This window comes from Ranitomeya imitator, chromosome 4 (genome assembly GCF_032444005.1).
Source record: "Ranitomeya imitator isolate aRanImi1 chromosome 4, aRanImi1.pri, whole genome shotgun sequence".
Classification (NCBI taxonomy): domain Eukaryota; kingdom Metazoa; phylum Chordata; class Amphibia; order Anura; family Dendrobatidae; genus Ranitomeya; species Ranitomeya imitator.
The window spans coordinates 450,098,698-450,211,299 of NC_091285.1; the positions used below are offsets into that span (position 1 = coordinate 450,098,698).

A 112,602-nucleotide genomic window follows, 5' to 3' on the forward strand; every position below is an offset into this window, starting at 1 on the left:
TTTCTGTAAACCACGCATGTACTTAGCCACAAGGAACCGGCTTTCACCCTATATTTTGTATTACAGCATCTAATGAGAGTGAACACAGGTCAGGTAGTCATGGAGGGGGTGCAATGGTCAGGTGTGACAACACATATTGTGATGGGTGGGGTCATAAGAGTGGGCCAGTGCAGTTTCAGTCACTGCCCAGTGCATAGTGAGTGGCAGCTGTAATTGTGCCGCCAGCATTGACTGACAGCCAGCTCAGCATTAAAGCCAGCTGTCGGTCAGTGTCGGGGCATAGTTTCAGTCACCGCTCATTATGCACTGAGCGGCGACGGAAGCTGCACTGGCCCACTCCAATGACTGATAACCCGAGGCTGCCGGGAGGAGTCAAATTAATTTCCTCCTGGCAGCGGGGCTCTCAGTGCAGGTGCCGGGCTGTTTCCGAACTCTATTAATCTGCAGATTATTCCTATATATGCAGGTTAATACCAGTTCTTACATGACAGGTTCCCTTTAAGTTAGCTGACCACTTTCACAATCTGACTTCTAAATACATTGGCACACCACACATTGGTACTGATAGACATTAATGCTTTACAGAACAGTAGCAATAATCACTTTCCCCTTCTTTCTATTTCTGACAGTGCAGGGAAAGCCACATTCCGCCTGACATGGACAAAGTTTTTTTGAATAGCTCCTCTTAGAGGTAACCCAGGTGAAGAATGCCGTAGCTGTGACATCACACTGGAAAACAAAGATATAATACACAATTAAAATCTAGGACTGCACAGCTTTGATAAAGAAAAGCCCGATATTATTATATTAAGGTGATTTCACACTGCGTCCAGGCACCCTTTCATTGGTCCTGTTGGGGCTTACATCAGATCCGCCAGCAAATTAGGATCCGGCGTATGCGCCAATGAGGCCTGTAAGATAGCACTTACTGAATGTATTGGTGGACACTCGCTTAGCATGGGATTCAGTCACACAGGCACAAGTTTCCACTTAAAAAGACTATCCGGTTTATTTTATGCAGCATAAACCGGGTCATGCACAGTTCATTATATACATTTTATACGGCTTCAACCCACAGTCACTAAACATGCCGGACTTCACACTTCGTCTATTTACCATGGGGGACTGTACACTGAACAGTTCATCAATGTCCATGGAACACAACAAGCACCAACAGTCTGTTCCACTGGCAGATACTTCTCTGCCGGTATGATAACCCCCCTCCCGGGTGATACCTTTCTGGAGCTTCTGCACCACACGCTGACTCCTGGTCAGTTCGCTCTCTCTCCCAGGGAAGCTGCCGAACTGGGATCACAGTCCCGGACAATGCCTTGCTCACCAGGCCACCTGACAGTCCAGATCCTTAGACGGGCTGTAGCTCCCCCAATGCAGTGCCGTTGCAGATTCTGCATACATGGCCTTTCCATGCGCTCTTCAGGATACCCATCCCCACCTGGGACCATCCAACACAGGCCACTGCGTGTGCTGTTCAGGATGTCCGTCCCCACTTGGGACCATCCAATGCACAGGCCTCTCAATGAGCTATTCAGGGATCTGAGCCTACTCCCAGGATCTCCCAACACACAAGTCTCTCAGATCAATGGCCTCTCAGTGTGCTATTCAGGGATCCAGTCCACACACCACAGGACCTCCCAACACACAAGTCTCTCAGATCCACGGCCTCTCAGTGCACTATTCAGGGATCCAGTCGATACACAGGACCTCCCAACACACAAGCCATCCAGGATCTTCACACTCTACATCACAGAGCCCATGTGACCAAACCCTGGTCACATTATGTACTTGTAATCACTCACATAGATGGGTGGTGTGTTTTTAGCCAGACCCGCCCAGCTCTTTAACTAACCCTGCAAGCCTCCCTTTACAACTATACAAACACTTGTGGGACTACAGGTCCCAGAACAACAACCTTACTGGCTTACAGCGCAGACTCCCTCTGCGACACATACCGGCAATTTACAATCCTGCCTGTCATTGTTTCACCATCAAAATCACAGTTACGCCTCCATGCGCATCCCGAGGAGCACCTATAGTGCCCCCTAACTATAACAGGTGTCACTGCATCGCAGGCTATAGACTGTAATGGTGCTGACAGAGTGAACGTGCTCTGTTGTGCATCATTTTGAGAGTGTACTCAGACGTAGTAGACCGAGTCTGGGTGTCCATCTCCAGTAGGTGTACACGCCCAAAATGATGCACGACAGAACTTACGTTCACTCTGTTGGCAGCATTATAGTCTATGGCCCTGTTGGCGCATACACCCGAATCCCATTTTTGGGGGGGATTCGGATGTAAGTCCCGACGGGATCAAAGAATAGTTCATAGGGTGCTCAAATTAAAATGAGTAGGCCCAGATTGACCAATTTTAGCATCCTACTTTGAAAAAAATGTATCCTATACTAGTATTTATATATGACATTTTTTAAAACCTTGATGAAGCATGGATTAATGGGAAACGGTCATTACCAAAATACACTTCTTCTCACATCCAGGTGCTTTAATACACTCAGATACTGTCATGTAGACTGAAACTGAGCGACTGCTGCAGATTCTTTACATTGCAGTTCTGGTCTTGGTTTTGCACTTACCAACATTCCTGACACAGGTATCTGTGTACATCCATCTCCAGCAATTTAGGGGTGACCACCAATGGTTGTAGCTCCTTGTGGGTGTGCACGTACTTCCATTTCTTGGTCACATGGTTCGGGGATATACCATGGCATAATATGCCACCCTAAAGAAAAGAACAAAAAAAAAACTGTCCTGATGTTCTAGTGAATTACTTGCTATAGGGAATCTGTCACCAGGTGTTTACCACCTAATCTGAGAGAAGCATAATATACAGACACCCTAATTCCAGTTTTGATAAAATCTCAGTTTTATCAGAAGGAGATAATCATTAGAAGACTAGTAAACCTGCTGCCATGTAGTCATCCATCTCTATGAACTCTGTATAACCCCACACCCACCACTGATTGGCAGATTTTTGCCTATGAACAGTGTACAGAGAAAGCTGCCAATCAGTGATGCGGATGGGGTTATACAGAGCTCAGCATTTGAGAAAACTGAAAGATCAGCAGCAGCAGCAAATAAAACAGCAATTTTATCAAAACTGCAGCTAGTAACCCAGTAAGTGACACATCGCTGGAATATCAGGGTCTCTGCTCTTATGGCATGCTGCTCTCAGATGGGTTAGTAAAAACCTGGTGACAGATTCCCTCCAATAGTAATCAATTATGAATTTTAGGAAGAAAAGTAACGACTGAAATCACCTGGCACAATGTGGGGGAAAAGGTGCGCTGAACAGGTCTTTTAGAGTTGACTTCTTTGCGAATCTCCAGTACAGATCTAAATAAAAGCAGGAAATAACAAAAGAAATGACAGCTGCACATAACACACAGGAAATTTATACTCTAGTAAATATCTTATGATCAAAAGGAGGATTGTACCAGAAAGTAGAAGTGAAACATTCTCTAATATTTTCTTATTATGGATGTTACTAAGCATAAAGATCTAAACCACTTCCGGTTCCGGCGTGCGTATGGACATTCGCTGGCGACAGCAGCTCTGCACCGTCGCTATTCAATTTGGGGCTTCCCGACTTCAAACGGAGAAGAAAGCAGGGTGAAACCTGCACACGATCTTCCCCCAGGTGTCCTCCGTGTTTGATGGGGTGATGCCTCACCAGAAGTTGCACCTCAACAAGAAAATCCCAGCTAGAGGAGAGAGATGGCTGAAGCAAAATAGTGCCGGACACGTCACAACCAAAAATAACAGTAGGTCCTCTTCACAGACCGCTCCACTGTCACAGGACTCAGAGGAAGGGGGAGACGATCATCTCATGAGTCTAAATGTCCCCTACAAAAACTCTAGCAGCCAAGGTAGCTAAAATGCTTGCACCCATCATAAAGAAATCCTTGGAACAAACGGTCTCTGCCATGCTGCAGCTGATGCAAAAGATTTCTGAACAGATTCAGAATCTAAGAATTATTGGCTTACCAGAGTCAATCACTCCTAACTAGAGATGAGGGTCAGGGCTTATTCGGCGAGCTATAGCGCTTTTCGAATAAGCTGCAGAGGGGACCCGGCTTCCTGGATCGCGCCGGCTGATCAACATGTGTCGCGGCTGTGTGACCGTCACAACACATGCATGGAGATCCCAACACACAGGCTGTCCATGCATGTGCTGTGACAGTGACACAGCGGCGACACATGCAGCTGCGGAGCTGAACACTGATCAGCCGGAGCGATCCAGGAAGCCGAGTTCCCTCTGCAGCTTATTCGGTAAGCGCTATAGCTCGCTAAATAAGCCCTGACCCGATCAGATTTGCTCATCTCTAGTTAGTAGTGATTGACTCTGGTAAGATTCTCTTGGTGTCTTTGTTCATATACATTTGTGTGTGGTCAGTGATCCCCCTTTAATAATTAGTAGTGCCCTCAAGTTCTTGCATTTGCTGATCTAAGATATTGTCCAAAATGTAACCTCAATAAGACCTACTAATTGCATAGTATGTGGGATCGCTCACAAATATGAAAAGCGTAAGACGATTCTATTTCATATATAAACAAAATATGAAATATAAGTACTCTCAAAACGCCATAATCTTGCCTTTTTCAGTTTATTACAGAAAATGATAAATACATTAAAGATGCTAATGTTATATGATTAAATTGAACTGGAAAAACAAGGAAAAAACGACAGAAAGTTTCTTAAAAAATGGAGAACTTTTATTGAACATAATTATATACAAACGGAAATCTTTCAGTTAAGAGAGGTGTTTAGATATACATCATGGTACTGTACTGAAGAACTTATGGGGACTCTGGGAATATTAAGAAGTTAATAAGAAGGCTTGGTTTATACTAGACAAGTATTATTCTTTCTTACTGTTCTTAGCTTTTTTTTCTTTAAATATTTGAATACTCATAAATATTGTTGCAGCAATAAAAAATATAAAAGGATGAGATAGAAAAATATTGCACAAAATCTTTATCAAATGGAGTTACTTTGTGTAATCTTGAAATGTGAATATGAACTGTTGATTGTCGTCAGATGTAATTGTTTTGTCATCTCATCAAATAAAGTTTGCTTAAAAAAAATTATCTGAACCAGCTTGTGATTTAAAATGTTGTACCAGAGAGTTGATCTCCCGAACATGTGGAAAGAGTTTAAATTTCTGTGATGCTTTATTCAGCCCCAAAACTTGTGGGACAGTTTTTGTGTCTGCCTACAAAAATAGGTACTGCTAAAGTGTAGGCTAGACAAAATCCAAAGTGATGTTGTCATTAAAAGTATTGGCGCTGTCAGGGTTCCCTTTGAAACTCCTTTTTCAGAAGCCCCTGACAAAGTCTTTTGAACCACTGTAGTGTTTTTTTTATTGCCCCATTCCATTGCCCCCTATCTGATGCTCACCTTCTTACTGTATCAAGTGTGTCACGCCTGACATTTTCACCGGCCCAAAACATTTTGTGTTTTTGGTATGGATCCCATTGTAGCCCTTGCCAAACAATTGCAGGGCCTGTCACTTGAAGTGTCAGACCTGCAATCTAGGGTCTCTCAGAAGCAGACTGTTGGTCTGGTGGTGTTATGATCTGGTGGCCTTGGAGCAGCATGAGACGAACTCCGGAGAAGGTGGAACCTGTACTGACCGCAAATCCTGAACTAAACAGTGCAACTAGAAGTAGCCGTGGGGGGTACCTAACACTCCCTAGACCCCTCGACACAGCCTAAGAAATAACTACCCCTAAAGACAGAAACAGGAAACCTATCTTGCCTCAGAGAAAATCCCCAAAGGAAAGACAGCCCCCCACAAATATTGACTGTGAGAGGAGAGGGAAATAACATATGCAGAAATGAAATCAGGATTTAGCATAGGAGGCCATACTAGCTAAAAAGAAAGAATAGGACAGAGTACTATGCGGTCAGTATCAAAACACTAGAAAATATCCACCACAGAAGATACAAAACACCACATCTGACTAAAGACATGGAGGGTATATCTGCATCTCCAGAGAAAAAGCTAGGCTGCAAAAAATCCTTCACAGACAAAGCTGGACAAGACAAAAACATGAAAAGTCACAGAACTATAAGGTCCACAGCAGGTGGACAGCAAAACAAAGCCAGGACTTATCTTTGAAGAAAAGCACAACAAACAGGAGAGACCAGAAGGGATGTGAATCCTCCAAAAACAATGGACAACTGGCACTGACTAAAGGATCAAGCAAGGCTATATAGCCCAGCCCAAATTGCAAAAAATAGATACACCTGATAAATGCTGCGAATCAACTACCGCAGCACTACCACTCATAACCACTGGAGGGAGCCCAAGAGCAGAATTCACAACAGTACCCCCCCCTTGAGGAGGGGTCACCGAACCCTCACCAGAGCCCCCAGGCCGATCAGGGCGAGCCAAATGAAAGGCACGAACCAAATCGTCAGCATGAACATCGGAGGCAACAACCCAAGAATTATCCTCCTGGCCATAACCCTTCCATTTGACCAGATACTGAAGCCTCCGCCTCGAAAAACGAGAATCCAAAATCTTCTCAACCATATACTCCAACTCCCCATCAATCAACACCGGGGCCGGAGGATCAACAGAGGGAACAACGGGCACTACATACTTCCGCAACAAAGATCTATGGAACACATTATGGATGGAAAAAGAGGCTGGAAGGGCCAAACGAAAAGACACTGGATTGATAATCTCAGAAATCCTATAAGGACCAATAAACCGAGGTTTGAACTTAGGGGAAGAAACCTTCATAGGAACATGACGGGAAGACAACCAGACCAAATCCCCAACCCGAAGCCGGGAACCAACACACCGACGACGGTTAGCAAAACGCTGAGCCTCCTCCTGAGACAACACCAAATTGTCCACCACATGAGCCCAAATCTGCTGCAGCCTGTCAATCACAGAATCCACACCAGGACAATCAGAAGGTTCAACCTGCCCTGAAGAAAAACGAGGATGAAAACCAAAATTACAAAAAAAGGCGAAACCAAGGTAGCAGAACTAGCCCGATTATTAAGGGCAAACTCGGCCAATGGCAAGAAAGCCACCCAATCATCCTGATCAGCAGACACAAAGCATCTCAAATAAGTTTCCAAAGTCTGATTAGTTCGCTCGGTCTGGCCATTTGTCTGAGGATGAAATGCGGAAGAAAAAGACAAATCAATGCCCAGCCTAGCACAAAAGGCCCGCGAAAACCTAGAAACAAACTGGGAACCTCTATCGGACACAATATTCTCCGGAATGCCATGCAAATGAACCACATGCTGAAAAAACAACGGAACCAAATCAGAAGAGGAAGGCAATTTAGGCAAAGGTACCAAATGAACCATCTTAGAAAACCGGTCACAAACCACCCAGATAACCGACATCCTCTGGGAAACCGGAAGATCTGAAATAAAATCCATAGAAATATGCGTCCAAGGTCTCTCAGGGACCGGTAAAGGCAAAAGCAACCCACTAGCGCGGGAACAGCAAGGCTTAGCCCGCGCACAAATCCGACAGGACTGCACAAAAGAACGCACATCCCGCGACAAAGAAGGCCACCAAAAGGACCTACCAACCAAATCTCTGGTACCAAAAATCCCAGGATGGCCAGCCAACACAGAACAATGAACCTCAGAAATCACTTTACTAGTCCATCTATCAGGAACAAACAGTTTCCCCACTGGACAGCGGTCAGGTTTATCAGCCTGAAGCTCCTGAACAACCCGTCGTAAATCAGGGGAGATGGCAGAGAGAATCACCCCTTCCTTCAGAATGCCGACCGGCTCAAGAACCCCAGGGGAATCAGGAAAAAAACTCCTAGAGAGGGCATCCGCCTTAACATTCTTAGTACCAGGAATGTACGAGACCACAAAATCAAAACGGGAGAAAAACAGGGACCATCGAGTCTGTCTAGGATTCAGCCGTTTGGCAGACTCGAGGTAAATCAGATTCTTATGATCGGTCAGGACCACAATATGGTGCTTGGCCCCCTCAAGCCAATGTCGCCACTCCTCAAATGCCCACTTCATAGCCAACAACTCCCGATTGTCGACATCATAATTGTGTTCCGCAGGCGAAAACTTCCGAGAAAAGAAGGCACACGGTTTCATCAAGGAACCATCAGAATTCCTCTGAGACAAAACGGCCCCTGCCCTAATTTCAGACGTGTCAACCTCAACCTGAAATGGAAGAGAAACATCCGGCTGACACAACACAGGGGCAGAAGTAAATCGGCGTTTAAGCTCCTGAAAGGCAGAAACAGCCGCAGAGGACCAATTCGTCACATCAGCGCCTTTTTTCGTCAAATCGGTCAGAGGTTTAACCACACTGGAGAAGTTGGCAATGAAACGACGATAAAAATTAGCAAAGCCCAAGAATTTCTGAAGGCTCTTCACAGATGTGGGCTGAATCCAATCATGAATGGCCTGAACCTTAACCGGATCCATTTCTATAGATGCCGGAGAAAAAATGAAGCCCAAAAAAGAAACCTTCTGCACTCCAAAGAGGCACTTTGACCCCTTCACAAATAAAGCATTATTACGGAGGATCTGAAATACCATCCTGACCTGTTTCACATGAGACTCCCAATCATCGGAAAAAATCAAAATATCATCCAAATATACAACCATGAACTTATCAAGATAACTCCGAAAGATATCATGCATGAAGGATTGGAACACAGATGGAGCATTAGAGAGTCCGAATGGCATCACAAGGTATTCAAAATGGCCTTCGGGCGTATTAAATGCAGTTTTCCATTCGTCACCCTACTTAATACGAATAAGATTATATGCCCCTCGAAGGTCAATCTTAGTAAACCAGCTAGCCCCCTTAATCCTAGCAAACAAATCAGTAAGCAAAGGCAACGGGTATTGTAATTTGACCGTGATCTTATTCAAGAGGCGATAATCAATACAGGGTCTCAAGGAGCCATCCTTCTTGGCAACAAAAAACAAACCTGCTCCCAATGGTGAAGAAGGTGGCCGAATATGCCCCTTCTCCAAAGACTCCTTAATATAGCTCCGCATGGCGGCATGTTCTGGCACAGACATGTTGAAAAGTCCTCCCTTAGGGAACTTACAACCTGGAATCAAGTCAATAGCACAATCACAGTCCCTATGTGGTGGAAGGGAACTGGATTTGGGCTCATCAAATACATCCTGGAAATCTGACAAAAACTCAGGAATTTCAGAAGAGGGGGAAGAGGAAATTGATATCAAAGGAACGTGACCATGAACCCCCTGACAACCCCAACTAGTCACAGACATAGATTTCCAATCTAACACCGGATTATGTAGCTGTAACCATGGAAAACCCAGCACAATATCATCATGCAAATTATGCAACACCAGAAAACGACAATCTTCCTGATGGGCTGGCGCCATGCGCATGGTCAGCTGTGTCCAAAACTGAGGTTTATTTTTAGCCAACGGTGTAGCATCAATGCCCCTTAAAGGAATAGGGTTCCGCAAAGGCTCCAAGGGGAAACCACAACGTCTGGCAAATTCTAAGTCCATTAAGTTCAGAGCGGCGCCTGAATCCACAAATGCCATTACAGAAAATGATGATAATGAGCAGATCAAGGTCACAGACAACAGAAATTTAGGTTGTACAGTACTGATGGTAACAGAACTAGCGATTCTCTTTGTATGCTTAGGGCAATCAGAAATAATATGAGCAGAATCGCCGCAGTAAAAACACAACCCATTCTGACGCCTGAATCTTTGACGTTCAGCTTTAGACAAAATCCTATCACACTGCATAGGCTCAGGGCTCCGCTCAGAGGACAACGCCACAGCGTGCACAACTCTGCGCTCGCGCAAGCGCCGATCAATCTGAATGGCCAGAGACATAGAATCACTCAGACCAGCAGGCGTGGGGAACCCCACCATAACATCTTTAACGGATTCAGAAAGACTAGTACAAAACAATGATGCACCTAAGTGCAAACAGGTGTGCGCTTGATAATAGCCTCTAAAATATCAATAACCCCAATAGGAAATAAGAATAGGACGTAATTTCTCTATATGTATACCAAAATGGTAGTAATAGACATCCGTAGTAAGTAGATGGAATTACAGCATCGACGTTCCTACCTTCAAACGAGGAACTGTAGAGAATAAGAAGTCCGTGCTGAGTAAAATCCTTCTCGTGCTGCCGCTGTATTTGCAGGAGGTTCCAGGTGCAGAGCGCCGTAATAGAGTCCACATAGGTGGTTACCCCGGCCGGTAGCAGCCACCTAAAACGAGCCTTCGGGTTGGAGCGGGGTCCCGGAACAACAGACGCCGCGCAGTGCAGGAGCGGTGAGTCTGGGTGAACCGAAGGACTTGTGTGACGGGCGCAGTCACGTGACCGTTACCAGAGCCCGAGCTCACTCCTGCACTGCGCGGCGTCTGTTGTTCCGGGACCCCGCTCCAACCCGAAGGCTCGTTTTAGGTGGCTGCTACCGGCCGGGGTAGCCACCTATGTGGACTCTATTACGGCGCTCTGCACCTGGAACCTCCTGCAAATACAGCGGCAGCACGAGAAGGATTTTACTCAGCACGGACTTCTTATTCTCTACAGTTCCTCGTTTGAAGGTAGGAACATCGATGCTGTAATTCCATCTACTTACTACGGATGTCTATTACTACCATTTTGGTATACATATAGAGAAATTACGTCCTATTCTTATTTCCTATTGGGGTTATTGATATTTTAGAGGCTATTATCAAGCGCACACCTGTTTGCACTTAGGTGCATCATTGTTTTGTACTATTTATTTTCCCACCGACCTAGTGTGGAGGTTGGTTTGGTATTGCAGCAAGGATTGATAGCCTTTCCCTTCCCCCCCTCTTTTTTTCTTACATTTTGCGCCACCATTTACATTTACTTTTATTGGATTCAGAAAGACCCTTTATGAAAATTGCCACCAAGGCATCCTCATTCCATTTAGTCAGTACAGACCATTTTCTAAATTTCTGGCAATACGATTCTGCCGCTTCTTGACCTTGACACAGGTCCAGCAAGATTTTCTCAGCTTGATCCACAGAATTAGGCTCATCATACAATAACCCCAATGCTTGAAAGAATCAACATTAAGCAAAGCAGGATTGCCCGTTTCCAGGGAAAATGCCCAATCCTGTGGGTCACCACGCAGCAGGGATATGATGATTTTAACCTGCTGAATGGGATCACCAGAAGACCGGGGTCTCAATGCAAAAAAACAGTTTACAATTATTTTTGAAACTCAAAAATTTGGATCTGTCACCAAAGAATAAATCAGGAGTGGGAATCCTAGGTTCTAAGGCAGGAGTCTGAACAATATAATCTGAAATACCCTGTACCCTAGCAGCAAGCTAATCCACACGAGAAACTAACTCCTGAACACTCATGTTATTACTAGGTTCCGTAGCCACCCAGAGATTAAGAGGGAGGAAAAGACAAAACAGGCTAAGGAAAAAAAAAATGGCTTCAAACCTTTCCTCCCTTCTTCTGAGATGCAATTAACTCATTGTGGGCCAGTTGTACTGTTATGATCTGGTGGCCTTGGAGCAGCATGAGACGAACTCTGGAGAAGGTGGAACCTATACTGACCGCAAATCCTGAACTAAACAGTGCAACTAGAAGTAGCCGTGGGGGGTACCTAACACTCCCTAGACCCCTCGACACAACCTAAGAAATAACTACCCCTAAAGACAGAAACAGGAAACTTATCTTGCCTCAGAGAAAATTTCCCAAGGAAAGACAGCCCCCCACAAATATTGACTGTGAGAGGAGAGGGAAATAACATACGCAGAAATGAAATCAGGATTTAGCATAGGAGGCCATACTAGCTAAAAAGAAAGAATAGGACAGAGTACTATGCGTTCAGTATCAAAACACTAGAAAATATCCACCACAGAAGATACAAAACACCACATCTGACTAAAGACATGGAGGGTATATCTACATCTCCAGAGAAAAAGCTAGGCTGCAAAAAATCCTTCACAGACAAAGCTGGACAAGACAAAAACATGAAAAGTCACAGAACTATAAGGTCCACAGCAGGTGGACAGCAAAACAAAGCCAGGACTTATCTTTGAAGAAAAGCACAGCAAACAGGAGAGACCAAAAGGGATGTGAATCCTCTAAAAACAATGGACAACTGGCACTGACTAAAGGATCAAGCAAGGCTATATAGCCCAGCCCAAATTGCAAAAAATAGATACACCTGATAAATGCTGCGAACCAACTACCGCAGCACTACCACTCATAACCACCGGAGGGAGCCGAAGAGCCGAATTCACAACAGGTGGGCAGTCAGGCAGAACCGTAACCTAAGGTGGCCCTCACGGATAGGTTTTCTGGGGACGGGATACATTTATGGTGTTCATTGGAGTCTGCAAGCTGTATTTTAGGCTTCGTCCTCATTCATCTGGGAATGAGGAGCTACGGGTTGGAATTGTTATTTCTCTCCTTCAAGGAAATCCTCAAGGCTCCGACTTTTCACTTTTGGTAGACTCACTGTCTCTCTGGTCGGATGATGGTTTTTTTGAGGCTCCCGGCCTAGTGTACGATGACCCAGACTGTGTCTCCCTTGCTGAGTCTACGCTACCTAAGCTCCAGCAGGGAGACCGGCTGGCAGATTAATTCTGCTCAGAGTTCCGTAGATGGGCCACTGAACCCAGTGGAATGATCCTGATCTTAGGAGCCAATTTTATCAGGGCCTGTCTGAAAGACTAAGAGATGCTGTAGCGCTTTACGAGACTCTATGGCTTTGGCCATACGCATACCTAGATGGCTCAGGGGTAGACCTGTTGTGACTCCGCCCCCATGGCACTTCCTAAATTCAAGGTTCTCCCTGTGTGCTTTGTAGAACCAATGCAGTTAGGAGGGGCCTCCCCTCGGTATGAGTCTCTTACAGTTTTACAGTTTTCTACAAAACAGGGTTGTGTTTTTTCTGTGGTCAAAAGGGGCATTTCTTTGGGGTCTGTCCTTCTTTAACTAAAGCACAAAAATCCATCGGAAAAATTCTTACCCCAGGTTCGGTGTAGGATAGAATGTGTATCTCAGTTTTTCTCACCCGCAGAAGTGGTTATTGATATGAAAACTGATAAAATATCCATACTCTTGGATGGTGGTGCGGGAGCCAATATGGTGGATGCTTGGTTCACATGGAACCTTGGTCTTTCCTGTAGTACTCTGGCAAAGCCTGTCCCCATATTTGCAATTGCGCCTCTTGGACAGGGAAATTTTGTGCAGGTAGTGCATGGTGTGATCCTGTGCATAGGGGCTCTTCACAGGGAGCTCCTTTCTTGTTATATTTTGGAAAGTCACTCTACTCCCATTGTGCTGGGTCTTCCCTGGTTGACTTAACATAATCCAGTCATAGACTGGCAGACCACAGAGATTATTAAGTGGAGTGATTTTTGCAAAAATAATTGCTAAAATCACTCCATCTTACCTGTCCAATTTTGAGGAAGTGTTCTCTGAAAAGGGGTGTCAAGAACTGTCTACTTATCATGAGTATGACTGTATGTCACACCATATCTGGGAGATCTGGAAGTGGAAGATCGCTGCGCATTGAGAATCACAGATCTTCCATTTAACCTGTGTATTTGGATCCCATATTTAATGAATTTGGTTTTGTTTGGTGCTGAAGAGATTAACAACCCTTTCTATACAGGTCATAAACATGCAGCACCATTTCAGCTTCCTGACGAGGACCGGCAAAATGTGCGTTGAGGCGGCAGGTGGGGATCCACAACTCTCACTTCAGGTAAGTTACATTGTTTATCATGTGCTTGTTACACATGAGCACTTATAGTCTAAATATATTGTACGCACTGTTGCACTTCACCTCAGGTTTAATCATACAGCATGCACTATTGCACTTTACCTTAGGTCTAATTGCTAATTCCTACAGACTTATACATGAGATTTTCCTGCTTCATTTGGTTTGAGCAATTGTGCTGCATTTTCACAGTTTAATAGGATCCCTTAAGGGACCATCTGACAATTAAATGCAGTTCTGATATTTATTTATGTATATAATTTCTATAGTGCACTATATGTACCTTCTATATTAGCATATATATTGTATTCCATTTTTTGGAACAGATATAATAATATCTCTATCATCCCCTAATATTCCTGCTATTAGTGTCACTCTGATCTAATTTCTATTTTATCAATTTGATTAATACATTTTGTAAGATTTTTTTAAACAAATACTCTCTTACCTTTATCTAGTATTTAACTAGTAGAATGGGTTATATGTGGTTGTACCATTTCAGCTGCGTCTGATCTGGTCATTAACTCTTCCTATAAAACCTGCATAGGCCCCCTCTGTCTTGCCGGTGAAAGCTCTGCTTCCTTGCTCTTAAGATGCTGTGCTGAATAGGAGTTTGTTGTTGCTATTGGAGATTCTTCACCCTGTGCTGTGTGCTAAAGCTAAATGGTTGAAGTTTGGAGTTGGAGTTGTGGTGTTCTGTAGGTTGCTGTTGTACATGTGTGTTTATTTCTTGTTCCCTTTTCCCATTTAGTTTATTCCCCCCAGTCCCTATACTCCTCCCTATTGGTTCGTGCATTTGAATCCCTGCTTTGTCGTTATGTCTGGTTTACCTTTAATTTCTGTCCCATGCCTCATGGGGCGGGGGAGTGGACAGATTAGGGTTTTTACAGGAACACAGTAAACTCGGAGACTCAGGCATCTCTACCTTTAAGAGTACTCCTGGGACAGGTATAGTTAGGGTCCCAGCTCCAAGGACAATTTGAGGCCCCTTTTCTTTACTGAAGACCGTCACAGCGTGACACCAGCATTTTCATCCTCACAAGATGGCGCAGGGGACAGGAGAGGCACCGAAAAAACTGTGAAGATGCCAGAGGGTGAGAGTTAAAGAGCCACTCCAGCGCTGAAAACAAACGCTGGCATGGTGCTTTAAACATGGATTTAAAATAATGTGAAAAGTCTAATGTTAAATCAGAAAATGAAAGGGGGGTTGCTGTCCAACCTCGGCCAAAAAAACAAAGGAGTGCCAAATAATATTATTCAAGGATCTGAACAATCCTCAGTGACTGGGTAATGTTTTTGCACTGCAGTAAATTTTCACAGCTCCCAGATGTTACACTATATTTAATGGGATTTTCTGAAATGTTCTGCAAACTGTGAGGCAAAAAAAAAAACACTTGCTTTTAGAGCCAGGTTTCAGATTTTGAAAATTACTGCATGTAGATTGTAGATTTTTTTTGTTATACTTTTAGATGAACAGACAAATGAAAAAATAATAATCCCCTGATTAACATGAAGTTCCTGATATACTTAGTGAGTGCATTACCTTCCTGATGAAGAAATCAGTGGTTTGATTAGAAATATCCCAGTGTCCTCATGCACTCCTTGTAAAGTCTGGTTGAGAACTGCAGAGAGTTGCATCCGCTGATCTTGGCTTTTCAATAGTTTGTCCCTCCATTCTAAGAAAGCCTTAAGTACACATACATGAAACAAATACTAGTTATAACATTTTACCACTTAAAGAGTAACAATCATTTTAATTTTTATTTCATAAATCAAAAGTCCAATGAAAATAAGCAACTTTGTAATAAATCTTATCATAGAAATCTGCTTCTTTCTCTATCTGATCTGATTGATCATTCACAAAATTCTCAGTTCACTGCTAAAATCTGTATTGAGTAAGGACAGATTTTTACATTACTGAGATAGGAAATGACAGTTGCTACTGATGATATTCCATGTTGTGAAGAAGGAGTAGGAGAAGCGAGGAGCTCTGTCCTTCCATCCACCTCCCTTTTTTTCATAGGAGACCATAGTTTCTACTAGTATTACTAAGAATCTGAGTAATATAAAAATCTGTCTTCACAGAAGACAGATTTTACCCGTGAAATGAGTATTTTGAAAATGATTAATCAGTACAGGAGGAGAAGGGAACAGATTTCTCTGATAAAATATATTATAAAGTAGTATATTTTCATGTGTTCATTTTGATTTATGAAATAAAAATTAAAATGATGGTTACTATTTAAAGGGAATCCATCAGCAGGTAGTTGCTACTTAATCTGAAAGCAGTATAATATAGGGCAAGAGAGCCTGATTGTCATGCTGCTGCAGTAAAGTATAGCACAACCTCCACCAGGGGGAGCTTGAGAGGTGAAGTGAGATAAATACAGAGCAGCAGCACAGACGCCACCAAGTGGCGAGAGAGTAGTCAGACAAGCCGAGTCAAAAAACCGTCAGAATGAGAAGTACCAATAGTAGCAGCAGTATAAGTGGTCAGGAACAAGCCAGGGGGTTCAGCAACGGTCAGAAGTTGATAAGGCTACTTTCGCACTTGCATCGTACGACGCACGTCGCAATGCGTTGTTTTGGAGAAAAAACGCATCCTGCAAAGTTGTCTGCAGGATGCGTTTTTTCCCCATAGACTAACATTAGCGGCGCATTGCGACGCATTGCCACATGTCGCAACCGTCGTGCGACGGTTGCGTCGTGTTGTGGTGGACCGTCGGAACAAAAAAACGTTGCCTGCAACATTTTTTTGTGCGTCGTGTCCGCCATTTCCGACCGCGCATGCGCGGCCGGGACTCCACCCCCTCCTCCCCGCAACTCACAATGTTGCAGCGGATGCATTGTAAAACTGCATCCGCTGCCCCCGTTGTGCTGCGTTGTCACAGGATGCATCGGTGCGACGGGCCGACGCCGACCCTAGTGTGAAAGTAGCCTAAGACAAAGACAGAAGGTAGAAGCGAGTCCGAATACGAGCCAAGTCAAAAACCAGAGAATCAAACAAACAAACAAACAAACAGGGAAACACTGGGAAAAGGGCAGACAGAGGGAGTCAACAGACACGGGGCAAGTCAGGGATCACAGCAGGACAGATCAAGAGCTACCAGAGTCAGGTTCACACGCTGAAGGCAGAACTATAGCTGACCCCTCCAGCAGGATGCATCGGAGCTAAATAGCACACCTGAACCCAGAATGAGGCAGAGCAAAGTTAACATGATCCGCCCAGAAAAAGGGCAGACAGGATTAAACCCTGGAACGGATCATGACACTGATTCCAGGGATGTATCACTTATTAGCCTGTGTGTTGTAGTTTCAATTCAACTAATATTTTATCACCAAGAAGTTATCACTGCAGGACTAGGTTTCACATGAAGACCAGTCCAGATAATCTGTGTAACCCCACACCCAGTACTGATTGGCAGCTTACTGACAATGCACAGTGTACACTGGAAGCTGTCAATCGTGTGCGGGGTTATAGGCAGCTCAGCCATCTCACCACTGCTACATCTACAGCAGAGAAAACAAGGATTATAGAAAAGTTCACAAAATAGTCCAGAAAGTGACACATCACTGGAATCAGGGCCTCAGTCCCTACTTTATGCTGCTCTCAGATAATATAGCAAAAACCTGCTAACAGATTGCCTTTCAGTTTAAATTTAGAACCCAGTAGGACTTGCACAAGCAAATGTATAGCTAGTATCAGTAGAAATAGTACATGATTATTACCACAGGCTTGAGCCTTGTTGACAATTACCTGATCTTTTCGCTTTTGCAGTTTATATAGTACTGGACTGGTTTCTGATCTGATGAGGCACTGCCTTTTTAGTAGACTTTCGGCTTTGTTCCAAGATATATACTGTACATATCCCAAAACCAGACAACGTAGTCTCTCCTGACACAGAACACGGTATCTTGACATCATTCTACTGGTTTCCTGCAGACATAGGTAAACGCATTATCAATATGACCATGTGCAAAATATGCCGATCACTATGATTTTTGTTACCTGGTATATATCAGTTGAAATCCTTCCCTGGCTACATGCCTGCTGCAGTTCTCTTTTGTTGTGTTCTTCATCAGTACGGGTAAATATTAATGAGGAAGGATGACCAAAATCATAGCTAAGATAAGTCTTCATCTAAGCACACAGAACATTGAATGTTATGACAATTCATTCTTTGTGTGTTATATTTTCACGTGAGTTGATATTCAAAAATGTGTGTTAAAGGTGTTATGCCACAAGCAAAGTACATTTTAAATAATAGATCTAGGAATAATTATAAGTTCCACAATTCAATGTGTTAAAAAAATGTTCCTGTGCTGAGATAATCTTATAAATATGTCGCTGCTGTGTACTGCTATTTGCTGTGTCCAACCATGCTGAGCTGCTTTAGTTCATGGTCAGCACATACCAGAGCTCCTGGCCAGGGGGAAAGCATGTCACTTATGATAAGTGAATTTACATAAAATACAGCAAGGGCTCATAGCAGCAACTTTCTCACATTTCCCTGCCTGTTTTATCACAGGAGTGAGTGTTTCTGCATTTATTGCTATATACAGTGCCACTGATCTTGATAACACTATATAATAATAAAAACAATGAATTATTACCACTAATACAACTAATAATAATGGAGCATTAAAAAAATGTTGTGCTTCTTGGGCGTCTGGCTGTCATAAGTCTCTGGGAATCTCGTGTGCAATTTAATAACTTTTATAAAAAAAAAGTATTGATGATTATTAAAACATTAGATCACAATATCTGACATAGTGCCCATGCTAAGTAATTAAAAATATTTCACCCAGCAAAATTCTAAATCTGTCTATATAAGCCTAGATTGTGCTCTTATTGCTGATATCTTAACCTTTAGTAAATTGCAAAGCTGGAAAAGAAATACATCGAACATGAAGTAGCCACACTTTACTGGAGTTATATATTATCCTGTAATTGATCAGTGATAGTTATGTCGCATTGCTTTTCATCCAAGGGAATTGGCTTGCTCATAGTTTTTACTAGGTCCATTGCAATGAATAAAGAATGGGATCTACACATCCTTCAAGAGCAACTTCTTCCAACAACCCAGGAGAAATTTGAAAATGAACAACAATGGAGCACCATGTCACAAGGCAAAAGTGATAACTACTTGGCTCGGTGAACAAAATATTGAAATTTTGGGACCATGTACAGGAAGTACCCCATTTAGAACCTATGATCAATCCTCAAAAAGTGGGTGGACATACAAACTTGCAAAAATTGTGATAATCTGCAAGCACTGATTAGACTAGAATGAATTTATGTCAGTCAGGATATGGTTCAAAAGCTGATATCCAGCTGCCAGGCCGAATTGGAGACGTCTTAAAAATAAGGGTCAACACTGTAATTTTTGAGTCTTTATACAAACTTTATGTAATTGCCAATTAAAGTGTAAAAACTTATGAAATGCTGATAATTGTAATTCAGTAACCTTAGAAACATCTGACTGAAAGATCGAACAAAACCGAAGCTGCAAACTTTGTGAAAACCAAAATTTGTGTTAGTCTCAGGCCACATTCACACGTTGCGTTCTGTCCTGCGGGTTCTCCCGCAGCGGATTTGATAAATCTGCAGGGCAAACCCGCTGCGGTTATCCCTGCAGATTTATCGCGGTTTGTCCTGCGGGTTCCGCTGCGGGTTCCGCTGCGGGATTTTACCCATACTATTGATGCTGCATATGCAGCAATATGCAGCATCAATAGTAGTGTTAAAAATAATAAAATAATTATATACTCACCCTCTGACGTCCCGATCTCCTCGGCGCTGCAGGCGGCGGTCCGGTTCCAAAGATGCTGTGCGACCAGGACCTTCGTGACGTCACGGTCATGTGATCGCGACGTCACCGAAGGTCCTGGTCGCATAGCAAACCTGAGACCGGACGGCCGCGTGCAGCGCTGAAACTTCAGAGGTGAGTATAGCTTATTTTTAATTTTAATTTATTTTTTTTTTACCACAAATATGGTTCCCGGGGCCTGGAGGAGAGTCTCCTCTCCTCCACCCCGGGTATAACCCGCACATTATCCGCATTACTTCCCGCATGGTGGGCACAGCCCCATGCGGGAAGTAAGCGGATCAATGCATTTCTATGGGTGCAGAATCGCTGCGATTCTGCACAAAGAAGTGACATGGTCCTTCTTTTTTTCCGCAGCAATTCAGCGCGGTTTTTTTCGGGATTTTCCGCATCATGTGCACTGCGGTTTTTGTTTTCCATAGGGTAACATTATACTGTACCCTGCATGGAAAACAGCTGCGGACCCGCAGCGTCAAAATCGCGGCGGCTCCGCAGTTAAAATCGCATAGTGTGAACATACCCTCAACAGTACACAGCACTGACAGTGGCATTTATGACACTCCTTGTAGATTATGGTACTTACGGGAAGTTCATCTCGTGTTTGGCTTTGTTCTTCAGTGTGTTTCAGAGGCAGAGAACTGAAATAAAAATTTTTTTTTACGAAAATCAAAAAGTGTTGGAATTAATGGTTGGTGAGAAGTGGATAGGATTTATCAAAATATAGTAATTCACAAGTATAGTAGATGCCCTTGGTGGTTGATCTTATGGTTATTTAATTAGAACGGCCATGACTTGAGTACAAGAACGCTGCCTCTCGCCCCGTGTTTTTACATGGCCATACAGCTTCTAATATGCTTACATTGTCCTATACGTCATGTCCCACCTGGCTTTCCTTATGACAGAATCTTGAGAATGTCCATCTCTTAATTCTTCGTGTTCTGATCTCTTCCTTGCGATGTAATGCAGTAAACTCTGTAATACTGATATAAGATGGAGCAATAAAAGTAATGCGGCATTGTAGGCAGGTTATATGCGGAAGGTGAGATGTTCATCCCATTTACCATAAATGAACACACATTCATAGAAACACCAAATCTGTACCTGCCGGGAAGTTATCAAGTTGAGTAAGATTTGTGGATAGAATTTCTGAACTGTTGTCTTGTATCCCTTCTTCCAACACATCAGCTAAGGAGTGAAAACCTAAACTCAAAGGAAAGATATGTCATTATACTTGTTTTTTAGGACAAAATAAATAGAAGTTATCACAGTATAGGTTAAGTAGTAGCGCGTATAGGCAAACCCTAGAAATACCCTCATCTTTGTACAACCTTATAATAGTGAAAATAGCTCAAAAGAGCTGAACGGAAAAAGAAGTAACAAGAGAACAGGGACATCAGTCGAAAGCCTCATTCAGACTTCCATGAATCACGCATGTGTTGTGTGTTTTTCAAGGATAGTCTACATGTTTGAGTATTTTTGGAAAATGGGTGGTCTGGAAAAATTCAGAGAGATACAGTATCTGTTTTTGATCTGAGTCATGGATCAAAATGACACATACAAGTCTATGGGTCTATGAAAATCGTGCACAGCACAGGAATGGCATCCATGGGTGATCTGTGATTTAATATCGTAATTCGTAATAGATAGAAGTTTTGTCGTTTACTTTATTTATCAGTTAAAATCACTGATGAAACGCCTACGATAAAAACTGACACACTGAACAAACACGAATGAAAAATACTAATGAACAATGGTCCATATTTTATATACAAAAAAGATTACACACAACTAATGAGGCTTGAAGCAAAGTATAAGCCTGGGGCTACAAAACAACAGAAAAACATATGTTGGAACTTTTAGGATGGTCACAAGTCATATACAACCTTTTCCTTGTAAGAGTCTATTTGGAGTCGTATAGTGACCACAATTCCCCACTATTTTTGGTAGCCATATCCTGTACGGCATGTAATAATAACAATAATGATGCTGCTATAGACAATAAATCAGATGTCACCAACCTTCAGTAATCAGCAGATTTCTTATCTCCGCTACACATTTACGTAATCGTTCTGAGAGCCACCATAACCGGGTGTCATCATCACCACTGTCAGACGTTTCCACCTTTGCTGCTTCCCCCTGCCTTGAGTGAATTGTAGGTCCCATCTAAAGTGACACCAACAGACATTGCTATATACATCCTATTGCTTATACATCTTGTGACTGTAGTATGTAATCAGGAGAAGGTTTGCAGAATTGAGTCTACAAATATTGCAAGTTGACGCAGTAATAGGCTTTAAAACAGGTAAAGAAAAGGTTTTATTTGTCACTAAGGTGTTTTGTTGTGATCTTATACTTAGATATGATTAAATTAGCTGTTTGGTTTTTTTTTTTACTTGTGCTTTAAATTGCAATCTAACAAAATAATATGACCACAGATTGCTCAATAGATCCTACATCTTCTCATCGAGAGTTTCCTAAAATTATTTGAACTGTTCAATACCACAGTTTAATGCATTAACCCCTTCACCACCTTGCGATTTTCCGTTTTCGCATTTTTGTTTTTTGCTCCCCTTCTTCCCAGAGCCATAACGCTTTTATTTTTCTGGCAATATAGCTGTGTTTTTTTTGCAGAACTAGTTCTATTTTTGAATGACACCATTGATTTTACCATATGGTGTACAGTAAAATGGGGAAAAAAAATCCAAGTGCGGTGAAATTCCAAAAAAAGTGCAATTCCACAATTGTTTTTTGAGTTTTTTTATTTACCATGTTCATTAACTTCTAAAACTGACCTGCTATTACAATTCTCCAGGTCAGTACGAGTTCACAGATACCAAACAATTCTAGGTTATTTTTTTCTTTAAGTGGTGAACAAAAAAATTCAAAGTTTGTAAGAAAGAAAAAATGTTGCCATTTTCCGAGATCCACAGCGGGCCGAGCTGACATTTTTTTATTCATATTTCATATATTTCAGATTAGACATGCTTTTGCACGATAGAGTGCAACCTTTTTTGTATATTTATGTATGGAGGTAGCTGCTCCTGGTATGCACCTATTCACACTGGCTTGGATGTGCGAGTCTTTTTTTGTCATTTCTATGTTAGCTGACTGACTGCGCACTCCTCCCATCACCATGTGGTTTTTAATTGCATCTCATCACACTTGGTCCCGGTCAACCCATATGTAGGCTTTGCTGAACAGAGGTGTCCATATTCACCCAGGCATACAGACATTGGCCTTCGGTAAGTGTTCACATTTGGACAGGGGGGTCAGGGACCCATCAGTTATGAGACCACCTTGACGATGGTTGATGGGCTCACACTATTTGATTATATCAAATTCTGTGCAAAGCGTCTCTTAAATATTTTCCTAATGTTCAAAAGCCATTTTGCTATTCATATTTCATATATTTCAGATTAGACATGCTTTTGCATGATAGAGTGCAACCTTTTTTGTATGTTTATGTATGGAGGTAGCTGCTCCTGGTATGCACCTATTCACACTAGTTTGGATGTGCGAGTCTTTTTTTTTTTTTTGTCATTTCTATGGTAGCTGACTGACTAAGCACTCCTCCCATCACCATTATTTGGTTTTTTTTTTAAGTAAGATAAAAAAGTGTGCAGATTAAATAACATGCAGCAACACCAATCATCTGCTTTTTTTTATTATTTTATTATTATTTTTATTTTATTAACTTTTTTCAGGAAGCAGAATAGTGTTTGCTTGTATTTTTTTTTTACATTTTAATACATTTTTTTTGTCTCACTGGGGAACATGAGCATAGCCATTTAATAGGCAATAATGATAATTTTTGCATTGTATTATACAAGTTGTCGGCTTACATCCCATCTGGTACTGCCTATCAATGAAGCCTGGCAAATGTGGGGGCCAATATTAGACCCCAAGCAGCCATTTTAATGTATCACCAACATCCACACCCCTTTCTATTGCACCATTGGCAATGGTTTAGCAGAAAGTTCCCATAACTGCCTGGATGCCGTGGAGGCATGGGTTTTAACCTGTTTCAACCAATAAACAAATAAGAACCCTGCAACCTAATATTATACACCAACCAAGCAGAATTACCTTACATTCTGCTTCCAGAAGTCTGTCACTCAGCGTTTGCAGCTCAGATGACTGGTGTCTAGAATCAGTGCTGATGGATACGATGGATCCCTTCTCTATTTCTTTTGCGCTTACATCTTCCTGAGTTGCTTCAGTGGCTTGATTTTTTATTTCTGCAGGAACAGTATGATCCCATAGGTTTTTCAAGATTAGCTTGTCAATGGCACGAGTCTCTTACATTTTTCAATATACATCATATTAAGGGCTCATATCCATTTGCGAGAAAAAAAGGTCCAATTTCCGGATCGAAAAAACGGACGAGTGCTATGCGAGTAAAATGCGATTTTTAAACGCAACATCCATATGACATCCGTATGCAATGCGATTTTAACATGAACTTTTACATACAGCAGTTCTCTGTCCTTTACACATCGTTTTAAGATTAAATATTCATCAAAAGACACATATATATATACATACACATATATATATATATATATATATATATATATATATATATATATATATATATATATATATCGAAAAGCCGGCAATTCCTGTGTGCATACAGTAAAATCACACTGACCGGTTAGAATAGAATAGATAGAATAGACACATATACACATAGAATAGATGTATATATCAGTGCCACATGTATATATATGTCTTTATATTACATAGAGAAATAGATAGAATAAAAGCCAGTAATTCATTTGTCTGCTTCTGTAAAATCAATGTAGGAGCTGACAGGATAGCAGAGATGGATTACATACAGTAAATAAATATAGAATAGGTAGATATATAGTCAGTGGCAAATACAATTAGTACAGTGTGTGTGAAAATTAGGGGACATGTATTTAATTAATAAACAATTATTTATTAGAAAAAAATGTTGTGGGCTACCGCGCAATTTTAAAAATCAGCAGAGGGAAAGCCAGTGACTGGGGGCAGATGTTTATAGCCTGGGAAGGGGGTAATACCCAGGCTATTAATATCAGCCAAAAAACAGCTGACATGTGCCGGAAAAGATGTTGGCTCACCACTGGAGCCTACATCAAAGGGAGAGAAGCGACCTGCGCAGTGCTAGTACGTCGCTGGTCATGAACAAGTTAAATAATTAAATCAATTGAATTTAGTCTATGATGAAATCTGGTTATATTCATTGGATTGGATCTGTCATTATTATATAGATTTTTTGACCTGATGAACTTACTGTACTAAAATTCTTAGAATGACTTTCTGAAAGTATAAATTAAATCATTGTCCAGTTATTCTGATTAGCAGCTCATCAGCAGCATCCCTCATCTCTGCTGTTGCTGAAATATCACGCTGCTCAGTAAAAGCTGAAGCTGTCAGTTAGGCTTGGAATGTGGAGACTGAGTACATTGGGCACATGAACTCTCTCACTTTTTAGCTGGACTCATAAAATGATCATTTTATTATCACACCCATGATCAAGTGTCTGTGTTTATTACTATTACAATGTGCACAAAATCACAACAAGTCCCATAGCAGGCTCAGACGTTTGTCTGAAAAACTCCTTCAGCTGTGATTCCAGGTAAAAAAAATATTCCAATATGATGACATCCTTAGGTACAACTGAATGTGATAAGCGAATGTCCTATGCCTTTCAGATTGGGTTACATGCCACTTTAGTGTCTATTCCAAAAGGCCAGTCCTCAGTGACTTTTCCTCATCCTGCTCCCCTTGAATGACAGGTCACACTCTGTGTGAATTTAGGGAAAGGGAGTGGAAAACTGCCATGGACTGCCCTCTTGGACTAGTTACCCACATAATTGGGTATTAAAGGTAATCTGTCAGCAGGATTTTGCTATGTAATCTAAAGAGTGTAGGAGATAGAAGCTGAAACACAGAATTGAGGGATGTATCACTTTATAGGCTCTGTGCTGTTTATTTACAATAGAGGCCGGCGTTAAGGGCAGGCAGACTAGGCAGCTGCCTATGGCCCCTGCTCCCCCAGAAGCCCCCAGCCAGTGGCATGGCGCTGCATTATACTATATGGGGGCTGCATTAAACTCTATCGGACTATGGGCAGTGCATTATACTATATGTACTATATGGGACCTGCATTATACTGTATCAGGGACTATGGGGAATATAGTATACTATATGAAGAACTATGAGGTGCATTATAATATGGGGAGTGCATTGTACTACATGGAGGACTATGGGGTGCATTATACTATATGGAGGACTATGAGAAGTGTATTATACTATATGGAGGACCGAGGAGTGTATTTTAATATACGGAGGACTATGAGGAGTGTATTATAATGAGGAGTGTATTATACTATATGGAGGACTATAGGGAGTGTATTATACTATAGGGAGTGTATTATACTATATGGAGGACTATAGGGAGTATATTTTGTAAGCTAACATCAGGAGTGGGTGAATAATACAAAAGTGGTGACTTGTTTCTGCTATACTTTTCCTCAGATTGTTCCACTCCTGGTTTTGGCTTACAAATACTGATGTAAAATGCCAAATACTGAACGTGTGAACGTGGCCTAAATTGCAAACACCTGCTGACAGATTCCCGTTAATAAAAAAACATAAGATCTACTTTGAAGGAAACCTGTCAGAGGGTTGCCGGGCCTTAAACCGCCATTAATCTGTTTTCTTGGACAATAGCAAAATTGACAATGGTGTTAGTGCCAAAGAATAATAACATAACACCAGCAGTGATTAATAAAATATGGTGCACAATATTCAAAATACCTATAAGTAGTCATTTGAGTAGCCATGTGAGATGGAGTTACTTCTCTAAAAAATCAGGCTGGTTATTCTTCCCCATGCCTTCATTGACAAGCAACAAGTCTGTTACGCCAGACATTTGCACGGTTTCTAAGCGCTGTCCTACTCACGCCGTGTTTCGCTCTGCTCTACCCAGTACCTGACCATCACTCTGAGTTGTATTGTGCTGATTTTGAGTCATAGTGGGGGCACGGCTGAACTTTGCAAGAATTTGTATCCACTTTGTCCTGCAGAGATTTGCTTCCAGAGCCTATCACCTGCTAACAGGTGACATATCAGGCGACTCCACCCTTCATTAGTTGCCTGAACTTTAGTTCCTAGCCTGCTAATACCTGGTTCAGGTGTGTCTTTGTATTCTATCAAACAAATAAAGCAGCACTCTGTAGCAACATAGCATGCAAATATGAAAATTGAATTGCATTACTGTATTAGAAATATGAAAAATTGAGAATGCTTAGCGCATAAATTGGCCACGTTAAGGCGATTCTCATTTCCTGGACTTTCTTTATTTGTTTGATTGTATATGAGTTGGTGACTCTAGGTAAGCACCTGTTCAGACCTAGTTTATGTTTGTATGTGACGGTCAGTTTCTTAAAATTTGTTTTGTATTCTGTCTCCCATTATCAACCTGGCCTGTTTACCCACTTTGCTTCACATCTCCATCCCTAAAGGTACCTTCACACTAAGCGAGGTCGCTAGCGAGATCGCTGCTGAGTCACAAGTTTTGTGATGCAACAGCGACCTCAGTAGCGATCTCGCTATGTTTGACACGTAGCAGCGAATAGGCCCCTGCTGTGAGATCGCTGGTCGTGTCGGAATGGCCTGGACCTTTTTTTGATCGTTGAGGTCCCGCTGGGTAGCACACATCGCTGTGTTTGACACCTTACCAACGACCTCGTTGACGACTCAGACACCGACACATAGGCGTGCATTTGCGTTGCCTTTTCCGCACCCCTCCGCTCCGATTGGTGGTCGCTACTGCATTCTGATTGGCAGTCATGCCTTCAACAGAAGGCGACATAGTAGCGCTTCCATCCTAGGTGTCAGAAGAACTGTTGAAGAATAGATAAATCGAAGAGGAGTCGCAGGCCGGAGAACTCTACAACGATCTGCAAACCACCACGCGGTCAGGAACAAAGGACGGAAGGGCTATTGTGTCGCCTCATAAGGCAAGGCCGCCACCAATCAGAACGCAGTAGCGACCATCAATCGGAACTGAATGGGCGCGGAAAAGGCAACGCAAATGCACGCCTGTGTGACTACAACGTCACACAGGACGTCCCTCATCGAGGTCTGAATCGTCATAATAGCTGCCATGTGATAGGGTCACAACGCCCAACTACATAGTTATACAGGTCGCTACAGGTCGCCGCATTGCTGCTGCATCATTGGGAAGATCTCACTGTTTGACATCAAACCAGCGACCACATAGCGACGCAGCAACGATCCCTGACAGGTCGTATCGTTGTCGGGATCGCTTTAGCGTCGCTAAGTGTGACGGGGCCTTAACTCTGGCTTTCAATAGTGAACCCTTGCTGCTTGCACTGACCTCGGACCATCTAAGTATGCGTCACGCTTACCATCCTGTACTAGTATCTTTGTCCCTCCGGTCAGCTGCTAATGTCCCAGGAACTGCCCTGGAGTGGTGCCTAGTGTCTACCGGCGCCCTGCCTATCCTCACCATCAGAAGCTCTAGCGAAGACCTGGTGGGGACTTAGTCACGCCTCTCCAGGGTAAGTCTGGCCCGTTGTGCAGTAGGTCCACACCCACCAGAGTTACAATCTGGTATGTAATCAACATCCAACTCCCACACATATGAATCAGTTAGTACACCCCAATTCACTGTGCAGGTACTGGATGTTACTGGAGGTGACTTCAAATGACGTACTGGACTTGTGGGATGTCAATCAATCCAGAAAGATCACCGGACTCTTTAGAGGGAGCATGTACTCTCATGGATAACAAGTTGGTGGGAATTTGGAGGCCTAAATACTAGTGACAGATTCCCCTTAAATTACTAGCAATCTTATAGAAAAAGTGTCTTGATGTTGCAAAATGTTGTTTTTACAGTTAAGTTAAATGCTACTTGTTTGGTTCAGAAATTGCACCATAGATTATATGTATAGATCATAGTCAGACCAAGTGCTGGATCACTATCTTACATGCATCATATGATTTTCATTAGTTTAAGTATTTTAGAAAAAGTTCAATGTGAAATATAGAACAATCTCATCAAAAGCCCTTTAACACCTAGGAAAGCCTGCTGCTCCTCTTCCTTGATATTTCTGCAACATGAACAAGTATGATTACCATATGTGGAGTTATGAAGGAATTTTTCCTCTCATATGGGGTAATAAGTATCTGCCTTATGGGAATTTTGCCTTCCTTTGGATTAATGTGTTAGGTTATAGATTGAACTCCATGGACGTCCTTTTTCAACCTTAAACTAAATAACGGCTGTACTGCATATTATTCTAAGATTGAAGGCAGATGGGGGCATGGGTTTTCCTGCTGTTACACATATGTTGGTTTTGTTATAAATTATTTTCTATACAGCAATAGGATCCCCACACTGAAATTGACACCATGGGAATGTCATGTCATTTTTATATTGTCATTGTATGCCGATTTTTTTTTTTTTTTTTTTTTTTTTTTTTTTTTTTTCATACTGTCCTAAAGTTTGGAGCTAAACTGATAATTATCTGTTTATGTATGACAATACACATAATTTTACCTGGTAAAGAATTTGAGGTGGTACAAAGACTCTGATCCTCCATATTGATATTCATATTAGTTATAGGATATGTTTTCAATGAATGGACGCTGCTGCTCTGTGCAGATAATAAAGTGTTCAGCTCCTTGGCCTGAGGGGACATCACCGACCGTGCCGGAGTATTCTTCTCAGGTAGAGCCACTGATATACTTCTAGGGGCATCTTGGTGACATTCAGGAGCTGTAGTATTGTATAGATCCTCAGTTGTTTTTATAGGAATTGTATTTTCGTCAGGCGAGAGTGATATGATGGGGCTGGACCTCTCGATGGGAATGAGATGGATACTGTCATTCTTTTTGTCCTGAAGACTCTGTGCTGCTGCCTTAGAAGTTGGACTCGTGTACCTTTCATCTGAACTTACAACATGGTTTACCTCATCAGTCTCATTGTCTGGGATTGTAATATTGGGCAAAGTGAATGACACATTGCTACCAACTGGTACTTCTTCTGACTTTGGCTGGCATATTGCAAGCACATCATTTTTATATGTCAGAATTATTGGCTCTAATTTGATTTCAGATGAAAGAGTAATCTCTTGAGAAACAGAGGATGTCTGAAAGTCCAGATCCAAGCAATCATTGACTCCAGGAAGAATATTAGCATCACTTTGTATTGTTGGTAAGGCAGGTGGCGGTGTCATGGGAGGTTTGTTGTTGGTTGGCAGATGACGTGATGTTGAGTTGTTCTCTTCCATATTAGACGAGGTTGGCACAGGATTGGCTCTGTCTTCTTCAGGGTTCAAAGACTTAGCTGCAGTATTTTCTTCAATCACAGGAAAAGATAAACTATTGGATTCCTGGGACTCAGGTTTGGTCATATCATCCATAAGATCACTGTCAGTATAGATGGACTTCAATTCCATTGTAAAGTCCTGCAGCTTATTGTGCTCAACCTTGAAAACCAAGAACATGGATTGAGTGATGCATCAATCATGACAGATATTTACTTTGGTCAGGCGCTCAATAAGATCAGTAGGTCCCATTAAAAAGTATTATGTCAAACAATACTCATATCAAAGTTACGCATACAGTATGTGTGATGTGGTATTTTTTAATTAACAACTCTGTTTCACACTTGAAAAAGGCCTGAATCACCCATCTTAAATTTAGGAAGCTATTATCATAGTGACCTATTGTTTAAAGGGGACGTGTCACCAGGTATTTGCTATGGAAGGTGCGAGCTGCATGATTTAGGGTCAAGGGGCTTGATTCCAACGATGTAACAATAAGGGCTCATTCTCACTGGCAATAAAGTCGGACGAATGCAATCTGATTAAAAATAGGATTGCATTCGGACCAGTGTTATTCTATCACTGTGTGTTCATCTGCGTTTTTTTTTTATTGTAATCGGAAATCGGAAGTCAATGGGTGTGAGAAAAAAAAAAATCGCACTGCACTTGGACCATGCGAGTGCTGTCCGATTTGTACACAATGATGTCCTTTGAAAAGTCGGTGATTCAGCAGCTGTGTACAGTAAAATGACAGGGGGACCCAACAGGAAAGAATAGATGGATTACATACAGTATATACACATAGAATAGATATATAGATGTCAAAAAAACAATATAAATAATGTCCTCCAAGAAGATCATATAAAAATATAATTTTATTAAACCATATTTAAAGCATAATTAAAAAAGGGATGATATCATACAAAAAAAGGGAATGAAAGAACACGCAATCATTGGGCAGCAGTGTGAAGCAGGTCCAACAATAGTAATGAATATGCAAATAATATCAATAATAATCCATCATAGGTGAATTAGATAGAAAGCACAATGTTTATAATAAGCAGCATGCAAAAATACATGAGCGTATGGACCCAAAACATTCTACAGGACTGAGTGTAACCAATTCAATGAAATAATACAATGCGTAATGAGCAAAGTTGCTGGAGAGCCTTATAGCTGAATATTTCCCTGCACATCACAGCCAAGCTTAGGAGATAAGATAAATAACAGTTCACAGTAAATATTAGGCTAGTAGATCCACATAGTTACCAGGAGTTCAGACTGCCACAACGTACCCCCTTGTAGCTATATAGATGTCAGTGACATATACAATAGTACAATGCATGTGCAGCTTACTGTACATATATATAATTATTAAAATATTATTTTTCCGAAAAAATGACATGGGCTCTAGCGTAACTTTCTTAACCAGCAGAGGGAAAGCTGATGGCTGGGGGCAGATGTTTATAGCCTGGGAAGGGGGTAATACCCATAGAGTTTCCCAGGCTATTAATATCAGCACACATCTGTATACCTAACCTTTTCTGGCTATTGAAATTGGGGACCCTTCCCAAAAACATGATGCAGGGTCCCCCTATAATTAATTACCAGCAAAGGCTAGGCAGACAGCCGCAGGCTGATATTAATAGCCTAGGAAGGGGCCATGTATATTTGTCCCTTCAAGGCTAAAAACATCAGCTCTCAGCCATCCCAGAATAGGCGCATATATAAGATGTGCCAATTCTGGCACTTAGCCTCTCTCTTCCCCCTTACCCTGATGTGGTGGCAAGTGGGGTGATAGTTGGGGGGTTGATGCCACCTGTGTATTGTCAGGTGACATCAAGCCCAGAGGTTCATAATGGAGAGGCATCTATAAGATGCCCCCATTACTAACCCCATAGTCATATTGTATAAAATCACACTAAGAATAAAGTCCTTTAATTGAAAGAATGACACAGACTCCTTTAATAAATCTTAATTAAACCATACTTACAGCATTGCCCATTCCAGGGAAGCCATTATCACCTGCAAGAGAATTAAAATAATAAACAACAATATTCCTCACTTGTCCACTTAGAAGATAATAATCCATTTGTCCCAAAATGGGTCTAGGTCAGCTACATTCAGATCACAAGCTGTATGGTTGCATGATGCGGCCATAAAGCCTGCTATCCAGCAAAGACACTAAGCAGCATCTTCTACCGCCACTCAGTGTCTTACTGTGAACTCCTATAAATGCTCGCGCGCTGTCAGAAAGGTTCTGGGAGTTCACAGCCAATTAACTCACTTCACCTAACTGACATTACCTTTTAATTAAAGGACTTTATTCTGGGTGTGCGTTTTTATACAATATGACTGTCTTCTCGCAGGTGAAACACTCATAGGCGTCACTGGGTCAAGCCACACACATCTCCCCTTTTTTGACACATCATTTGATGTAAGTATAACCTGCCTCCATAGGTAGTTATAGGTCCTCTTTGGACAGTCTTAGCATATAGCTGATAATCTAGGGGATTTAGGCACTTATCTATTTTATTATTATTATTATTTGTTATCGCGCCATTTATTCCATGGCACTTTACATGTGAGGAGGGGTATACATAATAAAAACAAGTACAATAATCTTAAACAATACAAGTCATAACTGATACAGGAGGAGTGAGGACCCTGCCCGCGAAGGCTCACAATCTACAAGGGATGGGTGAGAATACAGTAGGTGAGGATAGAGTTGGTCATGCAGCGGTTTGGTCGATCGGTGGTTACTGCAGGTTGTAGGCTTGCCGGAAGAGCTAGGTCTTCAGGTTCTTTTTGAAGGTTTCGATGGTAGGCGAGAGTCTGATGTGTTGTGGTAGAGGGTTCTAGAGTAGGGGTGATACGCAAGAGAAATAAGAGGGGAGTAGAGAAGGAGATCTTGTGAGGATCGGAGGTTGCATGCAGGAAAGTACCGGGAGACGAGGTCACAGATGTATGGAGGAGACAGGTTGTGGATGGCTTTGTACGTCATGGTTAGAGTTTCGTACTGGAGTCTCTGGGCAATGGGGAGCCAGTGAAGGGATTGACAGAGGGGAGAGGCCGGGGAATAGCGGGGGGACAGGTGGATTAGTCGGGCAGCAGAGTTTAGAATAGATTGGAGGGGTGCGAGAGTGTTAGAGGGGAGGTTACAGAGCAGGAGGTTGCAGTAGTCAAGGCGAGAGATGATGAGGGCATGGGCTAGGGTTTTTGCAGATTCTTGGTTGAGGAATGAACGGACTTCGTAAAATATTTTTGAGTTGAAGTCAGCAGGAAGTGAAAAGGGCTTGGATATGTGGTTTGAAGGAGAGATCAGCGTCAAGGATTACCCCGAGGCAGCGAGCTTGTGGGACTGGGGAGAGTGGGCAGCCACTCTATTTATATCTATTTATTACCATGTATTTTCCATTTATACTATGTGTGTACTGGTCCATTTTTTAGGAATACTCTGTTTTTGCATTTTGTTAATTTTACTTTTGTATTAGTAAAGATGTATATTTTATGAGACTTTATTGCATTAATCTTCGTGTTTTGGTAATACACCATTTACTGAGTAGAAACATTTCTTACAACTCCAAAAATCTCAATTGTCACTTACCATAAGGGGTATTTCTTCATCTACTACTGTAGGTTCCTCCTCTTGATTATTGGTTGTGATGTGCACATCACTGTATCTGAACATGCGATCTATTATGTTGCACTAATGGAAATACAGAAAGATATTACCAAATCCTGTTTTTTTTAACACCTTGATGACCGCCAATGCGTCTTTTTACTGACCTTAGATATAAGACAATAGCATTCCTATACAGGTGACAATCCAGCAGCTGTCGGCATTACACTATAGCTGACAACTTGCTGCATTAGCCACGATCAGTGTTGGCACCGTCCATATCTGTTTAACCCCTTAGATGCTGCTGTCAATAGTGACTGCAACATATAAATAATTAACAGAGTGTGGGGGCTTCCTCTTAAACCCCATCAGCACCCTGAGATCATGATTGTGTGGTCCTGATGTTTGCCATGGCAAATCACAACCAAACAGTGGTCTTAGGCTAGGTTCACATTGCGTTAGGGCAGTCCGTTTAGCGCATAGCGCTATGGACTGCGCTAACGCAATGTCCCAAAAGGGATCGCGTTTGCCGATCCCGCTAGCGCAGATGCCCGCAAGCAGCGTTCGTGATCCGTCACTCAAATGACAGCACATCGCTAGCGCACGCCCAATGTGGGCGTGCGCTAGCGATGCATTCGCCATTACAAGCAATGGCGGCGTTAACGGACTACGTTACACCGCGTTATGCCACGGTGTAACGTAGTCCGTTTAACGGGTTCACATAACGCAATGTGAACCTTGTCTTAGAGTCTGACGGCTATAGTCACCTGTTTAGATGTTAGCGATATTTAGGTGGTAAAAATACAATTTTTCATTCCGGTCATGACAGTTTGCATTAATTCCTGAAAATCGTCTGAAGGGTAAATAAACTACCTGACAGCAGTTTTTAAAATGGTGTCACTTTAGGAGGTTTTCCAATATATAGGACCCCCAAAGTCACTTCAAACATGGATAGGTCCCTACAAAATAAATTTTGTAAATTTCCTAGAAAAAAATAAAAATTACTGCTACATTTTTAAACCTGCTAAAATGCTAACAAAATAAAATAACGTATTACAAATGGTGCTGATGTAAAGATGACATGAGGGAAATGTTATTTATTAATGTTTTTCTGTGGTATGACTATCTGGATTAAAGGGATAATCATTAAAAGTTTGAAAATTGCTAATTTTTTTTACATTTTTGTCAAATTTCTGATTTTTTTTTTTTTATAAATAACCACAAAACATATTGACCTAAATTTACTATTAACGTAAATGATGAAGTTCCACAAAAGAAAGTCTCAAAATTACTGCAATTTGCTGAAGTGTTCCAGAGTTATTACCACATAAAGTGACACTGGTCAGATTTAAAAAAATTTGACCCAGTCACTATTTAACCCCTTCATGACCGGGGGATTTTTCGTTTTTCCGTGTTCGTTTTTCGCTCCCCTCCTTCCCAGAGCCATAACTTTTTTATTTTTCCGTCAATTTGGCCATGTGAGGGCTTATTTTTTGCGGGACGAGTTGTACTTTTGAATGACATCATTGGTTTTAGCATGTCGTGTACTAGAAAACGGGAAAAAAATTCCAAGTGCGGTGAAATTGCAAAAAAAGTGCAATCCCACATTGGTTTTTGGTTTGGCTTTTTTGCTAGGCTCACTAAATGCTAAAAATGACCTGCCATTATGATTCTCCAGGTCATTACGAGTTCATAGACACCAAACATGACTAGGTTATTTTTTATCTAAGTGGTGAAAAAAAATTCCAAACTTTGCTAAAAAAAAAAAAAATTGCGCCATTTTCCGATACTCGTAGCGTCTCCATTTTTCATCATCTGGGGTCGGTTGAGGGCTTATTTTTTGCGTGCCGAGATGACGTTTTTAATGATAGCATTTCGGTGCAGATACGTTCTTTTGATCGCCCGTTATTGCATTTTAATGCAATGTCACGGCGACCAAAAAAACGTAATTCTGGCGTTTCGAATTTTTTTCCCGCTACGCTGTTTAGCGATCAGGTTAATACTTTTTTTTAATTGATAGATCGGGCGATTCTGAGCGCGGCGATACCAAATATGCATAGATTTGATATTTTTTTTATTGATTTATTTTGATTGGGGCGAAACGGGGGTGATTTAAACTTATGTTTTTTTTATTTTTTTCACATTTTTTTAAACTTTTTTTCTTAACTTTTGCCATGCTTCAATAGCCTCCATGAGAGGCTAGAAGCAGGCATAGCACGATCGGCTCTGCTACATAGCAGCGATCTGCTGATCGCTGCTATGTAGCAGAAATGGAGGTGTGCTGTGAGTGCCGACCACAGGGTGGCGCTCACAGCCACCGGTGATCAGTAACCATAGAGGTCTCAAGGACCTCTATGGTTACCATTCACAAGCATCGCCGACCCCCGATCATGTGACGGGGGTCGGCGATGACGTCATTTCCGGCCGCCCGGCCGGAAGCGGTAGTTAAATGCCGCTGTCTGCGTTTGACAGCGGCATTTAACTAGTTAATAGGTGCGGGCAGATCGCGATTCTGCCCGCGCCTATTACGGGCACATGTCAGCTGTTCAAAACAGCTGACATGTCCCGGCTTTGGTGCGGGCTCACCGATGCCGGTAAGGGGTTAAACATAATCAAATTAAAATTTCTTCTACCCATGCACAAGGATCTTAGAACCTGTCAATAAGTTGCAAATTTTGTTCCATATAATTTTTCCATCAAAAAAATAAAACTTTTGTACGTGACTTTCACCATTTTTGTGTGTAGTAAATAGCTAGGCAAAGGGACATACAGTCATGGCCAAAAGTATTGACACCCCTGCAATTCTGTCAGATAATACTCAGTTTCTCCCTGAAAATTATTGCAATCACAAATTCTTTGGTATTATTATCTTCATTTAATTTGTCTTAAAGGGAACCTGTCACCCCGTTTTTTGAGATTGAGCTATAAATACTGTTAAATAGGGCCTGCGCTGTGTGTTCCTATAGTGTATGTAGTGTACCCCGATTCCCCATGTATGCTGAGAAATAACTTACCAAAGTCGCCGTTTTCGCCTGTCAATCAGGCTGGTCAGGTCGGGAGGGCGTGGTGACATCGGTGGTTCTTCCTCAGCTTTACGTTGGTGGCGTAGTGGTGTAGTGGTGAAGACACAGCGCGCGATCTGCGCTGTAATCCCTTGCATCGGTGGGGGCGGCCATCTTCCTGGGGCCGCGCGTGCGCAGATCGAGTGCTCTGCTGCACGGGGCTTCAGGAAAATGGCCGCGGGATGCCGCGCGTGCGCATTAGAGATCGCGGCGGCCATTTTCCCAAAGCCGAGATGCAAACTCGGCTTTGGGAAAATGGCCGCCGCGATCTCTAATGCGCACGCGCGGCATCCCGCGGCCATTTTCCTGAAGCCCCGTGCAGCAGAGCACTCGATCTGCGCACGCGCGGCCCCAGGAAGATGGCCGCCCCCACCGATGCAAGGGATTACAGCGCAGATCGCGCGCTGTGTCTTCACCACTACACCACTACGCCACCAACGTAAAGCTGAGGAAGAACCACCGATGTCACCACGCCCTCCCGACCTGACCAGCCTGATTGACAGGCGAAAACGGCGACTTTGGTAAGTTATTTCTCAGCATACATGGGGAATCGGGGTACACTACATACACTATAGGAACACACAGCGCAGGCCCTATTTAACAGTATTTATAGCTCAATCTCAAAAAACGGGGTGACAGGTTCCCTTTAAATGAAAAAACACAAAAGAGAATGAAGAAAAAAGCAAAACATTAATCATTTCACACAAAACTCCAAAAATGGGCCAGACAAAAGTATTGGCACCCTCAGCCTAATACTTGGTTGCACAACCTTTAGCCAAAATAACTGCGACCAACTGCTTCCGGTAACCATCAATGAGTTTGTTACAATGCTCTGCTGGAATTTTAGACCATTCTTCTTTGGCAAACTGCTCCAGGTCCCTGATATTTGAAGGGTGCCTTTTCCAAACTGCCATTTTTAGATCACTCAACAGGTGTTATATGGAATTCAGGTCTGGACTCATTGCTGGCCACCTTAGAAGTCTCCAGTGCTTTCTCTCAAACCATTTTCTAGTGCTTTTTGAAGTGTGTTTTGGGTCATTGTCCTGCTGGAAGACCCATGACCTCTGAGGGAGACCCAGCTTTCTGGGCCCTACATTATGCTGAAACATTTGTTGGTAGTCTTCAGACTTCATTATGCCATGCACACGGTCAAGCAGTCCAGTGCCAGAGGCAGCAAAGCAACCCTGTCATGATCCCAATGGCAGGGGATCACTAAAGGACAAGCACAGATACAAACAAGCTCTAGGGCGATGGAACCTGAGCTGACCGCGACCCTGAACCTAACACACAAATAAAAGTAGCCGGGGAACGTGCCTACGATGATCCTAGACGTCTCGCTCCAGCCGAAGATCTAACTTCCCCTATTAGAAGAAACACAGACCTCTCTTGCCTCCAGAGAAATACCCCACAGAAATAGCAGCCCCCCACATATAATGACGGTGAAATGAGAGGAAAGCACATACGCAGTATGAAAACAGTTTCAGCAAAATGAGGCCCGCTAAAGCTAGATAGCAGAGGATACAAAAGTGAACTGCGCGGTCAGCGAAAAACCCTTCAAAAAACCATCCTGAAATTACTTGAACTCATGTGCCAACTCATGGTACATGAGGAGCAATTTCAGCCCTCTAGAGCAACCAGCAGCAAAGAATCACATATCTGCAGGCTGGACTAAAAAACCAAATAAAGCAAAACACCAAAACAGGAAAATCCAAACTTAGCTTGACCAGAAGGTTCTAGGAGCAGGGAGCAGAGGTAACAAGACACACTGGATACATTGATAACCGGCGAGGAAATGCCAGCAAAGCCAGGTTAAATAGGAAACTCCCATATCCTGATGGAACAGGTGGAACCCAGAGACCCAGGAAAGACAAGTCACCCAGTACCATCAGTAACCACCAGAGGGAGCCCAAAAACAGAACTCACAACAGTACCCCCCCCCTTGAGGAGGGGTCACCGAACCCTCACGAGAACCACCAGGGCGACCAGGATGAGCCCTATGAAAAGCGCGAACCAAATCATCAGCATGAACATCCGAGGCAACCACCCAAGAATTATCCTCCTGACCATAACCCTTCCACTTGACCAAATACTGGAGTTTCCGTCTGGAAACACGAGAATCCAAGATCTTCTCCACAACATACTCCAATTCTCCCTCCACCAGCACTGGAGCAGGAGGCTCAAGCGAAGGAACAACAGGTACCTCATACTTCCGCAACAACGACCGATGGAACACATTATGAATAGCAAACGATGCCGGGAGATCCAAACGAAACGACACAGGGTTAAGAATTTCCAAGATCCTATAGGGACCGATGAACCGAGGCTTGAACTTAGGAGAAGAGACCTTCATAGGAACAAAACGAGAAGACAACCACACCAAGTCCCCAACAAGAAGTCGAGGACCCACGCGGCGACGGCGATTAGCAAACTGCTGAGCCTTCTCCTGGGACAAATTCAAATTGTCCACCACATGACTCCAAATCCGATGCAACCTATCCACCACCATGTCCACTCCAGGACAATCAGAAGGTTCCACCTGACCAGAGGAAAAACGAGGATGAAACCCCGAATTACAAAAGAAAGGAGAAACCAAGGTAGCAGAACTAGCCCGATTATTAAGGGCAAACTCAGCCAGCGGCAAAAAGGTAACCCAGTCATCCTGATCAGCAGAAACAAAACACCTTAAATAAGTTTCCAAGGTCTGATTAGTTCGTTCAGTCTGGCCATTCGTCTGAGGGTGGAATGCAGACGAAAAGGACAAATCAATGCCCATCTTAGCACAGAACGTCCGCCAAAATCTAGACACAAACTGGGATCCCCTGTCAGAAACGATGTTCTCAGGAATCCCATGCAAACGAACCACATTCTGAAAAAACAGAGGGACCAACTCAGAGGAGGAAGGCAACTTAGGCAAGGGTACCAGATGAACCATTTTAGAAAAGCGATCACACACAACCCAGATGACGGACATTTTTTGAGAGACAGGGAGATCCGAAATAAAGTCCATGGAAATGTGCGTCCAAGGCCTCTTCGGGATAGGCAAAGGTGACAACAATCCACTGGCCCGAGAACAGCAAGGCTTAGCCCGAGCACAAACCTCACAAGACTGCACAAAAGAACGCACATCCCTCGACAAGGAAGGCCACCAAAAAGACCTGGCCACCAAGTCTCTAGTACCAAATATTCCAGGATGACCTGCCAACGCAGAAGAATGGACCTCGGAGATGACTCTACTGGTCCAATTATCCGGAACAAACAGTCTCTCAGGCGGACAACGATCAGGTTTACCCGCCTGAAACTCCTGCAAAGCACGTCGCAAGTCTGGGAAGACGGCCGACAAAATCACCCCATCCCTAAGGATACCAGTGGGCTCAGAATTTCCAGGGGAGTCAGGCACAAAACTCCTAGAAAGAGCATCCGCCTTCACATTCTTTGAACCTGGCAGGTATGAAACCACAAAATTGAAACGAGAGAAAAACAGTGACCAACGAGCCTGTCTAGGATTCAGACGCCTGGCAGACTCAAGGTAAATCAAATTTTTGTGATCAGTCAAGACCACCACACGATGTCTAGCACCCTCTAGCCAATGACGCCACTCCTCAAATGCCCACTTCATGGCCAAAAGTTCCCGATTACCAACATCATAATTCCGCTCAGCCGGCGAAAACTTTCTAGAAAAAAACGCGCATGGCTTCATCACTGAGCCATCGGAGCTTCTCTGTGACAAAACCGCCCCCGCTCCAATCTCGGAAGCATCAACCTCAACCTGAAAAGGGAGCGAAACATCTGGCTGACGCAACACAGGAGCAGAAGAAAACCGGCGCTTAAGTTCCTGAAAGGCCTCCACAGCCGCAGGAGACCAATTAGCAACATCAGCACCCTTCTTAGTCAAATCCGTCAAAGGCTTAACAACACTAGAAAAATTAGTTATAAAACGACGATAGAAATTAGCAAAGCCCAAGAACTTCTGTAGACTCTTAAGAGATGTAGGCTGCGTCCAGTCACAAATAGCCTGAACCTTGACGGGATCCATCTCAATAGTAGAAGGGGAAAAAATATACCCCAAGAAAGAAATCTTCTGGACTCCAAAGAGACACTTTGAGCCTTTTACAAACAAGGAATTGGCCCGCAGGACCTGAAACACCTTCCTGACCTGCTGAACATGAGACTCCCAGTCATCAGAAAAAAACAAAATATCATCCAAATACACAATCATAAATTTATCCAGATATTCACGGAAAATATCGTGCATAAAGGACTGGAAGACTGAAGGAGCATTAGAAAGTCCGAAAGGCATTACCAAATACTCAAAATGGCCCTCAGGCGTATTAAATGCGGTTTTCCACTCATCACCTTGCTTTATTCGTATAAGATTATACGCACCCCGAAGATCAATCTTAGTGAACCATTTAGCCCCCTTAATGCGAGCAAACAAATCAGTCAACAATGGCAAAGGATACTGATATTTTACGGTAATCTTATTCAAAAGACGATAATCTATACAAGGCCTCAAGGAACCATCTTTTTTGGCCACGAAAAAAAAACCTGCTCCCAAAGGGGACAAAGATGGACGGATATGTCCCTTTTCCAAGGACTCCTTAACATAATCCCGCATAGCAGTATGCTCTGGCACTGACAGATTGAACAAACGACCTTTAGGAAATTTACTGCCTGGAATTAAATTTATAGCACAATCGCAATCCCTGTGAGGAGGAAGCGAACTGAGCTTAGGCTCCTCAAAAACATCCCGATAGTCAGACAAAAACACAGGAATCTCAGAAGGAGTAGATGAAGCGATAGAAATCGGAGGTGCATCATCATGAACCCCCTGACAACCCCAGCTTAACACAGACATCGATTTCCAGTCAAGGACTGGATTATGAGTTTGTAACCATGGCAGACCAAGCACTAGGACATCATGCAAATTATACAGTACCAGGAAGCGAATCACCTCCTGATGAACGGGAGTCATACGCATGGTCACTTGTGTCCAGTACTGAGGTTTATTCATAGCCAAAGGTGTAGAGTCAATTCCCTTCAAAGGAATAGGGACTTCCAGAGGCTCCAGACTAAACCCACAGCGATTGGCAAATGACCAATCCATAAGACTCAGGGCAGCGCCTGAATCCACATAGGCATCGACGGAAATGGATGATAATGAACAAATCAGAGTCACAGACAGAATGAACTTAGACTGTAAAGTACTAATGGCAACAGACTTATCAACCTTTTTTGTGCGTTTAGAGCATGCTGATATAACATGAGCTGAATCACCACAATAAAAGCACAACCTTTTTTTCCGCCTATAATTTTGCCGTTCACTTCTGGACTGAATTCTATCACATTGCATTATCTCAGGTGACGGTTCAGACGACACCGCCAAATGATGCACAGGTTTGCGCTCCCGTAAACGCCGATCAATCTGAATAGCCAGTCATAGACTCATTCAGACCAGTAGGCGCAGGGAACCCCACCATAACATCTTTAATGGCCTCAGAAAGGCCATCTCTGAACTTTGCAGCCAGGGCGCACTCATTCCACTGAGTAAGCACCGACCACTTCCGAAATTTTTGACAATAAATTTCTGCTTCATCTTGCCCCTGAGAGAGGGCCAACAAAGCTTTTTCAGCCTGAATCTCTTGGTTAGGTTCCTCATAGAGCAAACCCAATGCCAGAAAAAACGCATCCGCGTTAAGCAACGCAGGGTCCCCTGGTGCCAATGCAAATGCCCAATCCTGAGGGTCACCCCGCAGGAAAGATATAATAATCTTGACTTGCTGAGCAGGGTCTCCAGAGGAGCGAGATTTCAAAGAAAGAAACAACTTGCAATTGTTCCTAAAATTCAGAAAACGAGATCTATCTCCAGAAAAAAAACTCTGGGACAGGAATTCTAGGTTCAGACATAGGAGCATGTACAACAAAATCCTGTATATTTTGAACCTTAGCGGCAAGATTATTCAGGCTGGAAGCCAAACTCTGGACGTCCATGATAAACAGCTGGGATCAGAGCCATTCAAAGATTAAGAGGAGGAGGAAGTAGCCAGGCTGCAATAAGGCTAGGCAGCAAACTCTGAGGGAAAGAGAGAAAAAAAAAAAAAAAAAACTTCCTCAGACTACTTATCCTCCTACTTCAGCCAATACAATTAACACTTTGTGGGCCGGTTATACTGTCATGATCCCAATGGCAGGGGATCACTAAAGGACAAGCACAGATACAAACAAGCTCTAGGGCGATGGAACCTGAGCTGACCGCGACCCTGAACCTAACACACAAATAAAAGTAGCCGGGGAACGTGCCTAAGATGATCCTAGACGTCTCGCTCCAGCCGAAGATCTAACTTCCCCTATTAGAAGAAACACAGACCTCTCTTGCCTCCAGAGAAATACCCCACAGAAATAGCAGCCCCCCACATATAATGACGGTGAAATGAGAGGAAAGCACATACGCAGTATGAAAACAGTTTCAGCAAAATGAGGCCCGCTAAAGCTAGATAGCAGAGGATACAAAAGTGAACTGCGCGGTCAGCGAAAAACCCTTCAAAAAACCATCCTGAAATTACTTGAACTCATGTGCCAACTCATGGTACATGAGGAGCAATTTCAGCCCACTAGAGCAACCAGCAGCAAAGAATCACATATCTGCAGGCTGGACTAAAAAACCAAATAAAGCAAAACAGGAAAATCCAAACTTAGCTTGACCAGAAGGTTCTAGGAGCAGGGAGCAGAGGTAACAAGACACACTGGATACATTGATAACCGGCGAGGAAATGCCAGCAAAGCCAGGTTAAATAGGAAACTCCCATATCCTGATGGAACAGGTGGAACCCAGAGACCCAGGAAAGACAAGTCACCCAGTACCATCAGTAACCACCAGAGGGAGCCCAAAAACAGAACTCACAACACAACCCCAAAACATCAGGGAACCTCTGCCATGTTTGACTGTAGGGACCGTGTTCTTTTCTTTGAATGCCTCTTTTTTTTTTCTCCTGTAAACTCTATGTTGATGCCTTTGCCCAAAAAGCTCTACTTTTGTCTCATCTGACCAGAGAACATTCTTCCAAAACGTTTTAGGCTTTTTCAGGTAAGTTTTGGCAAACTCCAGCCTGGCTTTTTTATGTCTCGGGGTAAGAAGTGGGGTCTTCCTGGGTCTCCTACCATACAGTCCCTTTTCATTCAGACGCCGACGGATAGTACGGGTTGCCACTGTTGTACCGTCAGACTGCAGGGCAGCTTGAACTTGTTTGGATGTTAGTCGAGGTTCTTTATCCAACATCCGCACAATCTTGCGTTTAAATCTCTTGTCAATTTTTCCTTTCCGTCCACATCTAGGGAGGTTAGCCACAGTGCCATGGGCTTTAAACTTCTTGATGACACTGCGCACGGTAGACACAGGAACATTAAGGTTTTTGAGATGGACTTGTAGCCTTGAGATTGCTCATGCTTCCTCACAATTTGGTTTCTCAAGTCCTCAGACAGTTCTTTGGTCTTCTTTCTTTTCTCCATGCTCAATGTGGTCCCCCAAGGACACAGGACAGAGGTTGAGTCAACTTTAATCCACGTCAACTGGCTGCAAGTGTGATTTAGTTATTGCCAACTCCTGTTAGGTGCCACAGGTAAGTTACAGGTGCTGCTAATTACACAAATTAGAGAAGCATCACATGATTTTTCGAACAGTGCCAATACTTTTGTCCACCCCCTTTTTTATGTTTGGTGTTATATCCAATTTGGCTTTAGAACAATTCTTTTTGTGTTTTTTTTCATTTAAGGCAAATTAAATGAAGATAATAATACCAAATAATTTGTATTTGCAATCATTTTCAGGAAGAAAATGAGTATTATCTGACAGAATTGCAGGGGTGTCAATACTTTTGGCCATGACTGTAACAACTGCTGAGGGTGCAACCGGGCCAAGGTGTTGGGGGCTTGCAGATATCAGCCCCATTTTCAATTGAATGTGTGTCCTTGGTATAGTATTGCAGTATATAGTAAAAATCACTCTCTCCCTTGAATGCTAGCTATAGACTGGTCTTCATAAGATCACCATTAGAGAAGGCATGGAGGTCTGCAGCAGATCCCCGACTGTCATAGCAATCCATTTACACCCTGCAATTATGGGCCATGGAATGATAGCTTAGAACAGTGCACTCCCAGGGATGCTCTTTTCAGGCATTGACAGTGGCATTTAACAGGTTAACAGCTGTGGGTGGAGTTCAACGACATCCACGGCAATTAGAAGCAGATGATGGCTGAATAACCCAGCCATCCTCTGCTGGGTATACGGTATGCTCAGCTCTTAAGACTGCATCAATTCACCTACTCCTGATGCAAAAAATTAATTAACCACACATGCTATTTTGTAGAATTTGGCTCAAAAAAATTACAACGAATATCACAAGACAAAAAAGTAAGAGTCTTAATTCCCTTCGCAAATTATGAATTCGCCCACAGTTAGTCTACTTAGGACTGGTATTATCGATAGTGAAAATGTTAGGTTTAAGAGTAAGGTAATAAAATAGTTACATTGTTGTACTTCTTTTTTACTTTTTATGATAATTTTGTGTTAATTTGTGTATTTTTATATTAAAAAGTTATGCTCAATCGTCCACAAATGAGCAGAAAAAAATACTAACTAACAACACTGGCTGACTATGACTTTACCTACCTGAGTACTATTGTCAGTAAGATGAATTCCTTTAAGAACTTTTTGACTTTCAAGCACCTCCATCTTTTCAGCCTGTCTTCTAATCTCAGCCTCAAGAAGGGAACGCTGAATTGTTGTTTCCTCCTGTAAAATTTGCAGACTTTTCTAGAAACAAAAATGGTTTTGTCTTAGGATAATGAAATGTACCCATCTTAACATATATTACTCAGTGCAAATTGATATGATACTTTAACCCCTTAATGACAGCCAATACGTCTTTTAACTGACCTGAGATATAAGAGAATAGCCTCCCCATACAGATGACAATCCAGCATCTGTCGGTTGTACACTATAGCTGACAACTTGCTGTATCAGCCACGATCAGTATTTGCACCTTCTAAATCTGTTTAACCCCTTAGATGCTGCTGTCAATAGTGATTTACATCATTATAAATGGTTAACAGAGTGTGGGGGCTTCTTCTTTGTCACAATTGGTGCCCTCAGATCATGATTTTGTTGTCCTGATGTTTGCGATGGCAATTCATGACCAAATAGTGGCCAAAAGGCCCCTTCACATTAAGCGACGCTGCAGCGATACCGACAACGATCCGGATCGCTGCAGTGTCGCTGTTTGGTCGCTGGAGAGCTGTCACACAGACCGCTCTCCAGCGACCAACGATGCCGGTAAACATCGGGTAACTAAGCGCAGGGCCGCGCTTAGTAACCCGATGTTTACCCTGGTTACCATGCTAAAAGTAAAAAAAAACAAACACTACATACTTACCTACAGCCGTCTGTCCTCCAGCGAAATAAAGTTCTGGACTTTCCTCAACGACCAACGATCTCCCAGCAGGGGCCTGATCGTTGGTCGCTGTCACACATAACTATTTCATTAACGATATCGTTGCTACGTCACAAATAGCAACGATATCGTTAACGATATCGTTATGTGTGAAGGTACCTTAGAGTCTGACGGCTGTAGTAATCTGTTTAGAAGTTAGCAACATTTAGGTGGTAAAAATACACATTGTCATTCCTATCATGCCACTTTGCATTAATTCCTGTAAAGCACCTGAAGGGTTAATAAACTACCTGACAGCAGTTTTCAATTTGTTTAGGGGTGCTGTTTTTAAAATGGTATCACGTTTGTGGGTTTCCCAATATATGGGACCCCTAAAGTCACTTCAAACATGGATAAGTCCCTAAAAAAATAAATGTGGTAAATTTCTTAGAAAAAATTAAAAATTGCTGCTACATTTTTAAACCTCCTAAAATGCTAACAAAATAAAATAACATTTTACAAATGGTGCTGATGTAAAGCAGACATGTGGGAAATGTTATTTATTAATGGTTTGCTGTTGTATGACTATCTGGATTAAAGGGATAATCATTCAAATTCAGAAAATTGCTAATTTTTTAACATTTTTCTCAAATTTTTTATATTTTTTTATAAATAAACACAAAAAATGTTGAACTAAATTTACCATTATCATAAAGTATAATGTGTCACGAAAAAACAATCCCAAAATCACTGGGATTTGTTGAAGCGTTGCAGAGTTATTACCACATAAAGTGACACTGGTCAGATTTCAAAAATTTGGCTCGGTCACTAAGGGGTTAAGTTGCTTACTGTTTTATTTATTACAAGTCAAGTGATTCAATGTGGCAGATCGTACATATATGGTCAACTTAATGGGAAGTTATCTACCTTAAGAAAACAAGCTATTGTTTAACCCCTTAGGGACCAGGGGTATTTCCATTTTTGCGTTTCCATTTTTTGCTCCCCTTATTCCCATGGCCATAAGTTGTTTTTTTTTTCTGTCAATATGGCCATGTGAGGGCTTGTTTTTTTTTGCGGGACGACGTTTACTTTTGAATGGCAAAATTGATTTTACATATCATGTACTGGAAAACGGGAAAAAATTCCAAGTGCAGTGAAATTGCAAAAAAAGTGCAATTCCACAATTGTTTTTTCAATTTTTTTTACCATGTTCAATAAATGTTAAAACTGACCTGCCATTATGATTATCCAGATAATTACGAGTCCATAGACACCAAACATGTCTAGGTTATTTTTTTATTTAAGTAGTGAAAAATAAATAAAAAATTTGTAAAAAAAAAAAAAAAAAAAGAAAGTTGCCATTTTCCGAGATCTGTAGCGTGTCCACTTTTCGGGATCTATTGCCGGGTGATTGCTTATTTTTTGCATGCCGAGCTGACGTTTTTATAGATACCATTATGGTGTGTATAAGATCTTTTGTTCTCCTGTCATTGCATTTTATTGCAATGTTGCAGCGACCAAAAAAACGTAATTCTGGCATTTTGATTTTTTTTTCTCGCTACACTATTTGCCGATTGGATTAATTCTTTTTATATATTGATAGATCGGGCGATTCTGAACTCGGCGATACCAAATATGTGTATATTTGATTTTTTTTATTGCTTTAGGGGGGTGTTTGAACTTTTATATTTTTTTTATATTTTTAAAAGCATTTTTTTTAACTTTTTACTTGCTTTAACCCCTTAATTTTTACAATTCTGACCACTGTCCCTTTATGAGGTTATAACTCTGGAACGCTTCAACGGATCTTGGCGATTCTGACATTGTTTTCTCGAGACATATTGTACTTCATGATAGTGGTAAAATTTCTTCTATATAAGTTGCATTTATTTGTGAAAAAAATGGAAATTTGGCAAAAATTTGGAAATTTTGCAATTTTCCAACTTTGAATTTTTATGCCCTTAAATCACAGAGATATGTCATGTAAAATAATTAATAAGTAACATTTCCCACATGTCTACTTTACATCACCACAATTTTGGAACCAAAATTTTTTTTTGTTAGGGAGTTATAAGGGTTAAAAGTTGACCAGCAATTTCTCATTTTTACAACACCAATATTTTTTAGGGACCACATCACATTTGAAGTCATTTTGAGGGGTCTATATGATTGGTGTCACACTTGGTTATTTTCTTTCTAAAAACTGCACCCCTCAAGGTGCTCAAAACCAAATTCAAGAAGTTTATTAACCCTTTAGGTGTTTTACAGGAATTTTTGGAATGTTTAAATAAAAATGAACATTTAACTTTTTTTCACAAAAAAATTACTTCAGCTCCAATTTGTTTTATTTTACCAAGGGTAACAGGAGAAAATGGACCCCAAAAGTTGTTGTACAATTTGTCCTGAGTGCGCCGACTGTTTGGCGCATGGGAGAGCTCGGAAAGGGAAGGAGTGCTGTTTGACTTTTCAATGCAAAATTGACTGGAATTGAGATGGGACGCCATGCATTTTATAATGCAGAGCCGTAAAAATAAAAAATCATATTTTTTCACAAAAATGATCTTTTTGCCCCAATTTTTTATTTTCCCAAGGGTAACAGAAGAAATTGGACCCCAAAAGTTGTTGTAGAATTTGTCCTGAGTACGCTGATACCCCATAAGTGGGGGTAAACCACTGTTTGGGCGCATGGCAGAGCTCGGAAAGGAAGTAGTGCCATTTGACTTTTCAATGCAAAATTGACTGGAATTGAGATGGGACACCATGTTGTGTTTAGAGAGCCACTAATGTGCCTAAACAATGAAACCCCCCACAAGTGACACCATTTTGGAAAGTAGACCCCCTAAGGAACTCATCTAGATGTGTTGTGAGAGCTTTGAACCCCCAAGTGTTTCACTACAGTTTATAATGCAGAGCCGTGAAAATAAAAAAACTTTTTTTTCCACAAAAATTATTTTTAAGCCCAGTTTTGCATTTTTCCAAGGGTAACAGTTGAAATTGGACCCCAAACGTTGTTGCCCAATTTGTCCTGAGTACGCTGATAGTCTGCAGGCGTCACATTGCATTTACAGAGCCCCTAATGTACCTAAACAGTAGAAACCCCCCACAAGTGACCCAATATTGGAAACTAGACCCCCCCAAGGAACTTATCTAGGCTTGTTGTGAGAACTTTGAACCCCCAAGTTTTTCTCTACAGCTTATAACGCAGAGCCGTGAAAATAAAAAATCTTTTTTTTTTCCACAAAAATTATTTTTTAGCCCCCAGTTTTGTATTTTCCCAAGGGTAACAGGAGAAATTGGACCCCAAAAGTTGTTGTCCAATGTGTCCTGAGTACGCTGATACCCCATATGTTGGTGTAAACCCCTGTTTTGGCGCACGGGAGGGCTCAGAAGGGAAGGAGCACTGTTTTACTTTTTCAACGCAGAATTGGCTGGAATTGAGATCGGACGCCATGTCGCGTTTGGAGAGCCCTTGATGTGCCTAAACAGTGGAAACCCCCAAATTATAACTGAAACCCTAATCCAAACACATCCCTAACCCTAATCCCAACGGAAACCCTAACCACACCCCTAACCATGACACACCCCTAACCACACCCCTAACCATGACACACCCCTAACCCTAATCCCAACCCTATTCCCAACCGTAAATGTAATCCAAACCCTAACCCTAACTTTAGCCCCATCCCTATCCCTAACTGTAGCCCTAACCCTAACCGTAGCCCTAACCCTAGCCGTAGCCCTAACCCTAACCCTAGCCGGAAAATGGAAATAAATACATTTTTTTTAATTTTTTTCATTTTTCCCTAACTAAGGGGGTGATGAAGGGGGGTTTAATATACTTTTATAGTGGGTTTTTTAGCGGATTTTTATGATTGGCAGCCGTCACACACTGAAAGACACTTTTTATTGCAAAAAAAATTTTTTGCGTTACCACATTTTGAGAGCTATAATTTTTCCATATTTTGGTCCACAGAGTCATGTGAGGTCTTGTTTTTTGCGGGACGAGTTGACGTTTTTATTGGTAACATTTTCGGGCATGTGACATTTTTTGATTGCTTTTTATTCCGATTTTTGTGAGGCAGAATGACCAAAAACCAGCTATTCGTGAATTTCTTTTGGGGGAGGCGTTTATACCGTTCCGCGTTTGGTAAAATGGATAAAGCAGTTTTATTCTTCGGGTGAGTACGACTACAGCGATACCTCATTTACATCTTTTTTTATGTTTTGGCGCTTTTATACGATAAAAACTATTTTATAGAAAAAATAATTATTTTTGCATCGCTTTATTCTGAGGACTATAACTTTAATTTTTTCGCTGATGATGCTGTATGGCGGCTCTTTTTTTGCGGGACAAGATGACGTTTTCAGCGGTACCATGGTTATTTATATCCGTCTTTTTGATCGCGTGTTATTCCACTTTTTGTTTGGCGGTATGATAATAAAGCGTTGTTTTTTCCTCATTTTTTTTTTACGGTGTTCACTGAAGGGGTTAACTAGTGGGACAGTTTTATAGGTCGGGTCGTTATGGATGTGGCGATACTAAATATGTGTACTTTTGTTGTTTTTTTTATTTAGATAAAGAAACGTATTTATAGGAACAATATACAGTTAGGGCCAGAAATATTTGGACAGTGACGCAATTTTCGCGAGTTGGGCTCTGCATGCCACCACATTGGATTTGAAATGAAACCTCTACAACAGAATTCAAGTGCAGATTGTAACATTTAATTTGAAGGGTTGAACAAAAATATCTGATAGAAAATGTAGGAATTGTACACATTTCTTTACAAACACTCCACATTTTAGGAGGTCAAAAGTAATTGGACAAATAAACATAACCCAAACAAAATATTTTTATTTTCAATATTTTGTTGCAAATCCTTTGGAGGCAATCACTGCCTTAAGTCTGGAACCCATGGACATCACCAAACGCTGGGTTTCCTCCTTCTTAATGCTTTGCCAGACCTTTACAGCCGCAGCCTTCAGGTCTTGCTTGTTTGTGGGTCTTTCCGTCTTAAGTCTGGATTTGAGCAAGTGAAATGCATGCTTAATTGGGTTTAGATCTGGAGATTGACTTGGCCATTGCAGAATGTTCCACTTTTTGGCACTCATGAACTCCTGGGTAGCTTTGGCTGTATGCTTGGGGTCATTGTCCATCTGTACTATGAAGCGCCGTCCAATCAACTTTGCAGCATTTGGCTGAATCTGGGCTGAAAGTATATCCCGGTACACTTCAGAATTCATCCGGCTACTCTTGTCTGCTCTTATGTCATCAATAAACACAAGTGACCCAGTGCCATTGAAAGCCATGCATGCCCATGCCATCACGTTGCCTCCACCATGTTTTACAGAGGATGTGGTGTGCCTTGGATCATGTGCCGTTCCCTTTCTTCTCCAAACTTTTTTCTTCCCATCATTCTGGTACAGGTTGATCTTTGTCTCATCTGTCCATAGAATACTTTTCCAGAACTGAGCTGGCTTCTTGAGGTGTTTTTCTGCAAATTTAACTCTGGCCTGTCTATTTTTGGTATTGATGAATGGTTTGCATCTAGATGTGAACCCTTTGTATTTACTGTCATGGAGTCTTCTCTTTACTGTTGACTTAGAGACAGATACACCTACTTCACTGAGAGTGTTCTGGACTTCAGTTGATGCTGTGAACGGGTTCTTCTTCACCAAATTAAGTATGCGGCGATCATCCACCACTGTTGTCATCCGTGGACGCCCAGGCCTTTTTGAGTTCCCAAGCTCACCAGTCAATTCCTTTTTTCTCAGAATGTACCCAACTGTTGATTTTGCTACTCCAAGCATGTCTGCTATCTCTCTGATGGATTTTTTCTTTTTTTTCAGCCTCAGGATGTTCTGCTTCACCTCAATTGAGAGTTCCTTTGACCGCATGTTGTCTGCTCCCAGCAACAGCTTGCAAATGCAAAACCACACACCTGGAATCCACCCCTGACCTTTTAACTACTTCATTGATTACAGGTTAACGAGGGAGACGCCTTCAGAGTTAATTGCAGCCCTTAGAGTCCATTGTCCAATTACTTTTGGTCCCTTGAAAAAGAGGACGCTATGCATTACAGAGCTATGATTCCTAAACCCTTTCTCCGATTTGGATGTGGAAACTATCATATTGCAGCTGGGAGTGTGCACTTTCAGCCCATATTATATATATAATTGTATTTCTGAACATGTTTTTGTAAACAGCTAAAATAACAAAACTTGTCACTGTCCAAATACTTCTGGCCCTAACTGTATATATATATATATGTATGTATATATATATATATATATATATATATATATATTTATTTATTTTTAGGAATTTTTTTTTAGTTTTTTTTTTTACACATGTGAATATTTGTTTTTTTACACTATAACATTGCCTCGGGGGGGGGGGGGGGGGGGCATCATGTTATAGTGTAAGATCGCTGATCTGACAATTTGTTGTGCAAGTGCACTGTGTCAGATCAGCGATCTGACGTGTACTCCTGGAGGCTTCCCGGCGCCTGCTCTGAGCACCCGGATGCCGCAGCCATTTTGGATCCGGGCCTGCTGCAGGGAGGAGGAGGTAAGAGACCCTCGGAGCAACGCGATCACATCGCGTTGCTCCAAGGATCTTAGGGAAGCACGCAGGGAGCCCTGTTGTGAATTCCGCTCTTGGGCTCCCTCCGGTGGTTGTAAGTGGCACTTTTGTGAGTTCTGCTCTTGGGCTCCCTCTTGTGGTTTCTAGTGGTATGGCTGCTCCTTGGAGTTAGCTGTCATCAGCTGCCTCCACTTATCGTCTCTTCTGCTCGGCTATTTAAGTCTGGCTCAATCTTCAGCCAGTGCCACTTGTAAATGGTTCCTGGTTGGATTCACATCTCTTTGGAGTTCCCTCTTATCCTGACCAGTTCAGCTAAGCTAAGTTTACTCGGACTCCCATGACAGCACGACAGAGAGAGAGGGGATCCGCCCATTAGGAACAGGAAACCTACAGATACAAAAGGGCGGTACCTCTCCCTTGCCTCAGTTGGTTTCCTGTTCCTGAGGGGACGGGTGCCTACAGACGAAGGAGCCCAGGCCGGCCGGCCGATTACGGTAGCGGGGGGGTCTCCTACCTCGGCCGGTGCGGAGATCCCTGGAGACACCACGGTGGTCCTTGCTGGATTGCACGTCGGTGGTGTTCGCAGCAGGGAGCGGAGTCCGGAGGATTTCCTGCATCCATCAGCGTCGGCGCAGGTAAGTATTCCCATTGGTGGTGCAGTGGTGCGGCATGGCTGCGGGTGCCGGGCTCGGATGTGTGGGCGAGCTCCGGAGCGCTGCCGATCCGTCCCCGGCGTCCTGCACCGCTCTCAGCGTGTGCTGGAGCGTTTCCGGGTGCGGTGACGTGGGGGGGCGGAGTCTGGTAGCCGCTTCCGGGTCGCCGGGCGTCTGCGCATGCGCGGGCGTTCCAAGATGGCGGCGCCCATCGCTTCTGAGCGCCGGTTCATCACACAGCCCTCTGCCCTCCTGACTGTGTCCAGGAACCAATAGGGATAGCGCTGGCCTATCTGCTGACCGGATCCAAGCAGGCTGACCGGATATAAGCAGGTCACAATTTCAGAACCATGCTTTTGGTCGTAATCCGTCATGGAGAGTGGTGGTGAGCAGCAGCAGCAGCAGCTGTCGGACGAGATGCGTCAGAAGCCCAAAAAGGATAGAGGCGACCAACCTAGTCGGAAAAGCTCATCCGAACAGGGATCCAGAGCTTCGTCTAGGAAAGAACCCCCTCGGATTCCGGTATTTGACTTGGGCGCACGGGTAAGTGATCTACGTGAAAGTTCACTCTGTGACGCGGCCCCTTATACTTTATCTTTCTAGGGGAAGAAAAGTACGGAAAAATCCAAGCATAAGGAGTGAGCCCTCTGTGGAGTCCCCTTACCCGACTCCTGTACTAAAAAGTTATGTGCCCCCTGTATACAACAGACGGTGAAGTCTACAGGAGTGGTTGGGTGGAAGTGACCTTAGGTCAGATAGTAGTTATCACCTATATTGTCCTCCCCCAGGTAGCAGAAGAGTCCGTGAGTACGGCAAATTTAAAAGAAATGATTCGGCTGGAAGTAAGGGAGTCATTACGATCCCTATCCCAAGCGGAAGGCTCGAAGCATAGGACCCCTGTGGACTCTAATTCATCAGAAGAGGAAAGAGAAAAAAATATTTATCTCTCTAGTCCTTTCTCCTCTTCATCAGATGAAGAGTCTGGACGATTTTGTCTACCCTTAGATAAAATTGACAAGGTAGTCAAATCAGTTAGGGGCACGATGGGTATAGAGGAACCCAAATCACAGCCCTCCAAACAGGAGTTAATGTTTAGTGGGTTAGATCGTAAGAAACATAGGTCTTTTCCGGTAAATGAGAAGATCAAAGAATTGATACTCCGTGAATGGAAAAAACCTGAAAAAAAGGGGGCCTTACCGCCAGCTTTAAAACGAAGGTATCCCTTTGATGATCCGGTGGTGGAGACATGGGATAAAGCTCCGAGGTTGGACGCGGCCGTAGCAAAGGCGTCAAAGAAAGCCTCATTACCCTTTGAGGATATGGGGTCCCTCAAAGATCCCCTAGACAGAAAGGCGGATATCTTTCTTAAAGGTACCTGGGAGATGGCGGCTGGATCCCTCAGACCAGCAGTGGCCACAACATGCACAGCCAGATCATTAATGGTCTGGCTAGATCAATTAGAGTCTCAGCTGAAGGATGGGGCATCCAGAGATTCTATTTTGAAAGCGCTTCCGACAATTCAGAATGCTGCAGCCTTCCTATCGGATGCTTCTGTGGACTCTGTCAGAACGGCGGCCAGAGCAGCAGGTCTATCTAACGCGGCTCGCAGGGCCCTATGGTTAAAGTGCTGGTCAGGGGACATCCAGTCCAGAACTAAGCTCTGCGCCATTCCATGCGAGGGACAGTATCTCTTCGGTCCAATGTTGGACGAGTTACTGGAAAAGGCAAGCGATGATAAAAAGAAGTTCCCAAGCCTGTACTCGGCATCCTACCGCCGACCCTTCAGTCGAAGAAGATTTGGTCGTGGGAAGAAACGCGGGTCCTCTCCCACTAGAGAGAGTTTCAGATGGGAAGACAGACGCGGTAGAGGTACGGGATATATGTTTCGCCGTTCCTCAAAGGATCAGAAAAAACCAGACCAATGACTAGCAATCCCTGTGGGGGGCAGACTGTCAGCATTCTCCTCAGCATGGCTTGACATAACGAACAGTAGATGGGTCAGAGGCATTGTTACTAAAGGTCTAAGGCTGGACTTCAATCATTGGCCTCGGGATAAATTCAAATTAACCCCTTTTCGTTCCTCCCCCCTGGAGCAAGCAGCCCTAGAGGCTGAAGTCATGAACTTATGCGCCAAGAATGTATTGGTGGAAATTCCAGATTCAGAAAAAGGAAGGGGATTTTATTCTCCTCTTTTTCTGATCAAAAAGCCAGATGGATCGTTTAGAACGATCATTAATCTAAAGCGTCTTAATGAATTCCTGGTTAATGAATCCTTCAAAATGGAAACGGTTAATTCAGCAATAAAGATATTGTTTAATCACTGTTTTATGGTAGTTGTAGATCTTAAAGATGCATACTATCATGTTCCAATACATGAAGATTTCCAGAAATTCCTGAGAGTAGCGGTGTCAATGGAGGGTAGCATTCACCATTTCCAGTTCAGAGCGCTCCCCTTTGGCTTATCAGCAGCTCCTAGAGTGTTCACAAAGCTAGTGGCTGAGGTTATGGCGCACTTGCGAGAGTCCGACATCCTGATCATTCCCTACTTGGATGACTTCCTTATAGTAGGGAGCTCAGCAGACCATTGCCTGTCCCAGCTAGAATCAGCCACATCCAGACTGGAGCGTCTGGGGTGGATCATAAATTATGAGAAATCCCGTTTACAGCCTCAAAAAATACAAAGATTCTTAGGACTATCATTAAACTCAGAAACACAACAATGTTGTCTTCCACTCGACAAATCTTTACATATTCAACAACAGGTGTCTAAGGCAATTGACAAACCATCCATGACCCTTAGACAGGCTATGTCTCTATTGGGTTCCTTAACTTCCTGCATTCCCGCTGTCCGTTGGGCCCAATTCCACACCAGACCATTACAAGCTGAGGTGCTGGTTAATGACAAAATCTTACAGGGGTCCCTGCAGAGTCAGATTACTTTAGGTCCAAAAGCACTCACATCTCTTAAGTGGTGGCTAGTCAGTGAAAACTTATCGGCGGGGGTTCCCTGGATGTCTCAGGTAACACGTGTGGTAACTACTGATGCTAGCCCTTCGGGTTGGGGAGCACACATGGATGACATGATGGTTCAGGGTCTATGGCCCCCTTCCCTAATATCAGCCTCCTCCAACCAGAAAGAATTAATGGCAGTAGAGCTTTCAGTGAAAAAATTCCTCTCATATCTGCAGGGTCATCATGTCAAGATCCTTTCGGACAACCGGGTGACGGTCGCGTACATAAATCATCAGGGTGGAACTCATTCCGAGTCACTGATGAGAGTGGCGGATCGTCTGTTCCAGACAGCAGAGAACCACTTTTTATCCCTATCCGCACTGCACATAAGAGGAAAGGAAAACGTCAAAGCGGACTTTCTAAGCCGCAACACCTTGAGACAAGGGGAGTGGTCCCTAAACAATTGTGTGTTCGATCAGATTGTCCACAAATGGGGACATCCAGAGGTAGTTCTATTTGCTACCAGGGACAACCGGAAGACAACAAAATTCTGTTCCCTAAATCCCAGGGAAAATCCTCTAGCCGTAGACGCTTTCCTGATCAATTGGGATTTTCAGCTGGCATACGCATTTCCTCCACTAGGCCTATTACCCTTGGTAGTCAGGAAAATAAGGGAAGATCGAGCCAGGGTTATATTGATTGCCCCATTCTGGCCCAGAAGGGCCTGGTTCACTTGGCTCAGGATCATGTCAGTGGAGGATAACTGGGTACTTCCGGAGATTCCGGATTTGCTCTACCAGGGGCCGATCAGTCATCCGCAAGTAAAGAGCCTTCATTGAACGGCATGGACTTTGAAAGGGCGTTACTGAAAAACAAAGGGTTCTCCCCGAGTTTGATTGAAACCCTTATGAAAAGTAGGAAGCAGATAACCACAACAATCTACGCTAGAACCTGGCGAAAGTTTCTGGCCTCTTCTGATTTCAATTTAGAAAAAGGAATACCTGTAAAACAAATTTTGGAATTCCTGCAAAAAGGCTTAGAACTAGGTCTATCCACTAGTACTCTAAAGGTACAGGTCTCGGCCCTAGGGGCTCTATTCTCCTGTAACATTGCCAATAATTACTGGATCTCAAGGTTCATTAAGGCATCCAGTAGATCTAGACCCATTCAGAAAGATAGATCTATGCCTTGGGATCTCAACTTAGTCCTATCAGCATTGACTAAAGAGCCATTTGAACCTTTGCAAACAGCTTCAATTAAGGCACTATCCCTTAAGACAGCATTTCTGGTAGCAATTACATCTGCCCGTAGAGTAGGAGACATACAAGCTCTCTCCAGGGTATCCCCTTATACAGAGTTTCTACCAGACAGAGTAATCCTCAGACCGGACCCAGCCTATTTACCAAAAGTATCATCACGGTTTCACAGGTCACAAGAGATAATCTTACCATCCCTCCTCCCTAATCCTGCTAACCCTAAGGAAGAACTACTCCATACATTAGACGTTAGGAGATGCCTGCTAGAATACATCTCGGTTACCGACACATGGATGAAAGATGATGCATTATTTTTATCTTTCCAAAATCCTAGAAAGGGACTCAGGGTATCAAAATACACACTAGCAAAGTGGATTAGGGAGGCTATCTCTTTGGCTTATACTGCAGGTGGGGGTCCGGCTCCGCAGAATCTGAGGGCGCATTCCACCAGGGCCATGGCTACATCCTGGGCGGAAAAATCTGGAGTATCAATCGACCAGATATGTAAGGCGGCCACATGGTCATCCCCGTCCACCTTCTTTAAGCACTATAGGTTGGATTTGGGGGCTTCCTCTGATCTCACTTTCGGGTTAAGGGTGCTACAGGCCATAGTCCCTCCCTAAGGTACCTTACATCTCTGTAATTCTCTCTGTCGTGCTGTCATGGGAGTCCGAGTAAAGCATTAAGCTACTTACTGGTAGCGGCGTTTCTCGGAGGCCCATGACAGCACCCTTAGTTCCCTCCCTATTCACTGGGGGTTGCACTTCCTATAGATGTATATATCTCACTCAGGATACCAGTTCCAAATATATAGCTGGAAATTTGTATATAATCTGTATATAATTGTATGTAGTGTATATTTTTTGTGCCACTAACCGCGGTAGTTCTCTCAAGACTCTGAAATACAACTGAGGCAAGGGAGAGGTACCGCCCTTTTGTATCTGTAGGTTTCCTGTTCCTAATGGGCGGATCCCCTCTCTCTCTGTCGTGCTGTCATGGGCCTCCGAGAAACGCCGCTACCAGTAAGTAGCTTAATGCTTTTTGCTTGCCCTTTTCTGTCCATAGATTGTGGACTTATCCATTCTGTGTTTTCTATGTTTGTCCAGCTTATCAGTGTGAATTAATTCTGTCTTGCTGGAAGCTCTGGGAGGCAGATTTGCCCTCCACACCTTTAGTCAGGTGTGGAGATTTTTTTGTAAACTCTGCGTGGATTTTTGTAGTGTTTTATACTGACCGCACAGTATTCCATCCTGTCCTATCTATTTAGTTAGACTGGCCTCCTGTGCTCATCCTGGTTTCATTCTGTGTATGTCTTTTCCCTCTCCACTCACAGTCATTATTTGTGGGGGGCTAATCTATCCTTTGGGGATTTTCTCTGAGGCAAGATAGCTTTCCTGCTTCTATCTTTAGGGGTAGTTAGCTCTTAGGCTGTGACGAGATGCCTAGGGAGAGTTAGGAGCATTCCACGGCTACTTCTAGTGTTGTGTTGAGCTTAGGGACTGCGGTCAGTACAGTTACCACTTCCTTCGGAGCTCGTTCCATGTTGCTCCTAGACCACCGTATCATAACAGAGCCCCCTCCCTGTGCGATGCTTCCCTATACCGCCGGAACACTGCGATCATGTTTGATCGCAGTGTGCCAGGGGTAAATGTGCCGGGGGCGGTCTGTGACCGCTCCTGGCATATAGTGCCGGATGTCAGCTGCGATAGCCAGCTGGCACCCGGCCGCGATCGGCCACGCTCCCCCCGTGAGCGCGGCCGATCGCATATGACATATTATCCCGTCGGTGGTCATACGGGCCCACCCCACCTCGACGGGATAGTGCGTCTAATGTCAGAAAGGGGTTAAATAAGACAATACCTCAAAATAAATGAAAATAGACTCATAAAATAAATTTTTTATTACAAATGTTTCATGAAAATCATTTTTTAACTGCAATGAGCTCACTAACACACACTAAAATCGATTCTTCTTCCCTGTGAGGCTTCTCTTGGTACATTTACGTTTGTGAGTAGCATCTGGAATGTCTCTCTGAAGCGTCCAACAGTAGTCTGCCATCATTGTAATGCTCTATCTTCCCTGGTATCTTCTTTCCTTCTCTTTAATGTCCTGGTGGAATCGTTCACCTTGCTCTTCATTCACAGCTCCCAAATTTTCAGGAAAGTTGTCAAGGTGGGAATGGAGGAAATGCACTTTCAAACTCATCAGGCAACCTAAAGCTTGAAATGCTTTCAGTATTCGTCCGACGATTTTGTTTGTAGTCAGGGTCTTTGTTATTGCCTAAAAATTTCTCTACGACCTCTTTAAATACAAACCACCCTTCCTTTTGAGGATGCATCATGGTATTGATAAACTCTTGATCAGCTATAAGCCTTCTATTGTCTGGTCCGACGAACACACCTTCCTTCAATTTTGCCTCCGAGAGGCCTGGAAACTTGGTGACCAAGTATTTGAAGCATTCTCCATCTTTTGGAAGTGATTTTACAAATTGCTTTATCAATCCCAATTTTATGTGGAGAGGTGGTAGAAGAACTTTATGGGGAGGAACCAACGTTTTTCGGAGGACATATTTTTTCACCAACTGTGAGCACCCTCGGCTGCCAATTCTTCTTGGTCCAGTGATTTTGTCGGTCTCAACTGTCCCATAGACACAGAAAACAAGGGTATTTGGTATACCCAGCTTGTTGCCCGAGCAGCATGCACAAGACTTTCAAATCCCCGCACACTTGCCAACCATGGTCTTCATATTTAAGTTTACGAAGAACCAATTCCAAGTTCTCGTAGGTTTCCTTGAGGTGTACAGAATGAACTACAGGGATGGAAGCATAAAAACCGCCATTGTGGAGTAAAACTGCTTTGAGACTTCTTTTTGAAGAATCATATTGGATTTTGAATTGACCCATCAAACCTTTGACATCGATGCAATAAACCAACTTATCTTCCTGGGCAAAGTAAGGAACGAACTCGTTTTCACGATGTCTGAACTATGAAAAAGACACTCCTGGCAACAATAAATTCTTGTTTTTGAGCCTTGATCCGAGTAACTCAGCGGCATCTTTGGGAAGATTCAAGTCTCTTACCAAATCATTCATCTCCTCCTGGGAAAACAATTTTGGTCTTGTATCATCTTCAAAGTCAGAACTTGATTCATCATCTGGTTCAGGTATGACTCCACCTTCATCGGAGCTAGTTATCTCTTCTAAGGTAGCAGGGGCCTTGGGTACTGGTATATCTGTGCCATGGGGGATGGGACGAATTGCTGAGTGAATATTGGGGTATGAAATGGAATGCTTCCATTTTGAATTATACCCTTTCACATCGCATGAACAAAAGTAACAATCGTCACTATGGTTCTTTTGCTCTCACCATACCATAGGAATCCCATAACGGAAAGCTTTTTTCTTACCCTTGAACCAATTTCGGAGGTCCTCAACACACCGGTCCGTTTGCACACTTTATGAGGCGCCCAAGCTTTATCTTGATCTCCAAGCTTTAGTCCGAAATAAGCAAAGTATACTTTTTTCACAAGGTTTGTAATATTCAGCTCTTGCTTCAACACTGTATATTCACCACAAATGTAACAGAAACTGTCAGGTGAATTAATACACTTCTGCTGAGCCATAATGCTAATTTTGGGAAACACGGTTGAATATGACGAGCTAACACGAACTGAGATGAAAAAGTGTGAACAGGCGAGAACCAAGATAAAACAATTTAATCAAGCCCGGGCATGTCAGAGCCTGCTCGTTCAGCTTGCAACATGTCGATGCTGGATTCATTAGCTCACCCTGTTAAAGTTCTTTTCTTTGAGGGTATGTGCACACGTCAGGATTTCTGGCAGAAATTTTCCTGACAAAAACCTGACATTTCTGCCAGAAATCCGCATGTGTTTTTACCGCGATTTTACTGCATTTTTGACGCGTTTTTGGTGCGTTTTTTGTGCGTTTTTTCCCAAATGCATAGAATTGCGGGAAAAACGCAGAAAATCCGCAAAAATAATGAACATGCTCATTTTTTTACCGTGATGCGTTTTTTTCGAGGAAAAAAACGCATCCATGTGCACAAAACATGCAGAATGCATTCTAAATGATAAAATGCATAATGTATGTGTTTTTAATGAGGTTTTTATAGCGTTTTTAGCGCGAAAAAAACGCGAAAAAAACCTGAACGTGTGCACATAGCCTGAAAGTTATATTTTTTTGGCATTGTATATCTTCAATGCATTGATATTAATTAATTAATTAATAGTAATTTTGATTTTCAAAACCCTAAGATAAAAAAAATACCAAAAATTGAGAAAAATATACTAAATTTGAAGAGACTACAACAAAAAGGCCTCACCAGTTATTAACCAGGCCACAGAATGTTTTTAGTTCAAAAGTAGAAATTTATTGATAAATAGAATAAAATGTTTTTTTCACAACAAAATACAAAAAATGCCTCCAATTCAAAGAACCGGCTCTATGTGCAGCACAGATATTTAAGCAATAGCAGGTTTAAAGATATATATATATATATATATATATATATATATATATATATATATATATATATATATATATATATATATGAAAAAACATTCTTTATTACATAACCTGTATCTATAGCTATATATGTATATTTATGTCCTAGTAAGATGCTGGAGAAAAAATGCCTACTGTATCAAGGTGCCAGAATATCTATGTAAGTGGCTATCCTATTAGCCTATAAGGCTTATATTAAAGTGCAACAATCAATCCTAAGTATGGCCAAAACACCATACACTACATGACACCCAATTCATAAATGTGTATCCAGTTTTGCAAAAAGCCGTTGCATAAACATAACCCCAGCAATAGCTTAATCAAGGATCATAATTACCTCTGCACTCACACAAGGCCGGTGGAATACCCCTCCGGGCGTCCCGGAAGAAGAATCTTATCGAAACACGCGTAGGGGTATTCCACTGGCCTTGTGTGAGTGCAGAGGTAATTATAATCCTTGATTAAGCTAGAGTTTAAGTTTAAGTTTCATTAAACTAGAAACACTAATAAAATGTTACTGTGATTCTACATGTACAAATTCTTAATTCATTTTAGATATTTACTTTTGTAACCTCCATTTGGCTTTTAGCATGATGGATTTCCATCACTCTCAGTTCATTCTGCTTCTGAAGCTCCTTTATCTTCTGATCTTTCAATGTTAGATCTAAAATAGGATGACATGAAAATGAGGAAAAGAAAATCATGAAAAGCTTTTCTGCATTGTCATTTTTTTTTTTTCATTCATTATTTTTAAATTTTAAACATACAAAGAAGGTAAAACGAACAAATCAACAGATTACGGAGAATGCAGTCTCCTGAAGAAGCATAGTTATACACCTGAGTTTATAAAAACAACAATGGGAATATAAACAGTGATGGCCCTTCAGTTCTGTGTGCAGACGTTTTATGTGGTATGGTCTATGTCGAGCAGGCTCGGACTGGCCCACAGGGTAACAGGGGAATCCCCCGGTGGGCCCCTGTGTAGATCTGGGCCCCAAATCCCACTGTATGGGCAGTACTTGGCATAATTCACTTGATTCACTCTGTACAATAAAAAGCAGCATCTCATCATTCATTAACCACGCTACCCAGTTTCTTATTATATAGAGATATAAGAAAATTTGTGAATGAAGGTAGTATAATATTTGCATACAGGTGAAAAGTGGGCTCCCCAAAGTTAATGTTATTGGTGGGCCCTTGTCACCCCAGTCTAACACTGATGTCTAGTATTTGAAATGACATTTGGAGAGGTGTTAAGATGGTATGGTGGTAATGGCAAATTTGACTTTGGTGCTTGAAAATTTACTTTGGTACTTGAAAATTTGTAAAGCCGTCAGAATTTTCCACATCTCTGCATACATTTGAAATTAAAACTACATGAGATTTTCACACAACTAATAAACGTAGATAAAGAGAACCAAATCAGACAAACGAGTAATTTTTTTAATTGACGAAAAGGATTCAAAATAACATGTCTGTAGGTGTCAAAAGTTTGTGAACCTTTGCCTTCAGTATCTGGTGAGGCCCCCTTGTGCAAATTTTGAGTATATGTAAAAAGTCGCAATTGATGAATCAGCCGAAAACATCTGTAATTCTGGAATTGCTAAACACCACCCACAAAGTGGAAAAAAAGACAAAAACAGGTGAGCACACATAAGAGAGACTTCAAAAATTATGCAAATAGAATAATGAATGGGTGCAAACAAAAGAAAGAGCAAAACACAGAAAGCTTGAAAAAGAAACTTTGACTTGCTTATTGCAAAACTTTGTTTTTTTTAATGATTCATTAAGGTCAGTGTTGCTCATGCCAGTTTAGATGAGGAAATGTGCTGGAGTCAGGCGCTCCTCATACATGCATGTACTCCTCTTCATAAACATGAGCATTAGACGAGTGTTCCGTGTGCACCTCTTCACAAATCTTGCTACAGTCCCTGCTGGAAGGAGTAAGATTTGTGGTGTAGTGAACACTGCCGTTGATCATGAAATTGATGAGTGGCAGTCGTCACGCCCCTGTCCCACCCAGCTCCACTCACTTTGTTTGTCACTGGGCTATAATGATGTGAGGCAAAATTCACAAAGAATAGTGATATAAAAGCTTCAAATCGGTCTCTTCAACTTTATTCATCTTTAATTATTCTTATGTACAGCGACTTGTGTACTTTGTGTCGTTGTTTTGCTGCATGACCCATGTTCTCTTGAGATTCAGATCTTGAACAGATGTCCTGGCATTTTCCTTTAGGATTTGCTGGTATAATTCAAAATTCATTGTTTCTTCAATGATGGCAAACCAGTCTAGCTCAGATGGGTCAACACAGACCCAAACCGTTATACTGTAACTACCATGTGTGTACAGATGGTATGATGTTTTTATGTTGTGTTTTCATCCATCCACAAAATATTGTTCCAATAGCTGAGTGGCTTGTGGAACTGATCTGTAGCAAATTGCAGATAGGCAGCAATGTTCTTTTAGAGAGCAGTGGCTTTCTTCTTGTTATCATGCCATGCACACAATTGTTATTTGGTATTTCCCTGATGGTAGACTCATGAAAATCAACATTAGCAAAGCTGAGAGAGGCCTTTAGCTACTTTGAGTTTACCTTGGGTTTCTTCGTGACCTCGTGGACTAAGATACTCCTAGCTCTTGGGCGTGATCTTTGATGCCTGACCACTCCCAGAGAGGGTAATAATAATCCTGAACATCCTCCATTCGTACACAATCTGTCTGACTGTGGATTTCTGGAGTCTAAACTCTGTAGAGATGGTTTGGTCGCTTTTTCAGTCCTGGTGAGTATAAACAACTCTTGTGTGTTGTTTGTTGATTATTATTGATGTTGTGAAGATCAGACTACAGTTATTAAAGAGCAGTTAGTACACCATTGTCCGCCTATAGCAAAATATAATAGCAAAATGCTGCTCACCTTCCTGTGTCTGTAACAGCTGCTCAGTCAGCTGGCCAATATCTTGTCTTGATTGATTTAGCAATTTCTCCAGTTTTTTCCTGCCCCTGTAGGGCAAAGATCATGTTCAGTAGTATTAGTAAGTATGTAGTCTTATGATGTGTGTAAATCTAAGCATTTGAACACTGCTGATCTATCAGCTCTGGCATCAGTGTTTGCCATATTCTTCAGTGTTACATACCTGTCATCTAGAGGTTTTCTGAAAAATACAAGCACAGAGAGAATTGTATTATTTAACATCAATACCCATTCTGGTTGTTATTGCTGAATATTATCTGCAGTCCGTCACCACAATGTGAAATTTCTGCATAGAACTGCAGAACTATTCTTATAATGGATTACACGTTTATTGAAGGAAACCTTGACAGGCGATTCATGCTGCCAAAACCATGGGCAGCATGAATTGCCACCTAGCTGCACAATTGCAGCCAGGTACATTATCTCTGAAACACGCTGGTGTTTCATAGATAATATACTTTGAAAATCTGAACGGGCATCACAGATGAAGATGAGATTACCCCAGCACCACCCCTTGCTTTCTCCCTCTCTTTAGTGATTGACAGGCCTGTAACGCAAAAAGTGACTATAAGAAAAATACCTGTCTTATTCATCTGAAGACCTCTGCCCCAACATATGTATTGTAATACAATAAAATATTTTCCATTAGAAGTGCTTATTTTTTTAATAAGTACTAATTGCTTAAAAAGTTATTATTTTGTTCTTGTATCTGATTAAATGCCCACAATGTTAGCTGGACCTCAAGGCATCCATTTCTGGCTACATCAGATATTTATGAGGCTGTAGATGCTGTGACTTCCCACAGGAAAAGATTTTATATTTCAAGACCTATTCTCTTTGTCTTTACAATGATATCCTATATGGTGGTGTGCTTTTTTCACCAGTTGTATTTCTACATTTTCATTGTATCAACAAGAAGGAAAAGTCATAGAATTATGGAAATGACAGAAACTAAGACATGTTAATTAGTGATGAGCGAGTATACTCATTGCTCGAGTTTTTCCCGAGCATGCTCAGGTGGTCTCCGAGATTTAGTTTGCGTCGACACAGCTGCATGATTTGCGGCTGCTGGACAGCCTGAATACATGTGGGAGTTACCTGTTTGTTAGGAAATCCCCACATGTATTCAGGCTGTATAGCAGCCGCAAATCATGCAGCTGTGTCGACAAAAACTAAGTCTCCGAGCACGCTGAAATACTTGAAGGACACCTGAGCATACTTGGAAAAACCTGAGCAACGAGTATACTGGCTCATCACTAATGTTAATGATATGCAAATTATGAAAAAATGGAAACAAAATGTTCAATACTTGATACTAAATACTGTAAACTGAGATGTGAGTGACATGCACTGTAGAATGGAATTAGGCATGGAAATCATGTGGGGAGCTCCCTTTGTAATTGCCTACCAATGACGTTCCAGTATGTGCTTGATAGGAGACAAGTTTGGAGATGCTGAAGGACATGGTAGCATGTTTAGGCCACACAGGCTTCTCACTACAGCACAAGCAGCATACTATTGGGTCAATGTTGTGTTTAAAATGGCTCCTGGGATGCTTTGGAGATATGGCTGTTGATACACCTTAGTGCTATACTTGACTTCCTGTAACAATCCCACAGACAAAGAATGTAGTGGAGGTTGAGCGTACAAACCACCGCTCAATTCAAGGCTCTGTAAGGCTAGTTTCACATGTCCGTTTATTTCCGGTACCGAAAAAAAAAAACTGTACCGGAGATATCCGTGTCCGTTTGTGTACTCGTGTGGCAAACGTGTTGCAACCATGTGCCACATCAGTACCACACGGACAGCCTCTGGGGAAGAAGCGCTACAGTAAGCGCTGTTCCCCGGGCCGCAGGTTCTGAAGCCGGCTCTCATCATTCTTCCCTGCTCTGCTGGCGAGCAGAGAAGAATGATGAGCGTTATATTAAAGTCCGAATAACAGCAGGTGGGGGCTTTTGGGACTCTTACCCTCATCATCCGATACCTGCTGCCGCTAATTACAATGACAGTACAGTGATGCGGATGATATGGGTATTCCACAGCCGCCGGCTGCGATCTAAGGAAATAAATGAATGAAAACCCTGATGTGGGTTCCCCCCTAATTTATTGAACCAACCAGACAAAACTCACAGCTGGGGGCTCCAACCCCCAGCTGTCAGCTTCTGCAAGGTTGGTTATCAAGGATAGAGGGGCCCCCACGCTGTTTTTTTAAATTATTTAATTAAATCATTTTAAAAATGTTGTGGGGACCCCTTCATTTTGACAACCAGCCTTGCTAAAGCTCACAGCTGGGGGCTGGTATTCTCAGGCCCGGTAAGGGGCCATTGATATAGCCCCCCCAGCCTAAAAACAGCAGCCCAGAAAAGGCGCATGTATTAGATACACCTTTTCTGGCGCTTTGCCTGACTCTTCCCACTTGCCCTGTAGCGGTGGCAAGTGGGGTAATATCTGTGGGGTTGATGTCACCTTTCAGGTGACATCAAGCCCACGGCTTAGTAATGGAGAGGCATCTAGAAGACACCCATCCATTACTAATCCTATAGTTGTACTGTTTGTAAATAAAGACACAGCCAGAATAAAATCCTTTTTTTGAAAAATTACAGAGTCCTTTAATATTCTAAATTAAACCATACTTACTGCAACACCTAATTCCTCGACGCCCTCGATCTCCTGTAATAAAAGTAAAATAATAAACCAACAATATACCATACCTGTCCGTCATTCTGTCCCACGCCATAATCCATGTCTGGGGGCTAAATAGTTTTCAACCTGGATGGTGCCAAGATGCGACCATCTCGGCTGAAAACCACTGGTGAATGAGCTGCTGAGAGCGCAGCATCATTCACCAGTGGTGACAACATCGAGGCCGGGCTGAACTGCGGTGACCTCAGGACCGCGGGAAAAAGCCGATGATGCGTGGCAAACGGAGGACATCGATGTGTTCTCCATGTGCACATGTGTGGGATGTTTTTGCCGTCCGTGCTAAAGGTAAAAAACGGACATGTCAGCGTGTTTTGCCCAAGGACACAAGATCCATGGAAACACACTGACATGTGCACAGATGCATGGTATGTTGCAGAGTAAGGCTGGAGTCACACTCAGCGTAAGACAATACGGTCCGTATATTACGGCCGTAATACGCTGAAAAGTCCCCAAAATAGTAGTCCGTAGCTCCTCCGTAGGCAGGGTGTGTCAGCGTATTTTGCGCATGGCATCCTCCATATGTAATCCGTATGGCATCCGTACTGCGTGTTTTTCTCGCAGGCTTGCAAAACCGACATACGGCTATACATAGACACATATATTTATATATATTATTACTTCATACAGCGCTAGATAGCTTTAAAGCCGGTAATTCAATTACCGGCTTTTGCTATCTCCTTCCTAAACCCGACATGATATGAGACATGGTTTACATACAGTAAACCATCTCATATCCCCATTTTTTTTGCATATTCCACACTACTAATGTTAGTAGTGTGTATATGCAAAATTTGGCCGTTTTAGCTATTAAATCAAAGGGTTAAATGGTGGAAAAAATTAGCGTGGGCTCCCGCGCAATTTTCTCCGCCAGAGTAGTAAAGCCAGTGACTGACGGCAGATATTAATGTATGAAATAATAATATATATGTGCTGTATGAAATAATAATATATATACATATATGTGTCTCACTGACATAGAATAGGTATTGTAACGTTGTACCCACTCAGGTGCGTAGGAGGAAACAGGAGCCACATTCTCTTCTGCGTTCAAGTGGGTTTATTGCTCCATAAACCACATAACAGTGTGAACAACAGGTAAACAAACAGCTTTTAGCTCAGGAAAGGAAAATACAAAAGTCCAGTCCTTCAGGCTCAGTCCTGCAGCCTTAACACACTTTGGAGGCTTTCTCCTCCACACACACAGACTCCTGTCTGTAGTGTCCCATCTGGACACAGGGACCTCTGTCCACCCTGACAGATTCCCAAACACTCTCTTACCATGTGCTACACATCTCCATTAAGTAGCCTGAAACCATACCCATTGGTGAAGTAACGTCACATGATTAGACATGTGGCTATGACATCACCACAGGTCCTTAAACAAACACAAATAGGCATGGTTATGCCCCTTACCCAGGGGTGAGGTATATGGGTAGCCAGACCCTCCCATCTCTCATAGCTACCCGTAACCCGGACCCAAATATCCTAAACAATTCCTTATTGCCTTATGTGTATTAAACAAAACACTCCGGGTTACATCACAGCGGCAAGCCTTCTCTGTGATACATACCTCCCATCGACTATACAAGCTTTAGCCATGCTACAGTATATATATATATATATATATATATATATATATATATATATATATATACCTATTCTATGTGTGCACATTTATTCTACCTATTCTATTGTAAGCTGTCAGTGTGATTTTACTGTACACCGCACTGAATTGCCGGCTTTTCTCTCTAACACCGCTGCGTATTTCTCGCAAGTCACACTGCTGGGCCGTGTGTAATCCGTATTTTTGGGGCTTCCATAGACTTTCATTGGCGTTTTTTTGCGCAATACGGTGACAAACGCAGCATGCTGCGATTTTCTACGGCCGTAGAAAGCCGTATAATACTGATCAGTAAAATATGGCAGATAGGAGCAGGGGCATGGAGAATAATTGGGACGTTTGTTAGGCGAGTTTTACGGACGTATTTTATGCGCTCATACGTCTGTAAAACTCGCTAGTGTGACGCCGGCCTAACACATGCATGGCTATAATAAAGCAGCCAGACGCTGATTCACGTTCCCTTCATTTGGGCAGCATGATTTTCGTGTGAGGTTCAATTTTAGGAGCATTTTTAACCAATGTGGAATATCTCTGATGACAGGTTCCCTTTAAATCAGGAGTTTCAAAATTCAGCTGGGTAAATGGGCTGCACACAGAACAAATGTAACGTAGACAGGCCGCATTCTGTACAGGACGAGATTACATTTTCAGTGATACCATTTTTTTCCAGTACAAATTTTTGAACACTTTTTATTACATTTTATTATGTGTCTTTATAGTGAAAAAGCTACAATTTTTGTGCATTTTTTACGGTGTTCATCATACGGGTTATGGTACAGTTTGAGTTGTGTACTAGCTTCAGTTATTCCTTACACAGCGATGCTAAATGTGTACTTTTTTTGTTTGCTTTCATTTTTTCAATAGCCTTTTTAGTGACAAAATAATTTTCAGTGTTTTTTTCATACTTTATATTTACATTTTTTCCCCTTATTTTTGCCCTTCAGTTAGCCCTACAATAGTATTTACACTAACTTGCCTCCATTTGCCCCTATAAACTTATAACATTTATAATGCTCCCCATCCTGTTACGTTATAATTTTTTTATATTGTTTCTCATCCTGGCCTCAACTTGAAATACTATCATATCCTGACGCTCATCACAAACGCAGTTATATAAAAAAAAAGACTCTACTCACCTGTCCTCGCTGCTACACCATATTTTTCCTCATCAAAAGCCAGAGTCGGGGGATGGAGTGGTTCCACATGCGACGGGTATGCAGACCTCTGATTGGTCGGAAGCATGTATAGGTATTGCAGTGCCACCACAATACATTTCAGCTGAAAATGTCACTGGCGTCGGCGGTCTCCCTCCTCCACGCTTGCCAATGCACCTCTCGATACTATATAATACACACCTATACTATATACGTGTATGTATTCCACTCTTAAGTGCTATATATAGGTATTTATATACCTATTTCTATATTGTACACACATTTGCATATCATTAACATGTCTAACCATCTTGTGATTTCCATAAATCCATGACTTTTCCTTTTTGTTGGTGCTATTTCAATTTTGAATGTAAGTCAGTCATACTGACAGGCCGAGTATTTTAGGTAACCATACAATATGGCTATGCTTGTACTTTAGATATGGTATTTAGCAGTCCCGTTTTTTGACCTGCATTACGCATGTCCATTTAATTGGTAGTAATTTTGGCATGATCTGACTATTGCGCTAGTTATTTATGGATATTGAATATCATACTTTATGAACTTTATATGAATTTATGAATATTTTATATTTGGGCACTGCCCCATTTCTTTAGTTATACCTTATTATGGCCCTGTTACCCATTGCATTCATATTGGATGGACACCTTATCGAATGTATGTTCTACACTAACCATAGCAGATTTTCCTTACATGCCTGGCTTACTCATTTTCTTGGGATTGTTGCATAACATCCATTTTTTGTATTTTACCTACAAACCAGTTGCAATAGCTTATGTCTTCTTTGGTACGCATTTTAGAATGATAAATATCACCCCTCATTATTTATTAAGTTTCTATCTACTTTTCTATGCAATTTGAAACAATAGGCTATTATTTCATACAATTGCCATCATTCTTGTAAGTTTTGCAAAGGAGATTATTCCACGATGGATACATTGTTTGTACATTTTATGGCCTGGAGTCTCACAAATAGTCACATTTTGTATACTCTGCTATGACCTTATGTTCACGACGACGAAAAATAATTTGTATAAATTATTTTATATAAAATAACCCAGGCACCAATAATTGCCAATATCATACAAAACAGTTGCCTTGCGCCCCATAGAGGACTACACATTTACCTCTTAGCCTGTGTCCCTGCAGATACTGCGTGACTCAGATGGCTCATAACGACTTTATGAAGTTCAGTGAGACGAGACATGGCGGATTCCGCAGATCTCACTGCTCCAGTCACCTGTTAAGAGTTCAGTGGAATCTAGTTATTACTGTATTTTTTAGACTATAAGATGAACTTTTTAGCAAGAAAAACCCCTGCTAAAAAGTGCCTGTGTCTTATAGTCCAGAGGAAACTTCAATGGAGAAAGTGAAGAAAGCTGCTACTAGTCATCGCTGGTGAACTTCAGGGAGAGTAGAAGGCTAAGCGCTTAGATTCAATATGGCTGATTCTCCCGATAGATGTTCATCTGCTCCAGCTGATATCGGACAATTCAAACTTCTTTAAAGCACCACTCCAGCATTTTTTTTATTGCAGTGCTGCAGTGATTCTACTAATGTAAGACCCCCCGGACTTACCGTAGTTATATACTCTTCTGCTGCTGTGTGCTCAAGTGGTTCTCCACCAGTTTGTGACCTGTCGAATCTCTCCAGTGTTTGCTGGTTCGAGCCGGGTGGTCAATGCAAGTCAATGAGAGCCTAGTTCTGGTTCTCGTAGACATGCACTGAAAGCTTGTGACCATTACCTCTGACTTCCGGTTACAAGATGGCGGCGTGGGACCGGAGCGGCGCCAGGAAGAGCTGAAGAGGGCAGGTGGTGAGTATAGTGTTAGGTGCAGGGATCTTATGTTACTAGCACCACTTCAGCGCTGCAATTGAAAAAACGCTGGAGTGGTGCTTTAGTGAGCAGACAGAAGAACGTATTTCGCGTGTGAGGATTGGATCGCAATTATTGGACTGACCCGGCGCCTTTCCTGACCTGAGCTGGACATCGTGATGTATTTCTATGCAGCTGTCACGCTCAGGCCAGGAGACGGTCAGTCCGAGGATTGCAATGCGACCCTCGCCCAAGAAATATGGCCATCTGTCTGCCCCGTAAATCTAATGTCCATAGTGCTTTTAGTGCTGATCTTTTACCTGAATCAGTACCTCACCTGAAATGCTGTCTCATCCAAATTCACACAAGGTTGTCTGAGAGATTGGTCTTCTTCCAATTCATTCATGTTGGAATAAATACTGAAAAACTAGACAAATTTTATGCTTACAGAGAGGAGCGCTTACATATTTATCAGAATGGGAAAACTCCGCTAATCATTCTAAGCAAAAGTGGTCATTTCACTTTCTCTGTGTGTCTTCTTGTGCCATAAAGAGACACTACAGATACTTGCTTTGGAGGAGATTATAATATACACAAAAGGATTTTTAGCACTTTTTGTCCTTTGGTAATAAAGGTGCAAATTTTCCTTACATCCAACTGGGCATATACCAGAAAGATCTATGTGGGCTTTTGTTCTCCTCTATAATACAAGTTCTGTGATATTCACTCAGATGGTTGAAAGAAAAAAATAGTGTCTTTATTACCGGGGGCATCAGGGGGTCACAGAAAAAAAAGACTCTTCCAAATTGTGGAACAGCGGCATTTTGGAGAAGGTTCTCAGTTTAAATTAAAAAAAATCCAATGAAAGGTTCACTTTAAATGAGATTTGTATGCTAAAGGGGTCAGCCACTTTCTCTCGTTTTGTTGTTAGTGAAACTTTCCTCACACACTGACCAGCACTGCTGTGCAAAACATGGCGGCTGGTGGAGGGTCATGTGACCAGGCCTGTCCATCAGCCTCCTCCAATTATAAAGCACCTCACACAGGAAAGCTACCTTTCTATTTGAGGAGGCTGATGGACTGATCTGGTCACAGGCTCCTCCACCAGCAGCCATGTTATGGAAAGACGTGCTCTTCATCATGTGAGGAAATATGGAAGAGAATATGGCAAAAACCTTTAAAGGTATTTTTTTTTTCAATTTTTCATATCATGATCTATATTAAAAATAAAATCAGAAATCTTGCAATTTTCACTCTGACTCTAGTCTCAAACTTCCTGTACTAGTGCAGAAGACTTTTCAGCAGTGTCATTATCATCATGTAAGGAGGTGTCGGGGACCCTCATCTGCCCCCTCTCTCGTGTGTGCTGGCCACGTGCCCCTTATGCAGGGTGTACCTGTTTATTAATGCATTAATGCTATATTCATCTGATGTCTTTATGCTGTATCATTGTAATGTATGTGCTGTGATGTTGCTTGTGTTTTGCATTACATAGTAACATACATAGTTAGTAAGGCCGAAAAAAGACATTTGTCCATCCAGTTCAGCCTATATTCCATCATAATAAATACCCAGATCTACGTCCTTCTACAGAACCTAATAATTGTATGATACAATATTGTTCTGCTCCAGGAAGACATCCAGGCCTCTCTTGAACCCCTCGACTGAGTTCGCCATCACCACCTCCTCAGGCAAGCAATTCCAGATTCTCACTGCCCTAACAGTAAAGAATCCTCTTCTATGTTGGTGGAAAAACCTTCTCTCCTCCAGACGCAAAGAATGCCCCCTTGTGCCCGTCACCTTCCTTGGTATAAACAGATCCTCAGCGAGATATTGTTATTAACATGTACCGTAGTGTGCTGTGTTTGCCATGAACATGTTAGAGGCAGGGACAGAAGGGAGGAGGAGGCTGAGCTAGCAGCTTTCAAGCAGACAGGAAGTTCCTGTCTGCAGCTGAGTGCCCAGGCAGGCCATTACCTGCTGATATGGAGAGGCGCAGCACAGCTTTCCACGGCGGCATCGGCTGAGAGGACTGGAGGAGATCCGTGGCCCAGGGGAGACGGGCCTGCATTTTGAGGTCTGGTGGTTGGAGGAACTGAGAGAGTGGCATCCTTTCAAGCAGCCGGTGGAGAGGATTGAAGCACCCCGGCAGGGGAGCTGCAGCTGGCTGTATGACCAGTGGAGTCGTCCGGCACCTCGACCTGGCCAAAGGATATGGATTCATTCAGGAGACCCAGACAGGAGAAAAGGTCTATGTGAATGCTGGGTCCGTGGTCTCCAGAGGTCCCCTTCAACGAAGGGACCACATTACTTTTGTTGAAAAGCAGGGACCTCAAGAGCCATATGCGGTAGCTGTGCAGAAGGCCTCCAACCAGGAAGATGACATACCACAGAGGGCCCCACCTGATTGCCAGTTGCCACGGCCACAGTCTCTGCAGATGTGCAGGAGAGAGCCTAGATGCAGTGAGGCGGCCACAAATGTGACAGCAGAGCCGAAAGCTCCGGGATCTGTGGGACCACCGTTGGAAGGGGTGCAGATCAGAAGGAACAGTAGAGACTCATAGTAACATAGTAACATAGTTAGTAAGGCCGAAAAAAGACATTTGTCCATCCAGTTCAGCCTATATTCCATCATAATAAATCCCCAGATCTACGTCCTTCTACAGAACCTAATAATTGTATGATACAATATTGTTCTGCTCCAGGAAGACATCCAGGCCTCTCTTGAACCCCTCGACTGAGTTCGCCATCACCACCTCCTCAGGCAAGCAATTCCAGATTCTCACTGCCCTAACAGTAAAGAATCCTCTTCTATGTTGGTGGAAAAACCTTCTCTCCTCCAGACGCAAAGAATGCCCCCTTTTGCCCGTCACCTTCCTTGGTATAAACAGATCCTCAGCGAGATATTTGTATTGTCCCCTTATATACTTATACATGGTTATTAGATCGCCCCTCAGTCGTCTTTTTTCTAGATTAAATAATCCAATTTCACTAATCTATCTGGGTATTGTAGTTCTCCCATCCCCTTTATTAATTTTGTTGCCTTCCTTTGTACTCTCTCTAGTTCCATTATATCCTTCCTGAGCACCGGTGCCCAAAACTGGACACAGTACTCCATGTGCGGTCTAACTAGGGATTTGTACAGAGGCAGTATAATGCTCTCATCATGTGTATCCAGACCTCTTTTAATGCACCCCATGATCCTGTTTGCCTTGGCAGCTGCTGCCTGGCACTGGCTGCTCCAGGTAAGTTTATCATTAACTAGGATCCCCAAGTCCTTCTCCCTGTCAGATTTACCCAGTGGTTTCCCATTCAGTGTGTAATGGTGACATTGATTCCTTCTTCCCATGTGTATAACCTTACATTTATCATTGTTAAACCTCATCTGCCACCTTTCAGCCCAAGTTTCCAACTTATCCAGATCCATCTGTAGCAGAATACTATCTTCTCTTGTATTAACTGCTTTACATAGTTTTGTATCATCTGCAAATATCGATATTTTACTGTGTAAACCTTCTACCAGATCATTAATGAATATGTTGAAGAGAACAGGTCCCAATACTGACCCCTGCGGTACCCCACTGGTCACAGCGACCCAGTTAGAGACTATACCATTTATAACCACCCTCTGCTTTCTATCACTAAGCCAGTTACTAACCCATTTACACACATTTTCCCCCAGACCAAGCATTCTCATTTTGTGTACCAACCTCTTGTGCGGCACGGTATCAAACGCTTTGGAAAAATCGAGATATACCACGTCCAATGACTCACCGTGGTCCAGCCTATAGCTTACCTCTTCATAAAAACTGATTAGATTGGTTTGACAGGAGCGATTTCTCATAAACCCATGCTGATATGGAGTTAAACAGTTATTCTCATTGAGATAATCCAGAATAACATCCCTCAGAAACCCTTCAAATATTTTACCAACAATAGAGGTTAGACTTACTGGCCTATAATTTCCAGGTTCACTTTTAGAGCCCTTTTTGAATATTGGCACCACATTTGCTATGCGCCAGTCCTGCGGAACAGATCCTGTCGCTATAGAGTCCCTAAAAATAAGAAATAATGGTTTATCTATTACATTACTTAGTTCCCTTAGTACTCGTGGGTGTATGCCATCCGGACCCGGAGATTTATCTATTTTAATCTTATTTAGCCGATTTCGCACCTCTTCTTGGGTTAGATTGGTGACCCTTAATATAGGGTTTTCATTGTTTCTTGGGATTTCACCTAGCATTTCATTTTCCACCGTGAATACCGTGGAGAAGAAGGTGTTTAATATGTTAGCTTTTTCCTCGTCATCTACAACCATTCTTTCCTCACTATTTTTTAAGGGGCCTACATTTTCAGTTTTTATTCTTTTACTATTGATATAGTTGAAGAACAGTTTGGGATTAGTTTTACTCTCCTTAGCAATGTGCTTCTCTGTTTCCTTTTTGGCAGCTTTAATTAGTTTTTTAGATAAAGTATTTTTCTCCCTATAGTTTTTTTAGAGCTTCAATGGTGCCATCCTGCTTTAGTAGTGCAAATGCTTTCTTTTTACTGTTAATTGCCTGTCTTACTTCTTTGTTTAGCCACATAGGGTTTTTCCTATTTCTAGTCCTTTTATTCCCACAAGGTATAAACCGCTTACACTGCCTATTTAGGATGTTCTTAAACATTTCCCATTTATTATCTGTATTCTTATTTCTGAGGATATTGTCCCAGTCTACCAGATTAAGGGCATCTCTAAGCTGGTCAAACTTTGCCTTCCTCAAGCGGATCTTCGTCTCACACCTATATTTTGGTACAGGGTCCACATGCGGCCCATTACAGTGACCAGCGGCTGTGCACTGATTGACGTGGCCCCTTTAAGGAAAAATGTGAGTTGTGCCGGTTGCACCTGTACAGTGTGAAGGGACTATTCCACATCCCTTAAGAGGGCAGTGAGCCCTGCATGGTGACAAGGGACTGAGGAGTCAGGAGTCACCACCACAGTCACAGAGTAAGGACTGTATTCGTTTATTTTTCCCCTCCTTCCAGTTGTTTGCACCCGTTGGCGCACCCCTTGCTGCGGGCCTGATAACCCTATGAGGGTTAACTGACTGTGCGTGTGGCTGTTGCAAGGACTATATTCTCTTAACCAAGAACTTTGTCCCCTTTTTATCTTGAACTGGCTCCCTGTTAAGCACAGCACACCAATTTGCTGTTAAGTCTGTGATCTGATCAAAGGTGGGAGGGGGAGAGCATGACCAGGAGGACCAAGCCGGGTCAAGACAGTGTGATAAATTGGCCATCAGGCCAGGATGACTGTTTTACTGGTCCCAGGACCAAGGGGAACAGGGTCAGGCAGACCCCCTTTGAGCGAGAGCCTGGGACTCTGCTACTGATGTTACTTGAAATTTGTTGCACTGATGTTATTTGTATATATGTGCTGTTTTAAACACTGTAGAGGTCGTCATGGCCAGGGATGGCCATGTTTTAGGGGGGAGAGGTGTAAGGAGGTGGCAGGGTCCCTCATCTGCCCCCTCTCTCCTGTGTGCTGGGCCCATGCCCCTTATGCGGTACCCAGATGGTGTACCTGTTTATTAATGCATTAATGCTATATTCATCTGATGTCTTTATGCTGTATCATTTTAATGTATGAGCTGTGATGTTACTTGTGTTTTGCATTGTTATTAACATGTACTGTAGTGTGTTGTGTTTGCTATGCACATGTTAGAGGCAGGGACAGAAGGGGTTAACCCAGGAAGATGGGCTAGCAGCTTCCAAGCAGACATGCTTTGCAGCTGAGTGCCCAGGCAGGCTTGGTAGTGTAGTCCACTGCTGGGAGCTGGCTATACCCCTGCAGGGGAACTGAGCTGCCAGTGGACTGTCGGGCAGCGGGCACAGGGACTTGCAGCTCCTGGAATTTGTCTGGAGCTACTGCCTCTGCTGCTGCAGCCGTTGCTAGAGATAGGGACAGCTCAAGAATTGTACCTTCCTTTCTTCATCACCTTTATTAAATACAAGTTACAACTTTAACCCTAATGGGAAAATAGAAATAAATACTTTTTTTTATGAAAGGAAAAAAGGGGAACACACAAGCGCTAATCCTATACACAAAGTCCCTAGCAGCTGGAGTCAGGGCAGGTGAGTGCCAATCCTGCTATGAAAGTACTAAAGATAGAAAATACAGCTGAAACCGTGCATAACGTGACCAAAAACACGTGTGGAAATGTTGAGACACACGTGCAGACAATGGAAATGGCAACTGGGGGGCTTCTGGAGGCTGCCCTGTCAATCAACCCCCAGGTGGCCCGCCCATATCCCCAGTAATCTGGACTGCCCATATATGAAAGTGGTAGCTGAATATAAAGGTATAGTATTAGCAGACCCCACTTAACCTGAAGAGACCGTGCCACCAGCCCGGGGACATCGGGAAAAATAAGTAATTAATGGTTAATACATAATAAATAAATAATGATGATCATGGCAGCATGTGGGTACAATGGATAAACCGCACTTACTAAAAAAAAAAAAAAGAAACAGAGAGGAGAACACTGCTCGCAAAAACACACGAGTGCAAAAAAATAAATAGATATAATAATAACAACTAGTGGCACGGTCTCTTCAGGTTAAGTGGGGTCTGCTAATACTACACCTTTATATTCCTCCACCACTTTCATATATGGGCAGTCCAGATTGCTGAGTCTCCTGTCGGCCATCTTCCCCCTCGCTCGTATTCATGGACGCCACAGGCTGGGGCTTTCCCTGGCTCTACGCAGCTACCGCACAGCGTCTTTGTGCTCGTTTACCTGCAGGTTTGCCCACACATCCACTCCTTCACTGGACTCAGGGCTTCCCTGTGCAGTACCTTACGTGCATCCACATAACTGACCCTGTTGCACCTACATCTCGGTGCACTGCTGTGCTGCAGCCCCTTTCAGGCTTGCTTGCCTGCACGCCTATTCATCTTACTGGTTGCTGGGCTCTCCACCACAGAACCCCACGTGCGCCCACCTTACCGACATCGTTGCACCTGAACCCTGGTAAGTCCCCCTTTTACACATTTGTGCTTATATTTGTATATATCATTTGATATTATAGATCTGCGAGGGGGCCTGCCACATTGTCAGTGCTGGTGATTGTGCCGCTTTGCAGCAGCGGCCACGGGTGGACCCTTGTGTTATGATCTGGTGGTTAGGACAAATAGTGGACCTGGTAGTTAGAGCACCAGGAAAGACCAGATAGTACATTTACACAGGACAAGCTCTGGGAAGTGGAACCTCTGCTGACCGCAATCCCTAATCCTATTACGCACACTAGAAATAGCCGTGCAGCGCTCCTATCATAACCTAGGCGCCTCGTCACAGCCTCAGAACTAGCTAGCCCTAGAGATAGGAAAAATAAGCCTATCTTGCCTCAGGGAAAATTCCCCAAAGGAAAAGGCAGCCCCCCACATATATTGACTGTGAGTAAGATGAAATCACAAACACAGAGATGAAATAGATTTAGCAAAGAGAGGCCCAACTTACTAAACAGACAGAAGATAGGAAAGGTCACTTTGCAGTCAGCACAAAACCCTACAAAAGCCACACAGAGAGTGCAGGGAAAAATACCTTCTGCACCGACTAACGGAGCGGAGGTGCCCCTCTGCGTCCCAGAGCTTCCAGCAAGCAAGGTAAAATTCACATAAGCATGCTGGACAGAAAAAATAACAAACAAGAAAAAAAAGCAAAGCGAAACTTAGCTTCTGCTGGAGGAAACAGGTAACCAGAAAGATCCAGGAGCGAACTAGACCAATGCTACAACATTGACAGCTGGCATGGGGCAAAGATCCAAGTGGAGTTAAATAGAGCAGCCCACTAACGAATCAGCCTCGTCACCTGTGGAAGGAAACTCAGAAACGCCCACAGGCACCAGAGAAAGTCCATGGACAGAACCAGCCGAAGTACCATTCATGACCACAGGAAGGAGCCCGAAAACAGAATTCACAACAGTACCCCCCCCTTGAGGATGGGTCACCGAACCCTCACGAGAGCCCCCAGGCCGACCAGGATGAGCCAAATGAAAGGCACGAACCAGATCGGCCGCATGAACATCAGAGGCAAAAACCCAGGAATTATCCTCCTGACCATAACCCTTCCACTTGACCAAGTACTGGAGTTTCCGTCTCGAAATACGAGAATCCAAAATCTTCTCCACCACATACTCCAACTCCCCCTCAACCAACAGCGGAGCAGGAGGGTCAACAGATGGAACCACAGGCGCCACGTATATCCGCAATAACGACCTATGGAACACATTATGGATGGCAAAAGAATCTGGAAGGGCCAAACGAAATGACACAGGATTGATAACCTCAGAAATTTTATACGGACCAATGAAACGAGGCTTAAACTTAGGAGAGGAAACCTTCATAGGAACATAACGAGACGACAACCAAACTAAATCCCCAACACGAAGTCGGGGACCCACACAGCGCCGGCGGTTAACGAAACGTTGAGCCTTCTCCTGGGACAATGTCAAATTGTCCACCACATGAGTCCAAATCTGCTGCAACCTATTCACCACAGTATCTACACCAGGACAGTCCGAAGACTCAACCTGCCCTGAAGAGAAACGAGGATGGAAACCAGAATTGCAGAAAAACGGCGAAACCAAAGTAGCCGAGCTGGCCCGATTATTAAGGGCAAACTCAGCCAACGGCAAAAAGGACACCCAATCATCCTGATCAGCAGAAACAAAGCATCTCAGATATGTTTCCAACGTCTGATTAGTACGTTCGGTTTGGCCATTTGTCTGAGGATGGAAAGCCGAGGAAAAAGACAAATCAATGCCCATCCTAGCACAAAAGGATCGCCAAAACCTCGAAACAAACTGAGAACCTCTGTCCGAAACGATGTTCTCCGGGATGCCATGTAAACGAACCACATGCTGGAAAAACAATGGCACCAAATCAGAGGAGGAAGGCAATTTAGACAAGGGTACCAAATGGACCATCTTAGAAAAGTGATCACAAACCACCCAAATGACTGACATCTTTTGAGAGACGGGGAGATCCGAAATAAAATCCATAGAAATATGCGTCCAGGGCCTCTTCGGGACCGGCAAGGGCAAAAGCAACCCACTAGCACGAGAACAGCAGGGCTTAGCCCGAGCACAAGTCCCACAGGACTGCACAAAAGAACGCACATCCCGTGACAAAGAAGGCCACCAAAAGGATCTAGCCACCAAATCTCTGGTACCAAAGATTCCAGGATGCCCAGCCAACACCGAACAATGAAGCTCAGAGATAACTCTGCTAGTCCATTTATCAGGCACAAATAGTTTCCCCGCTGGGCAACGGTCAGGTCTATCAGCCTGAAATTTTTGCAGCACCCGCCGCAAATCAGGGGAGATGGCAGACAAAATTATCCCCTCTTTGAGAATACCTGCCGGCTCAGAAACACCCGGAGAGTCAGGCACAAAACTCCTTGACAGGGCATCAGCCTTCACATTCTTAGAGCCTGGAAGGTACGAAACCACAAAATCAAAACGGGAGAAAAATAACGCCCATCGAGCCTGTCTTGGATTCAACCGTTTGGCAGACTCAAGATAAGTCAAATTTTTGTGATCTGTCAAGACCACCACGCGATGCTTGGCTCCTTCAAGCCTATGACGCCACTCCTCGAATGCCCACTTCATGGCCAACAACTCCCGATTACCAACATCATAATTGCGCTCAGCAGGCGAAAACTTTCTAGAAAAGAAAGCACATGGCTTCATTCCCGAGCCATCAGAACTTCTTTGCGACAAAACAGCCCCTGCTCCAATCTCAGAGGCATCAACCTCAACCTGAAACGGGAGCGAAACATCTGGCTGGCACAACACAGGGGCAGAAGAAAAACGACGCTTCAATTCCTGAAAAGCATCCACAGCCGCAGAAGACCAATTGACCACATCAGCACCCTTCTTGGTCAAATCAGTCAACGGTTTAGCGACACTAGTAAAATTAGCGATGAAGCGACGATAAAAATTAGCAAAGCCCAGGAACTTTTGCAGGCTCTTCACAGATGTCGGCTGAGTCCAATCATGAATGGCCTGGACTTTAACAGGATCCATCTCGACAGTAGAAGGGGAAAAAATGAACCCCAAAAATGAAACCTTCTGAACTCCAAAGAGACACTTTGACCCCTTCACAAACAAGGAATTAGCACGAAGGACCTGGAACACCATTCTGACCTGCTTCACATGAGACTCCCAATCATCCGAAAAGACCAAAATATCATCCAAATACACAATCAGGAATTTATCCAGGTACTCTCGGAAGATGTCATGCATAAAGGACTGAAATACTGATGGAGCATTGGAAAGCCCGAATGGCATCACCAGGTACTCAAAATGGCCCTCGGGCGTATTAAATGCTGTTTTCCATTCATCGCCCCATTTAATACGCACAAGATTATACGCCCCTCGAAGGTCTATCTTGGTAAACCAACTAGCCCCTTTAATACGAGCAAACAAGTCGGACAGCAACGGCAAAGGATACTGAAATTTGACAGTAATTTTATTAAGAAGGCGGTAATCAATACAAGGTCTCAAAGAACCATCCTTCTTGGCCACAAAAAAGAACCCTGCTCCCAACGGTGATGACGATGGGCGAATATGGCCTTTCTCCAAGGATTCCTTTATATAACTTCGCATAGCGGCGTGTTCTGGCACAGATAAATTGAACAATCGGCCCTTAGGAAACTTACTACCAGGAATCAAATTAATTGCACAATCGCAATCCCTATGAGGAGGTAGGGCACTGGCTTTGGGCTCATCAAATACATCCTGATAATCCAACAAAAACTCCGGAACTTCAGAAGGAGTAGAAGACGAAATTGACAAAAATGGAACATCACCATGTACCCCCTGGCAACCCCAGCTGGACACAGACATAGATTTCCAGTCCAATACTGGATTATGGACCTGTAGCCATGGTAACCGTAAAACGACCACATCATGCAGATTATGTAACACCAAAAAACGGATATCCTCCTGATGTGCAGGAGCCATGCACATGGTCAATTGGGTCCATTACTGAGGCTTATTATTGGCCAAAGGCGTAGCATCAATTCCTCTCAATGGAATAGGATGCTGCAAGGGCTCCAAGAAAAAACCACAGCGCCTAGCATACTCCAAGTCCATCAAATTCAGGGCAGCGCCTGAATCCACAAATGCCATAACAGAGTAGGAAGACAAAGAACAAATCAGAGTAACGGACAATAGAAATTTTGACTGTACCGTACCAATGGTGGCAGACCTAGTGAACCGCTTAGTGCACTTAGGATAATTGGAGATACCATGAGTGGAATCACCACAGTAAAAACACAGCCCATTCCGACGTCTGTGTTCCTGCCGTTCAGCTCTGGTCAAAGTCCTATCACACTGCATAGGCTCAGGCCCATGCTCAGATAGTACCGCCAAATGGTGCACAGTTTTACGCTCACGCAAGCGCCGATCGATCTGAATAGCCAAAGACATAGACTCATTCAGACCAGCAGGCATGGGAAATCCCACCATGACATCTTTAAGGGCTTCAGAGAGACCCTTTCTGAAGATTGCTGCCAGGGCACATTCATTCCACTGAGTGAGCACAGACCACTTTCTAAACTTCTGACAATATATCTCTGCTTCATCCTGACCCTGACACAGAGCCAGCAAGATTTTCTCTGCCTGATCCACTGAATTAGGTTCGTCATAAAGCAATCTGAGCGCCAGGAAAAACGCATCCACATCACGCAATGCCGGATCTCCTGGCGCAAGGGAAAATGCCCAGTCTTGAGGGTCACCACGTAACAAAGAAATAATGATCCTTACTTGTTGAACAGGATCACCTGAGGAGCGAGGTTTCAAAGCTAGAAACAATTTACAATTATTTTTGAAATTCAAGAACTTAGATCTATCACCAAAAAATAAATCAGGAATTGGAATCCTAGGCTCTGACATCGGATTCTGAACCACAAAATCTTGAATGTTTTGTACCCTTGTAGTGAGATTATCCATCCAAGAGGACAGACCTTGAATGTCCATGTCTACACCTGTGTTCTGAACCACCCAGAGGTAAAGGGGAAAAGTGAGACAGAACACGCTACTTATCCCTCTATTGAGATGCATCAATACTTTTGGCCAGCTGTACTGTTATGATCTGGTGGTTAGGACAAATAGTGGACCTGGTAGTTAGAGCACCAGGAAAGACCAGATAGTACATTTACACAGGACAAGCTCTGGGAAGTGGAACCTCTGCTGACCGCAATCCCTAATCCTATCACGCACACTAGAAATAGCCGTGGAGCGCTCCTATCATAACCTAGGCGCCTCGTCACAGCCTCAGAACTAGCTAGCCCTAGAGATAGGAAAAATAAGCCTATCTTGCCTCAGAGAAAATTCCCCAAAGGAAAAGGCAGCCCCCCACATATATTGACTGTGAGTAAGATGAAATCACAAACACAGAGATGAAATAGATTTAGCAAAGAGAGGCCCAACTTACTAAACAGACAGAAGATAGGAAAGGTCACTTTGCAGTCAGCACAAAACCCTACAAAAGCCACACAGAGAGTGCAGGGAAAAATACCTTCCGCACCGACTAACGGAGCGGAGGCGCCCCTCTGCGTCCCAGAGCTTCCAGCAAGCAAGGCAAAATTCACATAAGCATGCTGGACAGAAAAAATAGCAAACAAGAAAAAAGCAAAGCGAAACTTAGCTTCTGCTGGAGGAAACAGGTAACCAGAAAGATCCAGGAGCGAACTAGACCAATGCTACAACATTGACAGCTGGCATGGGGCAAAGATCCAAGTGGAGTTAAATAGAGCAGCCCACTAACGAATCAGCCTCGTCACCTGTGGAAGGAAACTCAGAAACACCCACAGGAACCAGAGAAAGTCCATGGATAGAACCAGCCGAAGTACCATTCATGACCACAGGAGGGAGCCCGAAAACAGAATTCTCAACACCCTTGGTGCTTTTGTCAGCTTCCTGGGAGGTTCTGTTTAGCCTCCAGAAGCCCCCCAGTTGCCATTTCCATTGTCTGCACGTGTGTCTCAACATTTCCACACTTTTTTTTATTTTATTTTATTATTTTTCCCTAACTAAGGCGGTGATAAAAGGGGGTTTGACTTACTATTTATAGTGGGTTTTTATAGCGGGTTTTTATGTTTGGCAGCTGTCACACACTAAAAGATGCTTTTTATTGCAAAAAATAGTTTTTGCGTTACCACATTTTGAAAGCTATAATTTTTCCATGTTTTGGTCCACAGAGTCATGTGAGGTCTTGTTTTTTGCGGGACGAGTTGACGTTTTTATTGGTACCATTTTCGGGCACGTGACTTTTTTTGATCGCTTTTTATTCCGATTTTTGTTAGGCAGAATGAACGAAAACCAGCAATTCATGAATTTCTTTTGGGGGAGTCGTTTTTACCGTTCTGCGTTTGGTAAAATTGATAAAGCCGTTTTATTTTTCGGGTCAGTACGATTACAGCAATACCTCATTTATATCTTTTTTATGTTTTGGCTATTTTATAGAAAAAATAAATATTTTTGCAATGCTTTATTCTGAGGGCTATAACTTTTTTATTTTTTCGCTGATGGCACTGAATGGTGGCTCATTTTTTGCAGGACCAGATGATGTTTTCAGTGGTACCATGTTTACTTATATCTGTCTTTTTGATCGCGTGTTATTCCACTTTTTGTTCGGCGGTATGATGATAAAGGTTAACTAGAGGGACAGTTTTATAGGTCGGGTCGTTACGTACGTGGCGATACTATATATGTGTACTTTTATTTATTTTTTTATTTGCATAAAGAAATGTATTTATTGGAATAATGTATAGGTTTTTTTTTTTTACACATGTTAATATATATTTTTTTACTTTTTTTCTTTGTCCTAGGGTGGGACATCATTGTATAGTGTCAGATCGCTGATCTGACACTTTGCAAAGCACTGTGTCAGATCAGCAATCTGACAGGCAGTGTAGGAGGCTTGCCGGTGCCTGCTCTCAGCAGGCGCTTGCAAGCCACCTCCCTGCAGGACCCGGAAAGATCCCTGCGGCCATCTTGGATCCGGGGCCAGCAGGGAGGAGAACAGAGGAGATGCTCGGAACAACGCAATCACATCGCGTTGTTCCGAGGGTCTCAGGGAAGCACGCAGGGAGCCCCCCCTATGCCACCAGAACGCTGTGATCATGTTTGATCGCAGTGTTCCGGGGTTTATGTGCTGGGAGCGGTCCGTGACCGCTGCTGGCACATAGTACCGGATGTCAGCTGTAATAATCAGCTGACACCCGGCTGCGATCTGTGGCCAAAAGATGTCAGAAAAGACAACCGAAAAGCATCGAAAGATAAGTTGCTTCAGGACAAAAAAGATGACGGCGTGTCTTGAAGTGTTCTCTGCATGAAAAACTCAACAACAAAAAAATGGAACTGGAGTATAAGTTGGTATGCATGCAAAATAGGAGCATGTTCACACTGGCCATTAAACAGACAAAACCTAAGCGAGAAACAAAATCAAAATGAACAGATACCCTGCTGTAAGTGAATAAGTAAAAGCAATAGTGATATATATATATATATATATATATATATATATATATATATATATATATATATATATTGCAAAATAAATAAATAAAGGGAACACTAAAATACCACATCCTAGATATCACTGAATGAAATATTTCAGTTGCAAATCTTTATTCATTACATAGTGGAATGTGTATGTGTTGAGAACAATAAAACATAATAATGACAATGTAAACCAAAATTAATATCCCACGGAGGGCTGGATTTGGAATGATACTCAAAATCAAAGTGGAAAATCAAATTACAGGCTGGTCCAAGTTTAGTGGAAATGCCTCAAGATAAGGAAATGATGTTCAGTTGTATGTGTGTTGTGTTGCCTCCATGTGCCTGTATGACTTCCCTACAACGCATGGACATGCTCCTGATGAGGAGGCGGATGGTCTCCTGAGGGATCTGCTCCCAGACCTGGACTAAAGCATCCGCCAACTCCTGGACAGTCTGTGGTGCAACGTGACATTGGTGGATGGTGCGATACATCATGTCCCAGATGTGTTCAATAGGATTCATGTCGGGGGAACGAGCGGGCCAGTCCATAGCTTCAATGCCTTCATCTTGCAGGAACTGCTGACACACTCCAGCCACAAAGGGGTATGGCATTGTCCTGCATTAGGAGGAACCCAGGGCCAGCTGCACCAGCACATGGTCTCACAAGGGGTCTGAGGATCTAATCTCAGTACCTAATGGCAGTCAGGCTACCTCTGGCGAGCACATGGAGGGCTGTGCGGCCCTCCAAAGAAATGCCACCCACACCATTACTGACCCACTGCCAAACCGGTCATGCTGAAGGATGTTGCAGGCAGCAGATCGCTCTCCATGGAGTCTCCAGACTCTGTCATGTCTGTCACATGTGCTCAGTGTGAACCTGCTTTCATCTGTGAAGAGCACAGGGAGCCAGTGGCAAATTTGCCAATCCTGGTGTTCTGTGGCAAATGCCAAGCATCCTGCACGGTGTTGGGCTGTGAGCACATCCCCCATGTGTGGACATCGGGCACTTAGACCATCTTCATGGAGTCTATTTCTAACCGTTTGCGCAAACACATGCACATTTTTGGCCTGCTGGAGGGCATTTTGCAGGGCTCTGGCAGTGCTCCTCCTATTCCTCCTTGCACAAAGGCTGATGCGGTGGTCCTGCTGCTGGGTTGTTGCCCTCCTATGGCCCCCTCCATGTCTCCTGGTGTACTGGCCTGTCTCCTGGTAGTGCCTCCGGCCTCTGGACACTACGCTGACAGACACAGCAAACCTTCTTGCCACAGCTCGCATTGATGTGCCATCCTAGATGAGCTGCACTACTTGAGCCACTTGTGTGGGTTGTAGAGTCCGTCTCATGCTATCACGAATGTGAAAGCACAATCAACATTCAAAAGTGACCAAAACATCAGCCAGAAGTCATTGGTACTGAGATGTGGTCTGTGGTCCTCACTTGCAGAACCACTCCTTTATTGAGTGTGTCTTGATAATTGCCAATAATTTCCATCTGTTGTCTATTCCATTTACACAACAGCATGTGAAAATGATTGTCAAACAGTGTTGCCTCCTAAGTGGACAGTTTGATTTACTTGGAGTTATACTCCGTTGTACAAATGATCCCTGTATTTTTTTTGAGCAATATATATATATATATATATATATATATATTATAGTGTGTGTGTGTATGTATATTGTACATTAGTCTGTAAGACTGTGAGCAGGTTGCATGTCTTCAGGGCCCGACTGGCAATTCTGGCAATTGCCAGAAGGGCCTGTCTGGTCATGGGCTGCCTTGTCTGCTATATTGTTAACAGAATCGGTGTTGTCACGATACCTATACCCTGAGCAGAAAGTTTCTGACTCCATCACTTACCGCAGCAGGCCACGCGTATCATTAGAAATATTGGTCTTGTAGAAAATCTTCCTTTCCTCCATCCAGGGTAATATTAGTAATATATCTCATCTGGTTCATCGGGACGGGGACAACATGGGCCTGTGTGATTTCAAATGCCAGGACTGAATTTCAGCCTCAGTCCGTACCTGCATGTCTTTCTTTCCAGGGTCTGCTCTCCAGAGCTTATAATTGTGTACAGCAGGGGCGGACATACCATTGTTGCAACCTGTGCATTTGCACAGGAACCCATGATGGAAAGGGGCCACTACCACCTCCTAATCAGGTGTATGGTACATTATAATGGGCTACTGGACTGGCCCATATACTATTCTAGCACAGGGGCCGTCTTCTGGCCGTGTCTGCCCCTGACTTACAGATATACAGCAATATGCAGCAGGACAGATGAGATCCAGGGAGATATCCGATCACCAGAACTAGGGTGAGGAAGGAATTCCCCCCCCCCCCCCGAGGGGGTTTCTTCACCTTCCTCTGGATCTTTGGGTCCAGTGGCTCTCATGAGGTCCCCAATGCCCGCAGCAAGTTCTGTGACCTCCATCGGGCCTGACCTGAGAGTCATTGTGACTTTTAAGTTATTAAAGGGCCAGTAATATTTGCATTACAATGCTGCTTGTTGCTATCCCAATAAAAAAAAATAGAAATATTATATTCTGTTGTGTGTTTTATTTGTGTGCCCTTCACCCTACACAGTGACAATGATGAGAGTGATTATTGACACTCAATATTCCGGAACTAAAACCAGACTTGGTTGCTGATCCAGCATATAATAAAGTGTTTCATCTGCTGTATACATAGCGGCAGCTGCTGCAAGACCAGGGACTATAGGGGGCGCTATTGCAGCACCCCAGGGTCCTGGTCGTTGAAGTAATATCATTCTCCTCTAGGGGAGAGTGATGTTACGTTACGTTTGAAGGCAATAAAGAAGATCTCTTTACCAGGTATCACAAACCATGCAACACATTTCACACTCCAGTCCACCAGGGGGAGCTATGCTCCTATTTATTAGGGCACTCTTCACAATTAGGTAAAACTGGTGGCCTGGATAGAAAGTTAGTCAGTTCCTGTCAGGCAGACAGAGAGGAAGGAGGAACATCGAGTAGATGCGGACAGAGATGGTCCCTGACAGGGGTGGGATCCTGTCAGAGGCCTAGACAGAAGGCCACGGAACTGCGCCTGCCCCACGTGCGGCAGCATCCTAAGAAAGAGACACGAACAGCGAATTGTATTGTAGAGGGTGAGAAACGTAGTCATAGCAAAAGGAGAGGAAACCAGAAGGAGTTCTGCCCTGCAAAGGCTGCCTCCTTCTGAGGCGCAGGATCCGGTAGCCGGAACACCGAGGGAGCAACAGTCTCTATGCCTTGCTCCAGAGACCGGCAGGACAGCTAATTCCAAGTTACTGATCCGCCCTATACCCAGGAGGCACGGTGGCAACTTGTGGGGGTCGGGACGTGCCAGAGTCCCTGTAAAAAGCCTCAGGCCATCAGTCATACGGGTTTGTTCCTATCCATCTGGGGGACTGTTGTGAATTCTATAGCAGAGCTCCCTCCTGTGGTCACAAGTGGTACTTCGGCTGATTCTGTCTGTGAGCTTCCGTTGGTGGAGGAGAGTGGTACTGCGGCTTCTGAGTTTCCTTCCTCAGGTGATGTGGTGAAGTCGTTAGGTGCTGCTCTATTTAACTCCACCTGGTGCTCTGATCCTGGCCTCCAGTCAATGTTCTAGTATAGGACTTGCTTCCTCCTGGATCGTTCCTGTGGCCTGCTGCTCTGCATAGCTAAGTTCCGTTTTTGTTATTTTGTTTGCTGTTTTTTTCTGTCCAGCTTGCTTATTTGGTTTTTCTTGCTTGCTGGAAGCTCTGGGACGCAGAGGGTGTACCTCCGTGCCGTTAGTCGGTACGGAGGGTCTTTTTGCCTCCTTTGCGTGGTTTTTTGTAGGGTTTTGTGTTGACCGCAAAGTTACCTTTCCTATCCTCGCTCTGTTCAGAAAGTCGGGCCTCACTTTGCTAAATCTATTTCATCTCTACGTTTGTCTTTTCATCTTAACTCACAGTTATTATATGTGGGGGGCTGCCTTTTCCTTTGGGGTATTTCTCTGAGGCAAGGTAGGCTTATTTTCTATCTTCAGGCTAGCTAGTTTCTCAGGCTGTGCCGAGTTGCATAGGGAGCGTTAGGCGCAATCCACGGCTGCCTCTAGTGTGGTTGGAGAGGATTAGGGATTGCGGTCAGCAGAGTTCCCGCGTCTCAGAGCTCGTTCTATGTTTTTGGGTTATTGTCAGATCACTGTATGTGCTCTGACTTCTATGTCCATTGTGGTACTGAATTACCTTATCATAACAGTACTGGAGGCCCAAAGTACTAATGATTCCCAATAGAGGGAAAAAAGAAGTTCTGAGACCATTTTTTTTCTTTGCACTGTGTTTTGCCTTTTTTTCTCCTAGACATTTGGGTGGTTCAGGACACAGGTGTGGACATGGACATTCAGGGTCTGTGCTCTTCAATGGATAATCTCGTTATAAATGTACAAAAGATTCAAGATTTGGTGGTTCAGAATCCTATGTTAGAACCAAGAATTCCTATTCCTGATTTGTTTTATGGTGATAGAGCCAAGTTTGTGAATTTCAAAAATAATTGCAAACTGTTTCTGGCCTTGAAACCTCGCTCCTCTGGTGACCCACTTCAACAAGTGAGAATTATTATTTCTCTTTTGCGTGGCGACCCTCAAGACTGGGCATTTTCCCTTGCGCCAGGAGATCCTGCATTAAATAATATTGATGCATTTTTCCTGGCGCTCGGATTGCTGTACGATGAACCTAATTCGGTGGATCAGGCAGAGAAAAATTTGCTGGCTCTGTGTCAGGGTCAGGATGAGATTGAGATTTACTGTCAGAAATTTAGAAGGTGGTCCGTGCTCACTCAATGGAATTAAGGTGCGCTCGCAGCTATTTTCAGAAAGGGTCTCTCTGAAGCCCTTAAGGATGTCATGGTGGGATTTCCTATGCCTGCTGGTCTAAATGAGTCAATGTCTTTGGCCATTCAGATCGGTCGACGCTTGCGTGAGCGTAAATCTGTGCACCATTTGGCGGTATTATCTGAGCATAAACCTGAGCCTATGCAGTGCGATAGGACTTTGACCAGAGTTGAACGGCAAGAACACAGACGTCTGAATGGGCTGTGTTTCTACTGTGGTGATTCCACTCATGCTATCTCTGATTGTCCTAAACGCACTAAGTGGTTCGCTAGGTCTGCCACCATTGGTACAGTACAGTCAAAATTTCTTTTGTCCGTTACTTTGATCTGCTCTTTGTCATCCTATTCTGTCATGGCATTTGTGGATTCAGGCGCTGCCCTGAATTTGATGGACTTGGAGTATGCCAGGCATTGTGGGTTTTTCTTGGAGCCCTTGCAGTGTCCTATTCCACTGAGAGGAATTGATGCTACGCCTTTGGCCAAGAATAAGCCTCAGTACTGGACCCAGCTGACCATGTGTATGGCTCCTGCACATCAGGAGGATATTCGCTTTCTGGTGTTGCAATCTTCCCTTTTTTTTTGCGTTGCATAATCTGCATGATGTGGTCGTGTTGGGGTTGCCATGGCTACAGGTCCATAATCCAGTATTAGATTGGAAATCCATGTCTGTGTCCAGCTGGGGTTGTCAGGGGGTACATGGTGATGTCCCATTCCTGTCTATTTCATCATCCACCCCTTCTGAGGTCCCAGAGTTCTTGTCCGATTACCGGGATGTATTTGAGGAGCCCAAGTCCGATGCCCTACCTCCGCATAGGGATTGTGATTGTGCTATCGATTTGATTCCTGGTAGTAAATTTCCAAAAGGTCGACTGTTTAATTTATCTGTACCTGAGCATGCCGCTATGCGGAGTTACGTGAAGGAGTCCTTGGAGAAGGGGCATATTCGCCCGTCATCGTCGCCATTGGGAGCGGGGTTCTTTTTTGTGGCCAAGAAGGATGGTTCGCTGAGACCTTGTATAGATTACCGCCTTCTAAATAAGATCACGGTCAAATTTCAGTACCCCTTGCCGCTGTTATCTGATTTGTTTGCTCGGATTAAGGGGGCTAGTTGGTTCACCAAGATAGATCTTCGTGGTGCATATAATCTAGTGCGTATAAAGCGAGGCGATGAATGGAAAACTGCATTTAATACGCCCGAGGGCCATTTTGAATACCTAGTTATGCCATTCGGACTTGCCAATGCTCCATCAGTGTTTCAGTCGTTTATGCATGACATCTTCCGAGAGTACCTGGATAAATTCCTGATTGTGTACTTGGATGATATTTTGGTCTTCTCGGATGATTGGGAGTCTCATGTGAAGCAGGTCAGAATGGTGTTCCAGGTCCTGCGTGCTAATTCTTTGTTTGTGAAGGGATCAAAGTGTCTCTTTGGTGTTCAGAAGGTTTCATTTTTGGGGTTCATTTTCTCCCCTTCTACTATCGAGATGGATCCTGTTAAGGTCCAGGCCATCCATGATTGGACTCAGCCGACTTCTCTGAAGAGTCTGCAAAAGTTCCTGGGCTTTGCTAATTTTTATCGTCGCTTCATCTGCAATTTTTCTAGTATTGCTAAACCATTGACCGATTTGACCAAGAAGGGTGCTGATGTGGTCAATTGGTCTTCTGCTGCTGTGGAAGCTTTTCAAGAGTTGAAGCGTCGTTTTTCTTCTGCCCCTGTGTTATGTCAGCCAGAGGTTTCGCTTCCGTTCCAGGTCGAGGTTGATGCTTCTGAAATTGGAGCGGGGGCTGTTTTGTCGCAGAGAAGTTCTGATTGCTCGGTGATGAAACCATGCGCCTTCTTTTCCAGGAAGTTTTTGCCTGCTGAGCGAAATTATGATGTTGGCAATCGAGAGTTGCTGGCCATGAAGTGGGCATTCGAGGAGTGGCGTCATTGGCTTGAAGGAGCTAAGCATCGCGTGGTGGTCTTGACTGATCATAAGAACTTGACTTATCTCGAGTCTGCCAAACGGTTGAATCCTAGACAGGCTCGCTGGTCGCTGTTTTTCTCCCGTTTTGACTTTGTGGTTTCGTACCTTCCGGGCTCTAAAAATGTGAAGGCGGATGCCCTGTCTAGGAGTTTTGTGCCCGACTCTCCGGGTTTATCTGAGCCGGCGGGTATTCTCAAAGAGGGAGTAATTGTGTCTGCCATCTCCCCTGATTTGCGGCGGGTGCTGCAAAAATTTCAGGCTAATAAACCTGATCGTTGCCCAGCGGAGAAACTGTTTGTCCCTGATAGGTGGACGAATAAAGTTACCTCTGAGGTTCATTGTTCGGTGTTGGCTGGTCATCCTGGAATCTTTGGTACCAGAGAGTTAGTGGCTAGATGCTTTTGGTGGCCATCTCTGTCACGGAATGTGCGTTCTTTTGTGCAGTCCTGTGGGATTTGTGCTCAGGCTAAGCCCTGCTGTTCTCGTGCCAGTGGGTTGCTTTTGCCCTTACCGGTCCCGAAGAGGCCTTGGACACATATCTCTATGGATTTTATTTCAGATCTTCCCGTCTCTCAAAAAATGTCAGTCATTTGGGTGGTTTGTGATCGCTTCTCTAAGATGGTCCATTTGGTACCCTTGTCTAAATTACCTTCCTCCTCTGATTTGGTGCCTTTGTTCTTCCAGCATGTGGTTCGTTTACATGGCATTCCGGAGAATATCGTTTCTGACAGAGGTTCCCAGTTTGTTTCGAGGTTTTGGCGAGCCTTTTGTGGTAGGATGGGCATTGACTTGTCTTTTTCCTCGGCTTTCCATCCTCAGACTAATGGCCAGACCGAACGAACCAATCAGACCTTGGAAACATATCTGAGATGCTTTGTTTCTGCTGATCAGGATGACTGGGTGTCCTTTTTGCCTTTGGCTGAGTTCGCCCTTAATAATCGGGCCAGCTCAGCTACCTTGGTTTCGCCGTTTTTCTGCAACTCTGGGTTCTATCCTCGTTTCTCTTCAGGGCAGGTTGAGTCTTCGGACTGTCCTGGTGTGGATACTGTGATGGACAGGTTGCAGCAGATCTGGACTCATGTAGTGGACAATTTGACCTTGTCCCAGGAGAAGGCTCAACGTTTTGCTAATCGCAGACGCTGTGTGGGTCCCCGACTTCGTGTTGCGGATTTGGTTTGGTTGTCATCTCGTCATATTCCTATGAAGGTTTCCTCTCCTAAATTTAAGCCTCGTTTCATTGGTCCGTATAGGATTTCTGAGGTTCTTAATCCTGTGTCTTTTCGTTTGACCCTTCCAGATTCTTTTTCCATCCATAACGTATTCCATAGCTCATTGTTGCGGAGATACGTGGCACCTATGGTTCCATCTGTTGATCCTCCTGCCCCGGTTTTGGTGGAGGGGGAGTTGGAGTATATTGTGGAGAAGATTTTGGATTCTCGTGTTTCGAGACGGAAACTCCAGTATCTGGTTAAGTGGAAGGGTTATGCTCAGGAAGATAATTCCTGGGTCTTTGCCTCTGATGTCCATGCTCCCGATCTTGTTCGTGCCTTTCATATGGCTCATCCTGGTCGTCCTGGGGGCTCTGGTGAGGGTTCGGTGACCCCTCCTCAAGGGGGGGTACTGTTGTGAATTCTGTGGCAGAGCTCCCTCCTGTGGTCACAAGTGGTACTTCGGCTGATTCTGTCTGTGAGCTTCCGTTGGTGGAGGAGAGTGGTACTGCGGCTTCTGAGTTTCCTTCCTCAGGTGATGTGGTGAAGTCGTTAGGTGCTGCTCTATTTAACTCCACCTGGTGCTCTGATCCTGGCCTCCAGTCAATGATCTAGTATAGGACTTGCTTCCTCCTGGATCGTTCCTGTGGCCTGCTGCTCTGCATAGCTAAGTTCCGCTTTTGTTATTTTGTTTGCTGTTTTTTTCTGTCCAGCTTGCTTATTTGGTTTTTCTTGCTTGCTGGAAGCTCTGGGACGCAGAGGGTGTACCTCCGTGCCGTTAGTCGGTACGGAGGGTCTTTTTGCCCCCTTTGCGTGGTTGTTTGTAGGGTTTTGTGTTGACCGCAAAGTTACCTTTCCTATCCTCGCTCTGTTCAGAAAGTCGGGCCTCACTTTGCTAAATCTATTTCATCTCTACGTTTGTCTTTTCATCTTAACTCACAGTCATTATATGTGGGGGGCTGCCTTTTCCTTTGGGGTATTTCTCTGAGGCAAGGTAGGCTTATTTTCTATCTTCAGGCTAGCTAGTTTCTCAGGCTGTGCCGAGTTGCATAGGGAGCGTTAGGCGCAATCCACGGCTGCCTCTAGTGTGGTTGGAGAGGATTAGGGATTGCGGTCAGCAAAGTTCCCACGTCTCAGAGCTCGTTCTATGTTTTTGGGTTATTGTCAGATCACTGTATGTGCTCTGACTTCTATGTCCATTGTGGTACTGAATTACCTTATCATAACAGGGGACAGAGAGAGACATAACATCTAGAACATCTACAACAGTTGTGAGGACCTTATGAGAGGCTCAGCAGTAAGGTACTACAACACCCAGGTGCTGGAGGAAGGCTACTGATTTCCACCTGGATAAAGGAGACTCTGGATTTGCCTTTGAACCGGCCGGACTCTGCCTACCCTGTGATCTGGTGCTCTGGACTGTGGATGCTGAAGCCTTCAGTAGAGGTAAAGAGACTGCAACCTTGTGTCCTCGTTCTTCACTGCGCCTTTCACCATCCACTATCCACACACTGGGAAGCCCTGGGGACATACTTCACCTGTGGGAAGGTATACCATCTAGCTGCCATAACATCACCCCAGCGGACCCCTAAGCAGCGTCAGTCACCCTGACCGAATACTACAGGTGGCGTCACGAACATTATGCCTTTAAAGACCTTTCACAACGGACCTCCCGAGGGCCACGGACCGGGTCAGCCACTGTGACATCCCCCTTGAGAACCGAAGGACCTCGTACCGAGTAACCCCTTGCCCTACAGGGGCGCTCCACTATACACAGAGCAGGTCACATATAACTCCAGCCCAAGTAACATCACTAGTGTTATGGGGATTGGTCTTAGTGATGGGGGTCGGTCTCTGTGATGGGGGCAATCATATTGTATTGGTCCTATATAACATATTTGTGCAAACGAGAAGAGAAAGAATATGTGGCACTCACCCCGGAATAGCAGTGAAGATCGTGAACTTTATTTGGAGAAGATCAATGAAATACATCCGTCAGGGCATCTGGTATACAGGAGGGTGTGGTGTTGGAGTCCGTACTCCAACACCGCACCCTCCTGTATACCTGATGTCCTGACGGATGTATTTCATTGATCTTCTCCAAATAAAGTTCACGATCTTCACTGCTATTCCGGGGTGAGTGCCACATATTCTTTCTCTTCTCGTTTGCACAAGGATTCATGCTGGACATTTCTTATGCAGAGCACCATAACCCCTAGCTTTCGTGACGCCTGACACTCAGCAGTCCACCATTAGTCCTGTTCATCGGTATTCACATTGCTCTAGTGCCGTTCTATTTTTCAGACTTGTTGTGCCTATATAACATATTACCTGAACAACTGAAGACCGGATCACAGCGAAGCAAAACACAAGAGACACAGGAAAATGGCTAAAGAGGTGTCACAGGGTGCAATAATTAGCCATGGGGACAAGGACAAAACTTGGGCCTCACTCAGAAATTAGCAAAATGCCTCATTTACCAAGACTGGCTATAACAAGTAAGGCTACTTTCACACATCAGGATTTTGCCGTCAGGCTGAATCTGGCGAACTGTGAAAAAAACGGATCCGTAGCAAATTGTGAAAAACTGATGCAACAGATCCGTTTTTTCGCTGGATCTGACTAGCTGATCCAGCTTATTGGATCTAAGGGTATGGGGGAGAGAGAAGAAGCAAACATCTGAGCATACTCATTTTAAAAAATGGAATCCGTTGACAGATATCATCCGAGTGATGTGCGTTAAATGCTGACCCCGGCAATGGAGGAGATGGAGAAATTAGTTTCTCCGCCTCCTCCGCAGCTAAGCTCCGATCCGCTCTGTGCGAGGGGCTAGGAGCACAGACGCATGACACTCGGCTCCAGCTCGCAGCAGAGCAGGAACTGAGGGTCATTAGCATATCACATCCGATGCAATAAGCTAGTGTGACTCCAGCCTTAGGTGTTGCTATATTCAGCAATCATTAATTGACTAGATTACAGTTGGCTGTGTTCCTCTAGAGCAGTGTTCCCCAACTCCGGTCCTCAAGAGCCACCAACAAGTCATGTTTTCAGGATTTCCTTAGTATTGCACAGATGATAATTCCACCGCCTACACAGGCAATAATTCCATCACCTGGGCAATTCTAAGGAAATCATGAAAACATGCCCTGTTGGTGGCGCTTGAGGACTGGAGTTGGGGAACACTGGTCTAGAGAAATCTTTCTGATAATAGTTTACTGTAAGGCCTGCAATGACGAAAAGGGGCCATCCTCTACATCTAGAGAAAGTAGAGAAAGGAAGGTTTACACATCTAGATTCTTTACTGTAAGTGCAGTGAGACTATGGAACACAGCCACATGACAATGTAATGATTGATTCACTTGAAAAGTACAAGGAGGGTCTGGATGCCTACCTGGATAAATACAATATTTGAGGTTACGGGTATTAGATTCTGTGATAGGACATTGATCCAGTGAAGTAATCTGATTGCCGCATGTGAAGTCAGGAAATAATTTTTTCCCTGTTGTGGGGCAAGTGACATCTGCCTCATGGGGTTTTTGTTTTCCTATGGATCAACATGTTAGAAATCCAACGAGTTCAGCCTCGAACCTGTCTACTTTCAACTTTAAAAACTAAGAAACAATGAGTTCATAAGATGGTTGTTTGATGTAGAAAGCCCATTCCCTGGCAAAATTAATTCTGGAGTCTCTATTGGGCTAGTAATCTTGATTTGAACACGCTCATAGAAGTACATGTTTTTTTGTTGATAATATACCCTTAAACTAATGGATTAGCTAAACAATATTTTATGACTTGCTCAAGAGAACACCTTCTTGCATGTTTTGGGACTGCCCTCATTAAAACATCCAGGTCTAAAGCAATGTTTCCCAAGCTCCAGTCCTGAGTGCACCCAACACGTCATGTTTTCAATGATTTCCTCCATATTGCACAGGTGAGGGAATTATTTTCAAGGTCACAGAAGTGTCCACAAGTTCTCCCCACTGTGTACTAAGAAATCTTGAACACACGATTTGCTGGGGGGCCGTGAGGACGGAATTTGGAAAACACTGTGTTAGGGTTGGCGGAACGCACCGAATATATATTTATTAGAAGAAGTTGGTGCATTCGCAACCCGGGATCCACCGTGCAGGAAAGCACCTGCTGCTAGATATGGCGGTACAAAAAGCAGTATAAACAGACTCTGTTACTTCATAGAGTCTGTTAGCAAAGATAACGCTGTGCCCTGTTTGGCTCACAGAGGAACACAGCTACTTAGTAGAAAAGATGGCGGTCATGCAGTCAAATGCAAACATGAAACTCCTTGCCGGAGGTGCCAGCATTCTAGGGGCTTATTTCAGCCGGGTCCCTGACTGCATACAAACATGACCACACTGGCGCTGAGCTCATACATAAATTGATACTAGCGCATGGCCGTGCGGCCATGCGAACCTTATATAGCTGCAGCACGTACAGGACCTTCCTAGAAGGACCAATGAGAGGTGTTGTGAATTCTGTTGTCAAGCTCCCTCCTGTGGTCATGAATGGTACTTCGGCTGGTTCTGTCCATGGGCTTCCTCTGGTGGTTGTGAGTGCGGCTTCTGAGTTTCCTTCCACAGGTGACGAGGTTAATTCGTTAGCTGGCTGCTCTATTTAACTCCACTTAGATCTTTGCTCCATGCCACCTGTCAATGTTCCAGTATTGGTCTAGTTCGCTCCTGGATCGTTCTTGTGACCTGTCTTCCCAGCAGAAGCTAAGTTCCTGCTTGTTTTTCTCTTGTTTGCTATTTTTCTGTCCAGCTTGCTATTTTGATTTTTGTCTTGCTTGCTGGAAGCTCTGGGATGCAGAGGGGCGACTCACGGTGCGGAGGGTCTTTTTGCGCCCTCTGCGTGGTCTTTTTGTAGTTTTTGTGCTGACCGCAAAGTTACCTTTCCTATCCTCTGTCTGTTCAGTAAGTCGGGCCTCTCTTTGCTAAATCTATTTCATCTCTGTGTCTGTAATTTTCATCTTAACTCACAGTCATTATATGTGGGGGGCTGCCTTTTCCTTTGGGGAATTTCTCTGAGGCAAGGTAGGCTTTATTTTTCTATCTTTAGGGCTAGCTAGTTCCTTAGGCTGTGACGAGTTGCATAGGGAGCGTTAGGAGCAATCCACGGCTATTTCTAGTGTGTGTGATAGGATTAGGGATTGCGGTCAGCAGAGTTCCCACATCCCAGAGCTTGTCCTGTATTATTAGTAACTATCAGGTCATTCCGTGCGCTCTTAAACACCAGGTCCATTATAGTCCTAACCACCAGGTCATAACAGAGAGGCTGCCACAGAGCCTGAGGAACTTCAGGACCTTCCTAGAGAACCAATGGGTCTTGCTGCAGTATCTGAGCATGTGACCCTCGATCTCCAATGAGAGATCTTACCCTGGACATGCTCAGAAGAGGAAAAGCAGGACTTAGTCCCAAAAGCATCTGCTCGCCGCTGCCCAACACTGGCTTCAATGGCAGAAGCTGGAAGAGCAGCAGTAACCCTTTGCACAGAGTCAGACTGAGCGAGACGCTGGGACCGACGTCTCCGCTGAGCAGACTCCACTGATGCAGGAGAAGAATGGGAGACCACAGCGGAGATGGCCCGAGATTCCCCCTGTGCAGAGGTGGGAACTCGACCCCTAACACACTGCTCTAAAATATTTATAAATTAAATAAAGTTGGCTTACCTTTCATTTTAGGTTCCACTCTGTTTCTTCTGCTGTTTTTCTATGTCAATGAAAAACTAAACTAATTTGAAATATTCTGTTTCCCAAACTTTACAAGACTGAGGCAGGAAAAGTTATAACTTGCTCAATCATCAAAAATACAGATAAATAAGGTGAGAATCATGTAAGCCATAAAACATGCTGAAACAGACCTCTTGTAACTGCGTCAGGAGATGACTCCTCTGCCCACAAGTCTCCTGAAATCCCACAATGAATACGGTCAATTTTTGCTGGTATTTTCTCTTCTGGTCCTGATCATGTAGGATGTTCTCAAGCTCATCCTGTATATACAGCACAAAACCAAAGCCGTAAATATCAATGCACATTAGATAACAATGAGGGTCTAGTTTGGATTTTAGCTGGGTTCTACTTTTGTTTAGTAAAATTAATAATTTCAATTAATTTTCCGTACTACAGTGTCTGCCCAGAAGTGGAAATAGAGCAATAGTAATAATCCAAACAGAATGTCCCATAGAAGCTTGTCAACTCTAACGACGTAGCCCATAGAGAAATTCTTAATATATAGTACCCAAACAAATGTGCCACGCACAAAAGTGCTTACATAAATATGCTAGCTAACCTAAGTGTGCATGTGCCCTTTACTGCAGTAACATTGGATAAAATACATTTCCTGTCACAGCCTCCCTTTAAAATGTTTTGACGTGATGTACAGTTGTGTGAAAAAGTGTTTGCCCTTTCCTGATTTCATAATCTTTTGCATGTTTGTCATACTGAAAATGTATCTGATCACCAAACTAATTTAAATATTAGACAAAGATAACACAAGTAAACACAAAATGCAGTTTTTCAATGAACGTCTTTGTTATTAAGGTAAAAAGAAATCCAAACCTACAGGGCCCTGTGTGAAAAGGTGATTGGCTGCCCCTTAAACCTAATAACTGGTTGGACCACCCTTAGCAGCAACAACTGTAGTCAAGCGTTTACAATAACTGGCAATGAGTCTTTTACAACACTCTGGAGGAATTTTGGCCCAATTACTTTTGCAGAATTGTTGTAATTCGGCCACATTGGTGGGTTTACGAGCATGAACCACCTTTTTAAGGTCATGCAACAGCATCTCAATTGGATTAAGGTCAGGACTTTGACTAAGCCACTCCAAAGCCTTAATTTTCCTTTTCTTATGCCATTCAGAGGTGGACTTGCTGGTGTGTTTTTGATCATTGTCAGCTATACTTCAGCTTGAGGTCACAAACAGATGGCCGGATATTCTTCTTCAGGATTTTTTGGTAGACAGCAGATTTCATGGTTTAATTTACCACAACAAGTCTTCCAGGTCCGGAAGCAGCAAAACAGCCCCAGACCATCACACTACCACCACCATATTTTACTCTTGTATGCTGTTCATTTTCTGAAATGCTGTTTTACTTCTACGTCAGATGTAATGGGACATACACCTTCTAAAAAGTTCAACTTTTGTCTCGTCTGTCCACAGAGAATTCTCCCAAAAGTCTTGGGGAATCATCAAGTTGTTTTCTGGCAAAACTGAGATGAGCCTTTATGTTCTTATTGCTCAGCAGTGGTTTTGTCTTGGAACTTCAATTTTTGCCCAGTCTCTTTCTTAGGGCAGAGATACACTGCCATATTTCTCGTGCAAGAATCACATCGTAAAACTCGTACTGGCTGTCGGCTTTGCTGACTTGAGCTTGACAGCTGCATAGTGATCCATCATGCTGTCATGTTCAGGTCAGGAGAGGTGCCTGCCAGTCCGTGCAGTGGGATGCGATTATCACACGAGAAATACGGCAGTGTGTCTCTGCCCATATAGTGGAGTCTTGAACACTGACCTTAACTGAGGCAAGTGAGACCTGCAGTTCTTTGGATGTTGTTGTGAGGTCTTTTGTGACCTCTTGGATAAGTTGTCGCTTTGCTCTTGGGGTAATTTTGGTTGGCTGGCCACTCCTGGGAAGGTTCATCACTGTTCCATGTTTTCGCCATATGTGGATAATGGCTTTCACTGTGGTTCGCTGGAGTCTCAAAGCTTAAGAAATGGCTTTAGAACCTTTTTTAGATTGATAGATCTAAATTACTTTGTTTCTCATTTGCTCCAGAATTTCTTTGGATCACAGCATGATGCCTAGTTTTTGAGGATCTTTTGGTGTACTTCACTTTGTCAGGCAGGGCCTATTTAAGTGATTTCTTGATTGAGAACAGATGTGGCAGTAATCAGGCAGTAAAAGAATAGGACATCAGGAAGGGGGCAAACACTTTTTCACACAACTGTATCTGATCCAGAAAAAAGTCTCAGAGGCCTTATCGTAACTTAAGGCCATGTTCACACTATACGGTTTTTACTACGGAACCGCGGCGATTTTGCCGCTGCGGGTCCGCAACTGTTTTCCATGCAGGGTACAGTACAATGTTACCCTATGGAAAACAGAAACCGCAGTGCACATGATGCGGAAAAACCCGAAAAAAACCGCGCAGAATTGCTGCGGAAAAAAAGAAGGACCATGTCACTTCTTTGTGCAGAATCGCAGCGATTCTGCACCCATAGAAATGCATTGATCCGCTTACTTCCTGCATGGGGCTGTGCACACCATGCGGGAAGTAATGCGGATAATGTGCGGGTTATACCCGGGGTGGAGGAGAGTAGACTCTCCTCCAGGCCCCGGGAACCATATTTGTATTAAAAAAAAAAGAATTAAAATAAAAAATCATGTTATACTCACCTCTGAAGTCTCAGCGCTGCACGCGGCCGTCCGGTCTCAGGTTTACTATGCGACCAGGACCTTCGGTGACGTCGCGGTCACATGACCGTGACGTCACCGAAGGTCCTGGTCGCACAGCATCTTTGGAACCGGACTGCCGCCTGCAGCGCCCAGGAGATCGGGACGTCAGAGGGTGAGTATATCATCATGATTTTATTATTTTTAACATTACTATTGATGCTGCATATTGCTGCATATGCAGCATCAATAGTAGGGGTAAATCCCGCAGCGGAACCCGCAGGACAAACCGCGATAAATCTGCAGGGATAACCACAGCGGGTTTGCCCTGCAGATTTATCAAATCCGCTGCGGGAGAACCGCACCGTGTGAATGTGGCCTTAGAACTTATAGACACACATGCATCCCACTGTCCCACTACACTATAAAAACACATTGTTTTAAAAATATAATTTGGCAATCATATTTTATTCCTTGGCTATCGCTCACCATATTTTCCATAATTTCCATATCAGGTCCTTGTTTGCTGCTTAACACCGAATAGCTTCGTTCAAAAGTATGAATAGTCTGATGGAGAAGAATACAAGTGTTATTTTACATTGAGAATCATTGTACCTCATTTTTTTAACTCATATATGTCTCAGTATTGTCCATGTAAGCAAAAGGAATGTGGGTTGGCGTCTAAACAGAATCAGTTACCATAGCTGAAAATGCATAATTCTCTGCAGAGAATGGGGACTGACGAGAAGATGCTGGGTGCCAAACCAGTATATGCCATCAGTTGACAGATAAGCAAATAATACTTGGCAGTGGGACTTAAATGATCTTGAATGCATTCATTATAACCCTGGGCCTCCAAGCACTATTCTCTCATATGTTATAGGTTTTTCTTCCATATGACTGTATCTAGTGGTATGATTTCTCAGCTTGTTATATAATCTTAGGGTGCCTTCACATCGGGAGAGTTATCAAGCTAAATGCATCAAATATTGCATTAAAAAGTTTCTTTCATCTCTTGCACTAATCTTTATGTGTTTTAGACGTTTTCTGTGCTCTGTCCATCAAGGAAAATTTGGTCAAAATTTGTCACATTTTAAAGGGTTTGTCTTCTACTTGAATAATGCCTTCTCAATCACCATATTCCTCAATAATATATAGAATAAACACTGCCTGTACTCACCTCCAGGTGCCTGCACAAGATTGTTATGTAAAATGAGCCCTGCAGCCAATCACTGGCCGCTATTGGACTTCTTCACACTCACTTGCTTCGGACAAAACTGACATCGAGAAGAAGTGAGAACTGCTACTACTCCTATTATTTCCTCCGGATGTCCACTAAAGTTTTTAGTGAACTGGCCCGTCGTTAGCAGTCACTTATTGGCTGCAGGGCTGACGTGACATAGCAACATCATGCGAGCCTCACCGCTGATGTCTCTGGTACGGTAGTGGAGGTTTTTATTCTATGTAGGGGAATATAGTCTGATGATTGAGAAGGGGCTGTCCGAGTAAGTGGACAACCCCTTTAAGACTGTCTGGTCTAAATTTACACTAAAAATTACATACCGGTAGTAATAATAAATATGCCTCAGTTTTATTAGAAATAAAAAGATTTTTAAACTTCTTTTTAATGAAAAAAAAAACAGGAACAGTCAGAAAAAAGGAAAATATTAAAAGTAATAAAAAAGTTTGTTTTTTGGGGGGGATCACTAACTTTTTCTGTTGTTTTGTAAATGCAGCATGTTAGTTGCCATTTTTAACTGTTAGTGACTTTTTTGTCCTACAGGTATTTAATTCTTTGGTGGGGTTTTTGTTGCATTTTTCACATTATAAATGATGATATTCCAAGAAGAATATTTGATTAACATGATCTATGGATTTAGGAATCACATAATTAATGTACAAAATACTTAGAAAACTGCTACCGAAAACGGATGTAATTTAAAAACACATTATTTGAAATACGGTACAAAAATGTCTGGTGTTTTTACGCTTTTTTTTGTGCTTTTTTATGTTTAAGTTTATTTTGTCTACCTCAGATCTGACAATTTGCGAGTACTCATTGGGAAAACTTACCCTATTCACCCTTTGTTTAATCTTTGTCACTTCCTCTGTGATCTGGTCGGCCCTTCGTGCCATTTTGGATAGACTGTTAGCCACAAGAACCCCTACAGCTGGCTCATCCGTGTCACCGATCCATTCTGGTCTGTAATCCATTCTGTATTATCAAACAGAATAGAATTGCGTTTTACACATCTCGTTCTGAAGGCGTCTACAGCCTCTATCACAGCATTAGACCCAAAGTGTTAGATCTCAGTAGGCTATGTATCTAATAATAAAATGCTAGCAAGCCTACCTGAATATTCAATATTCTATACATTCATTTAAAATTCGGATTTACGTATTTTGACCTGGAGACTTTTTTCTTTCCCTTTGAAGAAAGAAAATTCATGTGAAAGTCTGCGCAAAATGTCATTTTCTGCATGGAAAAATTTCCACCTGCCTGCTACTTTTATCAGCTGCAGCTTTTCCGTGCCATGTGAATTTACCCTTACAACTATTGTCGCACATGACGCATTCATGAAATGTTATTAATTATGATATGAAAATGTATTACTAATAATGGAACCTGATTAAACAGATGTATGAAGACCATGGTGAGATATTGTAGAGTTTTTGATGTTGCAGCATTTCTGCACCCATTATTTAAATTAGGTTACTTGTGGTTTTTCATTGCGTTTTTATGTGCAGTTTTTTTTTAACATGCGTTTTTAAGTATGTTTTTGATGCTACAGTAACAGATGTGTTTGAAGTCTGATGAGCATAGTATCACCGTATGACTGTACAATGCACTAATCTGCTTTGGGTAATTCTATTTCTGTAAAGATAGATTACTGTTGGAGAGAGAACTCCTCTTACCTGTGGTTGTGCATCTGTGAAGAGCATGGAGCTGTTACCTGCCCGTTACTATAAACAGGTTGCGGTAACATTGCTACTTTGTCAATTCTCAGCTTTAATCCAGCACCCGCCCTCAAATAGATGATTCATGATGGGTCATTAGTTCATATCAAATTGGTAGGAACAATCACGATTTGGAGAAGCTGCTAAATACATTTACAAAATGACAGCAGCATCAAGAGGATTTCTGCATTTTCTCGTAACAAGAAGGATTGTGAAAGCATTCACCACCCACTTTTACCAGTAATACCCAATAACACTTTATGAGATCACACATTTTTAGGTATGATGTGCAGAAATAGAGGGAGTGATAAATTATGTGGTTTTAGACTTTGAATAATGGTAAGTGCAATTGTATATTTTCTAGTTACATCAATGACCAAGGGCAGCACAATGCAACAGCTGAGAGGGGCGGGGAACCCCCTTTTTAATAACCAGTAAAGGCTAAGCAGACAGCTATGAGCTGATATTAAAAGGCTGGGAAGTTTCATGTTTATTGGCTCCTTCCCAGACAAATAAAACCAGCCCGCATCTGTCTTTCTCTTAGCTAGTTTTTAAAAATAGGGGGGAACCATTTTTTTTTTTCAATTATTTATTTGTTAAATACAAGTTCAGAACACACCAGACGCATAGCACTGATTATGAATTTCACTTACATATTTCTATACAGTAGTGTTCAAAATAATAGCAGTGCTCAAAAACACGAGTTAAAGGGACTCTCACCTGAATTTGGCGGGCTCTGGTCAGATGGGCGGTGTTTTCTGTTCTTTCATGCACCCCTTCCTTTCCCACTGGCCGCAATATTGTCTTGAATTTGATTAGGTTTCCTCGGTTGTACACGCGTGCGCAATGCAATCTCGCCTTGCGCATGCGCAGTATGCTTTGCCCAACTGCGGGCAAAGTCGAAAAGCATTAGTGCACATGTGCCGGCGCACTATGTCCCGGAAGTATTTTGCTGTGTTCCCGGACATACCTATGTGTCATCTCCTCCTGTATATAGTATATACCTGTATGTCATCTCTTCTGTATATAGTATATACCTGTATGTCATCTCCTCCAATATATAGTATATACCTGTATGTCATCTCTCCTGTATATAGTATATACCTGCTGTATGTCATCTCCTCCTGTATATACCTATGTGTCATCTCCTCTTTTATATGTCATCTCTCCTGTATATAGTATATACCTGCTGTATGTTATCTCCTCCTGTATATACCTATGTGTCATCTCCTCTTTTATATAGTATATACCTGTATGTCATTTCCTCCTGTATAAAGTATATACCTGTATGTCATCTCCTCCTATATATAGTATACATCTGTATGTCATCTCCTCCTGTATATAGTATATACCTGTATGTCATCTCTTCCTATATATAGTATATACCTGTATGTCATCTCCTCCTGTATATAGTATATATCTGTGTCATCTGCTCCTGTATATAGTATGTACCTGTATGTCATCTCCCCTGTATATAGTATGTACCTGTATGTCATCTCCTTCGGTATATAGTATATATCTGCGTGTCATCTCCTGTATTAGACCTCGTTCACACGTTATTTGGTCAGTATTTTTACCTTCGTATTTGTAAGCTAAATTGGCAGCCTGATAAATCCCCAGCCAACAGGAAGCCCTCCCCCCTGGCAGCATATATTAGCTCACACATACACATAATAGACAGGTCATGTGACTGACAGCTGCAGTATTTCCTATATGGTATATTTGTTGCTCTTGTAGTTTGTCTGCTTATTAATCAGATTTTTATTTTTGAAGGATAATACCAGACTTGTGTGTGTTTTAGGGCGAGTTTCATGTGTCAAGTTGTGTGTGTTGAGTTGCGTGTGACGACATGCGTGTAGCAACTTTTTGTGTGTTGAGTTGCATGTGACAGGTTAGTATAGCAAGTTGTGTGCAGCAAGTTTTGCGCGTGGCGAGATTTAGGTGTGATGCGTTTTGAGTATGTGCAAGTTTTGTGTGAGGCAACTTTTGCATGTGTTGCAACTTTTGTGCATGTGGCAATTTTTCCACGTGTGCAAGTTTTGCATGTGGGGAGTTTTCCATGAGGTGAGTTTTGCACGTGTGGCGAGTTTGGTGTGAGCCTAGTTTTGCATGTGGCGAATTTTGCACGTGGCCAGTTTTGAGTGGCGACTTTTGTGTTTCGACTTTTATGTAGCGAGGTTGGTGTATGTGTGGTGAAATGTGTGCTGAGGGTGGTATATGTGTTCAAGCACGTGGTAGTGTGTGGCGCATTTTGTGTGTGTGTGTTCATAGCAACTCTTTGGCGCCATCGCTTTAATTATTTAAGTCCCCCTTGTTCACATCTGGCAGCTATTTGCCTCCAACACTTTTCCTTTCACTTTTTCCCCATTATGTAGATGGGGCAAAATTGTTTGGTGAATTGGAACATGCGGGGTTAAAATTTCGCCTCACAGCATAGCCTATGACGCTCTTGGGGTCCAGACGTGTGACTGCAAAATTTTGTGCGAAGGTGCAGATGCCAATCCTGGACACACACACACACCTTTATATATTAGGTGTGTGTGTGTGTGTGTGTGTGTGTTTTGAAGAAAATTTCCTTTGAAAACGATGTGTAAATGACACAGATTGCATATGGATGACATACGGATGTTGCATTTAAAAATCGCATTGTAATTGTCCATTTTTTCGGTGCGGAAATCGGACCGTTATTTTTCTCGCATATGGGTATGAGCCCTTAGGGTATATGCACACAATGCAGATTTTGCTGCGGATCTGCAGCGTTTCTGCAGCTGTGGGTCCGCAGCAGTTTCCCATGAGTTTACAGTACAATGTAAACATTACATTCCGCAGCCTGTCACTTCTTTCTGCGGATTCTGCAACGGTTTTGCAACTGCTCCAATAGAAATCCGCAGTTGTAAAGCTGCAGAAAAACAGTGGTAAATCCGCAGCGGTTTTCTACTGCGGATTTATCAAATCCGCTGCAGAAAAATCTGCAGTGGACCTCTTCTACGTGTGCACATAGCCTTAGTGTGACAGCGTCAACAGATGTGTGAGGCTTTAGGCAAACTGTTTTGACTTTAGGACTAAGTCCTCATGGTAGGAATTTGCCGTGTTTTTATTTGCCTTGAGTTTGCATTCAGAAAAATTGCATATTATTACCATGTCAGCAAAATGGGTGAGACTTTTATAAACCTAATACACAGGTTTTTTTTGCTTTGTTTTTTTGTTGTTTTTTTTTAAGGGAATGTGTCTTAAAAAATTAATTTAAATATACTTTTTAATAGTATAAAATAGTCAAAGTAACTTAAACAGTTGATATTTTCCACTTTTATATACTAGGGGGAGAAGTGTCTGATATGTTTGTCATGAAAATGTAGTGTACTTCTAGCTTTCATTATGACTGCAGTAAATATGGGCTGGATCTGATCACACGTGCGTAGACAACCGTAAGGTGATACTGACAAGTAGACCCTGTCACTGAGGGTGGCTGGCAGCACCGCTTCTATTAGTTGCTGCTATTTACTGTATCACGTGCCGAGATTAGATACGTGGGCCGATTCACACAATAGTGTTAGATACAGAGCTCAGTGGATTGTAGCACGAGCTAGGATTAGATACACTGAGTGTACTACACAGGACATGGTTAGAAACGGGGCATAGTGGTCTATCACACAAGATGGGATAAGATGCATGGCTCAGCAGACCATCTCTCACATGATGGTATTAGACTACTTTCACACTAGCGTCGGTACGGGCCCGTCACAGTGCATCGGGCAGACGCATACTGTGAAATAAAATCACAACGGGGGCAGCGGATGTTTTTCAATGCATCCGCTGCCCAATTGTAAGGTCCGGGGAAGAGGGGGCGGAGTTCCAGCCGCGCATGCGCGGTCGGTAATGGTGGACACGACGCACAAAAAAAGTTACATGGAACGTTTTTTGTGCCGATGGTCCACCAAAACACGACATGTGGCAATCCGTCGCTAATGAAAGTCTATGGAGAAAAAACGCATCCTGCGGGCAACTTTGCAGGATACGTTTTTTCTCCAAAACGACGCATTGTGACGTGCGTCGAACGACGCTAGTGTGAAACTAGCCTTAGATGCACGATTCTGCTCAGTGCAACACCTCATTCAGAGGTCTGTAATGCAGGAACTTCCAAATGAGGTTTTACTGCTGTATCTGCGCAAACAGACATCTGAATTTGGTGTTATACTGACTCCGCAGCGTGGATATTACTACTGTGCTCTGAACACTGCAGTGACACTGACGGAGAGCACAGTTTGGCAGCCTAGTATTGCACTACTAATCCCAGGCTATCTAGCTATTCTCACCGCTGGAAAACGTTACTGCTGCATCACTGCCCTCATCATTCAGAGCAGCCCTGTGGTGATTTCTTCTAGTCAGGCTGCCTGACCAGTACAGATAAGCGAATCTGCTTGGGTTCCCTCTTATTCGGCAAGCTGCAGAGGGATCCAGGCTTCCTGGATCGCTCCGGCTGATCAGCGCTGCAGCTGCATGTGTCGTGGCTCTGTCACGACACATACATGAAGATCCCAACACACAGGCTGTCCATGCATGTGTCATGACTGTGATCAGCCTTTCGGCCAGCGCGATCCAGTATGCCGGGTTCCCGCTGTAGTTTGCCGAATAAGAGGGAACACGAGCAAATTCACTCATCTCTACTGACCAGTACTCACAGCCCACCACTATGGTCACAACTTGGAGAACACAGCTCTGGACTAGAACAGATCCAGATCAGCTGAGAACTGGACAACCCGGGGAGCATGCCACAGCGGAGGCAGCCACAGTATAGTCTGACCGAAGTCACCTATGTCCAGGAGCTGCTGTATTTGCGTCGTGCAAGTGTTGGTCTTCAGACATTTTACGTTTACACCATACAATAACGCACATTGTTATTCAAGTATCGTAACACAGCTTCTCCCTAAAACTGCCATTTGCTGGATAAGTAAGCTGGTATCAACTTTTTCTTTCCACCATGCCTCTCTATGACAAACACTCTCACCAGCGTGATGTTAGTCCATAAAGAGGAGGTGTGATGTGACTGGCTTCATTCCAACCTTTCAGAAGGGACCAGGGATCAAACATCAGCACCAATTTGGAAATTTTACCTTTCCTGTAAAAAACAGGGAAGTCCCCAAAATGTTGCAGCAGGTGTGGTGATTTGGTCCCAGATGAAACATATCTGTTGACTGAAAATGATGCACCACTACAGTCTATGTCCCCATCGGCGCATACGTATTCCCCAAAGGGAACACAACAGAACGCAATGTCAAATCACTCCAAGGCATGCATGAATCCTGTCAAACCTAATCTATATGAGCCAACTTCACCCTGGTGAGTGATGGATGTTTTTATTGTATATTTATATGGAAGAAAAATGTATACTGTAAACTAATTTCATTATAAAGAGGCATTGGAAAGAAAAATATTTCAGTACTAGATACTTTGTCTGTGAACATTTTGAACTCAAGTACTTCACAGAGTGTCACAGATAACAGCCAGGAAGGGGGGAGGGTTCATCACTCAGATCCCACCGCTGTCACCAGTTTGTCAGGGGACCAACTCTGCTACCTTCAATAGTGAGGACAATTCCACAATTGACTGACGAGGAATGGACAAAGCCACTGCTGCTTCCACTACTAGGCCAGCTGTTGGGGAACTTGCAGTGAGCTTATGGTATATAAACTTCCGATTCCAGCTCAAGGAATATGGAAAATATATGTGTGCATATATCCTTCAGCTTGACCAGTTTGGCAGTGGGTCAGTAATGGTGTGGGGTGGCATTTCTTTGGAGGGCCGCACAGTCCTCCATGTTCTCGTCAGAGGTAGCCTGCCATTAGGTACCGAGATGAGATCTTCAGACCCCTTGTGAGTCCATATGCTGGTGCAGTTGGCCCTAGGTTCCTCCAAATGCAAGACAATGCTAGACCTCATGTTCCTGGAGTGTGTCAGCAGTTCCTGCAAGATGAAGTCATTGAAACTATGGACTGGTCCATCCGTTCCCCAGACCTGAATCCGATTGAACACAGCTAGGACATCATGTCTAGCACCATCCACCGTCACAGTGCACCACAGACTGTCCAGGAGTTGGCAGATGCTTTAGCCCAGGTATGGGGGAAGGGGGGGATCCCTCAGGAGACCATCCACCGCCTCATCAGGAGCATGCCCAGGCGTTGTAGAGAGGTCATACAGGCACGTGGAGGCCACACACACTACTGAGCATCATTTCCTTGTCTTGAGGCATTTCCACTGAAGTTGGATCAGCCCGCAACTTCATTGACCACTTTGATTTTGAGCATCATTCCAACTCCAGACCTCCGTGGA

At 43.2% G+C, this 112,602-nt stretch overlaps 1 protein-coding gene across 1 annotated transcript; it reads right to left on the reverse strand.

Annotated features, from left to right (window-relative positions):
* Positions 1-314: 314 nt before the first annotated feature.
* Positions 315-65,163, reverse strand: LOC138674544 (uncharacterized). The gene is made up of 16 exons (XM_069762366.1): positions 64,948-65,163; positions 62,593-62,693; positions 45,300-45,443; positions 33,561-33,662; positions 29,185-30,115; positions 23,694-23,845; positions 21,626-21,770; positions 20,709-20,807; positions 20,491-20,587; positions 20,191-20,245; positions 17,789-17,920; positions 17,537-17,716; positions 15,323-15,465; positions 3,294-3,369; positions 2,610-2,755; positions 315-729 (listed from the first exon to the last, which is right to left on the reverse strand). The coding sequence occupies exons 2-16, from the start codon at positions 62,632-62,634 to the stop codon at positions 600-602; spliced, it is 2,574 nt and encodes an 857-aa protein (XP_069618467.1). The 5' UTR covers positions 62,635-62,693; positions 64,948-65,163; the 3' UTR covers positions 315-599.
* Between the last annotated feature and the right edge of the window lie 47,439 nt (positions 65,164-112,602).

Excerpts from the sequence above, each read along its gene's own strand:
- LOC138674544 (XM_069762366.1), bottom strand. The coding sequence starts at position 62,634 with ATGGAAATCCATCATGCTAAAAGCCAAATGGAGGTTACAAAA. Across the intron at positions 3,370-15,322 it reads CTGATTTCTTCATCAGGAAG|ATCTGTACTGGAGATTCGCA; the intron begins GTAATGCACTCA and ends GCTTTTATTTAG. Across the intron at positions 2,756-3,293 it reads TTTCCCCCACATTGTGCCAG|GGTGGCATATTATGCCATGG; the intron begins GTGATTTCAGTC and ends TCTTTTCTTTAG.